At 50.3% G+C, this 143,125-nt stretch overlaps 1 protein-coding gene across 9 annotated transcripts; it reads right to left on the reverse strand.

The window, feature by feature from the left end:
* Nucleotides 1-34,591: 34,591 nt before the first annotated feature.
* Nucleotides 34,592-102,082, reverse strand: MDGA1 (MAM domain containing glycosylphosphatidylinositol anchor 1). Of its 9 annotated transcripts, none has more exons than XM_063604882.1 (18): nt 100,601-102,081; nt 67,822-67,961; nt 62,106-62,280; nt 59,553-59,749; nt 58,657-58,789; nt 58,131-58,400; nt 55,862-56,191; nt 53,961-54,257; nt 52,834-53,118; nt 51,022-51,173; nt 50,047-50,224; nt 49,782-49,805; nt 48,348-48,500; nt 47,738-47,872; nt 42,463-42,593; nt 42,131-42,239; nt 36,174-36,318; nt 34,592-34,906 (listed from the first exon to the last, which is right to left on the reverse strand). In XM_063604882.1, exons 1-18 carry the CDS (start codon nt 100,665-100,667, stop codon nt 34,900-34,902), a joined length of 2,928 nt encoding a protein of 975 aa, XP_063460952.1. In that variant the 5' UTR covers nt 100,668-102,081; the 3' UTR covers nt 34,592-34,899. The 9 variants fall into 9 exon arrangements, with proteins under 9 accessions (XP_063460952.1, XP_034817916.3, XP_063460953.1 ...); XM_034962025.3 differs by lacking the exon at nt 100,601-102,081 and adding an exon at nt 97,847-97,958; XM_063604883.1 differs by lacking the exon at nt 49,782-49,805 and having other exon boundaries at nt 100,601-102,082.
* Between the last annotated feature and the right edge of the window lie 41,043 nt (nt 102,083-143,125).

Raw genomic sequence — 143,125 nt, forward strand, 5'->3', positions numbered from 1 at the left:
GGGAGGCTGAGGCAGGAGCATCACTTGAACCTGGGTGGTGGGGGTTGCAGTGAGCCAGGACCGTGCCACTGCACTCCAGCCTGGGCAACAGAGCAAGACTCCATCTCAAAAACAAAAAACAAAACAAAAAAACCCCCAAAAATCCACTGAACAGGTTTAAAAGAAGAAGGTGGGGCCTTTAAGAACCCAGGCACCAGGAAGAGTAGGGTATTTTGGAGGCCAGTGGAGGCCCAGGAGTAGATCTTCTTTTTGCCCAGAACAGGTAGGTAGGTCCGTGGGCCCAGGGAGAAGAGGCAATGAGCAGCTGTCTTTGAATCTGTGAAGGGAAAGATGTCTGCTGTGAAGAGTCTGACAAAAACGAGCCCCTCACTGGCTGTATGACCTTGAGCAAGGTCAACTAGTCTCTCTGAGCCTTGGTCACCTCACCTGTGAAGTGTGAAATGTGGGGATGGGGAGGCATCTCCCCTTGGACTAGAAGCTCCCTGAAGGCAGGCTCTGTGCCTCCATCCTCACACTGGGGGCTCCCTGCCATTCTCTCTCACATTCAGTCCGCAGGAGTTGAGTGGATCTAAATGCACTGGGAGCATAAAACTGTCCTGCTGCTCCGGGGATGCTATGCACACTATGAAATGGCAAACAGCAATGAAAAGCCACCTGCTAGATGTACTGACAGATACAGGGATAGATATTAAAAACAGAGTGTTGAAGAGGAAAAACAGAAAAAGAATGAAGGTCCATAGCACAATATCATTGATGGAAATTATAAACACATCTTCCCTCAAACCAACACAACATATTTAACAAGGATAGGCAGACGTATTCAAGGACACCTATCAAGTACATCGGAATGTGTGCTGGTGTCAGGGAGAGAGTGAGAGTGGTAGCTAGCAAGGAAGAAGGGGAAAGAAAATTAAGATAGAGGGAGGCTTGCACAGGCACTTGAAAGTACAGTGTGAGCTGAGGGGAAGATGTTCTCACACCTTGGCCCCGGAGGCCCCCTCTCCAGATGATGGCCACTTTCCAGGGGTGTTTTGAGGGCTCCACGAGAGGATGTGTAAGGAATGTCTGAACACAGAGTGGGAACTTAAGTGAATAGTTTAAACACCAGAATCTTTACCTGGGTGTTTTCTCATGTTGCTCTTCATTCTTTTTAACTTCGACATAAACAACACACACCAATGACCTAGCATCAGCCCCAGGAAAGCAAAAATGACCACAGCGAGTTAGTAGTAGAGCCAGAGTTTATCCCAGGTCTGCCCGACTCCAAAAACAACACTCTTTTTGACCATATCGCAACATGCCCCTCAACCCTTTGACCAGGGAGAAACCTGAGGCTCGGAGGGTGAGTGATGCACCTGACGGCACACAGATGACGGAGGCCTGGGTGTGAAGGGACTTCAGTCTGGCTGGAGAGACTGGGCATGCTCCTATGCAGGGAACTGACACGGAAGCATGGCATGAGATCTGTTTTCTCTCCAGTTCCTTTGAGGATGTCCTCTTTTTGTTGATGTTCTGCACAGTGAATTTCTCTTAATAGCCAAGGCCTATCTTCAGGATACAAGTTAGGACCTACTGGGCCCTGAACCCATGAAATTCAGGCGGCCTCACCAGGTGGTCTAGATGAGCCTTGTTAACGTATCCTGCTTTTCATGGTGCTTCCTGTCTCTATGAGTCCACATGTTTCATCAAAATTGGAAAATTTCCAGCCATTTTCAATTATTTCATTTTCTCCATCCTCACTCGTCTTCCGAGACTCTAGCTTCCATTTCTCTTAACCCCTTTTTCATACTGCATTTCCTTGACTTGCTGTGCTGTAATCAAAGTCTCCAATAATTCTTCAGGTACGTTGAATCCCCGTTTGACCCATCTGTTGACTTGATTTTTATTACAAGGTATATTCAGTTCTTTAAAAAATCTTCCTTGTTATTTTTGAGAGTCTTTTGTTGCATGATCATCTTTGCCATTCCATCTTTTGTTTCTTTAAATGTTTTATGCATGATTATTTTGTAATCACTGTCTGATAACCCTAGTATCTGAACTCCTTGGGAATTGAAATCTGGCGTTTATGATTTCTGCTGGCTCTCACTTCTGGTGGCTCATTTTCTTTTTTCTTTTTTTTTAAGGTTTAATTGACTTTTAATTGTCTTATCTCCTCATTCCATTTCTTTTCTTTTTTTAAATTATACTTCAAGTTCTGAGATACATGTGCAGAACGTGCAGGTTTGTTAACAGGTATACATGTGTTATGGTGGTTTGCTGCACCCATCATCCCATCATCTACATTAGGTATTTCTCCTAATGTTATCCTTCCCCTAGCACCCCCATTCCCTGACAGGCCCCGGTGTGTGATGTTACCCTCCCTGTGTCCATGTGTTCTCATTGTTCAACTCCCACTTACGAGTGAGAACATGCGGTGTTTGGTTTTCTGTTCTTGTGTCAGTTTGCTGAGAATGATGGTTTCCAGCTTCATCCATGTCCCTGCAAAGGACATGAACTCATTCTTTTTTATGGCTGCATAGTATTCCGTGGTGTATACGTGCCACACTTTCTTAATCCAGTCTATCATTGATGGGCATTTGGGTTGGTTACAAGTCCTTGCTATTGTGAATAGTGCTGCAGTAAACATACGTGTGCATGTGTCTTTAAGGTAGAATGATTTATAATCCTTTGGGTATATACCTAGTAAGGGGATTGCTGGGTCAAGTGGTATTTCTAGTTCTAGATCCTTGAGGAATCACCACACTGTCTTCCACAATGGTTGAACTAATTTACACTCCCACCAACAGTGTAAAAGCATTCCTATTTCTCCACATCCTCTCCAGAATTTGGTGAACTTTGATAGTGAATTTGTTTCACTTAATCCTCACCTGTGGGAATCTTGGGGAACTAAATTGAAATGTTTTCCTCCAGAGATGATTTGCAATAGCTTTTGCTGGAAGCCAGGGGACACCAGCCACTTGAGTTCCTGCCTTAGAACAGGAGTCTCAGGTCAGTTTCCTTGCCTTCCCTACAGTTAGCCCCACGTAGAGCCCATATCAGCATTTTCCTTCAAGGCAGCCTTGAAGATTTCCCTGACTTCTCCCAAGCCCCATGTCATTCAATATGGTTTATGAAGGATTTGGTGTTTTATAGAGAGAGGGCTTTTGGAGTGTCTAGCCCATCGTGTCCATCATGTGATATATCCGGGTGAGAGGTCCTGGCCCGAGTGCTACAGGAGTTCAGAGCAGGACAGTGAGTTACCAAGGGCTGGGCTGCGGAGCATGATGGGGTCAGGGTTGTTAAATGAGCAAACTCACAGACCCACTCCTGGGAGTCTGAGCCAATAGGTCTCACACCCCCTCCTCCCCCACCACCTGCCGTGCGTTTTATGTGATTATGATGCCAATGGTGCAAGTCCGCTTGGAGAAACTCTGGACTATGGCAATCAAAGCAGGCTTCATGGAGGAAGCTGGATTTGCTGAGTCTTAAATGAGCTCAGCTGAAAAAGGCAAAGACAAGGATATGGAATAGACAGCCCAGTTCGTCCAGAGTGTGAAGTCCTGTCAGTGCAGGGAAGTAGGGAGGGCCCAGGTTGGGGAGGTTCCAAAATCTCAGACCCAGGATTTGGGGCTTCATCCTCGGTGATCTTGGGAGCCATTGAAAGCTCTTGGGGAAGGGGATGCAGTGACAAGGGCCAAGTGGGATTTTAGGAAACTCAACCAGGCAGCAGGGAGCTGAATGAATTGTCTTCCTATAGTTACTCACTTACAATTGAGAATAATTAACAACATCACACTGTTATTTTAATAGAGTTGTGTTTTTCAGAAAGAGGACAGTGACTACCTAATGCTCAGTATTCTGGACTGTCAGCTCCTGGGGCCTGGGGGAGGGGACTGAGCAGGTGAATTGACTGCCCTCCACAAGCCCCAGGACCCACCTGGTGGGGCTGCTTGAATTTTGGAGGTATGGGGCCCAGTGGGTCTTAAATGGCTTCCTGAGGATGGGCCTTGGCTATTAAGAGGAGCCTGTGTGTTAAGGCCTGTGCTTCTGCCTGAGACTGTGCGATCCCAGAGGGCAGGCAGTGTCACGTTACCCTGACAGGAGATACTGGATGCTGTCACCATAGTAAGGTACATGATCACAATTAAACTGTTGTGATAGCCCATTCTGCTTAGGGGATGATTTACAACCTAACAGCTGCTTTCACTGACAGCATCACATTTAACCCACAATAGTCCCAGGTGCTGGCCTCTCTTCTCCCTGTGATGGATGAGGTGCCTGAGACTCAGAGAGGCTCAGGGCAAGTCTGGGTCACACAGTGAATCAGAAACAGAGCTAGGAAGTGTACCCAGGCCTCCTGACGGCAGCCTAGAAGTCTGGCCATTGTGCTGCTGATGGTGGAGGAAATGGGGAGGGGGCTTCTCAGTTGGGGTGCTGTTGATGAGGACTACAGCCTTCAGGGAAGTGGGGAAGGTTCTGTTTTCCTGAACACCTGGGCAGGGGTTCTTGCTAGATCCTGTCTGTTCTCAAGAACTGCACTTCCAAAGCTTCCTCAAGAAGCTTTGAAAGGTGATCTCCCCTCCCCCAAACCCCATTGTATAAGTCCATTTTCACACCGCTATAAAGAACTTTCCTGAGACTAGGTAATTTATAAAGGAAGAAATTTAATTGACTCACAGTTCTGTATGGTTGGGGAGGCCTTAGGAAACCTACAGTGGCAGAAGGCAAAGGGGAAGCAGGCACCTTTCTTCACAAGGCGGTAGGAGAGAGACAGAAAGAGTGAAGGGGAAGAGCCCCTTATAAAACCATCATCTCTCGTGAGAACTCACTCACTATCATAAGAAAAAAGTGTGGGGGAAACTGCCCCCATGATCCAGTCATCTCTCACGGGGTCCCTCCTTCAACACATGGGGATTACAATTTGAGATGAGATTAAGATGGGGACACAGGGCCAAACCATGTCACCCACCAATACTGCATCACACCTGAGCCTCAGGGGTAAGTGTCCAAACAATGTGGGGATGGGGAGGAAGATCCTTCCCTGTACCAAACCCCACCTACACTGGTGCCCTCACTTCTCGTGGGTAGGAGGAGGTCCTTCCTGCTATCTGCTTCCAGTTCTCCTGCTATTTCAGTCCATTACCAGCAAAAGCAAAGAATCAAAGTTTTTTACATGCCACAATAATCTCCACAGACTTTCAGTCTGGAATCAGAGAGCTTTCATATCCTAACCTCTTCTGCCCCCACCTCGTGCAGAACTGCCAGCCAGCCAAAGTGAGAGCTCCCCTCAGACCAGGCGTGATCTGAGAACAGGAGCTTTGCCTCCTCCCTCAGACAGGTGACTCCCTGAGAGTAGGGGCTCTGCCTCTCTCTCTAAATCAGTGACTCCCTGAGGGCAGGGGTAGTTCATCTCCCCTTGGACTAGAAGCTCCCTGAAGGCAGGCTTTGTGCCTCCATCCACAGACTGGGGCTCCCTGCCATTCTCTCCTACATTCAGCCCACAGGAGTTAGTAGATCTGAATGCACTTGGAGCAGAAAACTGTTCTGCCGCTGTCCCTTGCTCCGGGGGCCTGGGCTCCTTGGCCTTTCTTCTTATCTAAGCTTTAGACTCTGATGGGGGCAGCTGGGCCAAGAGTGAGTGGGGGGAGATTGCTTCTCATCTACAAGGGGGCTGCCAAGTGACTTAACTGTGGAGGTTGTGTGAACACAAGAGCCCTCCCTCTCGCCTGTAGCAGGTGGGCTGAGCCTGGGATGACATGGGGCTGTGGGAGCTGAGAGGCCATCTCTAGGCTACTTCATCCTCCCCTTCTTCCTGGCCAGGTGCCCTAGACATGGTGTCTTGGTGCAGAGAGAGCTTTCTCCCCTGTTCTGGAGGTAGGGAAGGGCTCCCCAGCCCAGGCGGCTCTCCCACCACTGGGCCTACCCCAGCCCCAGCAGCATGTGCTTGTCTGCAGTCTCAGCTCAAGCATCCAGCGGGGGCTCCCAGCTTGTCTCCCTTGGTGTGGGCAGCTATCCAAGAGGAATGTAGTGCCTATCCAGGGCTGTGCAGGGTGGGTCAGAGCAAGGCCTGCATTCTAATCCTCTGCATCCCAGAGTCCATCCATTTGCCTCCCTTGGCCCCTGAGCTTGAAGCAATGGATAAGAGCCTTTCTCCTCAAAGTGGGGCTCACCAACCAGCTGTGTCGACATCACCCGGGGCTGGCTAGAGATGCAGAATTTCAGGTCTTACTCACTGGGTAAGAATCTGCATTTTAACAAAAATCCCAGGAAATTCATGTGCACATTCAAGTAGGCAAAGCCCTGGATTCCACTGTCCTGAGGTCTCTCTCACCTCTGCTGTTAGAAGGTTCTGGAAGCTGGCTTCAGGGATTATAATGAAAAAGCCCCCCATATTTCTTCATCTGGCCTCAGACAATCCTCATTTTGCTGGGGAGAGTGCCCTAAGTTGGAAGCAGCAGCAGTCTGAGCTCAGAGACAGGCCTGATTCTGGATAGCGGGGAGATTCCCCAGTCCAAAATGTTCCCAAGATAGGTGGGCTGCCAGGCAGCGGCTGTGTCTTTCAGCTCCTGCAGCTCCCTCCTTCCCACATGCTCACTGGCTGCTTGGCTCTGAGGCAGCTTCCCCCACCACCCAGTCCTGACCCAGCTCCCACTTCACAGCCTAGCACTAGCAGACAGGCAGAGAAGGTGGCCAGAGACCCAGGTGGCCTGAGAGGTTGTCCATGATCTGGGCCAGCCTAGGATGACCCAGTCTCCCTGTGGCAGCAGGAGGCTGAAATGAGTGCATGTGTGCATGTGTGTGTGTGTGGAGGGGGGGCGGGGGGCACGTGTGTGTAGGGGGACATTGCCCTCCTGGGGGAGAGGCCACAGTCCCCATTCCAGCAGGCCTATCAGCATCATTACCAGCAGCTGTGGCTTCTCCTCTCCTCAAACCACCAAGCCAGCTCTGTACCGCCCTGTCCCCTGCTCATTCCAGGAGACCAGGCTCTGGAAGAAGTCTGTGGACTCAGAGGTTCCCCTGGGGAAAGGACACAAGAAGAGGGCACCTTCATTTGTGCTCTCCATCACCCCTCCAGGCCACTTCTATCCCCTGCCCCCATTATGTTTGCCTGCCCTTCCCAAGGACCCATGGGAACCAGTGACGTAGGCAGTGAGGCAGATGCCTTAGCAGGAGCAGACCAAAGACCATGTCCCAGGAGCAAAGGGAAGGAAGGCAGGACCCTTCCCTAGATCCCCATGAGACCCTCCATCCCCCTTCACTAACTCCTGCAATAACCACATGTTGAGTTCCTACTGTGTGTGCCCAACCTACTATTGGACACCTCACATATGTAAGACAGAGCTGCAGCCATCTGGGAGACAGGATGACTGAAGAAGAAAGCTAAACATCGATGCAAGAGCACTGGAAACAACCTAAATATACATAAATTGTGTGATATTTACATAAAGTATGATACGTCCATGTTCTAGTTATCTATTGCCGTGAAATAAACCACCTCAAAACATAATGGCTTAATACAACAATTATTTATTTTTCCCATGTAGCTGCAATTTGGGCAGGGCTCAGCAAGGCAGCCCTGTGCTCTCTGTGGCATCAGTTGGGACAGCTTGATTTGGGCTGGATGAGTCACTTAAGGGCAAGTCTCTTACATGGCTGGCAAGTTGGTACTGGCTGGACTGGGGGCTCAGCTGGGGTCGTGGACCAGGGGTCTCTGCTGCTCTCCACAGGACCCTCCTCATGACTGCGTGGGCTTCCTCACTGCATGGTGGTTGGGTTCCAAATACAGGTATTCCAAGAGGACAAGGCAGGATTTTTTTTTTAACCTAGCTTCTGGATCACATGGTGTTTAGTAGTCAAGATAGTCACAAAGGTCAGCCCAGGGGAGGGGAAACAGACCTTGCTTATTGATGGAGAATGGCAAGTTTCTAGAGGAGCTTGTGAGATGGGAGGTACTGTTGCAGTCATCTCTGGAAAATACAATCTGCCACAATTCATAATATGAAACACCATGCAATCATTAAGAGATTTTAATGTATCTTATCAAATGAAAAAAAGACCAAGTCATGAAACATTTATGAAAAAGAGAAGCGCACGTGCATATTTATGAGAAAAAATGCCAGAAGGATAATACCCAAATGCTAGCAGTAGTTTTCTGTGATTTTTACTTTGTTTTTGTACTCTTATGCATTATCAAACTTTTTTTGGTAATGGATCATTTTTCTAAATTGGTTAAAGAAACAATAGAAACTATATCTATATTAAAAAACAAATAACACTAAGGACCCAATTAGGAAATGAACAGTAAGAAACAGGTGAAGGGGGTCCTCAGCAGAAGGAGACGAGCTTCTTGAATGCTGAACTTCTTGAAGCCTTTGAAATTCTGATGGGCACTGGGATTTACAAGACAGGATTCAGGGTTAAAATTTTTTCCACTCTTATTTGACCAGGAAACAGTGAGAGCAGTGTGTGTGCACATGTACATTTGAGGTGTGCGCATGTGTAGAATGTGTATCACTGTGTGCACAGGTGTGTGTGCTTTTGATACATGTGTATTTGTGCATACGGTGTGTGTGCTCACTTACCCAGGTGTTGTGTATTGCTGTGCGTGTATGTTTGGCATTGCAGGGGACCTGTGATAGGCTCGCGCACACTTTGGGTCATGTTGGTCCAGAGAGAAAAGCTCTTGAGCTCTGCAGAGAAAGAGGTCCTTTTCCTCACTTGTGTGCCCCTTTCCTTCTATTAAGATTTCTGCCTCTTCTTTACCCTCCTAGTGGCCTCACACCCTTTCCTCAGCCCTGCTCATTTGCAACCTGCAGCCCCTCATCATGGTGGAGGCTGGGGTGGGGGTTCTCTCTTCCCTCCTGCTTCCTGGTGTCTTCTCTTCTTCTTCTTTTTTTGAGACAGACTCTTGCTCTGTCATCCAGGCTGGAGTGCAGTGGTGCAATCTCAGCTCACTGCAACCTCCACCTCCTAGGTTCAAGCAATTCTCCTGCCCCAGCCTCCTGAGTAGCTGGGACTATAAGTGTGCGCCACCATGCCCGGCTAATTTTTGTGTATTTTTAGTAGAGACGGGGTTTCACCATGTTGGCCAGGCTGGTCTCGAACTCCTGACTTCAGGTGATCCATCCACCTCGGCCTCCCAAAGTGCTGGGATTACAGGCGTGAGCCACCGCTCCCGGCCATGATGTCTTCACTTGAGCCCTTGCCACAAGTTGCGGGAGCTTGGTGGGGAACGTGAGTGAGAAAGAAGCTGCATAGATAAGGCAGAAGATGAGAGGGAGGCAGAGATTCCCAGGGGGTGGAACGCGAAATCAACAGCATCGATATCCCCTTCCAGTGGAGACACTATCATGAACTAAGTACCTCAAGTACTTAGTTCAGGGACACAGAGCTCAGTGACCTGTGGTCATTGCCATTTGTTGTCATGTTATTAATTTTTCTTCCCAGCCTTCATAAACCACATGCACACCCCATAACTTGTGATCACTTCATACAGAGAAAAGACATCTTAATACCCAAAGGATTAGAGGGAGCTTTCCCTTTCCTTAGAGAAATTCCCACACATTTACACACGGAGACATGTGCAAGAAGGTTTCCAGCAACACTGTAAATGCAACAAATTTGGAAACAAATGAAACGTCCATCAATAGAAGAATGAATAAATGTAGCACAATCCTACAGTAGGATGCATGAACAAGATCTACACACATAACATGGATGAACCTCACAATACAATATTAAGAGAAAAACAAGGAGCAGAAGAATTACATACAATGCAAGATTATTTATTTATTATTTTTTGAGATGGAGTTTCGCTCTTGTTGCCCAGGCTGGAGTGCAATGGTGTGATCTCGGCTCACTGCAACCTCTGCCTCCTGGGTTCAAGCGATTCTCCTGCCTCAGCCTCATGAATAGCTGGGAATACAGGCATGCACCACCACACCTGGCTAATTTTTGTATTTTTAGTAGAGATGAGGTTTCTCTATGTTGGCCAGGCTGGTCTTGAACTCCTGACCTCAGGTGATCCATCCACCTCGGCCTCCCAAAGTGCTGGGATTACAGGTGTGAGCCACTGCACCCGGCCCAATGCAATATCATTTATACAAACTTTTAAAACATGTAAAATATATCAAGTATCATCCAGAGATTTGTGCATATGGAGTAAAATATAAAGAAACAGAAGGAAAAGATAAATAGCACATTCAGGCCAGCAGTTACCCCTGGGGAGTGAGATGGTGGGGCAGGAATAGGGGAGGAAGAGAGGGGACATCAATTGTGTTGTGTTAATTATCTGTAGCTGAGTATCAGATTCTCACACATCTCAGCAGCTTAAAACCACAGACAGGTATTATCTCAGTTTGATATGACAATGTGGATTTTTCTTCTTTGCTCTGTTAATATGATGGATTACACTGATTGACTTTTGAATATTGAATCAGTCCGACATTCCTGGGACATGTTCCGCTTGGTCATGGCATATTATTCTTTTTCTGTGTTGCTGTATTCAGTTTTCTAGTATTTTATTTAAGGTTTTTGTTTCCATGTTCACGAGAGATGTTAGTCTGCAGTTTCTTCTGTCTTCATCTGGTTTGGGTATTAGGATAATGTTAACCTCATAAAATGAATTGGAAAATGTTCCCCTCTGTTTTCTGCAAGAGATTATGTAGAATTGGTGTTATTTCTTATTTAAATGTTTGGTAGAATTCATCAGCGAAAACACGCAGGCCAGGAGCTTTCTTTTTTAAAGAAGGTGTTAAACTATAAATTTAATTTCTTTAATAGATACAGGATTATTCTGGTTTTTTATTTCTTCTTGGGCATACTTCGGTAGTCTGTGTTTTTTAAGGACTTGGTCAATTTCATCTAAGTCAAAGGCCATCAAACTTTTTCAGTAAGGGAACAGATAGACAACAGTGCAGGTTTGGGGGGTTATTCGGGTTCTGTTGCAACTATTCAGCCCTGCCATTGCAGTATAAAAGCCCCATAGACAACACATAAGTGAATGAGCATGGCCATTGCATTTGTTTCCTGGGGCTGCCATAACAAAATTATCACAAACTAGGAGGCTTAACACAACAGAGATATATTCCTTCACAGTTCAGGAGTCTAGAAGTCTGAAATCAAGGTGTCATCAGTGTCATGCTCTCTCTGAAGGCCCTAGGGAAGAATCTTTCCTTGCCTCTTCCAGCCCCGGGAATTCCTTGGCCTATGGTAGCATAATGTCTACTTCAGTCTTCACGTGGCCTCCTGACCTCTGTGTCTCTCTGCATGTGTGTCCAAATCTCCCTCTCCTCTGCTTAGAAGCACACCAGTCTTATTTTATTTAGGGCCCATCCTACTGGAATATTACCTCATTTTAACTAATTATATTTGCAAAATCCCTATTTCCAAACAGGGTCACATTCTGAGGTTTTAAGTGGACATGAAGTTTCAGGGGATCTTATTCAACACAGTACACCTGTTTTCCATTAACACTTCATTTATGAAAAAGGGCAGTGGGCTGGATTTGGTTCTGGGCTCAAGCAATCCTCCCACCTCAACCTCCTGAGTAGCTAGGACCACAGATGTGTGCCACTGCACTCAGTTTGAAGACAAAGAGAAGAAAAAAAAAACGCCTGGGAATTCACTCTTTGCTCCTGGGGGCCACAGCTTCTCTGATCAGAGATAAGAGTTTCCCTTTCTCATAGGCAGACTGCCCAGCTGCCTCTATTTGCTACTGCTGTACAGCCGTCACCACTGCTACCACAGTATTTGGAAACTGGAGCCAGCAATAAGGAAAAAAAGAAAAAAACCCCCAGGATTTCCCTTACTCTTGCTGACCCATAGGGGTCTCCTTCTACTCTTTGGTCCAAAAAGAGAGTTTTTCATGGAGCTTTCTGTGCACTTCTGAGTTTCAGGCTGCCTTTGACTCCAGGATTGGTAATACCAGAGGGGCGAAACTCCTAATTCTTTCTTAATCCACCTGCCATCATTTATTTTTCAGAATCCTCTGAAAACTCCTCTATGAATTCAGGATTTATGGTTTCATATAGTGAGAGAGACAGAATAGAGGTATGCTTACTCTATTTTCTCAGAACCAGAGCCCAAATGCTTATAAGGGGAAAAATCAAACTCCTTCAGACAATGTCTGGAATTCTACCACTAGGGAACCCCATGATAATGGCAGCCATCTTGCCAGTCTACTTTTGAGGACCACTTCACCTATAAAGTCATCCAACAACCACTCCAAGGCACAAGCTGTCACAAACATACACTGATGCAAACACCCAGGCCTCTCCCCTCCCTGATTCAGCCCCACCCTCATCTTCTTTTGTATTCAGAGGGAAAGTTGCCTTCAGCCTTGAGACAAAAGAGGAGAACTCTTCCCCACTGATGACTTTACATCTCCCTGGTTGAGGGTGGTGGAGCCAGCAGAGCAGGAGTGTTGGGCCTGAGTCAGAACCTTGGGGAGCTCCTGCCACTGTCTTGGGGAGGACTAAGAACAAGAGAGCTAGAAATTTGGCTGAATCTGTGGGCCAAGACTTCCCACCCTGTCATGTTTTGTTGTTGTTTGTTTGTTTGTTTTTTGAGAAAGAGTCTTGCTCTGTTGTCTAGGTTGGAGTGAAGTGGTATGAGCTCAGCTTACTGCAACCTCTGCCTCTGGGGTTCAAGAGATTCTCATGCCTCAGCCTCCTGAGTAGCTGAGACTACAGGTGCATGCCACCATGCCCTGCTAATTTTTTTTGTATTTTTAGTTGAGAAGGGATTTCACCATGTTGGCCAGGCTGGTCTCGAATTCCTGGCCTCAAGTGATCCACCTGCCTCAGCCTCCCAAAGTGTTGGGATTACAGGCGTGAGCCACTGTGCCTGGCACCACCCTGGCATGTTTTAATTGCCTGTTTACTTCTCTATCTCTGTGGCTGGGGAACTTCTTCAAAGGGACCAGAGCCTTGTTTCCTGAGTATCTCCAGAGCTCAGCCCTGTGGCTGGGATATCAATAAAGGGATGATGAGTGTATGAATGAATGAATGAATGAATGAGCCTCAATTCTTTGCCCTTAGCGCCTCCTCCTCCACTCCTCCTTTCTTGTCCCCCAGAAGCTAAATAAGTTACCATTTATTGGGCATCCTCTATATACCAAATATTTAACACTTAATATTTCGTTTAATCTCCCAACGGCAGAGGTAGCATCATTCCTTTTTAGTGAAAAAACCAAAGTTAAGGAACTTGACTAAATCACATAGTTAGCAAAATGGGAAATTAGGATTTGAACTCCGGACCATTTTTTTCAGTTGTCCACTATTCTTGGATCTCTCCTTATTTCTCCAATCTCAGTGCCACCCTGAGCAGAGACTGTTAATTATCCCCCAAAATCCATTCTCTTCATATTCCCAACTTTAGTGGGCACCTGCGGTCATCTAGAATAAAGACTGCATTTTCCAGCCTCCTTTGCAACTCTGTGTGATGAAGATGTAAGTAGAATCGGCAGATGCAACTTCTGTGGAGTGTCCCTAAAGGGCGGGGCGCTACCTTCCTTTTTCCCTTCTCCTCCCTGTTGGCGGGAAAGTAGATGCGAACCTCCCATCTTTGGGGTTCAAGCAGCCATCTCAGGTCATAAACCAGAAGCCATCTACAGAGGAGGGCCGAGCAGCAAGACAGAAGGGGCCTGAGTAACCTCCCTGGACTGATAACCCCCGAATCCATTTATGTGAGAGAAATAAGTGTTCATCTTGATGAAGCCATTGTTATTTGGGAGTTTTCAGTCAGTCTGAACTTAACCCTGTTTAATACCACCCCTTACCTGGATGACCATAACAGCCTCCAAATGGCCTCCCTGCTTCTTTCATTGCAGCCTAAGCTATCCCAGAAACCACCTCCTCTTTTTTTTTCTTTGAGATGGAGTCTCGCTCTGTCGCCCAGGCTGGAGTACAGAGGCGCAATCTCAGCTCACCGCAACCTCCGCCTCCCGGGTTCAAGCGATTCTCCTGCCTCAGCTTCCCGAGTAGCTGGGACAACAGGCATGCACCACCATGCCCTGCTAACTTTTGTATCTTTAGTAGAGATGGGGTTTCACCATGTTGGCCAGGTTGGTGTCGAACTCCTGACCTCGAGTGATCCGCCTGCCTCAGCCTCCCAGAGTCCTGGGATTACAGGCGTGAGACCCCAAGCCTGGCCCTCCTCTTTAAACACCACTTTTTTTTCCCCCAACTCACAAACCTTAAGTTATTCCCTATTTCCTACTGAAAATCATCCAAATTTATTCGCCGGACACTCAAGGCACCACTATCAGCTGGATGTATCTTTCCTTACATGTTTCCAGACTGGATTCCCTGATGTCTCCATCACATACTAGATTAATCAGGGTATGCTGGCTGCTGTAACAAATAACCCCCAGATCTCAGTGGCTTATCACAGCCAAGGTTGATTGCCCACTCATGACACAATCCAATGTAGCTGGCAGTGGAGGAGCAGTAGAGTTCTGCTCCATACAGACATTTAGGAACCCAGGCTGTCTCCATCTAGTGATGGAGACAATGAATAATGATACCATCATCTTCAAATTGCCGTCTCCATCTAGTGATGGAGACAATGAATAATGATACCATCATCTTCAAATTGCCGTCTCCATCTAGTGATGGAGACAATGAATAATGATACCATCATCTTCAAATTGCCGTCTCCATCTAGTGATGGAGACAATGAATAATGATACCATCATCTTCAAATTGCCGTCTCCATCTAGTGATGGAGACAATGAATAATGATACCATCATCTTCAAATTGCCGTCTCCATCTAGTGATGGAGACAATGAATAATGATACCATCATCTTCAAATTGCCGTCTCCATCTAGTGATGGAGACAATGAATAATGATACCATCATCTTCAAATTGCCATCTCCAAGGTTACCATGCAAGAGAAGGAGAGACTGTGGAGGAGAATGCAGAAGGATTTGGAAAGGATGGAAAGCTTAGAAGCAGTGTTCATTCCTTTCATCCATATTCGATTGTCCAGAGCTCAGTTATGTGGCCCAACTGAACTGCAAGGGAGTCTAGGAAATGAAGTCTTTCTATGTGCTCAAGAGAAAGGACACAGCTTGTTGAGTACATAACATTGTCTCTGTCACACATGCCTTGTTCTTAGCTCTGAGGCTCTTCGTATACTCTTTCTCTCACCTTAGAATGCTTCCCTTCAGTTTCTGATAAATCCTCCCCATTCTTGAAGGCCATACTCAATCACAGTCTTTTCTTTGAAGCCCTCTCTGATTGCTCTCTCCTCTGAATGAATAAACCATGAAATTGTCTGAAATGTGCAATTTATCGCAGGGCACAGGATTGCCCTAGCCTTTGTTTGTTTTATGTGTGCAGGTCTGGACGGCAGCTGCAAGACACTCTGAGAAGTCAAAGGCCATGCCTTATAGACCTGTTCCAAAACATGTTGGCTGGAAATGAACATCATCGGAAACGGGACAAATTGAAACCTGGTAAGATACAATAAAAGCATAGTATCCATTCTGTGATATTCTTACCAAAGATGCATAACTTGAATCTGATCCGGAGAAAACAGACAAATCCAAATTGAGAAACTTACAAAATAACTGGCCTGTAATCTTTAAAGTTGTCAAAGTCAAGGAAAAGATCAAAGAACTGTTTCTGAGTCAAGGAAGCTACAAACATGACAGTTAATGCAACGTGTGATTCCTGACTGAATCTTTTTGCTATAGAAGGCATTAGAGAGACAACTGTCAAAACATGAATGGGGTCTGAGGATTAGATGGTAGTAACACAGCAGAATACCCTTGTGTGCGGGAAATACACAGTGAAGTATTTGCAGGTTATAGGACATCGGGTCTGCAACTTATTTCAAATGGTTCCGAAAATAAAAGTTCTTTGTACCGTACTTGCAACTCTCCTGTGAGTCTGTCATCTCAAAATTAAAAAAATGAATACAATGCTTGTTGGAGGAAAATATCAATAAATCTCAAAGTACAGATAAAAAGGCACATTTCTCAGCTGCCTCCTGTGGCCCTGCCCTCGTGGTTTGGGCAGTCATTATTGTTACTGTGACAATGGCTGTAGATCGTGGACATGGCAGCCATTTGTCCTTCTCCTTCTCTCAGAGGACCCCAGTTTTGTTGAGGTTCAGCCGTGTACCCAGCCTTGGAGGATGAGTCACTGGTCTGGGCCAAATATGACATTCCTGTCCTCTTTGCCATATACTGGAGTCTAGGTCCCAGGTAACGATGCATTAGCACTTTTCAGATCAACCCTCCTAAAGACCACAAAAAGTATTGGATAAAATATATGTTAACAAAATAAACTTAAATGCTTCAAAAAGATGAGAAAGCAACAGGGAATACCAAGCTAATTTGGGAATGAAAGCGTCTAACCGGAGAGGTAAGCACCAAAGCTGTTTATCCTGAGGCTATTTGCAGATACTGCTCAACTGAGCTTCGAATCAAGGGAGGCTTGAGATGAGAGGGACAGAAATCAAAGTCCACGAAGGCCTGAAGTTGGGGATCTTCCAGGAGACCCTCTCCACATCAAACTGAGGCTGCCAAAGGGTGCACCCTAAGGTTATGGTGCCAGAGACTGGATTTCCTGAACTCCTTTGCAGGCAGAGGTGGCTGTATGACTCAGTTCTGGCCAATGAGACACAAAAGTCTTCTCCCTGATGAAAGGAGAGAGTGCATGAGGAGAGCTCTCTTTTTCTTTCTTCTTCCTTGCAGCTCAGGATGTTGTCTGTGAGGCTGTGATGAAGTGCTCTGGCTGCCATCTTGTGACCATGAGGCGATGGACACTATGAACACACTGAAGGTTGCAGAGCAGAGGGATCTGTGAGGAGCCTGAGTCATTGACCAGCTCAGGAATCAACCCCTCCAGACTTTTTGCTACTTAAGAAAAACCAGGCTGGGTGCAGTGGCTCACACCTGTAATCCCAGCACTTTGGGAGGCTGAGGCGGGCGGATCACCTGAGGTCAGGAGTTCAAGACCAGCCTGACCAACACGGTGAAACCCCATCTCTACTAAAAATACAGAATCAGCTGGGTGTGGTGGTGCATGCCTGTAATCCCAGCTACTCGGGAGGCTGAGGAAGGAGAATCACTTGAACCTGGGAGGCGGAGGTTGCGGTGAGCCGAGATCGCGCCATTGCACTCCAGCCTGCTAGGGGACACCCCTTTTGGTCTAATATGCTGTTACTTCAATGGAAGGCATCTCTCAACTGAGAAAACCATGTACACACCACAAATGCATGGCAGGGGGGCTTGCCTGCTTTTACCACTATCACTCATCCACCATGAGAGTCACAGGGTGGCCCCTCTCTGACTCCCCTGGGCCCCCAGGCAGAGCAAGGAAGGTGAAGGAAGAGTAAGAGTCCAGGCTCCTCACCCCCATGGGTCAGAAAGTTCACAGCTATTTTTACCCCTCCTCCCCCGTCTCCTCTGCCACAGAATTGATGACATTCAGGGTTAAAATGTGTTCCCAGGCCCAGTCTCTCTTCTACCTCCCTACAGGACTTGAGCACATCTCTGGGGCTCATTTGTTTGATCTGTGAAGTTGGGGGACTGATCCTACTGTACCTGCATCTCAGGGTCAACATAAGGAACCCCTTTACCCTGTTTAGGCCTCTTACCCCTTGCTGGTGCTTTACAGACTTCATCTCATTTAATTTAATTCACAGGACACCCGCTACCAAGAGATGGTGTTATTAACACTTAGTTTACAGGCAAAAAAATGGAGACTCACTGAGCTTAAATGACTTGCCCAAGTCACATGGCTTGCAGGTTGCTTAATTCAGATCTGTCCAACTCCAAAGCATTGCCTTCCCAATCCCCCACCCGATTCCCAGCTGCCACCCCCAACCCCACAGAAGCTAGTAACACGGGTAGGTAGATGGCAGCTTAGGGCTGTAGGAATACATGAGGGTAAGGGCAATCAGGGAAGACTTCCTGGAAAAGGTAGGGAGGGCTTCGTCTTGAAGCCTGGACAGAAATTAGAGAAAGATGGAAAGCCAAATGACCTGGAAGAAACTGAGCCAGACTCAGAGCTTGGGAGGGAGGGAAGGAGGAGATGTCTGGGAGTGGGGACAGGTATTGGGAGGGGCCAGTGGACATAACCATGCGAGAGGGTTTGAGTGTAGTCTGGGGTTAAGCATGCAAACTGAAGAGCCAGGGGACTGAACTGCCTCCCAACTCTGCTATTTATCAGGATTATGACCCAGAATGAATTCGTTAACTTCTCTGGGCCTTAGTTTTTGCATCTGTAAAATGGGGATGCTAATAGTACATCCCTTGCAGGACTGTGCTTGGGTCCTGCACAGTACCCTGTACTTGTAAATGTACCTTGGCTACAACAATGCCTGGTACTTCGTATATGTCATGATCACACCCTTCCTTCTTTGTAGCTCTCCTGCTCTCCCTGCAGATTTATTTGACCACTCAGAGATGCCCCAGAGAGCTCCTAGTTTGCCCCATCTCTGGAAGCCTTGATCTTTCTGCTGAAGATGCCCATTGCCCTTAGAACCCCACCAACCTGGGCTCCCTCTAACCCACACCCTCCTTCTCCCTCCCTCCTTGTATGTGGGGGAATGAGAGAGATAAGAACCAGCAGCTTCAATTAAAACTGAGTCGCTTGAACAATAATAGAAAAGTAATTGAGCTAAATTGAAATGTAATTGAAAAAAAAAAAAAACAATCATGGCTTAACATGGATTTAAAAGCCAGGCTGGGGGCAGGGGACTCTACACTCTACAGCCTCCAAATCTCCTTATCTCTTCCCCATCTCTCAGGGGGCCCCCTCACCACTCAGCCCAGAGTCCCTACAAGCTCCTCCTCATCCTCCTGAGGCTCCTCCTTTTCTCTTCTCTTTCCCAGCCTCACCTCCCCTTATCCTAAACAGGGCTTCTTGATCAGGAGCAACTTTGCACGTTCATGTGCGCACACACACACCATCTAACAGTGTCTGGAGGCAACTTTGGTTGTCATGACTTGGGGACAGGGGGTGGATACTACTGGCATCTACTGTGTAGGGCCAGGGGTGCTGCTAAGCATTCTACAGTGCCCAGGACAACCTCCACAATCAAGAATTGCTAAGAGTGCTGAGATCGAGAAACCCTCTCTACTCCATCTTTCCACTCTGCTGAGGCCCCCAACCCTCAACTAAGGGGCCTCAATTATCCTTTTCCCTCTCCAGCATCAGAGAGGCACCCCCTTTGATGTATGTGCCCTATAAACCCAAAGACCTGGACCTTCAGAAGAGAGAAGAATAGATGTCCTTACTTCCTGAGGGCCACATCCTAGCCCCCTACCCTCTGCCAGGGGAACTCAGCCCTCTCTTCCTTCCTCTCCTCCTCATCCCTTTCCTCCCTCCCTCCTTCCTTTACTCCTTTCCCTCCTCCCACTCCCTTGCAAAGGCCCATCTGGAGGCCAAGGAGCAGACAGGATGACCTTTAAATCTTCCTGCCCATCCGCATTACCCAAAAAGGCCTCAGAGGTCAGTCCTTGGAGGGATGCTACTGGGGGCCAGAATCACCACATCCCAGGATGTGCAAGGCAGAAATGTCCTTGGAGATCATCCCAGTAGGAAGGAGGAAGCTGGCCCGGGAAGGGAGGCCAGGCTCGGGGCTGGCTGGCACAGAGCTGAGGCCACCCAACCTCCAGACTCCCATCCATGAGCTGGCCACTGCCCATGTGAGGATGAGGAAGGAGGAGCATCTCCAGGTCCTCAGATCCTCTTCCCTCTATTCATACTGGAACTTAGCCTTTCTGCCCACAGAAGCCAGGCCTGCCCCTGTCTGCCTGTCCAACTCCTTCCATCTCTTCCCTTCCTCCCCCTCCTCCAGGCTCCGGGTGTGTGACTCCACGCGGGGGTAGGAACTTGGGAAGGCAGGGAGGTGAGCAGGAGGTGTCTGTTTGGGCTCCCGATAAACTCAGGAGTCAGCCGGCGTGAAATGAAGAAATATGGCTCCCGGTAAATATTTATTTTCTATCAGAAATTAGCAAACCAAATGTAATTAAAAACAACTCTGTGTGTGCCTTCTCCACTCCCACCCCCAACCCCAAGTCTAGAAAATGACATCTCAGAATAGTGAGTCATAAAGACCGTGTCCTAATTAGCAGGCCACCCGCTGCTGCTGAGGCTGCCTTCCTCAGACTCCCCAGGAAGTGACGGGGGCCTGGTGTGGGCTCAGGTCATTGAGGTGGCCTCTGAAGATCTCCTCTGGCCTCCATCCAGGTCTAAAGAGTTCGAACCCTGAGCAGGGACCAACAAGGGGAAAGAGAGAATGAAACAGATCTCTCACTTTTGAGTCTGATGGGGGAGGCAGAGCATCTTCCTGGCCCCTGCCCATCTCCAGGCAGGTAGCAGTGGGTGCTGGTTAAGGAAACTGGGTTTGGAAAATCAGCAGAACCTGATTCCCTCACTTTCTAGCTGTGTGGCCTTGGACAACTCCCTTTAATTCTGCCAGCCTCAGTTTCCACATTTGTAAAATGGGGATCATGAGGCCTACCTTGCAGAGTCACCAAAAATGTAGTGAACCCCTGCTATGTGCCGGGTTGTGGGGCTAGAGCAATGACCCAAGCAGACATCTCTACTCTCCGGACTTACCTCATGGTGGTCCTGGTAGTACTCAGTTGTACAGCCTCCATCCACCACCCCAGCCTACCAAGAGTCCTGGCAGTATTGTCACCCCAGTGGGCTGGGTAATAGTTACCCCTCTTTGTTGAGCACCTACTGTGTGTCTGGTGCTGTGATAGGCTTTGCTCCCACAAGGTGGCTAGACTAGTTGGAGGGCTCGGTTCCAAGTCTAAGTCCCACGCTGCCTTGGGATGGAGCACTGGGTGAACAGAGATCCTGACTTTGGCTGCTCTGCTCCTCCCCTTAGCTTAGGCTGTGGGTTGCTGTGCTCAACAAGTATTCCATATCCATCCTTCCTCCAGAAATGCTGTTTCCTGCTGTCTACACCTCTAGTTAAAAAATTCCCAATGTTCTAGTGCCAGCAGGGTGAAGTTTGGCCCTGCTCACAGGGTCTCCACAGCTCACTTCCCTGACCTGGGTGGCACAGGCTTCTGACTTGGCCACTGAAGCGGTTGTTTTCAGGCCTACCCGCGTCCCTTCACCCTTACTCCCTGCAATGCACCAGCCCAACTTCGGACTACTAGTCCCTGCACCCCTTTGCCCAAGACCTCTCTCTGGAGCAGCCCAAAGCATCCTGCTAGGCTTGCAAATGCCACCTCCTCTAGGAAGCCTACCCTGACTCCTGGAGCCTGCCCAACTCTGCCTCTTGGCTCTGGCTGCCTTCAACTCTGTGGCGAACTCTATTTTGGACACTTGGCACAGACCGCCTGGTATTAGGAGCTCCATTTCACATGTCCAAGCTTTATCTCATCACATAGACCCTTCCTTCCTTCCTCACCAAATCCTGCCACCAAATGTTATGGGTTCAAGTCCTGACTCTCTCACTTAAAAGTTGTGTGAGCTGGCACAAGTTATTTAACTTCCCTAAGCCCCAATCTCCTCATCTGTAAATCATGATTTTTTTTTTTAAGAGATGGGGATCTCACTCTGTTTCCCAGGCTGGAGTGTAGTAGTGCAATCCTAGCTCACGGCAGCCTCCAATTCCTGGACTGAAGAGATCCTCCCGTCTCAGCCTCCTGAGTAGCTGGGACAACAGGTCTGCACCACCATGCCTGGCTAATTTTTATATTTTCTTTTTTTTTTTTTTTTTTTGAGACAGAGTATCACTCTGTCACCCAGGCTGGAGTTCAGTGGCATGATCTCGGCTCACTGCAATCTCTGCCCCCAACCCCCGGTTCAAGCAATTCTCCTGCCTCAGCCTCCTGAGTGGCTGGGATTACAGGCCCCTACCACCGCATCTGGCTAATTTTTGTATTTTTTAGTAGAGACGGGGTTTTACCATCTTGGCCAGGCTGGTCTGGAACTCCTGACCTCGTGATCCACCCGCCTCAGCCTCCCAAAGTACTGGGATTACAGGCACGAGCCACCACTCCCAGCCAGTCTTTATATTTTCTGTAGAGACAGGGTTTCACCATCTTGCCCAGGCTGGTCTCGAACCCCTGATCTCAAACAACCTGCTCGACTCGGTCTCCGAAGTTATTGTGATTACAGTCTTTTTTTTTAGATTTTAGCGATGGGGATTTCACTAATGGAAACTTCCCTCATGCTTGTTTTGAGAAATAAAGGAGATGGGGTAAACTACTTGACAAGATGCCAGCCATACAGTGAGGGGAGGAAACAGCTCTGCCCCTGTAGTTGATAACTATGATACAGTCTTCCTAGCCAGGGCCCTGCTTCTGGGATTGGCATTCCTCTTGTTTTGGGGAACTGACCCCACCACCCCAGCTCTGTGGTTCTACTAGAGGGTGTTTATCATGGGTCCCCGCCCCTTGGCCATCAGATGAGCAGTTGAAAGCTGAGCCAATGCTCAAAGCTGGGCCGACTGGAATTCTTCCCTGGGATTTCTCAAACTGGAGCTGGGACATGTTCAGCTCTTATCTGAAGGCAAAGCCATGAGACATGAGAAAGTAAGGGGGCTGCGGCCAGCAGCACATCACCTAGCACGTGGGGGAGAGGGTCTGAGGGACTCAGGTCAGTAGGCACAGGAGCAGGTACCAGAGCAAGAATAGAGCGGTGGCAGGGTCCCAGTCCTGGGTTCCAGATGTCTCCAGGGCTCTCCTTCCTGCTGGTGGCTCCCTTCTTTTGACTATGAGAGATCTTCTGAATCCTTCTCATCAAGCCCTTTATTGCCTTCGTTCAATCATTTCAGCTGGGTTTCTTTCATTCGTTTCCCATCAAGTCCTGGCCAACACAGAACTCCCAGAAAACCACCTTTCCTCCATCTGCCCGTGACAAGGCACAGACTTCCAGGGTGGAGAAGGGAAGGTGAGGGGAGCCTCTGAGCCTCTCCTAAAAGTGCTTCCTATTTTCCTTTCTCACAAAAGATATAATACAAAGAAACTTCAACCCCAAAGCAGGCAATTAGTGATGAGGAAGTACTTTCCAACAGCCAGGAGCATGAGGCTGAGAAGCTGGAGTTAAGTTGGTGGAGTGCTGCAAGGCAGAGGGGCTGCTCCAGGAGACCTCCAGAGCCCTGGGGTCTCTGTGGGGCTCAATTGCCCCCCTGTCTACCCATTGGCTCACATCCAGGTGGCTGGGGGCTCCCAGGAGGTAAGAAGGCGGACTAGAGCCCCCAGCAGGCCAGCTGAGTTGGGGGTGGATGCTGGCTTCCTGTCTGATCGGCTACTGTTTTACTCCATTCTTCAGACTGCTCAAGGAAAATTGCCTCCCTAATTGGCTCTTCTCTCAAACAAGCTTTAATGAGCCTAAACTTCATTCCAAGGGTGCTTAACCACCCTCGAGCATCACTGAATGCCATCTGCAGCCCCCGCCACAGTCGCTGCCCACGCCACAAGGGGCCCTGGCGGGGAGACAGTGGGGACAGACCCAAGAGTCTTGCCCTGTGTGACGCAGCCGCCCAAACACTCTGCTCCAAACCTGCAAAGTCGGGGAGGAGGAAGCCTTAATGCAGGGAGCCCCAGTCTGAGGGAGACAGAGCCCCATCCTCAGGGAGCCCCAGTCTGAGGGGAGACACAGCCTCTGTACCAGAGAAGCTCCTAGCCTGAGGTAGGAGACATAAGCTTTGTCCTTAGGAATCACCTAGAATTATGAGGGAACACTATTTCACTTACCCATCAAAAAATATTTATTAATCATCTCCTATCTGTCATGCTGTGTTCCAGCACTGGATTGGAGATATAGCTGTGAACAGAAAGAACAAAAGTCCCTGCTCTGCTGGACTCATGCTGTAGCAGGAAGGAAGCACCACCCACTACCCACTGCCTCCCAGCCCTCAGCCCCAGCTCAAGCTTCCAGTCTGGAGAAGAGACATGGGCACTGAAGGCCGCCTTGCAGGAGAGACTGGCTGTACTACTGGGGTAAAACTGAATTCCTGTACTAGAGAATCCAAAACCCAGATACACATGAGAGGTTTATAACCTCCTCCATAGCAGCCTGAGTCTAGGGTAGTGAGCAGCTGTCCTCCAAAGGTGACGTGGAGACCCTGGCTCCTTCCATCTTGTTCCTCCATCATTCCCCTAGGGTGAAGGACAGCCCCACTCTCCTACAGGATCAGGACTGAAGTGGGCCTCCATCACTTCCTTTCACTTGCCATTGGAGCGAGCTTGGCAAGGGAGGCTGGGAAGCACGGTGCATCTGGGCAGCCGTGAGCGCCTGGCCTGGAGTTCCATCATCATGAGGAAGGGAGGATGAATCTGCATTGTCAACTAGCAATGTACTCCAGTGTGAGCCTTGATTCACCAAGCAATCAACTCTTGGAGGACGAGAATCTCATCTACTATGCCCATCCCCACACCTGGCACAACCCTGGGCACACAAAATACCTCTTGGTTCAAAAGTTGTTTGAGAAATAGGAAGTTGATATGATCAGTTATCTATTGATGTGTACTAAGTGAAGTGGCTTAAAACAAGAACCATTTTATTTACTCCCAATTCTGTGGTCAGCAATCTGGACTGGGCTCTTCCTGGGGTCATTCATGTGGCTGCAGCCAGTGGCTTGACTGGGGCAGGATGGTTGATGTGAACTCACTCACATGTCTGGAGGTTGGTGCTGGCTGTTGGCTGGACTCTGATCCTGCAGGATAGCTTGGCCCTTTCACATGGCAGCTCAGGGCAGCAAGAAAGTGAAAACATAAGTTGCACAACATCATTGCGGGTGTATTCTCTTGGTCAAAGCCAGCCCAGATTCAAGAGGTAGGGAAATAGACGCCATCTCTTTGTGGGAGAAGCTGCAAAGAATTTGTGGCCATTTGAAATGTACCAGGCTGTTCTGCAGAGCAAACCACTACAAAAACTTAGTGGCTTAAAACAATGGCAACATTTCTTTTGCTCAGGATTCTTCAATTTGGGCAGGATTTGGTGGGGGAAAGATCTCTCTACTCTGCCCAGCATCATCTGGGCTGGCTGAAAGGATGGGGGCTGAAATGATCTCAAACTCACTATTCACATATCTGGGGGCTGATGCTGGTTATGGGCTGAGACTTTATTTGGGCTTTGTCTAAAACATGTGGTGTCTCCATACAGCCTGTGCTTTCTCCCAGCATGGTGACTGGGCTCTCCTGAAAGACAGACAGACAAACAGACAGACCCAGGCAGAGCTATGTGCCTTTTATGGCCTAGCTTCTAAAGTCGTGCAGTGTCACTTCTGCAAAAGCGTTCTATTGATGGAGGCAGTCACAAATCAGCCCCATTTCAAGAGGAGAGAAAACAGATGTACCTTTTGATGAGGAGTTGCCAGGTCATGGAAGAGCTAACATAGGACCAGAAATATTTCTGAGGTCCATATTGAAAAATACAATCTACCTACCGTGCATTCATTGATTCTTCATTCATCCATTTATCAGGCTCCCATGGTGCACTCGCTGTGTGCCAGGCACACAGTAGGGACCATTCTCACAGACTCTCTGCTTCCCAAAGACACTGAGCCACCATGCTACCCCAAGGGTGGGAAACTGACAGCCTTTCTTGGGCAGGCAGGACCACTGCTAGGAGGTCTGTGTCTTCTCCACTGATCCCCACACTGCTAGCATCTGATGAGGCCCCAAGGCAGAGGCCAATACGAATGACCATCATGCCCAAGAACAAAAAGTGAGAGCACATTTCGGCAAGCAGGATTCTAGTCAGGAACCAAGAAGGATTTTCCTAAGCAAACATTTGTTCTGAGGGGCATGCTCTCACTTGCTCTTGTCACTGTCCTCCCTTCCTGGGCTCAGTCAGGGAGAGGGGACATGAGGGGGCAGGTAGTCAAAGTGGACAGTGACTGACCTAAAAACGTAATGTCACTGGTGCTTTTTGCATTTCAGTTTGGATGTATGTCTGGGCAGAGCAGGTGCTCACAAAGTTTGTTGGATTCGAACGTCTAGACTTTCCTTATCCTCCCCCTAGACCGTGAGGAACCTGAAATCTGGGATCCTGGCATCTACCCCAGTGCTTTCAACATAGTATGTATTCAATATGTTTATTGAATGAATGAATGAATGGTGCGAATGAGAAAAATTAATAAGACTGCCAATTGCCCTCCTCCCCCAACCAATACCTGTTTCTCACCTTCTTTTATAGCAAAACAAAAATAATTTATAGCTGGACAGACAGCACCCTAGAATAGAATATGCATTTCCCAGCCTCCTTTGCAGCTAGGAGTGGCCATATAACTAAGTTTTGGTCAATGAGATGTGGGCAACGTGTGGGATATTTAACTTCCGCATCGTATCTTTACAAAAGAACCAGGCCCTCCCTTTACCTTTCCTCCTTCCTTCCAGTTGAAATGTGACATGGTGGTAAAACATCCTGGACCATATGGACAAGAGAACACCCCAGGGATGTTGGAGCAACTAACTAGAAGTGTCCTGGGTCCCTGAGATCTTGGAGCTGACATCCCAGCCCTTGACTACTTACAGCCAGACTGTTATGTAAGAGAGAACTACATTTATATTTAATTTAGCCACCGCTATTTGGAGATCTCTGTTAGAGCATCTGAACCTCTATCCTAATCAGTACAAGAAGGTGAATACATGTGTGAGTGAATTCATGAGTAAGTGAATGGCCAATTAAGTGAATGTCTAAATTTTTGCTGTTATAGTGATAGCAAAAGACCACAATACTTCATTTATAAAGCTTTAACTGTATGACATTTGTGTACTCAACAGGAAGTGTGGAGAGGGGTGGTTTCAGGGTTGGTTTGACAGCAAATCACTCATCAAGGACCCCAAGCTCATTCCACCTTTTTGCTTCACCGTCTTCACAGTGTTGATTTTTATTCTGGAGCTTGACGCATCATGGTCACAGGTCGGCTAGCACTGTTCCAGGCATGACGATGTCACACAGTCATGCCCATTGGGCAGGAAGCTGGGGGAGGGCCAGAGGGACAAGATAGGATTATCCTCCCGAGTCTCCTCATTAGTGCAACCAACAGTGGCTGCCACAGTGACTGAGTGAATGAATGAACAAACCCCATGTAGGAAAAAAATGCAACTACGTTCTCCCCAGCCCCGGTAGGAAGGAGAACTCCCAGAATTAGGTTCCAGGAAGGGAAAAGCAGACAGTGGAGAGAAAGGTGGTGCCCCTGGGGTGTAGAGGCAGGAAGGAGGCCAGAGCTTCTGGAGTCAGGATGAGGGACGGATCCAGGGTGCACAGGGCACCTGGGAGAAGGGCTGGGGTAACTCATGGGACAAAATAAGAGACAGAAATCTACCATGGCTTGAGGAAGATGCAGTTTCTGGAAAAAAGAACAGGACTCAGACAAGCCTAAGAACCTGGACAAAGCCTATGGGGACAGACAAAGGTGCTGTGTCCCACATGCAGGCAGCGACCCTGGGATTAAATGTGTGTTGCAGAAATCCATCTTTGCTAACCAAGAGATACAGACAAAACAAAACAAAACAAAACAAAAACAAAAAACAAAAACAAACAAAAACCTGTTTGGGGCTATTGGTGATGGTTCCTTATGCCTGATCTGATCCTTTACCCTAACAGCAAATAAAACACAGAACACTGGAAGTCAGGACTTTGAAGGCCCTACGGAAATAATTCAATCCTAACTCCTCCCATTTTGCAGGTGGCAAGATTGAGGCCCACAGATGAGAAGAAAATCCACGGCAGAGCTAGGACCAGAACCCAGACCCCAGGATCCCAGTCTCACCTCTCCCACTGGCATTACACCATTTCTCAAGACAGAGTCATAGCTTCATTGAGTGACTCAAGGGCAACAGCCTGGGGTTTCTCAGTGCATTCTGGAACATTGAGGGGTGCAGAGCAGAGCTCCTGCCTCTGTTCTTCTGTGGCCTTTCCCCCAACATGGCCCAGGATACAGAGGGCTGGGAGGGGATAGTCCTCACTGCTTACTGGCTGACAGTGAGTAAGCAAGCCTGGCAAAGTGCTGAGCTCCTGGTCACTGGCAGAATTCAAGCAAGTCTGGAAGGATATTATAAGGAGGAATCCGGCCGGCCGTTGGAGGGGGTGACTACAGCTTCCCTCCACTCCTTATTACCTTGGCAGCGTCTCGAAACTGATTGGATTCTCACCAGCCAGGAAAGGCCAGACCCTGCTCAGGTCTGAGGGCCACAGACTTCAGTCATCTCTGCCAGCCCTGAAGGCTGTTCCCATGGAGACAGGTGAGTGAGAGAGACAAGAAGAAAGATGTGTGGAAACCTCCAAAGCTGTGGCCCTGTGCCAGACAGGCCCTGGGGGCAAGGTGTGGCCAAGGCTGACAGAAGAGGGGTAACAACTTCCTCAGAGTCGGGCCTGCTCACCAAAGGATGGGGATCTGGACCCCACCTCCCTCCAGTCCAGAGGCCAGAAGTCACCCGGATGCCGCACACTCCCCAACCCCTCCAATGCCACTTCCACTGGAGCCCCCAGGGGAGTCCTGTCCTGAAGGAGGGTAGCGGCAGGGAGAGATTGGCCCATCCAGAACCTTCTCTGCTCTTCAAGTTTTAGACAAAAACAAACAAACAAAAAACCCTCAAATTCCCACCCTAGGGAGAGTGGAAGTGGGACTTTCCGTCCCCCACCCCCGATCCTGTCCTTATCTCTGGACTCAGGATGAAGGGAGTGAAGGGACAGAATCCGCCCTTCGCCAACCTCCACCCTCACTCCTCCCTCCAGGACAGGGTGTCCAGGGCAAGGCCAGTGACTTCCTGGGAACCTTCTGGATGGACTGCGCCATGCCCACCACCAGGGTAGAGGGTCCTGGCTGGACAGGGCTTTTCTGATGCCTCTGGGGCTTCATGGACGGCAGGAGTCTCCCTCCAAGCCCCAATTCTAGCAGCCCCCAGCCCAGGTCCACCTACAGCCTCCTGCACCTTGCAGCCATCCTCCGTGGGGGCTAGCTCTGTCCTTCCTGACTTTGGCTGGGCTCTACAGTGCTCCTGACACCCAGCCCACCTCGCTAAGACCCCCTGCCTCAGGATGCAGCCAGATCCCGCTCATCTTCCGGCCGACGCCGCTGGCGCGGAGCAGGCTGCCCGCCCCTGGGCGCGGAGCCCGAAGCCCAGAGCCCGCCGCTTGCTCCACCCGCCCCGCTCCGCCGGCTGCGGGCCGCTCGGTGCCCACGCCCTGCCGGGCTCCCAGCCAAGACGCCGGTCTCGGTCTTGCAGCTCCCGCCACCTGCCTGCCTCTTGGCGGGGGTGGGGCCCGGTTCAAGGATTGGGGTGGGAAGCGGAAGAAGATTAAGGAGCTCCCACTTAGGCCTGGGTAATGGGGATCCCCAGTGTTGGGGCGGGGACAGAGTTAGATGCTCAGGACTACAAACAGAAGCAGGGCTGTGTCCTGTTTTCCATTTACCTTTCTGTGGGGGGCCCCCTTTCTCTGCATTGCTTAGAAACACCCCACTCCCTCATTTCATTGAATCCCAGAGCTGAAGGAACCTTCAGCTTCAAGCCTCCCCAGCCTTCTCCCAATTTACAGGGACATTCGAGTCCAGAGAGAGGGCTGGCTTATTCAACGTCGCAAGCCAGAATGTGGGTCCAGGCACTCCTCCTTAACAGTGTTCTTCTCACTCTCTGGGCTCAGCCTCTGTTTCTCTTCACCTCTTCTCCAACTTCTCTCCCTCTTCCCTCCCTTCTTTCTGCGGAAACAGGACCCAGCCTCTAGCCCGCATCTTCAGGTAGAGATCAGCAGGCACTTGCAGGGGCCACTAAGCATGCGCACTCCAGAGCCCTTGAGCCTGCTATGCGCAGAGCCCAGTGCTGGGCTCCGCAGGGGACATGGGACCCACACAGGGCAGCGAAGCCTGCAGCCCGCCTCCCCGTGGGCAGGTCAGCCATGGGCGATGCTGGAGGGACAGAGGAGCTTGGTGTGATAGCATCTGGCCAGGTTGCAGCAGGAAAGATCAAGTTGGATTTTAAAAAGAAAAAACCTCCTATGAGGAGTGAGATAATAAAACGAATGAGTGTTGGACCCTGGAAAGTCCTGGAAATCTCATCTCTTGAGAACTTTTAACATCAGGAAAAGCCCTGGACACTTCTAATCAAGGGACTGAGCGTTTCCAAGGGGGCTTTCTGCCTGCTGAGTGGAGGAGGAGTCTAGGAAAGGGGTGGTCCCAATACTTGCCCCCTCCCCTCCTCCCCGCAGGCCCTCCTCAGGCTGCACAGACCAGCCCATCCTGCTCCCCTCATTGTGGGGTGAGTTTGCCCACACACTCAGCTTATTTGGAGCGAGGCCTCATGAGATGTCTCACATTCATGAGAGGAAGGGAGATGCCAGTGCTGCCGGGGGCTGCCAATGCCCCAGGTGTCCTAAAGAGGAAGGGGGAGCAAGAGGCCGGTCTGGACCCTTGGTCATCTCCAACGCCCCTGGTTTCCCTCAAAGCCAAGCAGCTGCCTCCCTGCATCTGTGTTCCTGGCCTTTGTCTATCTAACCTTGAAGAGGACCTCCTTCAGAGAGCCTTTGGGGACTGGCCCAGCCATGGGGAAAGGGGAGATTCCTCCCACTCCCAGCCCATGGATACCCAGGTTTCACACCTATGAACACGCTGCAGTGGGCTCTTAGGTGCTTGCTTTTTTTTTTTTTTTTTTTTTTTTTTCTGAGACGGAGTCTTGCTCTGTTGCCCAGGCTGGAGTGCAGTGGCACAATCTCGGCTCACTGCAACCTCCGCCTTCCAGGATCAAGCTATTCTCTTGCCTCAGCCTCCCAAGTAGCTGGGATTACAGGCACCCACTACTTCACCTGGCTAATTTTTATATTTTATATTTTTAGTAGAGACAGGGTTTCACCATGTTGGTCAAGCTGGTCTCGAACTCCTGGCCTCAAGTGATCCACCTGCCTCAGCCTCCCAAAGTGCTGGGATTACAGTCATGAACCACCATGCCCAGCAGGTGCTTTAAGTGTTGCCCTTCCAAATAATGATGATGATGATGATGAGTTAACACTTGCTAGTCACCTATTCTGCATCAGCAACTGTGCCAGGTGTTTTAGACAAGTTATTTCGTTTCATCCTTACTCTTATTCTCACATTACAGGTGGAGAAAAACACTCAGGCTCAGAGAGGTTTAGTAACTTGTCCATGGTCACACAGCTAGTAAGTGGAGGAAAGGGCCTGGATTCAAATCCAGGTCTGTGAGGCTCTGAGGCCTGTACTGTTAAGCAGGCTTCTCTTTGCCAACCTCCATCTCTACATGGCCTCTTCAGAACCCACCTGCTGCCTCCAGCACCTCTTTCTGGACTAGCTCCAGGAAAAAGTCAGCCCTGGGTGCTGCCAAGGGGAGCTCCATTCTTTCTGGCAGTCCCCCATCACCCAGCCCCCACTCAGGACCTCCCAAACTTCATCTGAAAGACTTGTAGTTTTCATTTTTCTTCCCTTAGGGTTTTTCCCCCTAATGAACACATGGTGCTTGGGTGATACTACTTTCGAAACATGTTTTTAAGATATAAAGGTAGCTATGGAAAGCTCACCAGGTGGTCGGTTAAGAGACCAGCTGCTGGTCCCAGCTCTAGCCTTTGCAGCTGTGTGACCGTAGGCAAATTCCTCCTCCTCTCTAAGCCTCAGTTTTCCCACCTGTAACGTGGGCATTATTGACATCTTCTCAGGGATAGCATGAGGGTAAAAGGAGAAATCAGTGTAAACTTGGAAGGGCTGTGCACATGGGAGGGATTATTCTTTTATTTTTAAATGTATATTTGGGTTTAGTAACTAGTAGTCCAGTATATTGATCCTCAGATGACTGATTCTTCCCTCTCTCTCCTGGTTTTGGGGGGGGTTCCAGGGACCTGGGATTCTTGAGTCAAAAGAAGGAGAGGGTGAAAGGGAGGCCTTAGATAGAGTGATAGAACACAGGAGTTCTGGCTCTCCAGGTCCTCTTTCCCACTCCTTCCCTCGCTCTATGCCTCAGTTTCCCCTCCTGGGCCCTGAGTCTGGGTGAGGACAAGAGAGGCTGAGGAGGAAGGTGAGGAGTTGGGCAGGCAGAGGAGCTGTAGTTTTTATACTTTCTTGGGCCCTTCCCACTCTGACTGCAGCAACCACTGACCCTGGGCATCTCAATTAGCCACTTGCTTCATAATTCATCATATGGTCAAGGCTGCCGCAGGCTTACATGTGTGGGCATGTACATACACTCACATGTGTGCAAGCATACATGCACACTCATGCACACACAGTCGCACACACTGCATGGGCATCAGATATAACACTAAATGTTAGTGTTTGTTGCTGGAGGTCGTGTTCTTCTCTTTGGAATTTCTGTTATTGAAAGCTTGGCTCGACATCCCCTCTGCCTTGCCCCTGGTAAACTCAACCCAATTCTTCCCCCTTGCCTCCCCCATTGCATGAGCATTTTTATTTGAATAAATCAGCAGGAAAAGATTTCAAGTTCAAAGCCCTTTCCCAGACTCTGTGATGTACAGTTATAAAAATAATGCTAAGAACAGAAAGTGACCTTTATTTCTAATCTATAGTCCTTGATGACTTCTGGCTTTTATTTTCTCGAGAAAATAGATTTTTTCCCCTGGTTATTAAAAAAAATATATGTTCATGTAAAAATATTCAGACAATACAGAAAGCCTAAAGATGTGAGTCAGAAGCATCTGAAATTTCACTGCTGAGATAACTACTATTCACATTCCAGTGAATAGTCTTTCAGACAAAAGAAAATGCATATGCTCATATATACACAGATGTTATTACATTAAAAAGATAGTAACAGGCATGCGCTTTCTAATCTGCCATTCTCTCTCGACAATATATTATGGACATCTTTAAATGGCAGCACAGACTCCCACTGTGTGGACGTTCGGCACTCTCAGCCTCTCTGAGTCATGTTTTACTCTATTTCTCACCGCCTCTCAGATGAGAGTGAACTGGCGGGTGGTTCTGGGGGAACGGCATGGGGGGGTGACAGAGAGGGACTCTGCTTATGGAGGGTGGCGTATATAGATGGAATGAGGACTCACAGAGTGCTGAGTCTACTCTGCTGAACTGTGGCTGGCCCCAGGGGACCTGAGAAAAATGGGCAATTCAAAACATCTTTAGAGAAGGCCAAACAGCTAACAAGACAGGGCGATGGATGCGGTGGTGGGATTTGCATTCGGGGGCCCTGCCAAGTGGACCTCAGAACAGGAAACACGCTGGGCACGCATGGCCAGGAAAGATGAATTTGGGAGCAGGGGTTCAAGAAGCAGTATGGAAGGATGCCTCCACCCAGGTTTGGGGTGACTTCAAGGAGGAGAGTTTCGACTTTTTTCTTGTATTTATTTATACCCAACCCTTTTCTGAAAAGGTGTTATAGTAGCTTTCAATAAAGGACATGCAAAAAGCTAGAAATAGAAAAGCAGGAACAGGGACGGTCTCCATCTGAAGCAGAGGACTGGAGCCCGAGCCTCACAGGGAAAGGCCTTGCTTCTCCCAGCCCCTGGGGAAGAGCTGGTGGGAAAAGCAGAGTGATCTCCAAGGAGAGGAAGAAGAGGAGGGACTCTGGCTGATGTGAACGCACATCGCACCAGGAGTCAAAAACCTAGATCTCCCTCTGGGTTCTTCCTCTCCTGAATTTTCTGAGCTAGGGCAACCACATCACCTTTCTGAGCCTCACTTTGCTCATCTGTGATATGAAAATAAAAATATTAGAGTCCTGGCTGGGTGCGGTGGCCCACGCCTGTAATCCCAACACTTTGGGAGGCTGAGGCGGGTGGATCACTTGAGGCCAGGAGTTTGAGACCAGCCTGGCCAACATGGTGAAAACCCACCTCTACTAAAAATACAGAAATTAGCTGGGTATGGTGGCACATGCCTATAATCCCAGCTACTTGGGAGGCTGAGGCATGAGAATCACTTGAACCTGGGAGGTGGGGGTTTCAGTGAGCCAAGATTGTGTCATTGCAATCCAGCCTGGGTGACAGAGTGAGACCTTGTCTTAAAAAATAAATAAAAATAAGCTAAGTAAATTGACTATGTTCTTTAACAATATATATGTCAAAGTCCTGATAACACAGGACTCGGTTGCTGTAAGTTACCTGATCTACCTGTACAGTTTGCAATGGGACCTGCCCTTGGACAGGGCCACTTGGAGGACTTTCATGGTACATACACTGCATTACTGTGCCCCTGGGAATGAATGGTCACTAGAGGAGGGGAGAAAGAGGGAAGATGCAAGGAGGTGTGTTTTCGGTGCCTGCCAGCCTCCTGCCCCTCCTAAGTGGGTCCACCCACAAGCTGCCTAGAAATGGCAGCCCCCAGGTAGCCTTGTTTCATGTCCATGACCCCTTCCTCCAGCCCAGCTGGTTGGATCAGGGTGGCATCTGACTCAAGGGCAGCCAACCCACAGGTTGCCCAATGATGTATGTGTGGCTAGACCTGAAATGGGGGCCTGTCCAATCAGCCCATTATCCTGAGCGGCTGAGTCAGTGAATGCTGGCAGCTGCTATCGGAAGGCCATGAAGGAGAGTTGAGCTGGAGAGGTCATGATGCCTGGAAAGGTGAAGTTATGAGGAAGCAGACACCATGACTCAGGAGAGGAACTGCGTGGACAAAAAGCAGCAGATGCTGGGGAGTGACTGAGTCATTCCAGGGTGGTCATCTATTGCTGTTGTCAAAAACTACTCCCAACCGCAGGGGCTTAAAACAACTATTTTATTATATCCCATGACGATGGGTCAGGAATTTGGACAGAGCTTGGCCGAGCAATTCAGGTGGCAGTTAGGCTGGTCTGGAAGGTCTGAGGCAGCTGCACTCCCATATCTTCTGGTGCTTTGGTGGAGATGGCTGGAAGGCTGGACTCAGCTGGGATGGTCAGCCAGAGCCCCTCCAGCATGGCGGTCTCAGAGCAACTCAGAGGACATCCTAGGTGGCAGTTCAGGGCTTCCAGAGAGAACGTTCCAAGAGGCCTGAGCTGAAGCTCCAAGGCGTCTTCAACTCAGCATGTCACATTCTATTGCACAAACAAGGCACTAAGAGCAACCCAGATTCAAGAGGAAGGGAATTAGACTCTGCCTCTCTACAGGAAGGATAACATGGGATTTGCAGCCATCTTTATTCTACCACAGGTAGAATATAGAAGCACCAGAAGAATACAGAAGCACCAGAAACTCCTGCAGATGATGATCCTAGAGCTACCTTGAATCCAAAATGCCCATCTGGTTCAGGAAAACCATCCCTGTTGCAACTCCTGTTTGGATTTCTGAGTGCCCATCCCCCTCACTGTGTTTGTCCTCACAATAATGCACCTGTACTTGAGTGAGCTTGACCGGATTTCTCTTCCTGTGCTCAGGGAGCCAACCTACAGCAGTGGTGAGTCCCTTAGACCCTTTCTCTTCCATTAGAAAAGAAAGGCCAGGTGTGCCAGCAAGAAGTTACCCAACATGAGAGCCAATAAAACTTAGGTGGTATGGAGAGGGAGCCCTTGGTCTTGCAATCTGAGCTTCAGTTTCCCCATCTGGAACATTGAAGTGAAACTACCCAATCGACCTACCTGAATCATTGTAACCAAGTAACCTGAAAGACACTTCCTGTCATTTGCCTGATATGATGTAGTCCATATCATGACATCCACACCCTTCATTTGGGGTCACTTTGCAAATGCTCATCACTGCCTATCCCCATGACCTTGGCAAGCCCATCTCACCTATAATATATGAGTAGATGTTTGAAACAAGTGACCTTTAAGGACCTCCTAGCTCTGAAATTCTAGAATTCTGAGAGGTCTGGGGTAAAGGGAAAGGTTGGCATAACTTGATCTTAGGGCAAGGATGCAGCTAGCTGGTGGTGAATAAGGGAGGCAGCCCCAAGTAGGGTGCAGGGTGGGGTCTATAGGGCCAGAATAGAGATTAAGAGGGAAGGGACTCCAAGCGTGTAGGAGGGATGGTAGGGTTGGGTGCCGAGAAGGGAAAATGGCATTTCAACCACCATACCAACTTTATTCCTCCTCCTTTGCCCTTACTCCCCTTCCTTGAGCCTTCTAAGTTTTTGGGCCCTGTTGGCCTTTGCATATTCTGTTCCCTCTGCTCAGAAGCCTCTCCCAACCCCAACAGGCTAACTCCAATCATTCTGTCTCTCCTAAATGTCTCTTAGAGAAGTCTTCCCCGAAGCCCCAACCCAAATAAGAACCCTCTTCTTACCTTCTTTCATAGCACCAATTTCCCTTCCCAGCCCTCACTGTACACATCATTATATATGTCTTGGTGTCATTATTAGCTTACTGTCCATCTCTCCCATTAAACAGGGGCTTCCACAAAGGCAGTGTTTGGTTGGTATTTGCTGAATGAACAAATGCACGAGGACACAAGTTCACTGGGAGCAGACCAGGATGCAGGTCCTCACTGTCCAGGCCACAGAGCAGGATCCCTGTCGACAGGTGCCAAAGAGAAGAAAGGCTGCCCCCAGGGAGCTGAAAGGAGCCCTCCAGTGCCCCGGCCCCCACCCTGGCCCACTCTGTCCTGCCAACACACACTGCTGACGCTGAGCGCTAGAACACTGCAGCTTTATTGATAGAACAACCGCGTCCGCACTAGAGGTTACATTTGGGGGCTTGGAGGTGAAAGAGAGGCAAATGGGGAACAGAGGCTGGGGTGGAGACAGACAGCAAGGCAAAGGGGTGAGGATGGGGTCGTGTGACTAAAAAAACAACCCCAATACATTTCACCCATTAATAAGGGGGTCTCCTGTTGTGCTTTTACCTTGGTGGTGGGGTGGGCTGGGGTGGTCAGACATGTGGGCCTGGGCATGAGGAGTTTTGGCTTTTCTCCCAAGTCTTTGAGGCCTCAGGGCTGGCGCAGCCCCTTCCCTCCCTGCCCCTTCTCCTGGGCTGGGGATAAAGGCCTTGGTGAGCTGGCTACTCTGGGGCAGGAAGAATGCATGGAGACCTAGAGGGCCACCAGAGTTGGGCTGAGATGGTGATTATGTGGGTGGCTGGGAGGATGGTGGGAGGGGGCTAGGAAGGAGGGCATTCCTATCCTAGGAGGGTCCCTGGGAAATGAGTGCAGGCAACAAGAGGGCAAGGGGTGGGGTGGGCAGATGCCATCCCTCTGGACCTCGCCTGTACAATGGGGGCACCAGCTTAGATGCTCCCTAAGGTCCCTTCTAGTTATAAGGGTCAAGGGATCCCCAGGAAAGAGTGGTCCTTCTGCCCCAACACACACACACACACACAAACACATGCACACTCCACACATCACACACATTCTCAGACACACACGCACAGCACTGACTCAATAGAGAGGCGGGTGCTTCCCGGCCTTTGGAAGCATGGAGGACTCCGCTGAACCCTGAACCCAACCTCAGCCAGTGGCTCTGCAGGGACTCTCCAGAGCAGAGGAAAGACCTTGGGAATACTCCCCAGCCCCTCAAGCTGCCCAGCGAGAAAAAACACAAGGATTCTGCACGCCCCATCCGTGACCCTCCTGGTCTTTGGGGAAACCAAGAGGATGAGCACATGAGAACATGCTGACCTTCACTCCTAGCCCAAGCTCTTGTGAAGTCACAGGGGAGAGGAGGGGAAACAGGGTCTCTTCTGTCTGGGGGCCTGGGAGAAGGGCAGCAGCTGCAGACACTGTGGTGGGAGGGTGGCCACCTCTGTGTGGCACCCAGGCCTGCCATGGGGAAGAAGGGTCTGCAGCCTGGGATGAGAGGCCAGAATTTGGAGCCGAGGGCAGGATCCCAGCAACATCTATAACATCCCCACCGGCACCCTGGAGACAGGAGTGTTAGCCAATCTCCCTGCAGTTGTTTGGCAGGAGACCTCAGGGGCAGTGACAAGTGGTATGACACCCCCAGGGCTGTAGCACTTGGCTCTCCCAAGACTGGCTCTACTCAAACTAGCTGTGTGACCTTGGGCCACTCCCCTTCCCCATTCTGGGCTTCAGCTTCTTCATCTGCACGAGGGGATTGAACTTTTGAGGTCCATCCTCACTCTGACAGCCTGAGCCAGGGGCTTTCCCAGAGCACAGGGAAAAGGAGAATGAATGAGAAAGAGGTGTCAGGCCCATCTCTGAGAGGCAGGGGTGGAAGGAGCATTCCAGGAGGAGGGGGCTTGGTCTTCAGGCTTCACTCAGCACCCTAGGAGCCTGTCTGTGCTCCCAAGGGCAGGATAGGCCAGCTGAGACTTCCATAAGCTGCTATACAGCACCTGGCCCCCGGAGTCCTTTTCACCAACCTGAAGGGGACAAGGGATGGAAGGGCCCCAGCACCCTGAGGGCTGACCCTGAACACCCCGTTTTAAGGCCACAAAATGCCTCAGTCACCCTGACCCAGAGGGCGAGGCTGCCACTGGGGAGATGTGCTGGATCCAGCCAGCCTGGTCTCCCCTGGCGGGGGTCACTCATGGGCCACCCATCAACACACAGACACTGACACACCATGGCGCACAAAGACACACAGCATGAGCAACACTGATACAGAGATGCTGGCTCACAGGCACACACAGACACAGACACTGACAAGTCACGTGGTGATACACAAAGACACTCATTCCTGCTGAGGAACACACAAACACACAGAGACCAGCACATGCCTAGACATTCACAGTGCCCACTGGCATACACTGACACCCACATCCCCCACCCACCTGCTGGCACACACAGACATACACATCAGCCTCACCCATTCACACGTGGGGACCTCAGCATTTCAGCAGACACACTTTGTCAATCCCAGGTCAAGCCATCCTCAAGGCAGGGCTGTCTGCACCCACTGAGACCTCCAGCAGCATCCCCCCATCCCCCCTCCACCTTGTGCCCTTCTTCCATAAAGACCAGGAACCTGGGGGCCACATGTATACAGTTCAGCTCAGCCAACATGTACTGAGCACCTTTACTGTCCGCTCTATGGATCCTGAGGGGAACAAGGGAGACAAGTCCCCCCTGTCGGAGCAGCCAGGGTTGCGGGGCAAATGGATTGGAAGGTCCTCTGAGGGAAGCAGGCACAGGGTGCCTTGGGAACCCCAAAGAGGGAGCACTTGGGGCTATTCATCTCTGGTGCTCCAATGCCTACCCCAGCGAGGGCACAGAGGAAGCACCCAGGTGGTGCCAGGCCAGTGGTTCCAGCTGTCAGGAGAACCCAAGGAGCTTTTCAACATTTCTGATGTCCGACTGTGCTCCAGTCCAATTAACTCAGAACCTCTGAGGTGGGAACCAAGCAGCAATGCTTTTTAAAGGACTCTGGTGGTTCTATTCTGCAGGCAAGGCCAGGAACCACTGATTACAGAATCCATTCCACCGGGCAATGGAGTGGTTTCCACACCAGGCTCACTTGTGCTGGGCACGAGCGGGAGGTGGCGGAGGTGGAGGGAGGACTTGGAAGGCTCAGAGGAGGAGCTCACAGTCTAGTTGGGGCAACGGACTCTGCACAGATGGGACAGTTAAGGAACAATACCCGACAGACGCGATGGAAGTGTATGCTGAGAACCTGGAGCCACTCATTTCAGACAGAGGCCTTGACTGGGCCAGGAAGGCAGCCGTGCTGATTGGGCATCAGAAGGCCCCGCTGCATCCTGGCCCGGCCACCCACCAGCTGTTGGTGATAATGATCACACAGGCCTGGCAGGGGGAGATGGGCAGCCTTTGCCTCGGTTCCCTGCCTGCCTCCTGGCGCTGCAGTGCTGCCCGAGTTCCAGGCCTCTTCTCTGCAGCTGTCCCCACCAAATGCTCCAGAAGGAGCCCTGTGATGCTCCTCACCAAAGGTGCTTGCATTCAATAAGGTCTTCTGTAAGCTCTCTGTCATCCATAGGGGATGAAAGGTGGAATTTCAGGCCATCGCAGGCAGCTTGAGACTACAGAACAGGGCTGGACAGAGTCTATTCAGCCAGCACCCTACAAGCGAACACATCACTCAGGAAGGTGGACACACACGCTAACGTACACGGACATTCACAGAAACGAATGGGTCTCAATCCAGTCTCACAGGCAGATATGTGAGATTGCACACACAGACCTGTGTTTGCACACACTCCTGCCCAACAATGTACCCACGGTGGTACCTAGACACAGACGGGCACAAACACATACACACATATGCACGCATGCATAAAGACTCATTCTAGAAGGGGCTGGGCCTTCTCTCTCCCATGGATGGCTAGGTGGGGGCTCAGGTGATGTCAAGGAGGAAAGATCTAGATCCCATCATGTCAACCTCAGGTGCCTAACCCAGGACCCAAGGACAGGGATCCCTTTCACAGCTCCCAGAGAGTGAGGGGACTGGCACCTGCTCCCTCCACCAATCCTAGCTCTATAAGCCCCTCCTCCTTCACTGCCCCTGGGTGGAGAAGGGAACTTTCAACTAGACAGTACTTTTTGGCATTTTGCCCTGTACACACCCTCCTATCCAGGGCACCCTTTCATGCCAAGTAAATAAGAAATGAAGGCCCCTCTCCACTTCCAAATTCATTGTCTGATATGGGGGCACCAAATCACAGAAGCAGGACGTCTCTTCTGCCTTTTTCGAAGTCAAGCCTCACCCCAGAAAATGGGCTGGCCACCACTCCCCCAGCTCCTCTGAGACCCAGCTGGAGGCTGAGGCTAGGAGGGAACCGTGTTCTCAGGAGTCCCACTGCTTGTAGGGTGGAGTGGGGAAGTTATCAGTCTTCAGACTGCCCAGGCCCAAGACCCTGTGCTGGGTCCCTTCAAAGGGTGCACACTGAGGAGGGAAATATGGTGTCCCAGAAATAGGTCAGGGAATCTGGGGTGACCTATGGTCTCCACCATCCAGTGCTCACTCTGGACAGAGTCGTGTGCAGCAGGTGCCCTACCTTCCTTGTCTCCTGGACGTGGGACAGTCACAGAGCTCGCAAAGTCCCACCTGTTCCTCCTCTGATCCCTGCCTCTCCCATCTCAGGAGTCCCAGAGTCTGACCAAGGGAGGGGCTCCATGTCTGCCCCACTTCTGGCTCCCTTCTGGCAAAGCCACCAGGCTGGAGTTCGGCCTTGACTTAGGGGACAGGGTAAAGTCAGAAGCACACCACGAGTGCAGCGAGGACAAGGCCTATGTTGCGCCGAGGTCCCTGGGTTGGCGGATGCCATTCAGGCAAGTCCCCTGTCTTTGCAGTAAAGAAGGTGCTGGCAGGTCAGATAGAAACTTGTGCTTTAATATATCTCTGTGTGTGTGAGCATGAGTGTGTGCGTGTGTGCATGTGGAACAGCTGTCTCCAGGGCCTCAGTGCCTGGCCTCTGTCCTTGTTCTCTGCTCATCCTTGCAGCCAATGCAGGCCCCCTCCCTGGCGGGCCGGCCCTTCCCCTGGGCACCCCAGCTGGCGGGGGTCAGTCTTTGGTACAATGTGGACACTTTGGCGTGCTGGGGGCAAGGTTGGGGGGGTGGCCACACAGCTCTCATCATCTCTGCAACGCCAAGAGGAAGATGGCCATGGGCCCCCACAGCTGTGGGCTGGACTGGCAGGGGGCTCCACTGCCCGGCATCACCACCACTGCAACAGGGGAGAAAGAGGAGACAGGCTAGGGCTCTGGTCAGCTCTGGCAGGGGCAGGAAGTGGCAGGCAGGTCGGCACTGTTACTCTGCCCACCTCTTTGGAGGGCCTGAGGGTGGGCACTGGCCTCAGCGCACACAGACAAACTCACCGCACAGACATGAGGTGGCGTGGGGTGGGGTGGGGGTTAGCTCAGCCTGCCAGGGTTCACATTCATTAAGACTTGGAACAATTTACTTGACCTCAGTGGGCCTCAGTTTCCTCACCTGTAAAATGGGTCCAATGGTGTGTACTACCCCAAAGGACTGTTGTGAGGATTAACTGTTGTGAGGTAAGTGAAACATGCATATACAAGTTTGTGTGCCTTGCCTGGTACAGAGTAATTGCTCAGTAAGTAGGAGCTGTTAGTATTGGAAACCTCTGGCCCTGGAAGGCACACGTTCACCTCTGGAGCCAGAGGTACGCACAGATGTATTCAGACACAGGCACAGGAGGCGCTCTGATACCGTGAACAGGTCAGTATGCTCATCACGAGGGTAGGGGCCAGGCTTCTCATTGTTTACACAAGTACACAGCCTGAGTGAGGGTGGGGCACACCTTCACACAGTCAGAGCCACATGATTCCCATCACTCAGACATTCTGAACCCCTATTCAGACCCAAACACCCTCCCTCAACAGACAGGAACCCCCACCACGCACAGCTCCCTCCAGATTCAGCTCCCCCACCTCCTTCCCGTCTTGCACCTTTATTGGGATCCGTCTGCTTCCGGGGACACTCCCCCTTCTTCAGTGTGACGTCATCTATGGCAATATCCCCCAGGTAGCCCGGGCCTCGAACCCCCTCAAAAATAATCTGGGGTGGGGTCAGAAAGCAAGGAGCAAGGGTTGAGGAGGTTCTGCTGGGTACCAGAGTGCTCCCCCGACCCCACCTTTCCCCTTAATCTACCTGGAAGTTCCCCCTAACCTGACTCTTTCCATCCTTAGCCCCCAGGAAGAAGGACAAGGTTTTCCTAAGTGTTTCCTGGCCACAGCAACCACCGAAGCCGGGGAGGGTCCTCTGGGCCCTACGGACTCACCTGGAAGGGCCCACTGGGGCTGATGGGCACATGGGCCTGCTGCCACACATTGCCCTTATTGCCACTGAGGGACCAGGCGTGCGTGTCCAGAGCCCCTTTGTTCCGGGACCGCACCAGGAGGTTGAGGGAGCCTGCGGTGGGTGTGAAGACAGTGGGCAGTGAGATCTGGCCAGGGCACCCTCACCTTTCCACATTTACCAAGCCCTCTTCTCCCACCATAGCCTGCAGCCCTGTCCCTGTTGACAGGACCTCCTCCCCATGCCCAGCTGGGTGCAATGTCCCATTCCTGCAGGGACACCCTCAGTGTGGGAAAGAGAAGACTTCAGCAGGATTTCATTTCATCAGGATGACTTGCAAATTTTCTTTCATTTCTTTCCTGCCCTGCTAATCAGCTAATCTCCCCAACCCCAAACACACACATGCACACACACCCTACCCTTCCCCTCTAGGCAAGGGAGCTGTCCCAGGGCAGTGGGACCTCTGTCTGGGCACACAGCAGGGTTTCCAAAGAAAACAGTGTGTCCCTGTTGGCAGTACATGACTTGTGGTGGGAGATGAAGGGGTTTTAAAATGTTTAATACCCAGTTGGCAAGAGGAGTATGTTGGGTCCAGTAAGGCCCAGTAAGGTCCAGTAATACCCAGTTGGCAAGAGGAGTATGTTGGGTCCAGAAGGCCAGAGAGGACAGTCTGTGTGACTGTCCGTGCTCTGCATTCCCCATGGGGTGGAATAAACACCAGCAAGTGAAAGCTTGCAGGAGGCAGATTTGAACTGCATCTAAGGAAGACCCTGGATGTATCGGATTTGCCCAGCAAAAGAGTGGGCTGTCTTGGGGGAGCATCCTGTCCCTGGACAGGACTATCCAGCAGGGGTGCTGTGGAGGGGACCCCTGTCTCCAATCATGTTACCCCCCTGCTCAGTCTCCTTTGAGGCTTCCCATCGCTGTCCTTCTCCTGGCCTTCCACACCTGATCTGGGCGCTGTCAGCTTCTCTGATCTCATTTGCTGCCACTCGGGTCTAGCAAACTGGTATCCTTGCTTTTCTTTCAACACTTGAGGGCCAGTTCCTGCCTTAGTGCCTTTGCTTGTGATGTTGCCCCTGCCTGGAACATTCTTCCCTCCCTCAAGGAAGTCCCTGACCACCCCATGTAAAATAGCTCTCTGTTCTTTTTTCTGCATTATTTTCTTTATAAGGCTTGGCACCAGTAGACTGTAAGCTCTTCAAGGACAGGGGCCTTTGTCTTGTTCTAGTGTCCTAGAACAGTGCCTGGCATATAATGGTGCTCAATTAGTTAAGTGAATGAATAGATGGATGAATAAATGAATGATAGGATTTGGTCTTCATGAACCCTGAGGTCCTTCCAACTCTGAGATTCTATGAAAGTCCTTGATAAGAGTTATGGAAAATTCTTCATTCAGAATTTAATTATTGGAACTGATAGGAATTTGACACAGACCTTCCTGCAAGGAGTCAAATAGGGAAGGGAAGATGTGAATCCCAGGGACTGCCATACCGCAGAGCAGAGAGTGGTCTGGGCCTGGGGAGCTGTACGTTAAGGACTCAGAGTTCACAGGAAGGATAGAGGGCTCCCAGCTCAAACCTAGGAAGACTTCTGGAGGAGGTGGTGTTTTTGACAGCCCTTGAGGAGTGGGAAGGATTTGGCCAGGGGAATGTGGTAAGAGGGCATGTTAAGCAGAGGGAACAGGCTGAGCAAAAGCCCAGAGGCTGGAAAGCTGGAGTCTATCCAGGCACTAGCATACAGTTCTGCTTGGCTTTAGATGTGGCAAGACAGATACGGAGGAGTGTAGTGAGCAAAGCTCATTCTTTTTTTGGGGGGGGGCGGTGCGGGGACAGGGTCTTGGTGGTACAATCATGGCTCACTGCAACCTCAAACTTCTGGGCTCAATAATCCTCCCACCTCAGCCTCCCAAGTAGCTAGGACCGTAGGCACGCACCACCACACCTGGCTAATTTTTAAAGTTTTTTAGTAGAGATGGGGTCTCGCTATGTTGCCCAGGCTGGTCTAGAACTCCTGGCCTCCAAAAGCACTGGGATGACAGGCGTGAGCCACTGAGCCTGAACAGGCCCTTTTCAAAAGGAAGGTTGGGGGTCCTGGATGTCCTCTGTAAAGAGATGTCAGGAAGCCCCTGAGCAGGGGGGTCATTGGAGCTGATGGGGTGCTGAGGGGAGGGGACGGTGAAAAAGCAGCCTTCCCCATCAGGGTCCTTGGGGCAGGGCAGTGGAGGAGGAAGGAATGGTATGGGAATTGAGGCTAGATCCCAGGGGAATGGGGACAGGGGGCATATCTCCAGGAGGGAGAAGAGAGAGCCGTTCCTTTGGGGCTGGTGAGGATCCTGGAAGACACTGGGGCTTGGGCCCTGTGAAAGCCAGGGTGAGTACCTCCTGTTCTACTGGGTGCTGGTGCAGCCTCTCAAGGTCCCACCCCTGCTGGCGAAGGTGCCTCCACATGCCGGGAAACTTCAATGTGCTCCTCTGCCTGGCTTTGCCATGGGGGACAGGGTGTTTCTTGCTATCCTAGTTCCTCTTCCCTCCTCCCCTCCCACTCTGCCTGGCAGCTCTGGGCACCAGCTGTCCCCAGACCTTGTGTCTTGCTGGCTCTCCTTGGTCCAAGCCAACTCCTTTCATCCCAGGCAGGTAACATTTGGTGGCTCTCTCCCACCAGGGGGTCTGTCTATCTGGTGTCACAGATGGTACAGCTTTGTCTATGGGAAGTGCCATGGAAATGCCAGCCAACGGGCACCATCTAAGATTGATTCCCCTTCCCTCAGAGCCAGGTATCTCATATCACTGCGGGCTGGAGGTGAGCTGGAAGGGACAGGGAGGGAGCATTGGTGTTGCCTGGGCACTCTTAGCCAAGTTCTGGTCACCTCCTTCTCCTCCAGCACCCCTCAGTTACCCCAGAATTCCAGGTCCCTATGGCTGTGGGCAAATGGGCTGAGCACCCCCAGGCTAATGCCTCCAAAATCTCCCCTCTCGTTATCTTGACCAAGTTATGTAACACATGTGCTAATATCTTTCTTTAAACTCACTCACTTTTTTTTTCTTTTTTGAACTTTGTCATAAGCATCAGTATTAGAGAAATACTGAGTTTTAAGGGCTAGCTTTATTCACCACATAAAACATACCCAGTGCTAAAATTAGGAAAGACGGGAGTAAACCCAAATGAATTGGTTGTCCTACCTGGGGAAGCCAAATGGAAATGAGAGGACTCGGCAGGGTGGTGGAGTCCTGGTCATCCACCCTCACCTACCCCAGAAGAAGCTTCTTATGAAGTCCAGACCCAGCCACGGGCAAAATGATCTGTGCAAATGGTTTGGGAGCCCCAGTGGATGCAGAATCTTCTATCTCACTCCATTCTTGTTCATCAGTTCAGCTTGACCCATCACCCTAGCTGTGGAAACTTCTCCATGATGAGCCTTTATATCTACATTTGCTTAAAGTCACTCCCTCTACCATTACGGCTGAGGAAAACAATGAAGATGCTTTCTGTAGACTGACAAGGAATAATCACCAAGATGATGTACAATTCAGAGGGAAAAAGCAAGTATAGGATGGTATGTGTAAAATGGAGGAAATAGATTTTATATATGTATATATATATATATGTACTGGTTTTTTATTTTTATTTTTTATTTTTTGAGACGGAGTCTTACTCTGTCACTCAGGCTGGAGTGCAGTGGCGTGATCTCGGCTCACGGCAACCTCCACCTCCTGGGTTCCAGCAATTCTCCCTACCTCAGCCTCCTTACAGGCACCTGCCATCACATGAGCCTGGCTAAATTTTGTATTTTTAGTAGAGATGAGGTTTCGCCATGTTAGCCAGGCTGGTCTCGAACTCTTGATCTCAGGTGTCCCGCCCGCCTCGGCCTCCCAAAGTGCTGGGATTACAGGCGTGAGCCACCTCACCCGGCCACATGTACTGGTTTCTATTGGATAAAGTATCTCTGAAAATTTGCCCTAAAATCTAGTCTATTGATCACCTTTGGCGGATCAACTGGGATGGGAGGGCATCTGCATTATGTGCCCTTTTGTACCTTTTGGCCTTTGTGAAATGTATTACCTTTCCTATAAACAAGTAAACAAACAAAAACAATTTTTAAAAAATCATGATGTCCTCAGCAGAGTCTTCCATGACCATGCTGCGGGGTCAGGCAGGTCTCCCTGTTACCACCAGTCTCAGCCCCTGTCCTTCCACTGCCACAGGGGTCACTAACTCCTAGCTGGTAGCATGAGTTGTTTAATACCTGTCTCTCCCACTTGCCTGTAAATGCCAAGAGGATGGGGAACTCGTCCACCTCGTTCACTACAGCACCTGATACCTGGAACTGGGCAGGAGCTCTGGAAGTGATGGCTAACACTGGTTATGTGACGCTCCTACCAGTACCGTTGCCTGCCAAAGGGCACTCCTTATGTTCACTCCCTCACTTGGGAAGCAGGACTTCCTCTCACTGCCCACAAAGCAGCACCCTTCCGATCTCATGTTTAGGGCTTGGAGAAGTCACACAGATCTAGCTTACTGTGTGGTCTTGGAAAAATGCTTGACGTCTCTGAGTTGGATGGTAACACTTCCCTCAGCTGGTGGCTGTGAGGGTTAATGCAATCAAGGATGCGGCGCACCCAGGACATCACCTGGCAGTCACTCCATATTTGCATCCTCTTAGTTGTCTTCTCCATCCCCTCCACTTCCATCTCATCCTGCTGGAGTCTTTTCTTTTTCCTTTTTTTTTTTTTTTTTTTGAAATGGAGTTTTGCTCTTGCTGCCCAGGATGGAGTGCAATGGTACAATCTCAGCTCACTGCAACCTTCACCACCTGGGTTCAAGTGATTCTCCTGCCTCAGCCTCCCAAGTAGCTGGGATTACAGGCACCCACCACCACACCCAGCTAATTTTATATTTTTAGTAGAGACGGGGTTTCACCGTGTTGGCCAGGCTTGTCTTGAACTCCTGACCTCAGGTGATCCGCCTGCCTTGGCCTCCCAAAGGGTTGGGATTACAGGCGTGAGCCACCATGTCCGTCCCCTGCTGGGGTCTTCTATCTGCAGGCTCAGGACTCCCTGATCATCTCAAAACCTCGGACAAGCTGGCTTTCAACTCCTCTTGCCAATTCTCTGTGCAGACCCATCCAAGGACCTCTCATTTAGCCAAGTGGGGAAGCTGAGGCCTCACATGGGCCAGCCCATGTCCTCCTGTGGACCCCACTCCCCTCCCATCCTCCAGCACACACTTGGTGGAGACTACCTGGCCCCCCAACTCACCGATGTGTTTCCCGTACATGTGGTAGAAGAAGGAGACACAGTAGAACTTGGCGCTGGCATTGTAGAGGGGACTCACTAACCTTGCACGGTCCCCCAGCTCCCGAGGCCTCGATGTCTCGATGAACATGTAGTAGCCTGTGGGGAATGGGGAGATGCGCCAACAGCGCCCAAGACAGCCGGGCCTCTTCCTACCTGATTCCCTCTCTGCTTAAGCCTCTGCAGGCTGAATCTGAAGTGCCTCGCCCCACGCATCCTGCCTCGCCCCACGCATCCTGCCTCACCCCACGCATCCTGCCTCACAGCACAGGAGTCTGGTCAGTGCTCATGGGTCCTTGGCTCTACTGTAATTCCTCTTCCTCTTGATCCTCTATCAGGACAGGGCTGCATCTCCCTCAGACTGGGGCTCCCTGAGGATGGGGCTGTGTCTCACCTCAGACCAGGGCTCCCTGAAATTGAGGCTGTGTCTCCCCTCAGACCAGAGCTCCCTGAGAACAGGGCCGCGTCTCCCTCAGACTGGGGCCGTCTCCCTTCATCCCCAGTCTGGGGTGCCCCAGGCCTAGACACCCCCCTGAAGCAATCCTCCATTTCTGGCAGCAGGCCAGGTCCTCACCCTCAGGGGTGCCACTTATGTCAGTGGGGGGACCAGTGTTGGGGGAGCGTTTGGGGTTCTGGGTGAGGGCATTCTGCCGCGTCCAGTCAAAGTTGTCTGTCAGGTCCTGGGTATAGCCACAGATCTTTTCATCCTCAAAGTGGCAGGTGTTGTCTGCATTTTAAGGGGTGAATGAGACAAAGAGTCAGCCTCTTCAGTCCCTGAGGCCCAGCCTCGCCCCTTTCACCCCCTAGAGGCAGCTCCCATGCATCCAAGCAAGGCACCCAGGATTCCGGGCTTCAAAAGACCAGGCATGGGGCCCATAACAAATTTCTTGCCATAACAAGACTTCTTAACCCTTTTTGTGCCCTAGGCCCTTCTGGCAACTAGTGAAGCCTAAGGATAATCTCAGAATAATGATTTTAGACACATAAAATGAAATGTGTAGGATTATAAAGAAAATCAATTATATCGAAATACAGTTGTCAAAATATTTTTCAATTTGTTATAAAATCATAAGTAGGCTTCTTTATTATCTAATTAAATCACAAGATCTAGTGTTAGGTCTAGTAACTACTATAGTTTTGAAATACAAATGGATATAAACGATATTTAGAGATATCTGGAACAACTGTAAGGTAAGGTGAGAAAACAGGATTTCTACTGCTGACAAAATCACAGGTCCTGATTTTACTACTGTGGTTTGGGTCCTCCATTCATCATTGAAGGGGATGTTAAATTTCTGCTAGAAGACATGGAAAATAAAGAAATAATTGAGGCCGGCATGGTGGCTCACACCTGTAATCCCAGCACTTTGGGAGGCCGAGGCGGGTGGATCACCTGAGGTCAGGAGTTCAAGACCAGCCTGGGCAACATGGTGAAACCCCATCTCTATTAAAAACACAAAAATCAGCCAGGTGCGGTGGCACATGCCTGTAATCCCAGCTACTTGGGAGGCTGAGGCAGGAGAATCACTTGAACCCGGGAGGCAGAGGTTGCAGTGAGCCGAGACTGTGCTACTACCCTCCAGCCTGGACAACAGAGTGAGACTCCATCTCAAAAGTAAAAAAAAGAAATTAATTGTATGCCTTTCCATGTTCCTAGACTGCCTGAATTCTATACATAGATTCTTTGGAGGTCCATGGGTCACAGACTAAGAACCCCTGACTCAGGCAACAAGGGGTATAGATGAGCCCAGCCTCTCCTTTTTGCTTTTGGGACAGTAAGCCTCTCCCCACCTGCCTGGCCTTTAAACCCCAGAATAAATCCCAGATATAAACATCTCCAGCCCAACCCTGCTTCTCCTTCTAGCCTCTGGCCCTACCCCATGGAAACACAGGGGGAATTCATTTTCTCTCTGACTATCTCAAGGATAGCCTATCTCCTTTCTCTCACCAGGAGAGCCTTTGCGTCCCTAAAGGGAAGGGGAAGTCATGGGTGACTGGGGAGTCTCACCTGAAAGGTTCGGAGAGTTGATGGCTGAGAAAGCAAGCAGGGAAACCAAGTCAGAACTGAGGTGTGGGGCTCTGCAGAGGATACCCTGCTTGGGACCAGAGGACAGGGTCCTCAGAGCCAGGACTGGGGGCCAGCGGATCTGGCCTGCAGTGACAAGGTAGTACACGGTGGGGAACCCCAAGCTTAGGAACCACATGAGGATGGTGAAAGGGGTCCCTGGCCATGAGATGGGCCCATCCTTCCTACCACCACCACTGTCACCTACGCTCTGTGTAGTGGATGATGCGGGAGGCCATGTCACCAGCCCCGAAGGTGGTATAGGGTGTGAGGCGGACCTCATAGCTGTGGGGCACACGGAGATCGGTCAGGATGTACTCCAGCAGCTGCCCCTTCTCCACACGCCGGACCGGGATGGCCTTGACCACCGCATTGTGCTGGTTCAACTGTTAAGTACAGAGAGTTCCCAGATGCCTAGGAAGTCAGGCCCTCAGTTTCCTCATCTGTGAGACAGGACAATCACCCCTTCCGTGCCCACCTCCCAGGGCTGTCTTCATAATAAAAATGATGACAGCAACACACTGAAACATTAATAAGTGTGGGGCACTGTTCTAAGTATATTGCCATTAGTAAGTCATTTAATCCTCAAAATCACAATCCTATGAGGCAAAAATCATAATTACCCCCATTTTACAGATAAGGAAACTGAGGCCAAAGAGAGTAGCCTGCTGTAGCTCACACAAAGCTGGGTTCTGGCCTAGGCGGTCTGCCCCTGAGCCACACTCTTACCCTCCCACCAATCACCTCTTGGGCTGAGCAGAAGCACATGGAATCAGACTGGGCACGAGAACAACAGAGAGACCCTGGCTTTGCATGGTGGAGACCCCCTGGATGAGACTGACCCTCCCCTCTCCCATACCCTTCTTAAGCTCTTGACCCAAGAGTTGATTCTATGTTCTGTGAGCAGTGCTGGCTCCCTCCCCCACGAACCCAGCAGACCCTTGCCTGCCCAATTCTCAGAGCTGTGCCTAGAGTCTGGCTCCAGAAGGGACAGATCCCTAGAACCTCCGATCTCTTGCTGCTATGTCCAAAACTTTTCTCCCTGCCCCTGAAGAATTGCCTCTAAAAGGGTCAACATGTCTAAGCCCCATCTCCGACCCTTCCTCTGGCCTTGATGAGCATTTCCAGGGTCAGCCACACCACACTCCACCTGCCCCCAGGCCCCCGCTCCCCCTTGGCCCACCTGGCGGATGCTGAGTCTGTAGTTGAGCACAGGGTCGACAGCGTCGGGCTCCCTCTGAGTCCACTGCAGCACGTAGGAGTAGTTCTTGGACAGCTTGTGGCTGCGGGTGGGGTTGGGGGTGTCGAAGTAAAACTCCGGGCTGTAGGCTTTGGCTAAGAGGGCGGGGAGGGGGGCATTGGGCCGTGGAGGGTGCGGGGGAGACACAAAGAGAGGAGGTGTGGGAAAGGGAAACAAGAGGATGAGGTGGAAAACAGAGAGGGGACGGAGAAACAAAGAGAAAGGGAATATTGTGAGGTGGGGAATGTTGGGAGAAGAGGGGATTGGGGAAAATGAGGATGGGATAGGAGGGAAAGTGGGAGATGGAGACAGGGAGATTGGAAATTCCAAGGGGTGATATTGGTGAGAAGAGAAAGGCAGGCCGAGAAAAAAACAGAGTAAAGAGAAATTTAGGAAGACACAGAAAAGGGATATGAGGGAAGATGGGGAAAGAGATTGGGGGAAAGACACAAAGAAGAGTCAGGGATATTGGGAGGAAAGAAAGAGAAGGGAGAGGAGGGGAATAGAGAGAGGAGTGGGGAGACAGGGAAAGTGTGGGAGAACAGGGGAGAAGGGAAGGAGGTGGGAAATGTCACAGGGGCCTCTGGCTGGCAGGGCTGGGTGGAGGGGAGTGGGGAGAGGGCCAGTGACCTGCCGTCCTATCCCCCTGCTGTTGAGTGAGGGATTCAAACAGAAGCTGAAGGGCCAGTCAGTCAGTTGGGTGCTGCTGGGAAAGCTGTGTATGCCATTGAATGGGGGACAGACATCCCCAGGCTCTGCTCCAGGGGCGCTGCCACCAGCTTTTGCAGGGAGGCGGCTCTCCTCACATGGAGGAAGACCATCAGCAACCCAGGCAGCCCCTCTTGTTCCCCTAGGCCTCCCTCACCACCACCTCCACCCCTTTCTGACCCACCCATTGCCACCTGCAGCCCCTGACAGCCCACCTGAGAATGCCTCGAAGAGCTGGGGCTGAGAGGGGTTTCTGGGCACCGAAGGGCCTGCACCTCTAGGGTGCCAGCTCAGGAAACGTGTGCTGTCTGGCCCAGTGCCCCACAACAACGTTCCAGAGAAGCTGCTGAGGGGCGTCTTCTCTCCTCTAAACTACACCTCAGGCTCCCGAAGGGTTCCCCATCTGTAGCCTCAGGAGTCAAGGACGAGCGGGGAGGGGCTGAGATGGGGCTGTGGCCTGGGCTTGAGGGGCTCTAACGCTGGTGGAAGCGGGGCTGGAAGGGATGCTGCCTGCTGCTGGAACGGCTGGAAGCTGGGATTGGACCGAGCTGAAAGGGGTGGAGCCTACCCCTTACGCAGGCGGAGCCCAGACGTGGCTTGGATGGGTTTCGAAGGGGTCTAGGCCTGGTTTGGGTGCTGGTAGAGAGGCGAAGCCTAGGCCTGTGGGAAGGCTATGTTTGAAAGCGGCGCGGTTGTCACACGCCCAGGAAGCGGGCTGAGCTGTAATGGGCGGGGCTTAGGACTGGTAAAGGCATAGGCGGGCCTTGGAAGGCGAAGGCCTCAACCTCAAGGGAAGGTGTGAGTGGAGGGGCGTGGCCCGCACCTGGAGGGCGGGGCTGGGAGGCCCAGGTGGGGATCCGAGTGGCACGGGGCGGGGCCTGGCCTTGGCGTGGGCGGGTCTTGGAAAGGCCGGGGCTAAGCCTGGAGTAGGTGGGCATCAAGGGGGCCAGCGGGCCCACCCAGGCAAAGAATCACTCGGGCTGGGATTGGGGCAGAGCCTGGCCCCTGGTGGGCGTGGTAGGTGGGCGGGACCCACTGGACGCTCACCGGAGACCTGGAAGAGGCAGGCAGCCGAGCCCACATCGTTGGAGACGCTGCACTCGTAGCTGCCGCTGCTGTCGCGAGTTACGGCGTCGAGGCGCAGCTCCGCGTGATCCGGCGCCTCGGCGGCGGCGGGAACAACAGGCGGCGGCGGCAGCAGCTGCCCTTTGAAACGCCACACAGCCGAGGCGATGCGCTGGGGGCTGCCTCGCAGCAGCGAGCAGCGCAGGAGCACGGGCCGGCCCAGCGCCTGGCGCACGTCCTGGGAACTGGGCTCCACCTCCGGCGGGACTGGGGGCGGGAGCGGCGGTCAGCGGGGCCTCTCCCCAGCGAGTGGGGCCTGAGGAGTGGCCCGTGGGGAGGCAATGCGCTCGCCTCTACTGCCGTGAGCCCCCGCCAGGAAAAATCCCAGGGCGGATGCACACTCGCAACACATCCCTCCAATGGCCACGCTCTTACCTCCCAACCTGCAGATACCCACTCCCTCCTGGCCATTCTCTCCAGCCATGCTTCCCAGACCCGGCCTCCAGTCACGCCCTAAGTGGGCCCCTCGCCCCACGCCCACCCCAAGCAATGAAATGCAGGATAACGCAGGGGTTTCGCGCATAATCTCTAAAGCTAGATGGGCTGGGTTCAAATCCCAGCCCTGACTCTGTGAGACTTTAGGCAAGTTACTCAACCTCTCCGTGTCTCGGGTTCCCTGTTTGTAAAAATGGGGGAATAACAGAATTTATTATAGGGCTGTGGGGGGTTAAATGAGTTAGTGCATTAAAACTCTTAGAACAGTGTTTGGCACATGGTGGTAATTTTCATCATCTTGTTATCAGACAGTGTTTCCCTTGAGTGTCCTTCCTCCTCCTTCAAAATCCCATTTCCACCTGGCAAAATCAAGTAATTTTTTTTTTGTTCACCGGGTCCCTGAAAATGAAGATGGGAGATACTTGATGAAATGGAGCAAAGAACACAGACCTCCGTGTCCTACAGCATGGGGGTGTCAAGGAGCATTAGGGGTATCAGGAGTAGCTGGTGGGGTTTGGTTGGACTGGGGTGGGTGAGAGGATGAAGAGGGGACAGGCCGGCTGGGAGCCAGAAGGAAAGCTGGGAAGGTAGTCCGGGTGGCATGGTGGACTCACACTGCACGTTCAGCTGCACCTGGGCCTCACGGGGGCGCACGTTGAAGCCATTATAGCGGGCCGTCTGGCAGCGGTAGGTCCCGCTCATGTCTCGGCTCACTCGCTCCAGCCGCAGCTTCCCGTCCGGAGTCTCCTCCAGGGGCAGCCCCGAGGGCAGCAGTGCAGCCTCCTTGTCCACGCGGGACCAGAGCACTGGCGGCCGCGGCTTGCCCCGCACCTCGCATTGCAGCTCGGCAGGCGATCCCTCGCGCACGGTCACCACGGCCCTACCCTTGGGCACACTGATGGTGGGCGGCACTGCGGGGGTGATGGTGATCGGCGGAGAGGTAGGAGCGGAGTTAGAGCTCCCCACTGGGCTCTGCCTTCTGGCTCCTGCTTACCTCCCCCTAGGGGCAAGCCTCTCTCTCCCATCCCAGACTTCCCACTGGTCCCCCAGTATTTCCAAAGCAGAGCTCACTTTTCCAAATCCTCTCCATCTCCTGGGTCTCCACCTCAGTGTCTCCCAACTCAAAAAGAGACCTGAAGTCAGCCTGGCCTATATTCCTTCTACCCCAGCACTAGTAAGTACTAGGGATTCCACCTCTCAAACATTTCTAAATATATCCATTCTTGGTCCTTCTGTCCTACTCCGGGCCCTGGCCTATTTAAAGACTTCATCTTCTCTTGCCCTAGTGTGTTATCACAGGCTGCTAGTCTGTCCTACAACATCCTTGCCCTTTCGTCCTAAGTAATAGGATACCTAGTTTTCAGCAGGGCTTATAGCCACCCAGAAAAAAGAGTACATCTCCCAGCCTGCATTATCGTTAGCTACAGCCACGTGACTAAATTCTCGCCAATGGGATACTAAGGAAAATGAGGGCGTTTAAAAGAAGCTGTACCCCTCTTCTCCTTCCTGCAGAAAAGAATGCAGAATAATGGCTGCAGCTAGAACTGCCATCATGGCAACGTGGCACATGCTAAGGATGATGGAAGAGCAAGCCAGGTGGAGCCTGGGGCCCTGAGGACTTGGTGGAGCAGAGCCCCTATACTAGCCCTGACTGCTCACCAGCACAGTTTTACATGAAGAAGAAATACACATCTAGCTAGTTTAAGCCACTGTTAATTAGGGTTATTTCTGTTAATAACACTGTTAATTTCTTTTATTCACGGCAGAACTTAATTCAACCCAACACATTGCCCAATCAGAGGGTCTTTTGAAGACTTCCATGAGTCCCATTGCACATTACATCAAACAAATTAAGATGTACCCATGTTCCACATTAAATATAATTTAAATACAAAGTTCTTATTTGTAAATAGCTCTACAAGGCAAGCTGAGGTCCAGTGATCTTGTTAGTATAATATATACTCTATAAACATTTATGCATTTATTGGCTTGAATTGTGCAGTTGTTTCTTTGTATTTTGGAACCAATTAATTTATTTTTCCGGGCCCTTAAGACACTTCCATGCCCTAGACATCAGGCCTATGAGCCAAATGGAGGAAACAGCCCTGGGTCCCTGCTCTGGCTCTAAGACATTCCAACTCCCAAGCCCTCTACACACCGTACAGGCTAAAGAGTAGTCTCTCCCTTTGAGGCTGCACTGCCCTCAGGGAACCCTTTCCAGGCTCTCATGTATCACAGTTTGCAATGATATATTTATTTGTGAGACTATCTGAAACGTGTTTGCCTTTCCTCCTAAGCTCTATGAGGGCAGAGCCTGTTTTGCCCACCGCTCTACCCCAGGACCTAGCACAGTGCCTGGCATATTAACAGGGACTCAATAAAAGCATGTGGCATGAACAAATGGTGGCCTCCTCACTCTGGCTTCCCTTTCCCAAGCCGTTGCCTCCCCACTACCTCCTGTCTGTGGGCCTCTCCACCCCCCTCACATTTCCGCAGTGCCCCTCCAGCTGCCCACCTGTCTCAGAGGAGATGTTGACCTCGACGCTGAGGTCAGGCACGGGTGCCCCTGGGAAAGAAGCCATGCACAGGTAGGTGCCATAGTCACTGAAGTGCAGGTCAATGAGCTCTAGGCTGCTGGTGACTGCGGGCAGCTCAGGATCATTGCGGGTCACCAGCAGCCGCTTGGACATGCGTGCCGGCTTGCCATTCTTGAACCACTGGTAGGTCACCTTCTCCTGGGGCACTGCATCCACGTGGCACGATAGCTTCAGGTCCTGGCCCAGCTGGATGTTCTCACTCTCTTTGATCACGTCAGGAGTGATCTGGAATGTAGCGTTCTTCATGGCTGTGAGTGGATGGGGAGGGAAGGGTAGTTGGGGTTGGCCTGACTCCAGGGGTCCATGTCCCACCCCAACCCAGACCCAGCTTCTCCCCTCTAGCTGGCCCTTCTGGGGATAGGGGGCTACAACTCCCCCAGGTGAAACTATCACTTTTCTCTGCCTGGGAATTGTTTCATTTGTTCAGATGTGCTTTAACAGTTCAAAAAAGGTCACTGCAGAAAAGCAGGTTTGGTAATAACAGAATATACACTATGTGAGAGGCACTGTTCCAAGCACTTAACATGGATTTACTAGTTTAACCCATCCCAGAATCTCTGAAGGAGATGCTTTATTACCCCCATTTTACAAAGAAGGGAACTGAGGCTCAGACAGCTTAAGTAACTTGCCCAAAAAAGTAGCCAATCTTGAATTCAAACTCAGAGTCTGAGCTCTTGACCACTACAATGCTTTGTTTTTATCATTGTTTTAAACCTTAAATATGCAAAATACACATTTGGAAGCATGCACTAGAATATAATAGTGGTTCTATCTAGAGAGTGGAACTGAGGAGAATTGACAATTGAATTCTTACATTTCACTCTTTTGTGCTGTTTGACTCTTTGTAATAAGTGAGTATAATTTTTGTAATAGGAGACCAATACGATCACTTTACATGTAATTACATAAAAACACAGCATTTGGAAAGAAAAAGGTCTGGCCTCTTAGAAAAATGTGGATCATGTTTGAAATAAGCCAAGAGTTAAATCGAGTTTTTAATCAGGTACCCAACTTTCTGGACAGGACACTGGCACAACAGGCACAAGTCAGGTCTGTGCTGGGAAAGGCGGGCTCTACAGCCACCCTAAGAGGTGACCATTAGTATTTGATGTAAATTGAGATCTTACCAACCCAGGCTTAAAAGGCCAAATGGAATCAGGTGGAGAAAAATAATCTTCTGATGGGAAAAGTACCATCGAAGGAAAAAGTAGTCATTAGTCACAGTTTTTAACCTTCTTTCTTGCTCTGATTAAGTAAAAAGTCACAGAGAGCTAGTTTCTTTCTGTGAGGAGAGTCAGAAAGAAACTGACTGGTCAGTGAGAGATGAAGAGAGTCCATGTAATCAGTGACTCTCAGTGGAGTTCGGCAGAAGCTGTACTTTATGTTCAAGTGCTAAAGAGCTGGAAATAAGCCTGGATCTTTAAAAAGAACAATCAAAACCAAACAGGGAGTGTATATTCAGGGCAACTTGAATCGATGCTCTCAGGTGGCCAAAATATATTTTAAAAAAAAGAAAAGAAAACAAACAAACAAAATCCCTAAAGCTGCACAAGCAGAAAAATTTAGTTTTCTCCTTAATTCAGAGTGTCAAAATCAAGATCATAGTGAGCAGTTAATTACTGAGGCTGAGGTTTAATAAGAAAAATGTTTATACTTCTTTAGACTGTGCTCAAAGTTTTGGATCATTTTTCATTTAGTAATTATCTTCAGATTCACTTAAATACTTCCCTAATAAATATTTCCATATAGGGCATATGGAAATGTGTGTTATTTTCACTTAAATTCAGTTAATCACATAGAAACCACTGTACAGGGAGAAAGCCAGGAAATTACTCTTGAAGCCTAGAATGTCCCCATTTAGCTTTTGCAGCCTCAGTTTCCCAATCTTAAAAAAAAAAAATGTAGGTAATCAATCCTAGCCCTTCCTACTTCTTGGATTGTTGAGGTTACATTTGGAAATGTAGATTGTCAACTGTCAATAAAGCTTTATACAAATTTTATTCCTTCTGCCATCTGCTGGCAGTTAGCTGAATTGCAGGGAAATCGAAGGGCGTGGAACATCCTCTGCATGACTCATCTACCAAGGAGAAGCAGACAGGCCCCTTTCCTAGTTCATTGGTAGCTCCCAAAGACCAGGGACCTTGTCTGCCTCACAACTTCCCTCCCACCCCTTCTGAGGCCACGTACATCGCACCAGCAGGTTGACAGTCTTCTTGGCAGGGTTGCCCACATTGTTGGTGGCTGTGCAGTTGTAGTAGCCAGAGTCCCGGGCCTGCACTGAAGGGATGCTGAGGGTGCCACCCTGGGCCAGAGCACCCAGGGGCAGTGGGCCAGGCCCATGGGACCACTGCAGCTGGGGGAGGGGATCACCGCCTGTCAGCAGACACTGCACCGTCACATTCTCCCCAGGGTTCACCACCAGAGTTTCGTTCACAGACAGCTTCAGGGCTGGTGGTGCTAAGAGGACAAGGAGGGGGGTCTTAGGGGACTGTGAGGCAGGGCTGGATGTTGGGGAGAGTAAGGGGCTAGGAAAACCATAGAGGCTGGAGAAGCCCTCAGGGGAGATGAGAGGGGAGAAGACGGAGCAGGAAGAGGAGGGGAGGGGCCAGACATTAGTGGCAGTGTGCCTGGAGTCCCTGTGGGGTGGGGCACTATCTCCTGGTTGGGAGTTAGCTCAGGTAGGGAAGGAGTATGGGGAGGAAAATGCCTGTACCCGTGGTGTTGGTGAGCCGGAAGGTGATGGCCTTGTCTGGGATGCCGCACACGTTACGCACAGACACCTGGCAGGTGTAGCTGGCATAGTCCTGGGGCCGCAGGTTCTTCAGCTTCAGGACCTTGGTCTCCCCCTGGGCAGCAGTGGACCACTGGGGTGAGGTGCCTGCTTGAGTCTCCAGGGATCCCGCATACTCATTCACCCAGCACCAGAGCCTACCACAAATGCCTAATTCCCCTCTTCCCATCCCCAACCCCACCCTCACCATTTAGCCCCAGGGGTCCTGAGCCTGGGGTGGATGCTACACTCTCCATAGCCTTGGCAGTGCCTCATCATGGGATTCTCTGGGTCTGAGGTTGCCCTTGTGCACACTGGCAAGTACCAGGCCTTGGTTTCTCCAGTCTGGGAAATGGAGGGGTAAGAAGGGAACTTACTCGTACAACCCATACAAACATGGGGCTGGCCTGCAGCCACCGCTGAAAGCCCTCCTTGGCAGAATGGCATCACCACCATCTCCTGGGACTATCAGGGCCCATGGGAAGAGGAGTCATCTCCTCGCCCCCAGATCCTGCTGTGCCTGGCCACAGGTTTCCAATACTCTGCCACCCAGCAGCAGACTGGGATGACCTGTCTGCCCCTAGGGGTGCCTTTTCCTAACTAGCAATGTTCCTGGAGGACATGTTGCCTCGGGGACACTCCTGCCCTCATTGCTGCTCCCTGGCCTTTCCATCTGATTTTTCTGCCCCAGGCTGTCTGAACTCCAATCAGAATGTGTGTTTCCAAAGTAAGAATAGAATTGTTGAAGTCAAGGCAGTCCCAAAAACTCAGCCCCATGCCCCCCTCCCCTGTTGGATGCAGGAGAAGTGGTATGGGGCGAGCCAGCTGCCCATCCTGACCTGAGTGTAGAGGGGCTCATAGATGTCAACCCCATTGTCCTGGCTGTGGGATAGGGTATCGGAACCCCGCTTCCAGATGAAGCGGGCAGGCGGGTTGGAGTTGACAGTACAGCGCAGGAACACCGTCTTCTCCTGGTAGAAGTTGCCTCGCACATCGCTCACCGTCTGGTGCACCGTCAGCATTGGCTCATCCAGGTCTGCAAGGGCACAGCCCCCATGGAGTCAGGACTGGGTGACCCCATGGTTGGGGGGCTCAGGCTCCTGGCAGCCCTTAGGAAGAGCTGAGCCACCCTCAACAGACATTTCCAGATTGCCAGATGCCCTCTCAGCCCTGCAAGCTTAACTAACCTGTTAGAGGCAGGGGATAGGACTTTTTCCTTTTTTTTTTTTTTTTTTTTCTTTTGAGACAGAGTCTCACTCTGTCACCAGCCTGGAGTACAGTGGCACAATCTTGGCTCACTGCAACCTCCGATTCCCTGGTTCAAGCAATTCTCCTGCCTCAGCCTCCCAAGTAGCTGGGATTACAGGCATATGCCACCATGCCCAGCTAATTTTTGTATTTTTAGTAGAGGCGGGGTTTCACCATGTTGGCCAGGATGGTCTCGATCTCCTGACCTTGTGATCTGCCCACCTCGGCCTCCCAAAGTGCTGGGATTATAGGCATCAGCCACTGCGCCCGGACTCTTTCTTTTTTTTTTGAGACAGAGTCTCACTCTGTCACCCAGGCTGAAGGGGAATGGCGCAATCATCGCTCACTGCAGCCTCAACCTCCTGGGCTCAATTGATCCTCCCACCTCAGCCTCCTGAATAACTGGGACTACAGGCATGCACCACCACACCTGTCTAATTTTTGTATTTTTTGTACAGACAGGGTTTCACCGTATTGCCCAGACTGTTCTTGAACTCCTGGGCTCAAGCAATCCTCCCGCCTCAGCCTCCCGAAATGCTGGGATGACAGGTGTGAACCACTGCATCCGGCCAAGACGACAGGACTTGATGCCTTCCCAGACTTCCTCTGAGCTGTGCCTCCCAGGGACCTGCATGAGGGTGTCTAGCTTTGCAATCTCCCATCATGGGATGGAGGAAGCAGCTGCTTCTTCAAATCCTAGTTTAGCTGTTAATTTGTAATGTGACCCACCTAAGTCCCTTCTCTCTCTGGGCCTGTTTCCTCATTGGTAAACTAAGGTAGCTTAGTAGTTCTTGGCCCTGTTTGCCCAAGAGCATTACGTGGAGATTTTCTTTTTAATACTGATGCCTGGCAGAGCTCATTGATAGTGTCAAAAGTCAGAACAATGATTGCCTCCCAGGGGGGAGTTATTGACTGGGAGGGGGCATGAAGGAACTTTCTAGAGTCCTGGAAATGTTCTATCTCTTGAACTGGAAGTTGTTTACACACACACACATATGTAAAAAATCATTAACCTTTGCACTTAAGATTAGTACACTCTATTGATTAATCCTCACTTTAAAAAAATAATTAAAAAGCTTAAGAAATAATCGATATTTGGCCCCACCCCTGATCAATTACATCAGAATCTCTGGAAGGAAGGCCCAGGCATCCGTCTTTTTAAAGGGTCCCCTAGAGAGCTTAATGTATGGCTGTGAGTCATAGGCATTGACAGTACACATTCCAACATCTTCCAACGAATGTTCCAGCAGCCCATCATTCTGCCCCTTCCACAGCCTACTGGGATAGAAGTCACCACCATGGCCATGAGAGGAGGTGGGCATTGGTGGGGTCCAGGCTATGCCTGCCAGCTTCTTCCAGGGCCAATAACCTAAGAAATGGCCCTCAGCTCCAGGGTTTGGCAGGACCCTGGCTGGCTGATGAGGGACAGAAGAGAGGTCTGGGGTGTCAGTGTTCATCACTCTACTGAGTCCCACTTAGGGAGTGGGAGGATGTATAGCTAATAGGTAGGTTCATTATAAGCCTTAAAATGGTGCCAGACAGGCTCCTGGGCCTGGGCCAACAGTTTCTGGGTACCTGACTCAGCCTGACGGATGACTCAGGAAAACAGGCTCCTCAGGCTAAAGGATTACCCGTGGAGAGCAGGTAGGGACTGGCGGCTTCTCATGCAGCTAGCAGCTAGGACTCGGGGAGTGGGGCTTGGTCCTATATGTAATGTAGTAAGGAGGGAAATCTCAGAGCTGCAGCAGGACAAAAGGAGAGACATGAGGTACTGTGGGAAGGGCAGCGGACAATGGGGAAGAGATCTGTGTCCTCATCTCAGCTCTGAGGCTACCCCGCTCCATGCCTGTGGGCAAATCACATGGGACCTCAGTTTTCTCATCTGCAGAAGGAGTGTAAGTCAACCCATCCTGCCCTCCCTGCTCACCTCAAGGGAAGTTGCAAGGTTCATATGGGATTACAGGTGCGAAGGTGTAGATGGTAGAGGGTGGTACACACCACCCGGTACCTCTTAGGCTCCTCCACCGAGGTCAGCTTCTCCGTTCCACTCCATCCCCACTTCCCCACCTCACCTCATCCCTGGGGCGCCCTCTGGCCCGGGCTGGGCTGTCAGGGCCCGGGGAGAGAGGGGGGCCTCAACTCACACTGCACGTCCACGCGGATGGACTTGATGGCCGGCACCCCCACGCCGTTCTCAGCCTTGCAGTAGTAGCGGCCGCCCTGCGTGCGTGCAATACGCTCGATGCGCAGCGTCTCGTTGAACACCGATGTCTCCTGGAACTTGTCCGAGGCGCTACCTGCCGTCTTGGTCCACCGTACCTGGGCCGCCAGGCGGGGCAGAGTCAGACTGTCAGACTCACACGGGGTGGGGGCCTCAGCGCTGAGTGCCCTGCAACGGCACCCCCTTTCTCCCATACTTTTTCACAAGCGCACGTGGGGCACACGCAGGCCTAGGAAACGAACCCAGACAGACTCGTGGGAATGCACAGACAGGGTAGGATGCCACGGAGTCAAGAGCTGGGGAATCCGGGATCAGAGGGAAGAGGCTTTAAATGGGGGCACGCAGTGCTGTGGTTAAGAGCATGGATTCGGCCGGGCACAGTGGCTCACGCCACTAATCCCAGCACTTCGGGAGGCCAAGCGGGCGGATCACCTGAGCTCAGGAGTTCGAGACCAGCCTGGCCAACATGGTGAAACCACGGCTCTACTAAAAATACAAAAATTAGCCGGGCGTTATGGCGCGCGCCTGTGGTCCCAGCTACTCAGGAAGCTGAGACAGGAGAATAGCTTGAACCCGGGAGGCGGGGGTTGCAGTGAGCTGAGATCAGGTCACTGCACTCCAGCCTGGGCAACGGAGCAAGACTGTTTCAAAAAAAAAAAAAAAATACTGATTTCCATCTTGGTCAGTCATTCCAGGGAAAGCCAGCTATCAGGTCCTGAGCCGCCCAATGGAGGAGCTCACTTGGGGAGGAATTGAAGCCTCAGGCCAACAGCCGCGTGAGTTAGCTTGGAAGTAGGTCCTCCAGTCTCGGTCATCCTCCAATGACTGCACCCCTGGCTGACAGCTGGATTGCAGCCTTGTGAGAAACCCTGAGCCACAGCCAGCCGGCTAAGCTGCTCCCGGGTTCCTGTCCCACAGGAACTGTGAGACAGTACATGTTGTTTGAAGCCCCTAAGTTTTGGAGTATTTGTTATGCAGTAATACATGACTAATACACCATGATACCCACTCTGCAAGATTATTATGAGGTTTACAAAGAAAGTATATAAATCCCCTATGTGCGGTGTCTGGTATACATTAGTCACTCAACAAATTTCTATTATTATTAATATTGTCTTAGATTATAGAAAAATATCAAGGATTGCATGAGAAACCTAAGCCTACTACTCAAGGTGCCAGAGTTTTAAGAAAAACAGATCAGTTCTAGATAACTAAGTCTAAGGAGTGGGGTAGAGGTAGGGGCAGTGGGTAGGGACTTCAGTCTTTAAGTAGGGAGGCTTGTTTATTACAGAGACAGGGCAGGCAGCCTGATCCTGGTGAACAGGTCAGGCCAGAGGCCAGAAAAGCAAGGCTGGGGAGAAGGGGTGAAAGGGCAACCTTTCTCATGCAGGGAGGGACCACCCAGGACCACAGTGTTGCTGCTCTCATCCCCTGCCCGCATTTCACTCTACCCTCATGGAGCTAGAGGTTACAAAACCTGGGAAAAGTTAGAGGCAGTTTCAGGCAAGACATACCAGATCAGAGAGTGCTTTGGAGAGATAACAGGGACATGAAAACATTTGATCCTTTTGTACTTGATGTTTTATGTTTACATAAAACATTTTGTCTAGATGGAGTTTGTTTACATACTGCTCAAGCCTTGGTATGCTTTATGCATCTGAGAGTTCCTACCTTTTTTCAATTCTACAAAATTCTCAGTCTTTATCTCTCTTTTTTTTTAATCACTAGAGATGAGGTCTTGCTCTGTCACCCAGGCTGGAGTGCAGTGGTACTCTTGGGCTCAAGGATCCTCCTGCCACAGACTCCCAAGTAGCTAGGACTACAGGGGTGTGCCACCACACCTGGCTAATTTTTTTTTTTTTTGGTAGAGCTAGGGTCTCACTATGTTGCCCAGGCTGGTCTTGAACACCTGGCCTGAAGCAGTCCCCCCACCTTGGTGTCCCAAAGTGCTAGGATTACAGGTGTGAGCCACTGCACCTGGTCCTTCATCTCTTTAAATATTGCCTCCTCTCTTTTTCTATTCATTCCTTCTGGAATGCCTAAATTTATGTTGTAGCTTCTCATTCTATCCTCCATGTCTCTCAACTTCTTTTTCACATCTCCTGTCTCTGTCTTCCCTGGACTCCATTGGAAATGCATGGCTGATTTCCTCAGATCTATTATTCAATTCACTAATTTTTTTCTTTAGCTATCTCTAGGGTACTGAGGCCAACATTTTTAAAGACTGTATTATTTTTATTTCTAGGATTTCTGTTTGCTAATTTCTGTACATAACTGATCAAGTTTTATAATCTCCTGTATTATGGATTCTATTCCTTCCATTATCTCTTCCAATATTTAATTTTTTAAAATTTTGAAGACCCTTTCAAATTGCTGTATTTTCTCTAGTTCCTCAGTTGTGAATTATTCACCTTGTTGGGTCTATGGACTGACTCTTCTGGCACTGTATTTTTTAATATTTTAAAATTTTACTCCACAGGTTTGTACTCAGTGGGATTATCTTCCATAGAAGTCCTACTTGGACCTTTATGGTCCTGTTTCTCATTCACTACTTGGGTATAGGTGGTTGCCTATACTGAAGATCATGGGTTCATATGTCCAAAACATTTTTATGTTGGTTTCTCAGGTTAGGGTTTCCTCACTATTTGGATATTGCAAAATACAGACAGGTTTAGGGTTATGCTATCTCATAGGTGGCTGCATTTTTATCCACACCCTGAAGGACAGTCTGTTCCCTGCAGTGACTCTGGGCTGTGGGACAGAGATCTTCTGGTCCTCATTCATAGATGATGCCACTCTTGTTGAGTTTCCAGCTTTAGGTAGAGTTCAATTCCAGCTCCCAGCCATGGATGGACCTGTAGCCTCAATGCATACCCCTTATGTGTGTGTTAATACAACTATCAGTAGTGTGTATGCAGTGCCAGTCTCTTCATGGGCTAGGCTCCTCAACTTCTGCTACCTGCCATCACTGTAGATTCTGTCTGCATTTCTGGCCCCCAGATATCCCTCCTTCTCACAGCTTGTTTGGAGTGAGGCACTCCATGTTCCCTCAGTCCCTTAGTCCCCCATCTTGACCACTAAGTGGGCCATGAGATGATATTTGCCTTGTTTCTCTAGTAGTCTGGATGCTCCATGAGAACAGAAACTAAGGGGCATCTTTAGGACCCATAACTTTGCTTGGCATGTAGCAGGTGCTCAATAAATATTTCTTATAATGAAACAAGCAAAAAAGCTAGAAGGCATTTTAGGAGAGGCAAGCAACTTTGGCTAAAGCAGGAATGAACAGATGTGTACTTGGGGATGATGGGGAAGCAAGTCTGACTAGAGCACAGGGTGTGAGGAGGGTGGCAGTGGGAGATCAGACAAGAGAGGCAGGTGGAGGCCAGATTGTAGAAGGTCTTTGATTCCATCCCTAGGAGCTTGAATGAATCTGGTAAATGAAGGGGAGCCATTGGACATCTCTGAGCAGGGGAGTGATATGATGTAGCACAACAGGGGTTATCATTCTGGTAGCAAAGTGCAGGAACGGATTGAAGGGAGCTGGGTGCAATGGCTCATGCCCGTAATCCCCGCACTTTGAGAGGCTGAGGCAGGAGGATCACTTGAGCCCAGGAGGTCAAGACCAGCATAGGCAACATGGTGAAAACCTGTCTCTGAAAAAAAAAAAGAAAAATTAGCTGGGCATGGAGGCGCATGCCTGTAGTCCCAGGTACTTGGGAGGCTGAGGGGGAAGGATTGCTTGAGCCCAGAAGTTCAAGGCTGCAGTGAGCCTTATTGCACAACTACACTCCAGCCTGGGCGACACAGCAAGACCCTGTCTCGAAAAAAAAAAAAAATAGATGGGAGGAGGGGTGAGGTGAGAGATTGGGAGGTCAGTTTAGAGTCTACTGCAATGGTCCAAGCAACAGGACTGATAGGCTGACCCAGAGGGGTAATGAAGAAAAGAGAAGAGAAGACCCATGCAAGAAACATAAAAAGAAAGGCGTGCCAGTACAGTGCTTCACATCTGTAATCTCAGCACTTAGGGAGGCTGAAGCAGGAGTTCAAGACCAGAGTTCAAGCAAGAGTTCTAGGCTTGAAGCCAGGAGTTCAAGACCAGCCTGGGTAACATAGGGACACCCTGTATCTACAAAAAAAATTAAAAATGATCCAGGCATGGTGACACACACCCGTGGTCTCAGCTACTTGGTCAGATGAGGTGGGAGGATCACTTGAGCACAGGAGGTCGAGGCTACAGTAAGCTGTGATCACACCACTGCACTCAGCCTGGGCAACAAAGTGAGACCCCATCTCAAAAAAAAAAAGAAAAGAAAAGAAAAGAAAACAAGGAAGGCCTCAGAGTCTGGCTAGATGTGAAGAATGAGAAGATGCAAGGTCAAATATGAGCCCAAGGGTTTGCGCCTGGGTGGCAGAACGAATGAAACCACTGATGGAAATAGAAAACCAGGTACACATACACACAGCCACAACCACACATGACCCATACAGGGACACCCAAGGGGACACACACAGATGGCCAGTGCAGCCTTAGGGAGAATGACCCAGTGGCCTCACTGGCTTTTAGGGAGGACCATCCATCCTTTAATGATCACACCTGACACAGACATCGACCTACTCCAGCAGCATTGTTTTCCCTTCTAAAACACGCCTTTGAGAAGGAGCAGCAGTGATCATAGTTTTTTGTCCATCTGCCTGTCTCAAGGCCGAACCTACTAAAGCCATCTATGTTCCCAAAATGATCTAGAAAAAAGAATTTTGTATTTCACTGTCCTTTCTAGGATCCAATTGTCACCCTTTCTGTTGCTATTAAAGGTCACAGTAGCTCACCAGCAAATTCCTCCCATCCCTTCAGCCCACCTCCTCCCTACTTCCTCCCCTCAGCTCTCAGTGATCACAGGCCAGTGCTTCCTGCCTGAGCCATACACTTCGACTGTGACAAAATTCATCTGGCATTCCCAGATTCTTATTTTCTGTTTCTAATTGCTTTGGATCTTTGAACCTCAAGGGTGTGAAGCTTGCCTGCCAGAAACCTGAATTAGATAGAGATCACGTTTTCTATGCTGATTTTCACTCCTGAAGTTCCCAACTCAAAGATGGACATGCTGGGAGGAAGCAGAGTAAGCTAAGAGGACACTGGTTCTGGATTCAATGTCTGCTTCCATCCTCACAAGAGCTGCGTGCGCTTGGGAGTTTACCCAAACTCGCTGAGTTGCAAATTCCTCAGCTGCAAAAGGGGGTCACTAATGCCTTCCTCACTGCACAGCTGTGAGGCTCCAAAGGGAAAACACTGGAGAAAGTGGCTGGCACCGTGCCTGGCACATGGTCTGCCCACAGACACATTAGAAAGTGCATCTAAGGATGTGTCTGCTCAACAGATCCGTGGAATGGAGTGGAATTGAACAACCGGCATTCCATTTTTCCCCTTAGCCGTCCATGTTTTCAGGTGAATGAGCCCATAGCCTCCAGCCCTTCCCCACAGAGTTAATTTTCCTGCTATTTCCCCAGCCCCCATCTCCTGTTCTCTGCCTCCATGCTGCGGTGCATCGTGAGTCCTCATCTCCTGCTGCCTCTTCTTAAGTGCTGAGCCTAGGCAAGGTGAGGGGAGGAGGGACCTGAGCAAGGCTGGGCTGGGGGCTTACCTGGGGTCGAGGGTGCCCTGTTACAAGGCACTGCAGCATGAGGGTATCCCCCTCCCGGATGGTGTAGACACGCTCGCTGATATTGTCCTCTTTCACCACACATGCCTGGCCCGCATGCACGATCTGCGCCTGGGCTGGAGCTGGCGGGAGAGGATGGAGGAGGAGGTTTAGAGAAGAGGTGCCAAGGCCAGAAGAAGTCTGGGGCTCCCTCCTGAGTGTATCTGGGAGGGGTCAGCCCAGATCTCCCCAGGCCATTCCTCAGAGGCCTGACCCCACTGAGCCCAGGAAAGAAACCTCTCAGGACCTCTAGGACAGAACCAGGCGGGCCAGGAACTCAGGAAAGGGACAGTTCCCCAACCCCTTGCAAGAGAGCTGTGCTTTTCAGTGGGCTGATTGTGTGAAGGGGCTTTGTCATCTGTACAGACTGGTCATCACTCAGTTAGCATCACCATCTTAGCAGTCCTGGCGGTGGATGCCATCGGTGCCCCTCCCGGCTCCCCAAGGTGACAGGTGCATCCATCCCCAGCTGCTGACAGCTCAGGGTGCTCACCTTCCCCAGGGAATTGCCTTTAGCCAAGAGAGCTGCCTTGGCCAGAAATGCCAAATGCCTAGGAGATTACACCCTCTCCCCCACAATACACATACACACACACACACACACACACACACACAGAGATGGGGTGACTATGGCACTGTCATACTCCAGAGCTCCCCTGGAAACAGGCTAAGCTTCCTGAGCCACATCTTTGCTTGGCTGCCTCACTCATTCCCTCAGTTTCTCTTGAGAGCATCTTCCCAGCAAATCACTTGCCTAAACCATAACTCCCCAGCCCCAACCATCTCAGGCTTTGCTTTTAGAGAGCCTAACCTAAGACAGACAGACAGACAGACAGACAGATACAGATACACACACACACACACACACACACACACACACCTGGCTGCACACTGCCCTCCCCGAAGGCCTTCATTGTTTTTTCATTGCTCTCTCAGCCTGTGTCCAGCTTCTTCTCCAAGGGACAGAAATGCTCACAGAAGTTGGGGCCTGGGAGCTGGCAAAAGGCTGTGGCTCCTCCCTGACCTCTCTCACAGTGCCCAGGGCTGAGCTGTGGCCCAGGCTAGGGGACCAAAGCTAGGATATGGCTAGATGGGCCCAGTGGGAAATGACTGAACTTGCCAAGGTCACAGCCCCTACCTCATTGTCTAGCCCCATCGTCCTAAAGGCAAACCAGGTCCCAGCCCCCCAGTGCTTAAACTCTAGGAAGAGGAAAAGACCCTAACTTCACAGGTTCTGCTCACAGCTGAGAAGGGAGAGAGTGAAGGTAGAAGACCTGATACTGGGCACGAGGAACACAAGGAGGTATAAATGACATCCCTGCTCTAAAGAGGGGCACAGGGGTGTTAAAATAGAAATCATAAGAGTGATGGAACCGACTCTGTGGCTAAGAGATATCAAATTACAAACAGGACCTAAGGCCATGCGAGGCCCAGGGTAAGTTACACCCCCTGCTCTTAAAGAATAAGCTATGTTCTAGCTGCCACAAGGCTTTCTGTTTTCTCTAGCAGCTATACAAGCCCTGGCCTGGAGATAAGCAATACTGAAACAATTGCAGACCATCTACTGCCAGACACCAACTAACTGGCCTCCTGTTCCACCAGCCATAACTACACCTTTGATCAGACAAGAGACTGATTTCAGTAGCTTTCTCTTGATAAAAGACCAGCAACCATGGACTGGTTCTGGCCAGTTGACAGAGGCTGCCCACTAAGTGCCTTTGTGTCTTCTGTGTCACCTTTTGACACATAGGCCAGATTGTGGTACATTTAAACGTTGTCTGCACCCCAAAGTGAACATGAGACACATGTAACATGCACGTTTGCTTACTATGCATGTGTGCATTCCCCCTTTGTGAATATTCATAGCTCCTCCCATAACCTCTTGAAAATGTATACCTGGCCCACCTGTTCAGCAGAAATTCCTGTCTCACCTTTCCTCCTTCAAAGTGACTGCTTTCAGTCTCTGCCAGAGGCTACGCTTCCCAGCCTGTTAGGATGGCTACCCCATAGAACGCAATCCTCTATAAGAAATAAAGCTCTCGGCTGGGCATGGTGGCTCACGCCTGTAATCCCAGCCCTTTGGGAGGCCGAGGCGGGTGGATCACGAGGTCAGGAGTTCAAGACCAGCCTGATCAACATGCTGAAACCCCGTCTCTACTAAAAATACAAAAAAAAAAAAAAAAAAAATTAGCCAGGCATGGTGGTGCGTACCCGTAATCCCAGCTACTCAGGAAGCTGAGGCAGGAGAATTGCTTGAACCTGGGAGGTGGAAGTTGCAGTGAGCAGAGATCGAGCCACTGCACTCCAGCCTGGGCCACAGAGGGATACTCCGTCTCAAAAAAATAAATAAATAAATAAAGTTGTCTTCTCTGAATTTATAATTCTCATGATTCTTCAGTTAACAGAGGTAAGAAGATAAATAAGATAAAGCCTGTACAGAATGTACAACTTTCTCCAGGAAACATCCCATGACTGACAGGTGCCTTCCTTCTTTATGTGCCTAGAGTATGCATCACTCCACCAGTGCAATAATAAAGCAGCAGGCCTGTGTTTCTGTCAAATTCAGGATTCTTGTCTTTCTGCCTACCAGACCTTGAGCTTTACCTTTATCTTGGGATCCCCGGCACAAGGCCTTGAACATAGTAGGTGCTCAGTGAATGTTGAATGAATGGATTTATAAAGATGTCCCAAGGTGAAGTTGCTGGGGGACATAAGAGAGATATAGAAGGCCCTGGGATGTCAGAAAACAGGCATCACCATCTTCTGGAGGAAGAACCACAGAGGGTTCCATGGAAAAGGTAGCTTTTGAACCAGGCCTCAGGGAACAGGGAGGCTCTATGCTAGTTGACAGGGCAGAGTCCCAGATTATATCCCACAGGGTAAACCTCTAGTGATCTTTGGACATTAGTTTTCTCATCTCTAAAATGAAGAGAACACTACCAACCCTAAGAACTCACAATGGTAGATGTGATGATAACACAGGATAAATGAAAAATGCTTAGTAGAGTCGTAATGTGTTTTACAGATGCTGCAAGTAGGGCCTTCCCCCAACACTGATGGGACAGACATGAACTAATCACAGAGGTAGAGTCCACAGAGGTGGCCCGGCAGCAGGTCAATAAACTTGGTCAGCAACTGGGAGTGACACAGGCTATGTTTAACCATGAGGATCTCTGCAAACAGCAGCAGGTTCAGTGAACAGTGGTAGCTGCCACCAACCCAGAGTCTGAGTGTCCAGGTGACCATCCTGCCTGCCTGGCTGCCACAGAGGAATGAACCTGGCTGGCTGTCAGGAGACAAGCAATGTATGCCTTGGGCAAGCCAATTCACCACCTTGGGCCTCAGTTTCCCTACCCATAGGAAGGATAGATTAGATGACTTCTGAGGTCTTTTTCAACTCACACTTTCTATGAATTTTGTAATCAGCACATAGTCCCTATATAAGATGCACTCTAGAATCTGGGAACTGGGCCCAAAACTGTCACCTCATGCAATAAAAATGCATGAACATCTTTCACCATAAGTGAAAGAGATAGCCATCTGTGGCCAAAGTCCTCGGGAAATCTCATCAAGAAACAACCCACCAAAAGATGATGTGCATGCTGGTTGCTGATAAGACCAAGAGGCCTGGGGTGCCTCTCAACAAGGAAGACATCGATTTAACAGGCTCCAGTGGAAGATAAGCTGTAATCTTGGACACTGTGGCTTGCCTGTAGCAAGGCAGTATTGTAATGACAGAAGCTTTGGTGACAGATAAGGAATACTGAAAAAGAGCTGGAGAGCTGGACTTTCTTAGAGCACAGCTAGCACAGGCCAGGGAAGATGAAGCCTGACCAGCAGACACAGGGCCTCTGGTCACCTGACAGGTGTATTTCCCCACTGGAGAAGGGGCCATGAGTGGATATCAGAGATGATACTGTTAAGATTATCCAGCTCCTGGCCAGGTGTGGTGACTCACTTACAATCCCAGCACTTTGGGAGGCTGAGGCGGGAGGATCACTTGAGCCCAGGACTTCTAGACCAGCCTGGGCAACATAGTGAGGCTCTGTCTCTACAAAAACTGCAAAAATTAGCCAGGCATGGGGGTGTGTGCCTGCAGTCCCAGCTATTCAGGAGGCTGAGGCAGGAGGATCATTTGAGCCCAAGAATTCAAGGCTGCAATGAGCTATGATCATGCCACTGCATTCCAGCCTGGGCAACAGAGTGAGATTCTGTCTAAAAAAAAAAAAAAAAAAAAAAGGTGATCCAGCTCCCTTTGATGACCTTAAGTATTAAGACGCCCAACTCTAAAATGCTAGAATCACTTTGAAGAAATTCAGGCAGTACCTACTAAAGGTAAACAGGTGTATACTCCATGATGTAGCAATTTCACTCCTGGGTATGTACCCAGTAGAAATGAGTACTTATGGCAACCAAACAATAAGTACAAAGAGATTCACAGTGGCTTTATTCACAATTGCTAAAAACAAGAACAACCTATGTGTCATCCATCAAGAATTCTATGAGTAAATAAGTTCTGGTATCTTCATACAAAGGAATATTCCCCGTTAAGTGAAAAAGGTGAACTATAGACAGACATGACACTGTTGAATCTCACAGGCGCAATTTGAGTGAAAGAACCCAGACACAAACATACAGTGAATTGTAATGCTAAAGACAGAAAATAAAAAGAATAGTGTGTGATTTCATTTATTCAAAACTTAAAACTGGAAGAACTAATCTTAGGGTAACAGAGGCCTAACACTGATTGCCCTTGGGTGGGGTGGGAGATTATTTGCTGGGAAGGGCACAAGAGAACTAACTTTTTCTCTCTTTCTCTCTCTCTCTTTCTTTTTTGAGACGGAGTCTAGCTCTGTCACCCAGGCTGGAGTGCAGTGGCACGATCTCAGTTCACTGCAACCTCTGCCTCCCGGGTTCAAGCAATTCTCCTGCCTCAGCCTCCCGAGTAGCTGGGATTACAGGTGTCTGCCACCACGCCCAGGTAATTTTTGTATTTTTAGTAGAGACGGGTTTTCACTGTGTTGGCCAGGCTGGTCTCGAACTCCTGACCTCGTGATCCACCCTCCTCGGCCTCCCAAAGTGCTGGGATTACAGGCATGAGCCACTACACCTGGCCAAGAGAACTTTCTTGGGGAGAAGAAGAGATCCCATCTGGTGAGATGGAAATGTTGGACATTTTGATCTGAGTGGTGTTTGCACAGTGTCTGGATACACAAATAAAAACACATCAAGGTATCTGCTTTGGACTTCACCATATTATACCTTCTAAATTACACCTCAGTTTTTAGAAAACAGCATCCACTGTCCTGGGATGATATTAACCATTGAAATTATCCAGGATAACCCATTTACTATTATAGTTACCCAACTCCCTTTATTCTCACTGTTACTTGATGAGCCACTTCCCATTGCTGATTTGGTTCCAGGTACAGTTTTCCTTCTGAAATGAGTCCTCACTAGTAGTACATTACCTAGTGCCCCTTGGCCTTGGCCTTTCAATTTGCTCATCACCCCCCACTGAGTTTCTTTAACATGAGTCAGCCTCCCATTGGCTCAGGTCACCCTTGGAATGGCCAGAACCATGTTTCTGACCCTGAACCCCAAAGGGTCCCTGCCCCACTGAACCTCAGCCTTCATCCAGCTCCACATACCCTAGGAAGGCACTGCCTGCAGCAGCATCTCCTGATTCGGAAGGCAACCCGGGCAGGGCTGTTTCAAGATACACCATGACATGATCCTTTCATTCAATCTGTCGAACAATAAATGCTTCTGGGCCAGGCACTGTGCTGGGCACTGGAGATACTGTCATGAAAAGCAAACAAGAGATGGCTCTCAAAGAGCATTGCTGGGGAGATGGATAGCAAAAAAGGAAACAGAAATGGACAGGGTGGTTTCAGAGTGTGTTAAATGCTATGATGACTCGAAAACAGGGAGATGTGATAAGGAACCATGGGGAGAGGAAAGGTCTGCTTTAGAGAGATGGAAACAGCACAGCTGTGGAGTCACACAATCTGGGGCCCATTCCTGGCTCTGCTACCCACTAGCTGGGTGATGCTGTGTGATGCTGAGCAAATTACTTAACCTCTCTGAGCCTCAGCCTCTTCATTTATAAAATAAGAACAACGATGCCTTCTCCCAGGGCTGCTAATGAGGGGCTAATTCAATATATGTAAAACACCTGGCCAAATAGTATGTGCTGTCTCCATAAATGACAGCTCCCAAGATGATGAAATAGGAGCAAGAGATAGAGAAAGGGGACCACCTGCTGTGCACCCGTACACATGCAACCTAGGGGTGGAAATGCTCAAAGCAGACATTAAACGGGTAGGGATGTTTCATGAATATGTTCAAAATTCATGCTGAGGGCTGTGCAGGGCTTCAGAGGGGATGGAAAGTGGGAAGGGCTGGAGCCCTTCCCCAAGCATCCCCCTTCTCATGGTACTAGTGCACTTGGCTGTGTGGCTTTCAGCAAGTTACTTAAGCCTTAGTTTTCTCATTTGCAAAATGGGGTTGTTGTGAGGAATAAATAAAGAGACTCATGTAAAGTGTTTAAAACAGTGCCTGGTACGCAGTATGCAATCTAAAAATGTCAGCCAGCATTATTATTCTATAAATGATCCTGCACTCCTCTCAAGAATTCACGTCCCCTGCAGCCTGCAAGCCATTTGCATGAAAGGACCCTGCCTTCTCTGTCACAGATAATGAGGGTTGGTACCTTCCTGGGGTCCACTGTATATTTCCAAGCTCCTTGCCTCAGTTCTGCGAAGCAGAAAGGGAAAGTCATATTTAGCTCCATTGGCAGAGAAGGAGACCAATGCCTGGAAGAGGAACCGTCTTGTCCAAGTCACTCACTGAGACAGCAGCACAGCCGAGACTCAAACCCAGGCCTTCCACCTGCTAACTTGGGACTCTGTTCATTGTCCCCAGGAATTTCAGAGGCATGGCTGGATTTGATCATCTTTGCTTGACACCATATTAGTGGATAGAAAACTGAACAGGATTTCAGAACCAAGTGTGCTTCCTTGCCTCTGGTCTATGAGACTTTCCTATTTTACTCTCCTGATTTCTATCAACAAAACCCCATGGAAAAGGAAAACAGCCTCTGCCAACCTGTGTGCCACAGAGTGTTCACTGATAGTCCATCACAGACGATTTTCACTGTCAATTAAGGACGCTGCATGTTCTTTCTCTCACTCTCTCTGAGAAAGACTTAGTACACAAAGTATATTATTAAAGGCTCTGAAAAGTCCTGCAGTAAACACATCTGTGTAACTTGGTTTAACTCAGTGCTTTCTAAACGTATTTGGCCATAAACCCCCTTCTTTGCAGAGCAAAACATCCTGAGAGACAGCAATGTTCTGTAAAACTAGTGGAGAAAAGCTTAATACAAAACTGACAGCTGAGGTGTTAACACGCCCCTCCCCAGTCCCTTAGTTAAGAACAGCCAAGTGGCCTGAGACATGTCACCCTTGGGGCAGCATCCTAATGAGCACAGCCGAGGCAGAATGCTGCTGGCCTATCAGCTTACTCTTTTCCTCCCCAAAAATTAAACACCCAAAATATATAGTTATGGGTGGGGTCTTCCAGCACCCAGTAGGCCCAGTGAGGAAGCCACAAACTCTCAGGGAGTCAGACTAAGACAAACTCCAACCTGCCAACTAAGGGTCCAAAGAGAATTCTCACTGCAATGGGCGAATTTCACCAAAGACCCCCATCCCCCATAAAAGAATCCATGCCCAGCTGCTATAACCACAGGTACGGGTGCTATAAAATGCACGTGGATACAACACTAGGGTGAGGGCCAAACAAGACAGACAGCAAGACAAATGGAAAACCTTGATTAAAAGCACCTTCAGGCCTATAATCCCAGCACTTTGGGAGGCCAACGTAGGAGGATCGCTTGAGCTCAGGAGTTCGAGACCAGCCTGGGCAACATGGTGAAACCCCATCTCTACCAAAAATATAAAAACTTAGCCAGCATGGTGGTGCACACCTGTGTTCCCAGTTACTCGGGAGCCTGAGGTGGGTGAATGGCTTGAGCTCAGGAGGTGGAAATTGCAGTGAGCTGAGATCATATCACTGCACTCCAACCTGGGTGACAGAGTGAGACTCCATCTAAAAAAAAGAAAAAAAAAAGTTCCTTCAGGCCGGGCACAGTGCCTCATGCTTGTAATCCCAACATTTTGGGAAGCTGAGGCAGGAGAATTGCCTGAGGCTAGGGGTTCAAGACCAGCCTGGGCATCATAGCAAGACCCCATCTCTAAAAAAAAAAAAAATTTTAATGAGCTGGGCGTGGTGCCACATGCCTGTAATCCTAGCTAAGAGGGAGGATTGCTTGAGCTCAGGAGATCAAGGCTGCAGTGAGCCATGGTTGCACACTGCACTCCAGCCTGGGCGACAGAGCAAGACCCCTATCAAAAAAACAAAAGCTCAGCCAATAATCAATGAAGAGGACTGTTGCCCTCTTCCTGCTTCTGGCTCCTTCAGGGAAAGAGTCTGCAGGCTGGGAAACGACCAAAGAACAGGGTGAGGAAGGGGCAAGGAGACAAAAGGAGAAGGAGGGGCTGCAAAATTCTCCCCCCAGAGTTGGTTCTATCTGCCCACAGATGACAGAGCAGGTGCCACCACCCCAGCCACCTCCCAGAAGCATCACTGAGTGTTCTGGATGGAGTGGCACAGAATTGGGATCTGTGTTCTGGTCCTGGCTTCCATCAGACAGTCATTCAACAAGCCCTTATCAGTATGAGGTGCTAAGCTTGGTTCTGAGGTAACAGAGAGCTGTGGCACTCAGGCTCTGCACTAGGGAAGCAATAGCTAGAAAAGCTGAATAAGAACGATGCTTATAAAGGCCCACTGAGAGGCAGAGAGAGAGCAGGGAGGGATTGCTGTGAACTAGAGACTAGTGCTGTCTCAGGTCTCCCCCCACCCCCATCCCCATAATATAACATTAACTGCAATAGCTACCCTTTATTGACATTTACTCTGCCAGCAATATATTGAGTGCTTTATATCTTTTATCATATTTACTGCTCCTAACAAGCCTACTATGGTTCGGACTTTTCAGATGAGGAAGCTGAGGTTCAGCGAGGTTATATAAGTTACCCAAGGACACCCCATTGGTCTGGAGTCTGTCTGACTCTCCGTCTTTCATGCTAACCGCCATGCATTTCCACTTCCCACGTGCCTAGCCCAGTGCAGGGCTCACAGCTCAGGACGGAGCCTCCACGTTCCTGGTGGGACCGATGCTGTGCAGCATCCTCAGAAACCGTCCCTCCCTCACCGTGACACCTCTCGCCCTCCCAGATCCTGGTATGCAAGTGTTTATTGATCCTTTTATGCATGTAATGCAAATGGACACTTAATAATTTAGTGGAGTTAATAGTGCTGAAATATTAACAGGCTTTTCTCTTTTAATTAGCTGCTCAGAGAATGGCGGTCGGGGGCCTGGGAGGAGGCTTTCCTGGGCAGGCGCCTGGCCTGCTCCGCCTGGGCCTCCTTCTGCCAGGGATGATGTTCCGAGCCTCTCTACAGACTGTGAGCCATCAAGCGTGGGCCTCTTGGGAAAATTAGCCCTGCCCTTCTGTGCTCACTGCATCGGGAGTTGCTCTGCCCTTACCACAGCCCCGCTCTCTGCAGAGCTGGCTGGAGCCTGTCCTCTGTTCACCACAGCCGGGGGTGGACCAGGTGACTTCTCAGAGGTGCTCTGAGGCTGGGGGAGGCTCCAGTTCTGTGCTAGGAAAGCCGACTTGAAACAGCCCAAACCCACTCACACCATCTCCTCCAGCCTTGCCTGAACGCAGAGCATCTTGAGGGAAAGCAGTAACAGACTTTTGGCCCATCCACTTCTGGTCATTCTCTCTCCGATCATTAGACTCATGTTCGAGTCCATTTCCTTCCCATCCTCCCTCTCGCTCCCTGTCCTCCCAGTCCCTCAAAGGGCATACACAATCACCTTTTAATTTGCCATTGATTCATTAATTGGCTCTGTAACATTTTCTGAGCACCTATTATGTGAAATCTCCTGCCCTCAGCGCTGGGACACAGAGCCAAATGAGGCATAGCCCTTCTGGGCAAAGAACCTCTGCCCTCTCCCTGCTGCAAACCATATTAAAGCCTGTTCCCCGACACAAGGCCTTTTCTGCTCATCAAAACCAAACCCCTATTCAGCCAACCTTCCCTTTGGCTGCAAAAATCTCTCCCTAACCAGAGTGCATGTGTCTCTGACCTCCGGGTACAAGGGCACTGTCACTGAATACAGCAACCAGCCACAGCTGAAAGGATCAGTGTGCAGGCCGCCACCCCGCCACCACAATTGAATGCAAAAACAAGGTCTGCTTTCATAGTCAGATGCAAGCCTGCTACAGTTTGCAGGGCCTTGTTCCATTTGCAGAGCCTGCCACTGTGGCGCCTGGAGCTTCTGGGAGAGGCTGGCGCCCTTACAACTCTCCTCTGCTGCAAGTGGCGGCTGGTCCATTATGTCCCATTCCCTGGGGATGTTCAGCACCACTGCGCCCACATCCTGGTCTCATTGGAAGGCACACAGGTATTGAAAGTGGCAGGTGATGCTCATAGAATCTTCACTGTCTATCAATGGAAGTCTAATCTGCACACCCACTTATAGAACTAGAGGGTGTCTGGACAGGCCACCAGAAAAGCCCTTTAATGAGGACTTTTAGGTCTCCTGATGAAAACTATAAAGGGACTTTCTCCTGGTGGGTCCCAGCATGCCAGGATGAAAACTGCTAATGATTGCTGGGCACGGCGGCTCACACCTGTAATCCTAGCACTTTGGGAGGCTGAGGCAGGCGGATCATTAGAGATCAGGAGTTCGAAACCAGCCTGGCCAACATGGTGAAACCTCGTCTCTACTAAAAATACAAAAAATTAGCTGAGTGTGGTGGCAGGCGCCTGTAATCCCAGCTACTTGGGAGGCTGAGGCGGGAGCATCACTTGAACCTGGGAGGTGGAGGCTGCAGTGGGCCGAGATCGTGCTATTGCACTCCAGCCTGGGCGACAGACAGAGACTACATCTCAAAAAAGCAAAAACAGCAACAACAAAAAACTGTTAATGATGAGGGGACACAGGTCATCTCCAATCAGTAAAGGCAGGACAAGTTGGGCACTGCTTGATCAGAGGCTTTAAATGCAAATCTGAGAGGGCTGCTCAACGGCATAGGGTGAGGGGTAGGGAGGAGTGCGCTACCTTTTACTCAGTGACCAAGTGACCTTGGGAAAGTTGTTTAACCTCCTTTAGCCTCAGTTTCTTCATCTGCAAAATGGGGATAGTACTACATCTCAGGCTTCAATGGAGATAACTTTTGGGTTGTTGTGAGGATTCGATGAGACAATGCACATCGGGTACATCACACAGTGACTTGTACTCAGCAGGTACTTAATAAATTTCAGTTCCATTTCCACTTAATAAGATAGCCCAGGATGCTTTGGGAACCTATTCCAAGGTCTTGCAAGAAAAAAATGTGAAACCGAATGAGGTCTACTGAAGGATTACCGGGAGTTTGTAATCCTGAGAGATCAGAACATTAAGGTGGGCTGAAAGTAGTAATCACTGGGAGGAAAAGCTCTCCCTGTGAGAATATGTAAGATGATGGAAAAGAGAGGCTTCCACCCATCAGGGCAGAGAATGACTCCTAGGATCCCAAGGTCTGAGCCTTCCTGGCCCAGCGATGTGGGACCCACGGACACAGGGTTACTCATGGTTACTCATGTAAAATTTCCTTGCCTGGATCCCAGAAAGGAAAGTTCTAGCCCCACCAAGCTCTGCTGGTCTTGGAGACCCCATCACTGTGGTTCACTTGGCACTGGTCCCTGGCAGCAGCCCAGGGTCTAGATCTGACAAGCCTGCACCTGTCAAAGCATACCTATTGAACCAAGCCCACGGAAACAGTAATTTCTGGGTGACTTGAGGCAAATCATTTACCCATCTAGTCTACAGCCTCAGCTTCCTAACTAGAGAATGGACATAACAGGGCTCCCTATTGTGAGTGTGAGACCCACTGAGAATGGAATGCCCTGCGCACAGTGCATGCTGCCTAGTAGATACGCTAAAAGTACAGTTAGAAGGGGCTGACATAAAACCAGACTCATGAGTGTGTCTGCTCTGAGAAGGTCCTCCTGTTCCAGGGTGGATCCTGATAGGCCCCAGTCTCTAGGAGTCTGTGGCCAGTCGCTAGGGATAGGGCACCACCAGGGTAGGACTGGAGACACACTGCCAGATCCAGGCCTCCAACCCAGAAGGCAGAGCCTGGGCCAGGAAGTGGGGATGGCAGTGGCTTTGCTAAAGCAAGGAGCCCCCAAAGCACCACCTGATCAAAAAGCCCAGTGAGGCAAAGGGATGGAACATGGCTCTCTCCAAGGCCCACAGAGCTAAACCCCAACTCTCAAGTAGGCTCAGCTTGGGGTTCTGGCACAGGCCTGAAGATAGGGGCCAAAGGGAGAAAATGAGGCTAAGGCACTGGATTTGGGCTGCAGTGGGCATCTGGGGACCCTGAGCCCTCACATAAGCATGGATGGAGGTAGGTGGCAGGGGAGTCCTTTCCACAGAGTGCAGTAGAAAAGCAACCAAACCTGGCCCAGCATGATGGCTCATGCTTGTAATCCCAGCACTTTGGGAGGCTGAGGCTGGTAGATTACTGGAGGTCAGGAGTTCAAGACCAGCCTGGCCAACATGGTGAAACCCCAACTCTACTAAAAATACAAAATTAGCTGGGTGTGGTGGCTTGTGCCTGTAATCCCAGCTACTTGGGAGGCTGAGGCAGGAGAATCACTTGAAGCCGGGAGGCAGAGGTTGCAGTGAGCCGAGATTGTGCCATTGCACTCCAGCCTGGGCAAAAACAGCAAAACTCCATCTCAACAGAAAAAAAAAAAAAAAAAAAGGAAAAGCAACCAAACCTGCAAGAACTAGTTAGAGGCTTCACTCCAGCACTTAACTTGCCTAAGCCCCCACTTCCCCATATAAAACAGAGGCCAGTAACATTAGGCTCACAGTGTCTTATTAAGTGAGATGACATTTAAGAAAGTATCATGTAAACTGTAAAGTTCTTCATAGAGCAGGACTTATTATTATTAGGTGCCGAACGACCCAAGTATGGCTTCAGGAGGTTCAAATTGGAAGTTAAAAAGCAGGCCATAATGCACCTATTAAACCAGTGAAAATAAATTAAAATGATAAAATCCATTGTGGCCGGGCTGTGCACAACACCAGCTCAAACTTTCCGTCACACAACCCGGCAGTGCGAAATGAGAACCATAAAACTGTTCCTATCCTATGACCTGTTAGGCAGTCTCACTTTGGGGAATAGGCCCCAAGGAAATAATTTAAAAGGAAAAAGTAATTCACATAAGGATATTCACGGCGGAGCTATTTAAAAGAAAGGGAAATTGGCTCCTACCCAAACGCTCGGCAGCAGAGAAATGGTGACCCAAACTCCAGCTCATCGATGCAGGGGGTGCCCTGCGGCCATTAAAGTGACAGGTCTGAGGGCTCAGTCAATAGCAGGAGACGTGTGTAGGAGATAAAGTCAGCCGAGAAAGCAGAACGGACCACTGTTTACTGCTATGTAAAAATATATTGACAGGTATGGGCAGGGAGTTTAGAATGAATGGTTAATGTTTGATGGTCATTGGGCTTCTTTTTTTTCTATGAAGTTGTTTAAGTGGATAATAATAACAATAACAACAATCAAAGCAAATCAGTGTTGCAGCTTGAGAGCTGGTGGGGCCTTGGCCCATAGCAGCACAGAAAGGGAGGGAAGGAAGGACAGCATTTCTGGGGGTCTCCCACAGCCTGGCAGACTCTGACCCCCTCCGACCTCGGGTCACTGTGGGTCCCTGGGTAGAGCTCCAGCTCCTAGAAAGCACCCCACCCAGCTGCATGGGGAGATAGGGGTGCTGCACTCCAACTTCTAGCAACCCCTAAAGCCATCTCTGCATATGCAGTTACCTGGTTCCTCCAGGCCAGGCCTTGGCTTCAACCCAGGAGACCACAGGAAAATTAGCTCTGAGGTTAAAGAACCAGGGAGCAGAAATGTAAGGAGGACCTCATTCGCTTTATGGCCCCTCCATCCACTGACCTCCAGCAGCCAACTTTCACTGCCCCCCAGTACCCCCAAGGGTTGGGAGCCACTCCTCACCCCCACACCTGTATTAGTGGGAACACGTTGTCTCCCATTAACCAAGTATCAGCCAGAAATCTGGGAGTCATCCATGACTTTTCTCCTCCTCCCACACCCCACACCCAATTCACCAGCAAGCTCTGTCGGCTTGACCTTCAGAACCAATCAGGAATCTGCCCCCTGCGATGCCACCCTAGTCTTAGCCCCCACTACCAAGGCCTGCCTGGCTTGTGACAGCAGCCTCCTGATAGGTCTTCCCTGCTTCCTCCCTTGCCTGCTGTAGCCTGTTCTCCACCAGCAGGCAGAGGATCTCATCTCTCCTCTGCTCTCCCTGTCATGACTCCCATCCCACTTGGGGTCAAAGCCAATGCATTTTCAACAGCCTGCCATGCCCTCTGCCATCGGCTCCCAGCCCCACTTCCCATTCTACTGCCCTCCCCACTCCAGCTGCATTGCCCTCTTTGTCAGTCTTCAAGCAGGCCTGGCCCCTTCCCACCTCAGGGCCTTTGCACTTACAGCCCCACCCCCTCCCCACTGCTTGGATTGCTCTTCCCCAGCTCTCCAGAGCCTGCTCCATCCCTTCCTTCAGTTGTCTTCTGAGAGGCCTTCCCTGACCACCCTGTTTAAGACAGCCCGCCCGCCCCCACCTCCATCACGCTCAATCCCTTTCCCTGCTACGCATGTTCGTAACACTCATCAAATCAACACCCTGCATATTAAATAGTCACTTGTTTATTCTCTTTCTGTATCCTTTTCAAAAGGCGAGCACCCCTGGGAGCAAAAGCACATTAAATCCCTTAAAGGGATGAACAATCTTTTTTTTCAAGCATCAATTCAGGAAACATAAAGTTTAGGAGCATGTTTTCTTTAGCATCAGGTATATTTATAAATTGAGAAATGCAATACCTGCCCTCCTGCTTAAGTAGTCTCTTATTTTTTCTCCATCACTGAAGGGTTTCCTCTCCTTTTTTGGCTAAAATTTTAGAAACCACATAAGTGGCAGACTCCATAGGATCTGATTGTAATGCTGAGCCTCTGAACAACTTTTAAATGACTTGAAATCGAGTAGGTGGGGGGAGAAAAAAGAAGGACTCGGGGATGGAGAAGGACAACTGGACCAGAGTTCAATCACAGCCAGGGACAGAAAAGCCCCTATCAGGAGATAGCTGGGGGCTGTGGATGCGGGAGGAGGGAGGCTGCCCCTTGGGAGGAAAATGGGGTCTGGAACGGACAGTGGGTGGGTGGCAGTAAAGGGCTGGTGCAAAACACCTGTCTCCAAGCCCTGTACAGTAGCTTGAAGGGAAGATTCTTGCTATAAACTTCCCCAAAAGGAAAATGGGAAGAGGATTGGAATTCTTCTACCCTTCCTCCTGGGCCAGGGTCTCAGTCTTGTTCCCTCTCTCTCCTGATATTGTGACACGTGCCTGTACACAGAGCCTCCCATGCCGCCTCCCTGGTGGCAGCCTCTGTGCCTCAGCCAGTGACAGTGGCAGCTTCCTGAGCCAGGCCTCGGCGATGGAATCACTCACTTAGCAAACCCTCCTCCGAACAGCGGTGGTCATTGCCTCCCACATGCCAGGCACATGGCTTCCCACACATTCCTCATTTCCCCTTTACCACAGCCCTCTGAGGAAGGTACCAGTATTAGCCCTGTCTTGTGCATGGCGTAACTGAGGCACAGTGCGACACCTGCCCACGATCACATGGCTAGTGAGCGGCCGAGCAGACCTCCACCCCAGGTCTGTTTCAGAAGCCTCTGCTCCTATCCTTCAGGCCACACTGCCTCCCTACGCTCCCACCTGAGCGAGAGATGGTTATTCATCGACTTCATTATATTTAGTTACTTGATTCTGAAATTAGATCTCGATGGTGTCATGGAGCCTGGCAAGTCATGTGTGACAGCTGACCTCAGAGCTGCTAGTTACTGACACCTCAGTGTGAAGAACTTCTCTGGTTACTCCCCTCCCGGAGCGGGGGGTGGGCGCTGACACACCAGGGAAGGAAAGGTGGGGATGGAAAGTGAGCTGTGCGGGATCACTTGCCTGACCCTTCCCAGAATCCTCCTCTCCAGCTGCCGTGGCACCACCTCTGTGGAGGCCTGTGCCCTGATGGGGAGGGCAAGGTGGGGCCAAAAGAAGCAATCGGGGAGAAAGGAAGCCAGCCTGCTCAGAGGCATCAGCCCTGTGACCCTCAGCCACTAGGGCTACCCTTAGAAGGGAGAAGCACCTCCCAAGAAGAAGTGAGAAGGGCTGAGCAGAGATGCATGAAGGAGGTGACAGAGGTATGCAAAGGGTGGGAGGAGCACCAGTGAGGAAACTGAGGCACATGAAGAAGACCGGACCCTGCAAGGACTAGACACGCGGCAGCACTAGTCCAGTGCCCGGCAAACAGCAGGTACTTAATACGACCAGAGTTGTAGTTAGTGCAGGTGCTCAAAAGATTGCCTGGTTAGGACACCACAGAGCCCCAGTTTGCTCAGGCTGGGAAGTAAGCATGAGCACTGGATCGGAAGGCCGTGCTGGGGCTCTCCACACTGCACCAGCGCTTTTCAAAGGTGCCAACTCCCCTCTGGGCCTCAACAGCCCCCCTGCCACTTGGCCCAGCTGGGGCCACTGTCTCCATGCACCCAGCCCAGCCCCCAATCTGGCACGGGCGCAGCGGGTGAGCGCACGCCTGGCGCAGGCCCCAGTGCCCGGGAGAGAGGCTCCGAGCAGGCGGCTTTGTGTTTTGTGAAAACCAAATCCACAACTGAGCTCTCCAGCCAAGCAGGGCCTGCTGGGAAGCCTGGCAGACCTCCCTCCCTGTCCCCTACTGAGGCCCACCCTTCCTCCTCAGCTCCCCACCCCCAGGAACCCTGGGCAGGACCAGCTGCCACCCCGGCTGGCATGGGGGGTTAAGGGGGATGGGTCTGGGCCCAGCTCTGGCAGTGCCTGGGTTTGCCCTCCTACCCTGACCCCCTTCCTGCCTGAGTAAATTGGAATACAAATCAGAGGGAAACACTTTCCTCTGTTTGAACAAATTGCTATGGATTCCTCCCTGTCTCAGGTCAGGGCTCACGATGGGGGATATTTTCACTCGCGGACTGCTAATAGACTCAGGAGAAGCTGCTGGATCGATCGAGGCCAGGAAAATTAGCCAGGAGCTCCAGGCCAGCCTCGGCCTGCCCCTGCCCCCCTCTTCAGGTCTCCTAGGAAGGGTGGTGGGGGCCATACCCAGGCTGGACATAAGTCCCTGACTGATGACCCAGGGTGCTGGATGCCCGTGCCCACCCCCTGCCTTGGAACCAAGACAAAGGTGACCAGAGGCCATCTGGAGGGGCAGCGAGATAAAGGTGGACCCAGAGAAGCCCCTAAAGAGGTCTGCAGGACCCCTACCACACATATACATAGTTCCCTGCACATACATGTTCTTGTGTGCAACATCATCACCCATATACACACCTACAGCACACACATGCCAGTGTATATTACATGCACAAAAAATACAAATAATGTGCACTTGCACAAGGCAGAGAGAACTGGAGGAACATGTTACAGCTTCTGTTGAGGTACCAAGTGAGAGCAGTTTATCTCATACCAGTGGTCCCTATACACAGATACACACACACACTGATCCCCAACAGAAGAGGAGGAGGGGACAATGAGGGCACGAAGCCCACCCTCACCCCAGCCAGGCTTTGCAGCCCCTGCTCCCTCAAGTCCCCAGAAAGGAGGGAGTGAAGCAGACAAGGGTGTCAGTGCTTTGGGCACATTGGGGCATCCCTCAGTAGCAAGCTCTTCCTAGTATCACTTGAGGCCACTTTGCCAGCAGGCACAGTAAAGGAGGTGCATGGCTTGATCAAAAAGAAAGCTACTCATGTCCCCTGCCTACTACCCTCGCCCACATCACACACACACACACCCCTCTGGAAATGAGAATCTAGATCTGGCTTGGGAGATGGATGTGGAAGAGGAGAGAGTAATCACTGGCAGATACAGCAGGGCCACCAGCTTGGTGAGACCCTTCACCTCTGGCTGTTGGTTTCTGCCTCTAAAAACTGAGCGGGTAGGCTGGGCGCAGTGGCTTATGCCTGTAATCTCAGCACTTTGGGAGGCCGAGGTGGGCGGATCACCTGAGGTCAGGAGTGCAAGACCAGCTTGGCCAACATAGCGAAACCCGGTCTCTACTAGAAATACAAAATTAGCTGGGTGTGGTGGCGGGTGCCTGTAATCCCGGCTACTCGGGAGGTTGAGGAGGGAGAATCCCTTGAACCCAAGAGGTAGAGATTGCAGTGAGCCAAGATTGTACCATTGCACTCCAGCCTGGGTGACAGAGAGAGACTGCCTCAAAAAACAAGCAAACAAACAAACAAAAAACTGAGCAGGTAGAAACAGGCAACCTCTAAGCCCTTTACCTTTGACCTTCCATGATTCCAGGCTGAGCCCCCTCTCTGCTGCGTGGCCTGAGAACTTCTCTTGTTTTCTCTGGGCTTCAGATTTATCTCCTGACAAATGATTAGATTTGCCCTAAGATTCCCGCTGGCTCTGTCACTTTATAAGTCTGTGATTCTAGATCATCTCTGTCTTGTTCTCTGCTGTATCCTCAGCACCTAGAACAGAGTCTGGCACACTGCAGGGGGGTTCAATAAATACTGAATTAGTTAATTAACCTCAGGTCCCAGTTATTAGTGAAGAGAGAGAGAGAAATATACAACAGGGTAGAAGTGCTGCTCTGAGCCGGACTCATGAGGCTCAGGTATATTCAGGGGTGCAGGCCACTCTGGTCATAGCCCATGGCTTGGCTCCTGGGCAGGGAAGTAGACAGAATGCAGTCGACCTTATTACCCTCTAACCCCTAACAATTGTTTCACCCAGAATCCTGCCTACAGGGAGAAGGAGCAGTCTTCTAGTCTAGACTGTCCCCACCTCTATGTTGGTTTTAAATTCAGTGGGATGGAGAACATGGTGCCTCTCCTGACAATGCCCAAAGGACCCTGTAGATTCTGGGTGTGTCCTTAGTGATGTTCAACCCTGTCCTCCGCAGGTATAAGGCATCCTTCAGGGAGAGCCTGAATTCTATCAGGAGAGTCTTGGAGAAATCGACACACTTGGATTCTGGCCACAAAATCCAAGGAAGTAAATGAGCAGTGAGCAGGTCTGGTGGCTGCAGGCGAGAGTTTACAGCCTGGAACGGAGGCTTGTACATGCAGCCCTGAGCATGAGACCTAAAAACAAAGAGCTCCACACAGAAAGCTGGCTCTGAAAAAGCAAGACCATGGCTTAGGCAAGATGTAATACAGACTGTTGCTGCCCCACCTGCATCCCCTCTCCTAAACACTTCAGTGCACCACCAGCCAGCTCCCAATTGCCAATGCCTGCGGGCACCTCTCTGCCTGAGGGCCATCTCTCGCCACTAGAGCTTGCGCTGCCTGTGTGTGCAGTGGTTTAGGAGTACCGGGAATTAACACCCCCAGGAGCAGCCTCACCCAGTGACAGATGCGGGGTGGGTGTATACATGCCCCAGTTCCCTCACCCCATGGTGGGATAACTCTGAAATGTGTTTCACAAAGCATGCCAGAGTTCCCCCAAGGGACACCGATGTAACTGACTTGATAAGGCATCTTTCACTGGCTTCCTTTGCTTCCCTGTCTCGCTTCCCCATTCCTCTACCAGAGTTTCCTGGACTTACCTCCCAAATAATTACAGCATTCAGCTCCTTATCTCAGAGTCTATTTCTGGGGCAACCCAAACTAAGACTATGAGTCCAAGTGTGTTTTGACTGTCCATGGTGTCCACTACGAAATTTCTCACATGGCCACAACACAGAGTCCACATATTGCCTAATGACCCCTCTACACACATATCAAATACCCCACCATCATCCTCTTCCTCCACCCACCACTCCCCTGGAAACTTCCTTGCCTGAATCTCATGGCTCAAGATCCAGCTCATCTGATCAACCAACCTGTGCCATGGGGAGAAGGCTTAGGGCTGCCAGGTATTCCCAGAGTAACCTTCTGGAAACAGTGGCAGTGCTTCTGCCAGCTAACTTGTTAATAACTCTAAAGTGGAACTTGTAGGCAGTGTGACAAGATGTTGGACCCGGTGGAGACTGGCAGCAACCTCCAGTTCACACTACCAAGCAGGCTCACCTTCCTACCCACAAGGGCGGGGGAAGCCCTGACATTTCCAATAAGGGCCTCTAACATCTAACCAGAGTTCTAGACCCAGAATGAGCCCCAGATTCTGTAGTCTGGATGCAATGAGGTCTGAGAATAAGAAATGAGGTTCACAGGGGTGGGGGAAGGATTATAGAGATGTGGGCACACAATGAGCTTATAAACGCCATGCAGACATGTCCTGGATTCTCCTAAGCCTGGGAGGTGACACAGGAGAATGAGAAAGAAAGCTGTAGAAAGTCCTTTGACATGGCTTTTAACTTCAGCCTCGGCACCTAATTGCTGTGTGACCTTGATAAGCCACTTGCCTTCTGCGGTCTCAGTTTCTTCCTGCAATGAATCTGGAAGATTTGTTTTTGGGTCATTGAAGGCCACTGGCTGGCAGCTGAGCTCACTCCTTGCCATACCCTTGTGCCCCTCCTCATGGCCTTCTCTGTGTCTACCCTGTAGTCTTATTCCAGAAAGAAAAGTGAATTCAGGTCTTGCCATGGCACAGAACTTCGGCTTGCCTTATGGGCTTTATGTATCTTGCCAGAAGGTAACCTGGCCTCCTCAAGGTCCCCTGCATTTTACTGGAACACCGGAATCAAACCCAAGTAGATGAGGCCACTGAAATTCAATTCATTTCCCCATCTCTATCCGCCCAGTATCCCTCTCAGAGATGGGGGAAATGCCTTCATCAAGAGTTTCTAAAGAATCACTTGGCAGCTGGGCACAGTGGCTCATACTTGTAATCTGAGCACTTTGGGAGGCCGAGGCGGGCAGATTGCTTGAGCCCAGGAGTTTGAGGCCAGCCTGGGCAACATGGCAAAATCTCGTCTCTACAAAAATACAAAAAATTAACCGGGTGTGGTGGCACATGCTTGTAATCCCAGCTACTCAAAAGCTGAGGCACTTGAACCCAGGAGACGGAGAATGCAGTAAGCTGAGATGGTGCCACTGCACTCCAGCCTAGGAGAAAGAGTGAGATATTGTCTCAAAACATTAAAAAAAAAAAAAAATCACTTCAGGAGCGCCTCAGGGCCGAGGAGTTACTCAAGTTCAACTCAGAGGTCTCCGTTCCTGAATCTTTCTTTCTGATAAGTTGTTACAGAAAGTTGAAACAAGGTCAATAGGAAGAACTTCCCAAAATGAAGGACCAGAGGCACTGAGCAAACAGCAGTGGGGCTGCTTGGTCTCAGGTGGGTGTGGGCCTGCTGAGAGGCAGAAAGATGAGTTAGATCACCTCCGGACCACAGCCTCTCACACAGCCCATCCGTCTCTCTTCCCAGAAATCAGGAGGCTGCTTTTTCTGGAACCACAGAGCTCTTCTGCCGTTGGGGCTGAAAGGAGACACCTGCTAGCAGAGAGAGGTACCAACCAGTAGACATTAACAATCCCAGGGACATGTGAACCGACAGTGTCGGGGGGTGCTGACAGACGGGAAGCTGGTGGGACTCTCACTTGAATGTCTGGGTGACCCAAGCAAGTCATCCCCCTCCTCTAGGTCTCTGTCTTTCCTCAGGTCTCTTCTGGGCATCTTCAGAGCAGCCAGGACCCCCACCCCCACCCCTACCTGAGCTAGGCTGGCAGAGTGGGGCGAGGTGAGGATAGGCTGGCAGAGTGGGGTGAGTGAGGAGGAGAGCAGTCATTCACATTCATCTAAATCCCCTCTCATTCAAGAAACACCAACTGCCCCTAAAACGGGTGTTTGTGGCAAAGACTGCTCATCACCCACCCAATACCCACTCTCCCTTTCTTTCTAACAGAATACAGATATTTTCGCAGATGGGAATGTGCCCATCTAAAAAACCCTATTTCTCAGCCTGCCTTGAAGCTAAGAATGGCCAGTAAGATGTAAGCGGAAGTCACTGTAGGGTGTTTCTGGGAAAGCTCCTTAAAGACAGCAGACTCAGCCGACAGGCCTGCCTTTTAAAGGTTCCTGCTCTCTTCGTTCCTGGAATGTCTCATGATGGCTGAGCCCCATCAGCCTTTTGGTGACCTTGAGGCAAAATGTCAAAAGGCAGGGTTCCCAACCTTTGCTGCACACTGGAATCACGTAGGGACTTTTTTTTTAAGGCAGATGACTGGTTTCCACCCCCTAGACATTCTGATTTAATGGGTATGTTGTGCAACCTGGGCATTTTTTTTTTTTTTGAGATGGAGTTTCACTCTCGTTGCTCAGGCTGGAGTGCAGTGGTGTGATCTCGGCTCACTACAGCCTCGGCCTCCCTGATTCAAGCGATTCTCCTGCCTCAGCCTCCCGAGTAGCTGGGATTACAGGTGTCCCCCACCACACCTGGCTAATTTTTTTTATTTTTAGTAGAGACGGGGTTTCACCATGTTGCCCAGGCTGGTCTCGAACTCCTGACCTCAGGAGATCCACCCGCCTCGGCCTCCCAAAGTTTTGGGATTACAGGTGTGAGTCACTGAGCCTAGCCAGCATCAGGACTTTTTAAACCTTCCAGGTTATTCTAACATGCAGCCAAGTTTGAGAACCACCACCGTGAGAAGAGCAGAGCACGAAGATGAAAGGAGCTTTGAGAACCTACCTCGAGACTTGAGAAAGTCATCATTTGTTTAAGCCTTTCTGGTCAGGTCTTTCTTTCTAGCAAACAGGCCTGGGGGTCCTTATGCTGCTCCCTTGGGCCAACCCATCTGCCACAGCACAGGCTGGGGAACAAAAACCTGCCAGGGAATGCCTTCAGAAACCTCACACTTGGGGAAGTAGACAGGCACTGGACTTTGCATTGGGCAGTCCTGAGCTCGAACCCTGACTCCACCACCGCCTAACTGTAGGGCCCTGGGCAAGTCAATCAATGTGAACCTCAGCTCCTCCATCTGGAAAATGAGGGCATTAGAAAAGGCTGTGTGTTCACCAGCTCAAATGTGAGCTCCTTGGGGACAGATGTCATTTCACCTCTGCAGCAAAGACCCACCACCCTTCCAGACACGTAGTGGGTACTCATTAAATATTTGCTGGTTTTGATCAGGCATGGTGGCTCACAACTGTAATCCCAGCACTTTGAGAGGCCAAGGCGGAAGGATCACTTGAGCCCGGAGTTTGAGACCAGCCTGGGCAACATAGTGAGACCTCCATCTCCACTAAAAATTAAAAAAAAAAAAAAAAAAAAAAAGTTAGCCGGGCATAGTGGTGTATGCCTGTAGTCCCAGCTACTCATGAGGCTGAGGTGGGAGGATTGCCTGAGCCCAGGAGATCGAGGCTGCAGTGAGCTATGATCACACCACTGTACTCCAGCCAGCAAGACCCTGTCTCAAATGAAATCAATTTTGCTGGTTTTACATTGAATTGCTACTTTGTTCTCCAGCTCTGAAATTTTCACTTTCTTTTTTTTTTTTTTGTAATAGAGACAGAGTCTCGCTATGTTGCCCAGGCTGGTCTGGAACTCCTGGGCTCAAGTGATCCTCCCATCTCAGCCTCCCAATGTGCTGGGATTACAAGTGTGAGCCACAGCACCTGGCCTCACTTTATTCTTAACCAAACAGGAAAGAGAATAAACAAAAGGGCCACATTTCAAAAAGGTACCATAATTTACCTATTAAAAATCAAAGAAAACTGTGTTTCTGAAGGAGACTCCTTCAATCTCTCTAGGTTTGGGAAGCCAAACCTAGAGAACCAAGGGAAGTCATTTGGTTAGAAGCCAGAAAAGGGGCCAGTCTCCTGGGCTGTTGGCCTGGACCCTCCAGTTAGCACCATTAAAGTAGAAAGTCTCCCTGCTCACAGTTTAGAAAATAATCAGTGGATTTTGTTTTTTCCCAAGACTCCAGGGTTCAGATGAACTTGGTTGAAACTAAGCTTGGGCAGTAACCTGGAAAACCAGGAAATGCCCTCAGAAAGTCCAAGGGAAGAAGACATCTGTTTTGGTCTGGCTTTTTCAGACACACTGTCTACACCAGCTGTGCCCAAGAATCATCTAAACAGCTCTTACAACCACAGATGCCTTGATGCCACCTGCAGGGTTTCTGATTCAGGAGGCCCGGGGTGGGGCCGGGCATCTGTTGTTGAAAAAGCTCTCCAGGTGGTTCTGACATGCTCCAGGGCTGAGAACCACTTCTCTACGCAGCTTCCAGTCCTCCAGATAATTAACGTATCTCGGCTGAGTTTCTGGGACTGGAAAGGAACCAAGAAGAGCCTGGGGTGGAATCTTCAAAGCCAGCCAAGCAGTGCCCTCGAGCCTGCTGAAGCCACCACCCAGCCACCAAGGTCACCCACCCCTGCAGCTCCAGCCTTTCACAGGCAAAAGGCTGGGCTTGGGGAAGGGGAGCTGCTATTCCAGCCTCCCTGGCCTGCCACATTTCTCAAAAGCACAGCCTATACCTCCTGTTGCCACATGCCACCCACACCCGGAGCTCCCTGCCATCTGCCTGCCACCCTCTCTGCTCTCGTGAAACGGAGTCCCCATAGTTCACCTTTGAGTTTACAAAGTGCTATCACTCCTGGGCTTCTCTGTAATCCCAAAAGGTAAGTGTGCCTGAACCAGGCTTCACATGGGGAAACTGAGGCTCAGAGAGGCGAGGCCATTGGGCAAGGACCCTGAGAGGCAACAGGCTGCCCACCTGGCCCTCCAACCCGAGTCCAGACTTCTTACTTGAAGCCCTCATTATGCACAGCGCAATCCCTGGTCTAGCAGCGTCGGCACCACCAGATTCACGCAGAATCTCAGCCCAGCTCCAGCCCCGCTGAATCAAGAATCCGCATTTCCACAAGATCCCAGGGGAGACTTGTGCACGGGAAAGTTTGAGGAGCCCCACTCTGTGCTGCAGCTGCCCCGAGCTCCCCAGTCCCCCGGTGGCCCTTTCTCATTCCTCCTCCTCCTCTCACAGACTCTGTCACAGACTCTCGGGTCATGTCCCCTCTCAGGCCTCCTCCCACCCCCTAAACGTTGGTGCTCCCCAGGGCTCTGGCCTCAGCCCAATCCCTTCTCTCTACTTTCTAATCCCTGGCAATTTTATTCCACCTCATGGTTTCAACCCACATCCTTCTGCAGACATAAATCCACATGTGCAAATCTACCTCTCCTGAGTTGATCTCTCTCCTGAGCTCAGTGCTCATTGTCCACCCGATTTGTCAATATCCCCCCAAGACATGCCAGTGCCAGAATCCCATGAAGTTCAAAACTTCACTCACATTGTCACTAAAACTATTTACTGAGGCCTTGCTACGTGCCAGGCACTGTGCTCAGAGCTTCCTAAGCACCGTCTCATCACAAGCCCACGCAGTGAGTACGATGATCTCCATCTGACAAGCGGAGAAGCCACGGCTTAGAAAGCAGATGTAACTTCTTGGGCTTTTACAGCTGGTGTGGGGCAGAGCTGGGATTCAGACCCAGGTTTCTTATGCAGAAGTCGAGGCTCTTAACTACTTCACTTCCCCAAACCTGTCTGACTTCCAGTGGCTTTTGTTCAACCTGTTATCACTGTGTGCCAAGTCTCCCAGCTCCAAACCTCAGAGCCGTTTGCAGCTCCTATTCCTTGCCTGAACTCTTTCCGATACACTTTTAGTGCTTAATGATGGTACAATCTTGTGTCTTGCCTTTTGCAACAGCCTCTAACTGGTTTCCTTCCTCCACCCTCAAACCCCTACCATCTATTCTCTACATGACAGCCAGAGAGGTTCTATTAAAAAGGTGTCAGTTCATGTCCCTTCTCTGCTCAAAACCCTGCCATGGTCCCCTATCTCATGCAGAACAAAATCCAGAATCCTTTCATAGCCTTCAAGGCTCCAAACGATTGGACCTACTAACTCTCTGGCCCCACCTTCTACTCCACTCCCCCCGGTTCACTCTGCTCCAGCCACATTGGACTCCTCAGTGTTGCTGCAACAGGCCAGGGCCTTTGCAGCGGCTATTCCTCTGCCTGGAACACACCTCCTGCAGATGCCCACAAAGCTCCCTAGGACTCCCCTGGACAACTGCAAAGCCTCCTGACAGTCTCTCCAGCACGGCCTCCTCCCACACACAGCAGCATGGCTACCTGGCCCATAATATGGCTTGCATCAACCCAGCTCCCTGTTCGACATCCTCCTTACAGCTTTGCAATGAGCAGTTCTGGGTTCAAGTCCAGGTCTGCCACTTGGACAAGGGACTGATAAATGACTTTCTCAAGGAGTTGTGATGAGACTGAAGATAATGCATACTTATGATCACAGGCTGGACAGTCAATGTTAGCAAGGTTTAATATTATTCCTGGACGGGCACAGTGGCTCATGCCTGTAATCCCAGCACTTTGGGAGGCCAAGGCAGGCAGATCACAAGGTCAGGAGATCGAGACCATCCTGGCTAACATGGTGAAACCCCGTCTCTACTAAAAATACAAAAATTAGCTTGGCGTGGTGGAGTGTGCCTGTAGTCCTAGTTACTTGGGAGGCTGAGGCAGAATTGCTTGAACCTGGGAGGCAAAGGTTGCGGTGAGCCAATATTGTGCCACTGCACTCCAGCCTGGGCGACCGAGACTCCACCTCAAAAAAAAAAAAAAAAAAAAAAAAATCCTTTACTGTTCCAGCCCTAACGGCCCCAGTTCCCTTTCAGCTTATGCTCCAGCCCAACTGAACAGCTCACGAACTCCTCACACACTCGGGTTCCTTAGCTTCCAGGCCTTTGCCACAATGTGCCCTCCACCTGGAATGCCCCTCTCAATCCTTACTTCTATTTGTCAAGGCCAGTTCAAATGCTCTCTTTTCCACAAGGCCTTGGAAGCAATTACTTCACCCTTCAAATTCTCACAACCTTTTATCCACCCTTGCTACATGACATTTATCAAAATCTCCCCCTACCTTACATGTGATTCCCCTTCTCCTTCCATCTTATTCATCTCAGTAGCCCTGCCAATGTCCAGAACTGAGTCTTACTCAAGGTAGAGGCTCAGTGAACATTTAATGAATGATGAGTGAAAGGAACACCACACTGCTTTCCTTCCCTGCAAATCAGAAGATCCGGTGGGACTGAGTCTTAGGGCTACTTCTTACCAGCTGTGCAATGTTGATCAGGTCACTAAAACTCTTGGAACCTCAGTTTTCTCATCTGTTCAGTGGAGACAATAGTACCCCTTGTGCTGACCTCTCAGAACGTCATGGAAGCAAAGGCTGCAGAGGCATGAAAATGCCTGGTAAGTCATGTGGCATTTACACACTTATAAGGGATTGCTGTTCTGACCAACAATACTCCCTAAAAGGTTCATTCCCCCTCACACAAAAGGATCCCTGAAAAAACCATGACCAAACGAATGGTGGGTTATCAAGTGAGGTTTACTTTCTTTCTTTATACTTTTATGTATTCCTTGATTGTTTTGCAAAGAGCACATGTTACTCATAGTAGTTACTCATAGTGTTATTCATAGACTTGAGGAAAAATGAGATTTCATTGTTGAAAAACAAAAATATTCATTCCTTTGAGCTAAGCCTTGCTCTTGCCTCCTGTATCAGCATTTAAATACCAGAGCCCCTTGGTACATAGTACCTTCTAGCAGCAGATGTATGCTTGCAAAGCAGGGTCTTCTGACCACGGGGAGAAGATGCAGAAGAGGGGCCATGCGCCAGGTTTATACAGAGGCATTTCTGCAAGGGCACAAGCACCCCCATTCCCCTTGCCACAGCCTCACCAGAGCAAGAGCCCACTAGGCTAAGCTGAGCCCCAGCATCCAGCTGGCGCCCAGGGAAAACCTGATTCATCTGAGATTACAGCAAGTGCGGCTTTGGCTACGGGCAGGTGCCTAGGGACACCGGGGTGGGTACATGGGAGCTGGAGGGAGGCTTAGAGTTCCAGAAGGCCCTAAGGAACCCTTTTCAGCCCCAGGTTGAGGAATGAGCATAACTCATCCCTCAGATAGGGTGAGGCCCACGGGAGCCCAGGAAAGGCAAGATGCAATGTGGCGGCCAAGCCCTCCCCCTGCTGGCCACATCTGGAACGGCAGCAGCTGCCGCACAGGGCAGGGCCCGTAGGCAGTTACACACACACCGGATACCTGGGACCGTGTCAGGCTCAGGTGTCCGGAGGTGGGAGGTGAGGCAGGGCTCTTCCAGGACTGAGAGGCCCAAGACTTCATCTCCTAGGTCCTCTGTCTTCACCGGGTGGGTCATCTCCTAGCCCACCTTTCATGAGCCCAGCCATGAGATGAAAGTGGGGAGGGGGGCAGGGGGGAGTGGCAGGGACGTGGGGGCAGTGGTATTTGGGGTGGGGGTGTCTTCCACATTCCTGCCTCTGTCTCACTCCTCCCAGGCCCTCCCCCATGCCTCCTGGGCAGCTGGGAGAAGCTGGGGCTGCTACCACTGCCCGGATTTCCACTCCCGCCCCCAGGTATTGATTTCCTGCATCATTCATTTGCCGGGCCTTGGCGGCTGTGATTAGCTCCCTCCATTCTCCCTAGAGATTCCACCCCCCTTCCCCCCAAGCCTGTCCCTCCATGTTCCAGCAAAGCAGAGCTAATATACCAGGCTCTAAATGAGGCTTTGCCACCTTGGTCCCAGCAGCTCACAGCCAGGCCTAGCCAAGTAGCTCTCAGCTCTCCCCTGCCCACCCCCTCAAGGATGCTTTCCTGCTAACAAAATCCTCTCTAACCGACCTCCTCCCCTGACCTAGAGCCCCCGCACACCCATGAAGCAGATTCCCATCCTGTAATGTCGGATGGGACATCATGAGGATCTTGACCCTAAGGCAGGGGCTCTCCAGCCTGACACCAAGGGTCTGGGGAGCCCTCACGCTGGCTAAAGGGCCAAAATCAACTTGGGATGGGGAGGTAACACCAGCAAAGCAAACAAAGCAGCTTGGATTTGTGGACACAAGGTGATCTCCCTCGCTTGTGCAATTTCTGTAAGTGAAGAGAAAGAAGGAACAGAAGCACGGAGCTTCTTGAGGACAAAAGAGAACCCCAAGCCTCTGTTAGCCCCAGAAAACCAAAGTTTCAAGGCATGGGGTAGGAACTCCAGTGAAAAACCTCAAGTGCCCACACCCAGATCAACACCCAGGAGATGACACTGGGACACTCACTTCCTGAAATTCCTTCTCCGTGCTCCCCAGAGGAGGGAAAAAAACCTGACTTGGTGATAATTCTGTAAGCTATGTTGCTGTTGTCAAATTATTCAACATCTCTCTTCATGTTCCTACAAAAATTAGCATAGGATAGTAGTTTCTGATGACACCTTTGGTGAAATATTTTGACTTCCACCAGTAAGTTGCAAACAACCTGTCTTAAGGATAATGTCAATTCCCACTTCTGCATATTAAATAATTCAGGGGTTTGTTGTGTTTTTGTAAGGGAGAGGAATCCCACTGACCAGCGGTCCGACTGCTATGAGAGGAGCAGAAGCCAGGACAGAAGGCGGGGTGTTCCCTGACGCTATCCGCATGCAAGATATTCCTCTTCCATCACTTGGCTACTGCCTCTGCCCCAGAACTAGGCCACTGGGGCCAGCCCAGCCCCCTGGCTTGCCAGAAAGCAGATTACAGGATCCACCCCAGAGGACAACAAACTGGGCCAGGAGATTGGGAGGCGAGGAGGGAGGGAGAACTGGCTCCAAATGGACCATCTGGTCCAGCACTTGGCTGTTGTAGCATCTGTGCCCCAAAGAACAAAGCCACCTGGCCAAACTGAGAGTGCTGCCTCCCCAGCCCTATTGCAGACCACGGATCCTAGGGCAGGTGGTGGACCTCAGTGGGAAGCAGGACATAGGGTTCTAGGCACTTACCTCCTACCAGCCTCAGCAGAGACACACAGCCTAGGCCGAATGCTGTCAGGTTCGCTCTCCACCACCTGCTCGCCTTCCTCCCCTCTGTTCAGCCCCTCCCTTATCCACACAGGTCTGGGGGCAGAGGGGCAGGGGCAGGGGATTCCTCCCCAGGATATACATTTTTCTCCTATGTCTTGAATTAGACCTGCTGCCTCCCTCCCCAGTGCCAGGGCAATACTAGGCTTCCAGCCTCTTCTCTCTTCTAGGGCTGCAGGATAGGACTCTGTGACTCACCCTAAGCAGAGACCCTTAAACAATGCCCCACTGCCCTGCTGGAAACCAAGTCCTAGAGAGACTTCTCATGGAGAAAGAATTTCCAACCTGCCCCCAACTATAGCCCTTTCTTCATTCAGCAAATACCTGCCTAGCTCCTGCTGTTGTGCCGGGGACCATGCTGGATGCTGGATGCAATGCCAGGCTGGAGAGGCCATCCCTGGTCCCTACGTGCCGCCTTCACTCTCATGCTGTTTCTTCTGCTTCGCGGGTACAGAAAGACTGCTGGGGAGGGGGGCAGAAGAACTAGTCCCAGATCTTCGACCTACTTCTTAAGCCAGTCCTGGTCCTACAGAGATCCTCCCTTCTGCTGTATCTGGCCAAAGATTCTAGCATCACAAGGAACTCAGCGACCTCCTGTCATCCTCCTCCTCCTCCTAAATCTTCTGCCTTCATCCACCTCAATAAAGACTTTTTACCCAGCAATTCCCCTGAAGCCCCAACACTGCCTGAAGCCAAGCTCTCAAAGAAAAAGTGGCATGTCACCCACGGGCCCAGGGTCGGCCCCAGCACACCCAGCCCACTTTGATTGGCTCTGAGTGAGAGCAAATGGGACCTAGGCACAGGCGGGAGGGGAGAAAACACAGAGAGAAAAGGGTATAGATAAGCCTATGGCTGAATCCTGGCCCTAGAGTACTCTGAAATGAGGGTCCACAGAGACCACTGCCCCTGACTCCAAACCCCACTCTCATTGCTGGGTTTACTAGACTAGGAACAGAGGAACCTCCCAAAGATGAGCCCCAAGCAGCCTAGAGAAGGCTGGAGAAGCTGGAGGGGATGGAGGACAGGGATGACCAGGAGTGGGTCTTGCCAAATGCACCCAACGACACAGGGAAGGAGGGTAGAGTGGAGGACAGCAGCATGCAGGAAGGGCTCTCCATCACCTTCCCCAGCCCCGGGGCTGTGGTGAGAAAGCAAAGACCTCAGCAGCACCTCTCTTAGGCACCTTGACCTGGGGAGAAAGAAGAAAGTGAAACCCCAGTCCACTGGCATCTTCATCTGCCCTGGAGAGGCCAAGGCCTCCAGTACCTGCCCTGTGGCCTCCTCGCCCCAAACCCAGCCTCTCCCAGTCCCTGTTGCATTCTTTCCTGCCTTTCCTGGCCTCTGTGAGGGGCCAGGCAGTAAGAGACACACAAACTAATTAAGAAGCAGAGTTTGGCCAGATGCCTGGGCTAGTCTTACCAGAGAATTAAGGCCAAGCCAGCTAGCTGGGCAGGGCCAGGAGCATGTCACCTCTCAGACACCCTTCAGGACACCCCTTCTTCTTGCCAGGCACAGGCAGATGGGTCAGCACCCTCCAGGGTGCTTTAGCCTCAGCACCTGAGGCTGGCAACCAGTAGTCAGTGCCTATACCACCCCACAAAGAACAGGTCAGACTCCCCTGGATCTAAAAGAGGAATCATTAGTCCCTCCACCCAACAGAAAAGGAAAGAGAGAATCCTGCCCGCCCCAGCCACACATCACTAAAAAGTGACCTGGACAAACCATCCTGCAGTAAAGAGAAAGCAAAGTAAGGGCCATTGGGCCCCTGAGAATGATTTTCTGTGCTGTGGGGTTAAGGCACTGCGGGAGGCTGAGCCCAGGTGACTGAATGGATGATGCCTGCCCCGGGCCTTCCCTGGGAAAACCCACAGGATGGAAGGGGGAAGGGGTAACCAGAGTCTCCCTTGGTAACCACAGCGAGGCGTGCGAACGCAGGAGCAAGGCTGCGTGGCAGGAGGCAGAGTTTGGACACGTATCCCTGTGGGTGCGTGCCGTGTTTGCGTTTTCTGGGGATGGTGGCTGAATGTGTCTGTGTGTGCGCGCAGGAAGGAAGGTGGGGTTGGGGTTTGTAGCCAAGAACCGGGGACAGGAAGAACTGGTTCAGGAAAGGTCCGAAAAGGGATGCCGGGGTCGAAGGCGCCGGGGCCAGGGGATGCCGGCATCCTGATCAGGGTGTCAAGCCGTGAGTAGAAGAAGCGAAGCCGCAGCAACAGCGGGGAAGGCGAGCCCGCCGCCCGGCCTTGGTGCTGACAGCCGGCTCGCCCGCAAGCAGCGCGGCAACTCCGGCTCATGCATCGCTTGGCTTCCACTCCGGAGGCCGAGCCAGGACGAGGTTTCGGTGCAAGTCGCTGCACCAATCCTAGACTGGGTCTGTCCGGGTCTCCCGAGCCGACTGGGTGCTCTCAAGGGTTCCTAATCATTCCCACCTCTAGCAGGGTGTGGGAAAGTGGGTACCTCCTCCTGACATCCCGGCTTCACACCAGACCCTACGACCGGCCCCTGTGTTCCGAAGCAGCTAGCTCGGTCTCCACGCGCCCTGGAGAGGGCGGGGACGCCGGCATCCACTCCAGAGTCCGAGTCGAGGTCTCCACCAAACCCCGGCAGCGCGCACTTTGCGCCTCTTGCAAAGTTTCCGCGCGAGGTTAAGCCAAGGTGGAGCGGGACGCGGGCTCTTACCGTAGACTCCTTGTCCCCGGCAGTGGAAGGGGATCAGCGCCAGAAGTAGAAGGCAGGTCACCTCCATCTTCACGGCCGGTGCTTCATCCCCGCGAGGCGGCGCAGCCCGAGAGGCGGCGGGGGGCGCATTAGTCGGGGCCCCGCGACGCCCCTATGTCCCCCCCTTTCCCTGAGAGGTGAGAGAGAGAGCGGCGACGAAGACCAGGAGACTGAAGAGGCGGAGGTGGCGGCGACCCGGGTTTCTCCTCCGGCGGGGCCGCTGCCCGCGTGGGGACGCAGGGGGCGCTGGCCCAGCCCCGGGTGCCTCGGCGCGCCCGGCACAGCAGCCAGCGCCCCGACCCGAGGAGCCCGGCCGCCGAGCCGCCCCGGGTACCCAGGGCCGTCCGCGCGGGATGCTAGGCGCCGGGGACCTCTCGGCGGCGGCGGCGGCGCTTCGATCCAACAGGCCACGGACGACTGACAAACTTGTCGTTTCCCCGCACTGGAGCCGCCCCTCAGCGGAGCGGAGTCGGGGAGGCCGGGGCTCCGCTCGAGTTAATCAATCTGCTGTTTCCAGTCCTGCGGCCGCTGCCGTGGGCTCAGCCGCCCGACTCCAGGGGGCCGGGCTGAAAGCACTCGCGGCGGCGAAGGAGCCCCGGGCCCGGCCCTCCTGATCCGGGGAGCAGCGCGAGCTGGGTTCGGCCGAGGGACGAGCGCCGCGGGTCCCCGGGTCCGTGAAGTTAGCCGAGCCGCCGATAAACCCGGGGAAAGAATAGCAGCCCGGCGCCCCGCGGGAATCTAGAGAGCAATTCCAGGCAAGAGGGGCCCCAGAAAACGAGGAAAGGAGGAAAGTTTGAGTCTTTTCAAAAATATTCGCGCTCTCGCCCAGGCCGGGGCTGCGGCGCGGGCGCCGCTCGCCGCCTCCGCTCGCCGCGCTCCTCTCCCGCCGTCTGGCCGCGGCCGTAGCGCTCCCGGGCTCCGAGCTCTCGGGAGAGCGGGGCTACGCCGCGCCCCAAGTTGGTCGTCCCCGCCCCCGCCCGGCGGCCTTGGCCTGCGGGGGCCCAGAGCGGGCGGGGCCGGGCCGGGCTCCGGGGCGCGGCGGCCGCTCGGCTCCGGGCCGCGGGAGCGCTCCGCTCGCCCAGCAACTTGGGCTTTGCTGTGCTGCTTTTTCGCCCCTCCGAGCTTTTCATTCCGCGCTCCTCCCGCCTCCCTCCCTCTCTTCCTCCTCCCTCCTCCTCGCGTCTCCTCGTTCGGTCTCTCGCTCTCCCACCCGTTGTCGCTCGCTCTCCTGTTTGATTCCCCTCCAGTTAAAAAAGGAGCCAATTAAAGGCAGCCCAGCTCGCCTGGCCCAGCCTCTGTCCAATTTCCTCGCCTCCCCCAGGACCAATTAGAGAAAACAAAACAGGGCTGGGGGAAGCTGACTGCCTGCCTTTCTCTCTCTCTCTCTCTCTCTCTTCTCTCTCTCCTCTCTCTCCTCTCTCTCTCTCTTCTCTCTCCTCTCTCCCTCTCGCTCTCTCTCCCTTCCTCTCCTCTCTTTCCCTTTCTCCTCTCCCTCTCTCTCTTCCTCTCTCCGCCCCCTAACATTCCCCCCCAACCCCGCCCAGCAGGAAAATGTCAGAAAGCAGAAATGGATCCATCTATCCCGAGGACAGTGGCGGAGGGACCTGGGTTTCGGCGCGGGCTCTGCAGCCGCGCGCTCGCACACTCGCCGTTCTCCAGCCTTGCACACCCAGACTAGCTGGCCGAGCCAGGTGCACCGTTGCCAGCAGCCCGCGGGGCAAACACGGCCGCTCGCTTCGGGGACCCAAGCCCGCAGGGCACTGCACACTTCGTAAATGTTTTGCACTTTGGGGAGGCGAGACTGAAGCGGGGGTCCTAGGGAAAGGCCGGGCGCCTGCGGTTCCTGCGGTCCTGCAACCGCGCGAGCCGGGCCGCGGCTGTGGGTCTGCAAGGCTGTCTGCCCGGCTCGAGAGGCCCCCGCCCCTTTCCAGGCGTCTGGTGCTGGGGCCGGGCCGGAGCAGCTGGCGGAGAGGTCGCGCTGAGAGCTCCTGCCCTTGCCGCGGCCCACAGGTTGCCAACAGGTTTGCTCGCACGACCCCTCCGCCAGAGCTTCCCTAAGTCACCCCACATTTTCCTCGGCTAGCCACTCTTCCCATCTTGCCTCCCCTCGGGACCTCAGGCGCCCCCAAGCGCCCCGGGGGCACACCTCCTTCCGGCTGCCGAACCCGAGCCCCGCTCCAGCGGCGGGAGTCCGGCACTCGGGTCTCAGCCGCCTCGAAGGGGCCCTCGCGGAGCAGGAGTGCTGAGAACGCTCCTCCCAAACGCCCGCGGGGAGGGGCGTAGGCTGGCAAGCGAGGCTGGTGGCCTCCCCCGCGCCTCCGATCCCGCCCCGCGCCCAACCCGGGTCCTGCTAATCTCACCTGCTCCACCTGTCGCCGTTATTTATCTCAGCGTGTGCGCAAGAATTGTTTTAGGTCGGCCCGTGGGAGCGCAGACAATCGCAGCAGCTAACAAGCGGGGAGACTACAAACCCCCACTCCCTTCGCCCCCTGGAACTGCTCAATATCTTGATGGTGGTTCCACGGCTCTATGCATTTGTCAAAACTCAAAGATCTCCACACTCCAAAAAGGTTAATTTGTCTGCATATAAATTGAAACATAGATTTTTAAAAAATAATAATAATGAACCGCCCCTTCCCCAGGCCCATTTCCTGCTGGGTCTCTCCTCCCCTGACTCTCCAGGGCTTAAGCCCCACCGGAGCGCGCGCTCCTGACTGCTGGAAGAGGAGCGGGAGGTGTCGGGAAGTGCCTGGTGGCATGGGGGGGTTCCATCTTCCTTTCTCAGCCCCCTTTCTGTCCATCTCAGGAAGCCCGAGAACATCCGAAGATTCCTATTCTCTAGCCCACCTCCACTCGTTTGCGCCTCCCTTGTGCCCTCTTCCGTCTTTTCTCTCCTTTCTACCCCGTGGGTCCAAGTCTGATAGGAGGTCCAGACTCAGTGCGGTGCTCCCAGCAGATGCCAGCTGCAGACATGTTCAGTGAATTCACGAATGATGCCCATCATGGCCAGATATCACAGACCTGGGATACCCTCAGGGTAGCCATCCTTTCACTCTCCAGCCCCGGACTGTTACCTCAAAGGCAAAAAATTCATTTTCTGTCCCACAGATAGACAGCCACCATGCCTCTTCCCGCCTCCCCCATCCAGTCAGAAAAGGAAGTGGTGCCAATTGAGGGAGTGATGAGGGGTAGCTTCTTCTATTGTCATCCTCTTCCCATTATTAGAGGGTTCCTGGAAGTCTCTACCCCTTCCAGGAAGCTCTCAGGGAGTGATCACAGCGACTGTGGCTCTTCCTGGCTTTGCCCATTCTGAGCTGAATGTGTACTTCTCCATGTCGTGGGAAACTGCCCTCTGATTTTCCAATTAGCTGTTCCAACACCAAACAGCAGTCAATTGCTCCTCTTTGGCTTTGGGGTGAGTTACTGGGGACAGAGAACTGCACTGACTCAGCTGACATTCTCTTGACTTTGCCCTCTCTAAACTCACACACTAGCCTGGAGGAGAAAGAAGGCTCATGATGGCGGGGTGGGGGGAACAGAGGACCAAGTTAGCCAGGCTGGGATTGAACATTTGCTGTAGCTAATCCACTTGTGAATACTCTGCAGCTAATTGTATGCAGTGTAAATACCTTGACAGCCTGTTTGTGTGTGCCTGTAAATTCAGCTGTCTCCTCCCCCAAGTGTGCCCTGCCTGCTGCCTCAACACAGCCCAGTGTCTGACAATGGGAGGCAACCTCAGAGAAGGGAAAGAGCCCTAGACATCAGTCCTGCATCCCAGTCCTAACCTCTCTAGGCCTCAGTTTCCCCAGATGTAAACTAGGTAAGATCCCTGTCTTCCTAGAGAGAAGTGGAGTAATAAGAATAACAGCTGACACCACATGCCAGGCACTGTATTAAGTATTTAATCTTCATAACCACTATGTAAGACAGGGCTGTTATTTCTCATGGAATGACATAGGAAGATGTAGTGACTCACTCAGCTGCTAAGGGGCCAAACTGAGCTTTGACCTCAGTAGCTTGGCTCGGCGACCTTGCCCTCTCCCACTGTTCTATACTGAAGAGGGGCAAGGGCCTAGGTATCAAATAATGTTTCCACAAGAACTGTTTCCTGTTCCCTTTACAGACACAGAGAACAATACTCTGGCCCCCAAATTGCACCAAGGGCAGGGGGGACATGAGAGCTAGACTGCTAGACCTGACATGGGCCATAGGGCACAGGATGAGCCTGAGGCCAGGCTATCTGGAGGCTTGGTGGTCAGCACCCAGCTGCCAAGTCTTCGGTTCCACTCAAGATCATTCTAGGTCACTTCCCACTAGAAAAAAAAAAAAATAAATATGTATATATATATATATATATTTTTTTTTTTTTTTTGCCTCAGAGAAAACCTAGCACTTGGGCCCCAGGAGGTTTCAGGAACTCGCTGCTGACCACAAGCCAGGGGCCAGGGAACCAGGGGCTCCAGGCATTGAGCAAGCAGGGCAACTGCGGTTTGTTGTGAGAGCATATTACTAGAAAGCTCTCCCATCTCCTCCTGCCACTAGCTCGCCTCCGGCGAGTGACAGCCTGGAAGAGGAGAGAAAGAAAGAGAGAGAGAGGAAGAGTCTTTGCTAGATGGTGTTGTCGCCTTGTGAGAGAAATCGTCTCTGAAAATCATACAGTGGCAGGTATTGATTCAATCTCATTGCAAGACGCTTTCTGGTCATGTAGGGGAAGGATGACTGGGAGGGGTGAGGAACGGGAGAGTTATGACCCCACTGAAAGACCAGTTTATTAATTCGGGCTCTAACAAATAGCCAATTAATGGCTTCAGCTGCTAATTAGCAGGCAGTTAACTCCTATTATAAACTGTGGTGGCTCAAGACTGGTGAGAATGCAATCCCACCATGATACCTGTGGAGAAAAGGGGCCCTGAAGATGCATGTAACTCAGGGTTTGTAGCCCACACCACCCCCCTCCTCATCCCACACCCCCAGCAGACCTTCTGCTGGTAGAATGCAGGCTGCATGAGAGCAGGGACCTTGTCTATATGTTCACCATTCATTCATTTAACAAATATTTAATGAGTGCTTACTATGTGCCAGGCACTGCCCTAGGCACAGCAGACTCAATGTAAATAAATCAGACAAGAATCCCTGCCTTCATGGAGGCTATAGTCTAGCGAAGAGACAGACAATAGACTACACAAATGGGGAAAATACGGTATTTGGATAGTACAGGGTATGAAGGAGAACACTAAAGCTAGGGAAAGGAGTAGGAAATGTAAGAGCTGAACTGTCAGAGAAGGTACCCAGAAGGACCCCACTAACATTTCAGTCATGACCTTTAAGATTAGAGGGACCTAACCATGCCAGTATCTAGGGGGAGGGCATTGCAGAGAGAGGGGATGGCGAGGACAAAAGGCCTTGCGGTGGTGAGGAGGACATGGCTGCAGCTGAGAAGGTGAGGGGAGAGTAGGAGGAGCTGAGATCAGAGAGATGTAGGGGGCAGGTCATTCGAGTCTTGGGATTATTGCAGGATGTTGGGTTTTACTCTGAGCGCAATGAGAAGAGCTATGACAGGGTCTTGTGCAGAGCAGGGAAGGGATCTAACTTTACTTAGCAGGCTCACTCTGGCTGCTGTGTAGGGAATAAACTGAAGGGGGCACCACAGTATCCTCAGCAGCTGGCACTGTGCCTGGCCAGTAGTAGGTGCTCAGTAAATCCTTATCATATGAGTTGATTAATGAATATTGATGGGGCTAGATTGCAAGACTAGGAACCATGCCCACATTTGAAAGGCCGATTTATTTAGATTGTCTTGTAAATTACAACCATCTCCATGGGTGCCCTCAAATTTGAACTTTCCAAAGAATTCCACATCCATTATCCTACCTGGTCCTTAAAATGTTCCTGTGAGGTAAGTTAAGACATGTGGCCCCCTCCATTTTATAGATGTGAAGACTGAGGCAAGGGGACATTCGCAGACTGGTTTAACAGAGTGTGACAGAAGTGACCAGTTCTAGAATCTTAGGTGTGGGGAAGAACGCAAAGGAGACAGGAGTCCCTCTCCCACTTCTGGCCACTATGTCATGACTACACCCTGACTCATTGTGTGACCTTCCCCTTTTGGCCTCTGGATTCTCATTTCCACAATAAGCACATGTGCCTGGACCACCTCTGAGGCTGCTCCCAGCACTAGACTCCAAAGCCTTGTGAGCTCTCTCCAAGGCCTGATATCTGGAGCCACCATTTCCCAAGTGAGGGTCACCTGGGCTTCCTTTGTCTACACTAAGGAGGTTTTGTTTAATTTTTTTGAGTTGATGGTTCAGTAGATCACAAGTAATTTTGTTTTATACTGATTTGAGAAATTTATGGTCTTCCCACTCTGAGCAGGTGTAAGGGACACTGGTTTACCAGGCTCTGCTTCCCCACTGGGGTGGGTCTGGGAAGAAGCAAATGGGCTGGAAAAGTGGAGTTCTTTTGACTCTTCATTAACTTAACAAATATTCATGGACCCAAGCACTGTGTCTATATAATCCTGGGCACCCCATTGTGCTGGAGGCATCCAACAGCTAAAGACACAGCCCTGCTCTCAGGTAGCCCAAGTCTGATAGAGGAGACAGCCCTGGCCCTAAGGGCCCATAGTCTGATGGGGGAAGACTGCTATTACAGGGTTACAGATCCTGGAATACAAATGGAGCCAGGCTATAGATCTAGGGACAGATAGATATACTATAACAGCAACCAAGTGTTCACTACATGGGTAAAAGTGAAGAGGATGGAGAACTAGGAAGGCACTGGCTGGTTACTCTGATTTCTAGGCTCTTACTGAACGTTTTGGTTTTTTTGTTTTTTTTTTTTTTGTTTTTGAGACAAGATCTCACTCTGTTGTCCAGGCTGGAGTGCAGTGGTGCAGTCAGAGATCACTGCAGCCTCAAATCCCCAGGCTCAAGTGGTCCTCCCACCTCAGGCAACCAGGCTGGAAAAAAAAAATTTAGCCTCCTGAGTAGCTGGGATTACAGGCACCCACCACCATGCCTGGCTAATATATATATATATATATATATATATATATATATATATATATATATATATATATATATATTGCATTTTTAATAGAGACAGAGTTTCACCATGTTGGCCAAGCTGGTCTCGAACTCCTGACTTCAGGTGATCCCCCCGCCTTGGCCCCTAACCTTTCTTCAAGCCTGGTTGCCTGCAGCTTTCCAAATTTCAGCCAAACCCAAGGGAAGTAGTCTGTGTTTTACTTGGGTATTTTCTCCTAATGCAAATGTCTTTCTGGGCTCCTGGGAAAGAGGCCTGTTTGAAGGAAATACTGTGAAGCTGGCATGCAGCCATTGGCACCCACAGGGAAGAGCACCCTCTCTCTGGAAGCCAGGCTCCATCCCAGCAAGAAGTCCCAGCCCCATCTGACTCTACTGACCTCCCCTAGGGAGGTATCTCTGACTAAGCAGACTACAGGGCACCTAGAGATCAGCTCCTCTCCAAAGGCCCCACCTGCTACTCTGGCCTCATGAATGACACCCCTCCACCCCAGGCTTAGAGTGGGCATTCGTTCTCTGTGCTTTGTTTCCATGTGTGCTGTGAGCTCAAGGGTAGAGTGAGTGTCCTGCTCATGTCTGGACCGCTCACAGTACCCAGTGCCAAGCTGAGCACACAGTAGTTATTTGATTTATGCTCATTAAAATGAACTGTGGCAGGGTGTGGTGGCTCACGCCTGAGTTCCCAACACTTTGGGAGGCCAAGGTGGAAGGACTGCTTGAGTTCAGGAGTTTGAGACCAGCTTGGGCAACATAGTAAAACCTTATCTCTCTAAAAAAAAAAAAAAAAAAATTCAGAAAATTAGCCAGGCATGGCGTCATGCGCCTGTGGTCCCAGCTACTTGGGAGGCTGAGATGGGAGGTTCCCTTGAGCCCAGGAGGTCAAGGCTGCAGTGAGCCATGATCACACCACTGCACTCAGCCTGGGTGACAGAGTGAGATCCTGTCTCAAAAAAATAAATAAAAATAAAATAAAATGAGCTGAGTTGGTTACACTGACTAACTCAAACAAAAGTAGGCTTTGGGCAAGACCTAAATTACCAGGATAACGGAGGCCCAAATTATCCAGACAATATGTAGATTACGGACAAATACAAATAATGAAGATCTAAGACATGTTTGAGTTATGTACAGGCTGAAGGAAAACTGATTCTCGGGGAAGGGAAGCAGGCAGGTGAGGCCCAGAGTTTCTGGGAAACCCCTGTGTAAACAGTGGCAGGGGGTTAGCAACCCCCACTGCTGCTTCCTTCTGAGATGCTGTCTGGGAGGAGAGGTCTGAATCAGGTGCGTTGCTAGAGGCATGGGGGCTCTGCCAGGCTGAGGGTGGCTCTGTCCTCAGGCATCTGCTCCCAGGCCTCAGCAGCCCCAGTGGAACGCATCAAGTTTCGCTGAGCTGGTCTTTCTAACTTTCTCCCCGGCAGCTCCGCGGGAAGCAGGATCAAATGTTCTCCAGCCTGAAAAGCCCGGCTGGGGTGTGAGGAGAAAGGAGAAGGGGAGGAGGGGCGGCCAATCTGCGGTATTGGAAGGGGAGGGGCCGGGGCCGGGCCCCAGGGACAGGCCTCGTGACTCTCCTTGCTCCCTTTCTGTTTAACCCTCCCAGCCAATTCTTTTTCCTTTAGCCATTAGGTCTTTTTGATCCACGTAAAAGGGGGTGGGGGGCGGGAAATCTGGCGTGGACTTGGAGGCGTTCAGCACACCCGCGACCGCTGCGTGGCATAAACTACAGGGGGCGCCATTCACATAGGATACGACAGACATGGCGCCCGCCCCCTCCGCCCCCCTAGTACAACGTGGGGGCCCTGCTGCCACGCCCTCGGGTCTGACCTGACCCCAGGACAAGCTGGCGGGTCATCCTACCCTGTACCTCACTTCCCTCGCTCCTTCTCTTCCCAACCCACCCCCAAGCCCCCGCCCCCAACTCCTGTCTTGGCCCCTCACCCTCCAGGTCGCTCTTGTTCTGGCCCCCACTCCTGCAGGCCACGCTGCGGATGGTTCAGAGAGAGACGAGGGGGAAGGAGCCATCGGGCCTTCTCCTGCGCATGCTCGCTGTGAGACGAGAGCTGTGAGCCCTGGGGACTCGCTGCCCTTTTGATTAACTCGTCTTATTATGTGGCTCTCCCGGCTCTCCTTGGGGACCCTCCATGCCCACCATCCCAGGGGGCCTTTGGGATCCATGCCTGGCACAGGCTTGGAAGGAATCCCCAGGCACCGGCCCACTCAGTCACTAAACGATGATCCAGCCTGCCCATCTGTCCCCCTTTTCATCCCCTAACCCAAGGTTTATCTGAAGGAGCGTGCTACAATTCATAAGCATCAAATGCCCGTAATAAAGGCCATTTGCTTTCATGACCACCTTTGTCATCTTCATTTTAGAGGGGCAACTGAGGAACAGAGAGGTTCAGTCACAGATAGCTAGTAAGTTGTGTTCAATCGAACTAGAGAATCTGGCTCCAGAGTCAGAGTCTATACTCTTCACCACTACTTGGTGCTGCCTCTCACGTAGAAGTGGGGCCAAAAGCTGGCACACTAGAGCTGCGCTGGCCAAGGCATAGCTACTGGTAGCTATTTATGTCAGTTTCTCAGTCACGCTGGCCACATTTCAAGTGCTCACAGTCACACTAGTGGTTACCGTGTTGGACAACAAAGATATAGAACATTACCCTCATCACAGGAGTTTTATTGGACGGCAGTGCTCAGAAGTCCTTAATTTTCATCCCAGCACTACTGCTTACTAGCTGAGCGACCATGGCCGGTTACCTAACCTCTCTGTATCTCAGGTTCCATAAGAATGGTGCAAGGCCAGGCATGATGCCTCATGCCTGTAATCCCAGCACCTTGGAAGCCTGAGGTGGGAGGATTGCTTGAGCCCAGGAGTTCAAGACCAGCCTGGGCAACATAAGGACACCTCATCTCTGTGAATCAAAAATTTAAGAAAACTATTCAGGCATGGTGGCATGCAACTGTAGTGCCAGCTACGTGGGAGGCTGAGGCAGGAGAATCCCTTGAGCAGGTCAAGGCTGCAGTGAACCATGATCAAGTCACTGCATTCCAGCCTGGGCAACAGAGTGAGATCCTGTCTCAAAACAAGAAAGTGCCAACCTCATAGGGCTGTTAGAAGGATTAAATGAGAAAATGTCTATGAAATGTGCTAGGCATAGTGCCTGGCATATAGTAAGCATACTAAACATTATTATTTTGTTAGGAATCATAAGCCAGTCCTTTATTTAACAAAGTGGGTAGCTAAAGACCAGAGAAACTAAGGAACTGCCTCAAAGCCACACAGCAAATTAAATGCCAGAAGCTGAGGCTCCTCATTCTTTTTTCTCCACCACATGGCCTAATGATATCACTACAGCCAATAAGGGACTTCCGAATTTGGCCCTCTTGAAAATGTTGTAAGGTGGTTAAATGAGGTTTCATCAACCTCACTGTACAGGTTAAGAAACTGATGGGCCCGGTGCAGTGGCTCATGCCTGTAATCTCAGCACTTTGGGAGGCTGCGGTGGGGAGGCAATTAGAAGTCAGCTGAGGGCAATGAAGTTAGGATGAGGGGACAGAGGCTGGGTACCAACCCATCCTACTAGAGCGGATATGACATGACCCATTTATTGTGTCTTACCCACAAAATGGAGCTTCTGTCAGGGAGGATCTTTGTCATGTTCACTGCTATATCCCGCATACCTTAAAGGGTGCCTGGTAATCAAGAAATGGTTGTTGACTGAGTAGATGCCCATTTTTCAGATAAAGATGGTAAGGCTCAGAGATGTGAAGGACTGTGCCCAAGATTGGATTTATTCATACGAGAGGAATTTACTGAGCATCTACTTTGGGTCCACATTTCGAGTCTCTCTGACTCCAATTCCTGGGCTTCCCTTCAATACCTCCCATCTCCAACCCCCATTCTACAAAGGGGAAGGTAGGGCTGCCCTGACTCCATCCTATTCCCCCGGCACGTAAGTGCTCCTCGGTCTTTTGTTGACCTGGCAAGGAGAGGCCTGAGAAGCCTTAAATTAAGGTTCAGGCATGAGTTGTGCAGCCAGGATCTATGCTGAAATTTTATTTTGTGTTTTCCCATTGCGCTTGGAATAACGACCTTCCATCTTCCATCCCAAGAAAAGAACTGAAGCCAGTGTCTGAGTCGGGTTTTTTGTTTGTTTGGTTTTTTTGGTGGTTGCAGGGGCAGGGTGGGTTGCCTCAAGTAGCTTTGGGGTTTGTCGTCAAAGCAGAGGGATGCCCCGACTCAGTTAGGTTTAGGAGGTGGAGGTCTCCTGATGGAGAGTAAAATGGAAGGAGAAGGGAGATGGGGCCTCCCCAAGCTGGAAGCGACAGAGATGAGGCCTTTGTCTGTGTCCCTCTGGCCTGCAGTGCCAGATGGGGTTGTTTGTGTGCTGAGGCCCTGAGGGTCTTCGGGGTCCTCCTGTGGTCATCGAGAGAGCTACTGTGAAGACCTCTCAGAGCGTGTCCAGGGCAGCAGGGCCTGCCTGAGGCCTGACCCAGGGTTCAGGAGCCACAGCAACAGGAGTCAACTACCATGGCAACCACAAGGCACAGGGCCTCTTTTCCTGGGTCCCAGATTCTTCTGTGACCCTAGAGAATCCCCCTGAACATAACTAAGGCTGATTTCTCAGCACTGTGGCAATTGGAGATTTGGGATCAGAATTTATTTGACTTAAAAAAAAAAAAAAACCACAGTATGACATTTATTGCATGCAGATGTTGCAGAGTAAATTCAAACCCACTCCAGTGCAGAGGGATCTAAGGGCCTCTGGATGAAGGGGTCTGAGCTGAGCAGCACACACAGGAGGCCTCCTGGAGGTCTGGCCAGGCAAGGCCAAATCCCAGGTGAGGCCTGACTGCCTGGCACAGCGAGGAGGCTGCAGGGGAAACACAAAAGGAACTTAATTTTTAAAAAACCATATTTGAAAATAACATTCATTTATTTCTGATTGTAAAAATAATACATGCTGCTTGTAGAAAACTGGAGAGAAACAGAAACATATAAAGACAGAAATGTAAATCACCTATAATCCCATCACCCACGGTAATCATTAAAATGGTATTATCTGTCCTTTCCATCTTTATTCTATATGCAGGTTTTTACATAATCCAGATGATATTAACATTATTTATACAGTTTATATTCTATCTATAGAGGACAACAGGTCCCTGAGCTCTGCATGATGAACAAATGAGCAAATGAGGAACACACACACAGATTCTCTCCCACACGCTCACATGTTCATTTGCACAGACCGTGGGGAATGAAACACGGGAAAGAACATTAAACAGTAATAAGTACCAACCTGCTACTAAACAGCATCATGACCCTGAGGACCCTCTCTGTGCCTCAGTTTCTTTTCTTTTTTTCTTTTTCTTTGAGACAAGTTTGCTCTGTCACCCGGGCTGGAGTGCAGCAGCAAGATCCCAGCTCACTGCAGCCTCAAACTCCCGGACTCAAGTGATCCTCCCACCTCAGCCTCTCAAATAGCTGGGACCACAGGTGCACGCCACCACACCTGGCTACTTTTTAAAATTTTCTGTAGAGATGGGGTCTCCCTGTGTTGCCCAGGCTGGAGTTGATTTTGGGAGGACCCCTTGAGCCTGGGGGTTTGAGGCTGCAGTGAGCTGTGATTGCACTGCTGCATTCCAGCCTGGGCAACAGAGTGAGACCCTGTCTCAAAAAAAAAAAAAAAATAGTGCCCACCTCATAGGGCTGTTAGAGGGATTAAATGGGAAAATGGGAGGATCACTATATGCCTCTGCCCAAGACCTTCTTTGCCTGCCCACATAGCAGCCAGAAGGGCCAGGGCCCCTGAGGTCCCCAGGAGCAGCCCTCAGAGAGTGACTCACAGGAGCCGCATAAATACCAGCTCCCTCACCCCTCAGGCAGGATGTCCCAGAGGGCATGTCCTACATTGTCCCCCAGAGTTCCCCAGTGAGACCGAGCTCCAGCTCCCCACAGTGGTAACTGGATAAATATTGCACCCCTTATGGGCTGCGTTCCCTCCCCTGTTTCACTTCCCCCATTCTCCTATGGGTGTTTCTTGGAGTCACCAAATACCACCTGCCCTGCAATCCTTGTCTTAGGGCCTGCTTCTGGGAAAATCTAACCCAAGACATCAGGTGATGATGGATGCCAGGAAAACAAAATGATACTAGGACAAGGGGGTGGAGAATGAGGGATGATATCACTTTAGGCAGGGTAGACAGGGAAGGTCTCTCTGGGAAGCCAAGTGAAGTGAGTAGACAGATGAATAGCTGGAGGCAAGGGTGTTTTAGACAGAGGGAGCAGCAGGTACAAAGGCCCTGAGGTGGAAACCCCTGGAGGAGCGGGATGTTAATGACCACCCTCCCAGCCAGGCTGTGGAGGATTCCTGGAGAGAGTCTGTGCCAACTGTAAAGCCCTGGGCACTTGTAAGCTATTGGGGTGCTTTAAATCCCCTCTTGCGTGACAGCTCTCTTCAGAGACTCACTAAACCTCCTGCCCAGCCTTGGCTGCCATGCTCGGCACCTCCCTCTCTGTGCTCACCCAGCCTATTTGGCCTGGAGCAGGGCTTGGTTTTTCCAATAACTCATTAGTGTGGCTTTTGTCATGATTGAAGAAACAAAACCCCCAACAAGAAAACTGCATTCAGCAGCATTACAGGTTATTTATGAGAGAATGTGAAGCAGCCTTGGCATTGGGGGAAGCCTAGGGGAGGCAGGAGGACCTTCTGGGTGGTGGGCTGTGACATCTTGGATCTGCCTGGTGCCAGCCACCAATGCCTCTGCCCAACAGATATAACTCCCTCTCTCCTGCCCCCGCCACCCCAAAGCCAGCCATGAATCACCACTGCTCTAGCCACTTAATTGAATTTTACCTACCTACCCAATGCTTCATTCATTCATTTATATAATCATTTATTCATTCAAACATGCATTGAGGGCCTACTATGTGCTAGGCACTAGCTGATGTTAACATTTATGGTTCAGAGAGATGAATCAGCAGCTGTGTACTCTAAGTCGTACCAGCTCACAAGCTGGCAGCATCTCTTCTCAATTCCACGTTCAGGCTACAAAGCAAGACCTTTCCCCCAGACAGGTGGTTGTTGAACACTTACCAACACACCACTGTAGCAGGCCCTGGTGTCTCAGGCCACACAAAGTCAAACCATAATGGCTGACAGTCTAAAACAGAGAAAGACATTGATCCAATTTATGGTGTAACACAATCTGGCCCACCCAGATTTGTTGGCCTCAAAGCCATCCACAGCTACTACACAATCGCCTTTGCAACCTAGGAGCACACCAAGAACAGAGGAATCAGTTCTATCATGCGAGACCTAGGAAGGCTTAATGAAGGAGACGTATTTGAGGCTGAGGCTTTGAGGTGAGATGTCCGCCTCAAGGGAGGGTGTTCCAGGTGGTGGGGACAATTTAAGCAAAGGTCTGGAGGGAGGCCAGGCAGAGCGTGTTCACCCCACCTAGATTAAAATGCTGTAGGAGGGAGTTTTCCCCACTTGTTACCTTCCTGATCATACCAGCAAAAGTGAACTGCTCTCTGGAGGGAAAAAAGTGATATTGCAAAAGCTGGGCTGTCAGGGAGGGGCTGCTGTTAGAACACCAGGTACTGAGAGATAAGGATGCCTCTCCTCTTCCTTGCTTCTCCTCCCAGCCTCCCCCTCATCACCATTCCTTCTCAAGGAAAGGCCCGACCTGCAGGAAAAATGGCTGCAGTGTGTGAAAGGGGCAGCCAAGAGGCCACCATTGGCCCACCCTCAACACCACCACCATTGGCAACACCAGCATATGCCACGGTATATAACCACGGCAACCTGGCGACGACAGTCATCCTGTCATCACTCCCTGTGGGGCTCACTGGCACTGTTACTCGGCCCCTACAGACCTACATGCACAGGCTTGGCTTACAGATATCAGGACAGACACCCAAACAGACCAAATGCTCTAAAGGACTCCAACTACATTTACTGAATGTCAGAGGAGGTCAGGATAGAATTCATTCAAGAAGCAGGTTTCCCGACGAAAACTTCATACCTGCCACCTCCTGACTCTGGAAGTTAGGGGCTCCCCCTATGTGTGCATGTCCACACATATATACACACACACATGCAGAGGCAAGAGTACATCCAGGATGCAGCAGCATTGAATGCCACACTGTTCAACTTGAGATAGGAGAGGCATGGGGGAGGCCTCAGTCTATCAGCCTCAATCACTCCTCCCAGGCCTGGTGAGCTGGTGCCAGCCCAGGCCTGGCCCGCATCCTCCCAGCCACCCTGCCAACCTCACCCAATTGCCTGATGAGGGCCTGAGCTGTCCACCAGTTCAAGGCAGGCTCCCACTCTCCTTTCCCAATCCATTGCTGGAGGACGACTATACACCACCTTTGTAGAACACTCCACAGTCCTCAAAGGGCAGTCACGTATTCGCTCATGTAATCGTGGGAACCCTGGGATGTGATTAGGGTCTCCAGTCTATAGAGGAGGAAACTGAGGTTCCGAGTGACTGGAGATGCAAACACAAGCACCACTAATCCTAATAACTAAGCTTTACGGGGTTCATGTGCAGCATTATCTCCCTCCACCCTCATCACAGCCCTTTAAGGGGTGCTGTGTTTATCCCCACTTTCCAGCAAAGGACCCTCAGCACCGTTTCTGTGGTGAACAAGTTCACTGTGAGCTCCAGGGTCTCCCTAGTTGGCCCAGAACCTTGGCCCCTGCTTTTATCCTTGTCATACTGCCCCCTCATGAGCTCATCCATCCCGTGGTTCTGATTACCACTCAGTGACCTGCAGACAGTGTGGCGTGGGGCCAGGAGCATTTCTCTGGAGTCTGACTGCCAGCTTCTTAGCTGTGTGACCTTAAGCAGGTTACATCACCTCTCTGTGCCCCAGTTTGCTTGTCTGTAAAACAAGGCTAACAGTAGTAAACATAACAGCAAATTCTTCCAGAGTGCTTATTTTGTGAGAGGCACTATTCTACACCAATTACAAGTATTAACTCTTGAATCTTCACCACATCCAGTGAGGTAAGCCCTTAGCCCAGGGCCGGGAGTGCTGCCTGTACTTGGTAATTGTTTGGCCATCATGAGCTGTATATTCTGGCTGAGCCCCCTGAGGCTGCCCAGCTATCTGCTTAAAACAAAACCCTGGCTGGGCACAGTAGCTCACTCCTGTAATCTCAGCACTTTGGGAGGCTGAGGCAGGAGGATCACCTGAGGTCAAGAGTTCGAGACCAGACTGGCCAACATGGTGAAACCCCGTTTCTACTAAAAGTACAAAAAATTAGCCAGGCGTGGTGGCGGATGCCTGTAATCCCAGCTACTCAGGAGGCTGAGGAAGGAGAATCGCTTGAACCCAGGAGGTAGAGTTTGTAGTAAGCTGAGATTGCGCCACTGCACTCCAGCCTGGGCAACAGAGCAAGACTCCATCTCAAAAACAAAACAAGACAACAACAACAACAACAAAAAACCACAAAACCCCATTCCTTCTCCCATGTTTCTCATCTTGGTGAATGGCTCGTCATTCTCTCATCACCCAGGCAGACGCCTGGAACCTAACCTTGGGCTCTTCCTTTCCTCTCCAAATGCACATTCAAATTCAGCAGCTCTGCCTCCTCCAACTCTCATCTCCTCCATCCTTCCATCCATTTCCTGTTCCCATCACTGAGGCCTCTGAGGCTTCGGTGCAGCCCTACTCATTTCTCCCCTGGATTATGCAGCGGCTTCCTGCTTCCAACCCACACATGTTACAAGCCAACCCCCTGTGCTGGCAGAGGAGATTTCTGAATCACAAATCCACTGAAAATCCCTCTGTGTCCCTCCACAGCCTCCAGGATCAAGTTCAGACTCTCCAGCTTAGCACCAGTGCTTGTGGGATTTGGGCCCTGCCTTCCTCCCCTCTGCTCCCAGCCCACGCACTGCAATATGGCCACTCTGGGCATGCCAGTTAATTCCTCTGGCCGTTTGCACATGCGGTTTGCACAGTCTGGAGTGTCCTGCCCATCCTCCTTCATCTGACCAGCCCCCCACATCCCTCATGACTCAGCTCAGGCAACATCTCTTCCCAGAAGTCTTGCTGGAGTTCCACTAAATGCTTCTCCTTCATGCTCCTAGAATAATACTCTTAACTCATTGAAATTATAATGACATTATCTGTGTGTTGTCCCACCACACACAGATGTTGCCTGGAGGCAGATGGTTAAAAGCAAGCATTGCAGTCAGATGGTCACAGGTTCTGATTCCAGCTCTACCGTTTACTAATGGTGTGATCTTGGGCAAGTTACTTAACCTCTTTGAGTCTCAGTTTCCTGATCTCCAGTGATAGGAGGCGAATGGTAATACCTGCCACAGAAAGTGGTTGTGAGAATCTTGATGTAGCAGGAAAAGTGCCAAGCACAGTGTCTAGCTCAATCCAAACACTCAATAAATGTTAGCTATTATTATCTAATATAAGATTCTGTCTTTTTCATCTTCCTGTTACTATTGCCAAAAATATGGCCAGCCATGTGCCAGATAGTTAATGTCTTTTGAACTGAATCAAAGTGAAATAACTTGGAAACAGTTTCTGTCTGAATCAGGGTTTCTAAGTTGCAAGCAACAGAAATCACACTGGCTGTTTTATGCAGAAAAGGAATTTACAAAGGAAATCAGGTAGTTCACACAATCTCTAGGAGGACCAGAGGATGAGGCCTGGAAACCACAGTCAGGAACAGTGTCCAAATGACACCCTAGACCTGTTGCTGTGGATGCCCATCTACCCCCACAACTGGCACAGACTCTGCAGCCTATACTACTGACACTGAGCACTGAACTCTAGAGATTGTCCCTAACATTTGGGAGGCTCAGGGAAAGAGGACAAATGGAGACTCTCAAGCTCTATATCCAAGTATTTCAAAATCTCAGTGCTCACAATCTAATAAATGAAATATATTAGAATCTGTTCCTGTTACTATGGCTGCATAAGAAGTGCCAAAACTTAGTGGTATAAAACTAACATTTATTACGCTCCTAGATTTTGTGGATCAGGAAGTCAGATCCTGAATGGTTTGTCTCTGCCCTGTAATGCTGAGGCCTCAGCTGGAAGGTTCAGAGACTGGGGACTGGAAGCATCTGTAGGCTTACTCATTCACATGTCTGGTAGTTGACTGGAGGCCTCGGTTCTTCTCCATGTGTCTCTCCACGAGGACTGGTCTGCGCTTCCTCACAGCATGATGGATGGATTCCGAGGGCAAGTTTCCTAAGAAAGAGACACCCATAAGAAGCTGGATTGCCTTTCATGACCTAGCATCCGAAGTCATGCAGTACCACTTCTGTCACACTCTATTCATCAAAGCAGTCACAAAGTGCTGCCCAGATGCAAGGGGAGGGGAAGTGGACTCTGCCTCTTGGTGGGGAATGTAAAGATCTGAAAGAGCAAGCAAGATGACACGCTGCCGTTACCATTTTTAGAAAATACAATCTTCCACAGATTCTACACCTTGACACATAAACTTTTATAACAGCCAGGAAGGTCAGGTTCAGACTCAGAATCCTCAGAACTGTGCTACAAAACGGTGGTGCAGGGAATCTGCCTCCAGCCCCTGCCCCTTCTCTTTCTTCCCTTTGGCCCTGTCCTGCCCTGCAAGGGGCCCCTGGGCTTGTGTGTAGACATTCCTGCCTACCGGCCCAAGTTCTCTTCACATCCCCCACCAACAAACACCCCTGGGCTGCCTCTCAGGCTTTAGGGTACACCACTGCAGTGTGATCTACCTTCGGAAGACAGACCCAGGAAAGAGGCCTGTACAGGCCCTGGAAGTAGGTATGGGGCCATTTGGACAGGAAATCTGGGATCCTGGTTCTCAAAGCATGATGTAGAAGTAGAGGTGTGGGCTCTGGGTAGGCATGTCCCTTGGTCCTGCAGATTCCTGACCCTGACGGGAGGAGTGTGGCTGGAGGAGGACCACAGTAGGACTCTATAAATGCATGGGCCAAAGCAGGGACTCCTCTTGCCCAGGTCTAAGGGGTGGTACTCCCTAGAACTTCTGCCATCACAGCCTCTGGAAGTTGGGTACCTCTGCTGCTACACTCACCAAAATAGAGGCCATGCTTCTTCAGAGACTTCTCTGGATACATTTGTTTGGGGCAGCCTAAGTTACATACCTGGTATAAGGGAGCCTAGGAAAGCGAGCTTCTGGCTGCTACTTAGGGGAGAGGCAGACACATAAGATATGGAGGTTCCAAATAAAGAAAGAAGGCTTAAAAGCCCCAGGCAGCCAAGAAGAATGACAAATGTCTAGTACAGTCCACCTCTTGGCTGCCCAACGTCAATATATACCCTTCTTCCTTCTCAGACTTACCCACCATGATGACCACCATGAAAACCTAACATGATGTAATTACTCTTCACAATGAAAACTTACCCTTTTCCCCAAAGGGGGACAACCCATGTTCATATCAGTAATTACACCAGGATAACCAGGGAGGTCCATTCTCCTTCTAATTCTGTCATGATTCCATTTCAAAATTCTATAATCTATGCCATAAATTGCAAATATAATGATCAAAAATATCCTTATTTAAAAATAATGGGGAATGAAGATGGGAGAAATAAGGAAATTTGGTTAAAAGAGATAAATATATCTGTAAGAAAAGCAAGGAGTACACTATGGGTGGATACTATAATTCTTGTTTCTGCAACTGATCACAGGCTATAGTTGGTATTTGTCATTTCATCCCATGTCCCACTTGTCTTCATGAGTACCTCAGCTGATCAGAGGTTTATCTGGTGGGGTCATCTTAACCTTCTTTCTGGAGAAGGCTGAGCCTTTGATGGTGTTGCCTGTTTGGGGTTGGTATGGTCTTCCATTAACTTTTTTTTTTGAGACAGGAGTTTCGCTCTTGTTGCCCAGGCTGGAATGCAATGGCACAGTCTCAGCTCACTGCAACCTCTGCCTTCCGGGTTCAAGCAATTCTCTTACCTCAGCCTCCCAAGTAGCTGGGATTACAGGCATGTGCCACCATGCCCGGCTAATTTTTTGTATTTTTAGTAGAGATGGGGTTTCTCCATGTTGGTCAGGCTGGTCTTGAGTTCCTGACCTCAGGTCTTGACTAACTTCTTGACTGCCTTGACCTCCCAAAGTGCTGGGATTACAGGCATGAGCCACTGCACCCAGCCTCCATTAACTTTTACCACCTGACCTAGAACTACTTGTCCTACAAGTCCTATTCTTTCTTGCCCCCATTGTTTCTCATTCATAATTAGGGTTAGTCATCCCAACCGACACTATGATCTCCCTTTTTGCATGACAAACTAAAAGGGCCTGGTGACAATCTCACCTTCCAGTTCAATGGAACCATTATTGTCTTCCTGTGGAAGCATTCCTACCTTGGATATTAGTCTTGTAAACCATGAAAGCTTGGAGTCATGTGGATGGGAAGGAGAAGACTTGCAAATGGGTCTTTAAGTAAAAGAGTGAGAGAGATCTGGGCTGGAGACAAGAATTTGGATTTCATCAGTGCATTGAAACCAAGATCATGGATGCAGTGCCCCAGAGAACATGAAGATGAAGACAAGAAGAGAGCTAGAGACAGTCCCTGGGGAACATTGCCTTGTAAGAGTCCAGCTGGGGAGGTGGGACCCTGGGGAACCAGTGAATTTGGGTGGTTTTTCTACCAGAGCCCAACTCTCTCTTTAGTGACCTCTCCAACCCTGGGCAGCAGCATCCCATCCTGTCTAGAACAGGCATGTCAAGAGTTCACACTCCTTGGATGAAGCTCACCTCCCTTCAGTCATGCTATAGACCTCGTGTTACAATGCAGCATTTCTGAGGAAAATCCCCAGAAAAGTTAGTCAAGCAATCTGAAAAATGGGAAAAAGTATTATAATTCTTTTGTGAGAATTAGAGCTTCATAATCAACATAGAGATGTTATTTGTTCAAAGGAATCAACTGATGTCAAGTTGAAAGCAAGAGCCAGAAACCCTGATACATGGAGTTGAAGGTTAAGGTCAACATCTCTGGGAGCTAGGACAGGAGTTCATAGGCAAGAATGTCACCATCTAATCAGTCAGTCTTCCTGACTGGGAGTTGTTGCCCTCATATCAGTGCATGTTTGTGGCCCTGTCTGCTGCCAATGGTGAGTCATTCTTACAAATAAAATAAATATTAATAAGTTATAAGCGCAGTATACTTAATACCAATCCTGTGAGCAATGTTTCAAGAAATAAGTTTTGGAAGCAAAATAAGCCCTTAAGTTGGCAATTGTAATACATGTAGTACTTACTGTTAACCTTGCTAGGAGATCTGAATATTACATTCTTCAAATACTGTGCAGTCACGGTCACTGCCCTTTTCCAGCATTTGAATATTTGCTATGGCAGAAATGCAAAGAGAAGAAGATAGGAATGTGGTAGAATTCTCAGACACAAAATCGGAAACTGATCTAAAGTCTGAACGAATAAAAGCAATATCTATTTCAGTGACAAAAAGAAAATCAGGGAAAGCAAAGTACTTTCATTGTTAAAAAGATAAATAAATGAGCTTATTTGAAGCATATAACATATAGCATGCTCTAACACCCAAATTGAAGATGCGTTTAGACACATGCTTAATGATTCAACCCATATCAACACACAATATTTTTTTCTATATCTGGGATATTTGTTACAAAACAAAGATCAAGAGTGTCAGGCTAAGATCTTAGCTGGGTATGGTGGCTCACGCCTGCAGTCCCAGCTACTCAGGAGGCTGAGGCAAGAGGATCACTTGAGCCAGGGAATTCGAGACGGCAGTGAGCTATGATTGTGCCACTGCACCCCAGCCTGGGCAACAAAGTGAGACTTTGTCTCTAAAAATAAAATAAAATAAAAACTTTTTAAAAAGACTGTTAGGTTAATTATTGCTTTGTGTGTTTTAAACTTTTCATTTTTAGGCTGGGTGAGGTGGCTCATGCCCGTAATCCCAGCACTTTGGGAGGCCAAGGGAGGAAGGTTGCTTGAGTTCAGGAGTTTGAGACCAGCCTGGGCAACATGGTGAAACCCCGTCTCTAGAAAAAATACAAAAATTAGCTGGGCATGATCGTGCATACCCGTAGTCCCAGCTACTGGGGAGGGTGAGGTGGGAGGATGGCTTGAGCCCAGGATGGGGAGGTTGCAGTAAGCAGAGATCATGCCACCACAATCCCTCTGGGTGACAGAGAGAGATCCTGTCTCAAAAAAAAAAGTAAAATATAATTTTCATTTAAGATGAAAAAATTTTAATATTAAATATTTGTGTTAGCTTTCAATTTTTTAATGATTTTTATTTGGCATTAATTTTGTGTTAATGTTCCCTTATTTTAATGTTTTCGCTTATGAATTATCTACATCAGGTAGGGAGCAAATTTGCATGTTATTAAAATATATAATCTTGTCAAAATATATTGGTTCATAGAAATAATAATTCATGCATTTAATATATCTTTTTCATAAACAAAAGACCTTTGAAACTTTTAACATAACCCTATCAAGGAAAAATGATTTACTATTTATTATTTACAGTCACTCATTATTTACAATCATTTTGTTTATTTATTTATTTATTTTTTCAAGACACAGTTTCATTCTGTCACCTAGGCCGGAAAGCAAGTGGCGCAATCATGGCTTACTGTAGCCTCAAATTCCTGGGCTCAAGTGATCCTCCTGCCTCAGCCTCTCAAGTAGGTGGGACCACAGGTATGCACCAACACACCTGGGTAATTTAAACATTTTTTAGAGACAACATCTTGCTGTTGCTCAGGCTGATCTCAAACTCCTGGGCTCAAGTGATCCTCTCACCTTGACCTCTCAAAGCACTGAGATTACAGGCGTGAGCCGCCATGTTTGGCCCACAGTCATTAATAATGATAATAATCATCATTATTTAAAATGTGTAAAATGGGCCGGGTGAGGTGACTCATACCTGTAATCCCAGCACTTTGGGAGGCCGAGGTGGGTGGATCACTGGAGGTCAGGAGTTTGAGACCAGCCTGGCCAACAGAAACCCCTTCTCTACTAAAAATACAAAATTAGCTGGGTATGGTGGTGTGCACCTGTAGTCCCAGCTACTTGAGAGGTTGAGGCAGGAGAATTGCTTGAACCTGGGAGGTGGAGGCTGCAGTGAGCCAAGATCGCATGACTGCACTCCAGCCTGGGCAACAGAGTGAGACTCCATCTCAAAGATAAAATAAAATAAGATAAAATAAAATAAAATGTGTAAAATAAAGTGTTATGAGAAATACAGAATAACATATGATTTCAAAAGTTCCCAAGAATTTTTAGTGATTCCAGTTTCTCATTCCCCAAACCCCCAAATTAGTCTCAGAAATTTGGAAACACTGTGCAGACTTGTGGAATCCCCTGTGGTTGGGACCACTGGATTCACCCAGGCACAGGGGCACTGGATAGATAGGGAGGGCAGTTTTGCCAGACACCAGCCCAGGCAACCTCGGTTGGAGGATGCCAAGCCCACCAGCAGCCACCCCGTCAGGGTGCGACCAGGTGCCTAGCACCCCAGTACCCTTGCTAAACTTGAAGCAAACAGAACGCTGGGTGTCTGCCACCTCCTTCCCTGGGAGAAGAGAAGAGTAGCATTTACCTTCCTTCCAATTTTGTCCTTTTCAAATGTCAACAGGGAAGGGAGGGGGGCTCTGTTCCTCTCTCAGCTCCACACCAGTCTCCCCAGAAGAATCTCTCACTCCATGTCTCCCTGTCTGCATAGATGGGATGGGGGAAGTGTGTGGGCAGGGACACTTCCTGGGATCCCTAGAAGATCAGGGTGGCTCAGGGGCAAGGGAGTCTGCCCCAGTTGAGGTGGAGAGAGCTGGGGAACCTCTCTTTTGGGCTTCCTGGAACCCACATAATGCAGAAAGTGATAGAAGTCACAGAATGAAGAGACCATCACAGGAGACGTGGGGCCACCTGGTTCTACGCCTCAGGGATAGATGGCTCGATTATCTATGCCACATGTAAAGCACCCCAAAACGTAATGGTTTAAAACAGTAAGTGTTTTGTTTGATCAGAATTCTGTGATTCAAGAATTCTGACAGGTTACAGTAGGGACAGATCATCTTGGATCCATGTGATGTCTCCTGGAGCTGGAAGTTCATGATTTCTTCATTCACAGATGGGTGGTTGGAATGGCTCTACTGGGTCATGTATCTGGGTTCCCTGGTTCTCCTCCATGCAGTCTCAGGTCTTCTTCCCCTCCACTGGGATTTTCCATGGGTAGTCTTTCCTAAAAAATAGCAGAGCATCTTAGGTCGTGGTTCAGAGCTCACCAGAGTTCTAAAGTGAAAGTTACCAGGCAATGGGGTGCTGGTATCTGACTTTACAACAAAGAAAATAAAAAGGAAGGAAAGATCCCTGATGTGTAGTATTTGCCAGTCTCTGTGGTGTAAATATTTCTACCAGTACTAATTTAAAGTTACCAACTTGATGTTAATATGCTCATAAAATTCGAGAAAATTTAACTATCAGCTCTTGCAAGCTGGTACAAGCCAGCTTCATCACACCAGGGCTGCCAGGCTTCTTAAGGCTTAGGCCAGGAATTGACACAACATCACCTCTGCCATGTCCTATTGGTTAAGGCAGCACTCAAGGCCAGCCCAGAATCAACGTGAGAGAGGCGTACACAAGGGCATAAATGCTGGAAGGTGTGCTTCACTGGGGGCCACCAAAGTAACAGATTACCAGGGACAATAACATTAATCATGGGTACAGTTCCAGTGGCCCACCAGGTATACCAGATGTTTTACCGGGCACTTTGCAAATATTACCCCTTTTCAGCCTGGTGAAGTAGGTGTTATGAACCCCATTTTAGTGGTGAGTTCGCTGAGCTCAGGAAGGGTGGCAGAGTGGAAGCTTTGGATCCTATTTGCCTCCGGTAGCGAGGCGTCCCCTCTCCAGGAGGGTAGGAGCACTGTAGTTTTCAGATGGGATTAGGAAACTTGAGTGTATCCAGGAGCACAGGAAATCAGTTCTTACTAAATTAGTGCTCGTCAAATCTGGGAGTGTGTTGGGGAATGACATGAATGAACACGAAGAGGAAGAGCAAGAAGAATAAGAACTGAATCATCAAAATCCTGAAACATTATTATTGTTATTAATACTTAACATTGAGAACTTACTATGTGCTGGAGACTGATAGAAATTTTACATACATTATCTCATTTAATCCTTATAGTCCTATGTGGGAGGCTTTTTATTTATTTATTTACTTATTTATTTATTTATTTTTGAGACAGGGTGGCATTGCTCTGTTGTGCAGGCTGGAGTGCAGTAGCATGATCACAGCTTACCACAGCCTCAACCTCCTGAGCTTAAGTGATCCTCCCTCCTCCCATGCTGGGACTACACATGCATGCCACCAGCCTGGATAATTTTTGTATTTTTTGTAAAGACGGGGTTTCACCATTTTTCCCAAGCTGGTCTCGAATGCCTGGCCTCAAACAATCTGCCCGCCTTGGCCTCCCAGGGTGTTGGGATTGCAGATGCGAGCCACCGCGTCCAGCCAGGCTCTGCTATTACCTATTTCTCCTAGGAGGAGACAGGCTCAGAGAAGTTACCTGGCTCACCCAGGGTCACACAGCCAGAAAGTGGCAGAGTCAGGGTTTGAACCCAAATCTACCCAATGCTGAAGTTTAAGCTTCTTTTGAGTGCTAGAACTAGGGCAAGAAGTTGTTCTGGGGCAGGGTTCCAACCCTGGGCATAAGGCTAGAACTGCGTTTCAACGCATTGTAATCCTGTGTGTTTTATTTTATTTTATTGTATGCATTTGAAATATTATACTGAGAAGGGGTTCTGAGACTTCCCTAGGCTGCCAAAAGGTCCAGGACTCAAACAAAGTTAAGAATCACGTTCAAAAGCAAGTAAGAGGCGTTTGATGTCCAGAGAAGTGGACTGAGAGAAGACGCAGAGCCAGTTTCCATGAGCTCCTCAGTGACACAGATAGGGGAATGGGGATCTATTTCTCATCCTCGAGGCTGGTGCTGCCACCCTAGTACTCCACATCCATGTCGGAGACCTTGAAGCTGACCTGGGCCAAAGGCTCTGATCTGTGGGTGCTGGTCAGCAAGCAGGAAGTTCCAACTTTAGAGACCAGCTGGTCCACCCGTAAGCCCACTGGCTGCAGCCTCGGCCCTCACCCTGGCTCTCCGCCCCCTTCTCTGACACGTGTGGGCAGGCTGGGCATCTCCAGGAACCAGGTGCCTGCTGCACCGAGAGGCAATTTATGAACTGTGGGTATTTTGTCTGTTTACTTGAAAGCACAAAAATTTGTCACTTGTGTGAGTAATTTGCTGCTAATTACGAGCTTACAATCTGCAGATAGGAAAATCAGGGCCAACGTGCGCTTCTTGAGGAAAAGGAAAATTACCCCAAGTACTGTGTAATTATACACTTAGCGGGCACAGCGCTCCCAACCCTCACCCTTCCCACGGAGGGCTGACGGTGCAGGGTGAGTTTGCACACATGCCCACCGAGGCTCCCTCTCTGGGGAGGGGAGGGCTGGCTGGCTGCTGAGACCCAGCACCAGTTCCCCTCATCCCTTTCTTCCTCCACTACGCAAAGGAGAAGCGAGAAAGGACTTAGGCACTTTCCTTGGAGCTTCCAGTCTGAGTAGGCGGACACAGCCTCTGCCCTCAGGGCTTCACAACACCGATGGAGAGGGCATAGGCCAAGACCTGAGGAAGGCCGCAGTCTAACACAGGAGACACCATCCCTGCCGGCAGGGGCCCCGCTCTGATTGGAAGGACAGACACTCGGCCTGCAGGAATCCCTGTACTCCAAAGTGCCTGCACTCAGGTAATGCTCTGCCCTCAGGAAGCCCCAGGTCGCTAAGAGATGGTACAGCCCCCGCCCTGGCTTTGGAAGTCCCCAATGTAATGGGGAAAAACACAGTTCCTGTCTATAGAGGCTTCAACTCTGACCAAGAAGACACACCTCTTGCCCTCAGGAAGCCCTTGGTCTGGTGGGGTAGACTGGGCCCTACAACAGAATTCCTTTCTATTTGATAGGGAGATGTAGCCCCTGCTTTCTGGTTGTCTCTGAGCTTCTTTCTGTTCGTGTCCATGTAAAATGATCAATGTGACAGTGAGACTCAGAGCCGGTCTATTAATCACCTTCCCAGCTCTGGAAGATGTGTACCCAGCCCCCAGCACCTCCCTGTAAATATCCGCAGTACCCCTTCCTTGCGACCCTCACACCTTGCAGATTCCCTCCAGCCATTCCCGTGTGATGTGTCAGCTGATCTTAGAAGAATCCCTGTCTCTTTCTCTCTTCCTGATCCCCTTTATTTGCTGGCCTAAATCATTCATGACTTGCAATAAAGGCCTTATGGCCCCGCCCAGCCCCCTGCAGAAAATATTATTTAACGGAAAGGTGACAGTTATGTAATTTAGTCTCCGTCTCCATTATTGATGAATTTGATCATGAAATATTTAGGCTGCTCCATGTTCTGCTGCTCAGGGTCTGACAGTATCAGTGTCGCATTCCAGTTTATCCTCATGGAAGATGTGTCCACCAGGAATGCCCGGCCTTACCCACCCAAGGCTACACCTCACCTTTCAGCACAAACCCCAGGTCTCCCGAGCTGTCCCCACTTGGGGCTCCACCCAGCACTGGCAACAAGGGTCCTGTGCACTCTGGAAATCTCCCCAGCCACCAGCAAAGTGGCCAGAGTCCATGAAGAGACCTGTGAATTCAATAGTCAGATAGAACAGAGAGAGGGAGGGAGGAAAGCATTGTGTCTTAAGTATAAGTGCTGGCCCAGTGTTAACTCATTTAATTCTCTACCAACCCCATAAGGTAGATATTAGTAGAACCATTTGCATTTGAGGTCATGGAAGCTCAGAGAGGTTGAGACATTTTCCCAAGGTCACTCAGCTAGGCTATGGGGGAGCCGAAATGGATCACAGAGCTTGCAAGCCACTGTTGTCTCCACTCTGGTGAAAACACATTCTGCCAGAAGACATGGCTCAGTCAACATTACACATGTGTTCAGTGACTCCCAGTCCAATGCCCTTCCTGTTCTGGATCATCGTTCTTAGCTGGATTCAGGTGGAGTAGGGAAAAGACAGAAGAAAGAGAAGACAGGATTCGTGTCCTCAAAGGATTCCCAGCCTGCTGGGGGAGACAGCATCCCTGGGGAGCTGAGATTACCAGCAGGAAGCCACAGCAATTCTGCTGGCCCAAGTTGGGATGGAGCTGCAATGGGGAAACAGAAGCCTGAGCCTCATTTTCCTACCCCGGAAGCTGGAGGAAAGCAGGTTAGTACTTTCAACAATGGCACAGCCCTCCATTGTGCTGAGGCCTGAAAAGTTACTGACAAAATCTTCTTCCTCCAGACTCTGCAGGCTGACTATATGTTTGTCTGTCTGTCTGTCTCCGGCTGCGGATGATTGATGAGCAGCTCTGGTGCGATGTTGAAATATGCATTAGGGTAATTGCGTGGTAATTAAATAGACAAGACCATTACGGCTGCTCAGGGGCCCATCTGTGTTCTGGTGTCTCCCCGTGCAGCAGACAGGGCTGGGGGTCTCAAGACACTGAGGACCCAGACTGGCAGCGGGATGGACAAGGTGACCCCTCAGAGGGGCTGAAGAGGGCTGGCAAGTGGAGCCTGTAGGCACTGCAGTACGAGGGAGACTTTCCTAACCACAAGTCTCCGGCTATTAAACGAGGGGAGTGAGCTCCCTGTTGTTGGAGTTAAGCAAGCAGATAAACAAGGATCCCTGCAGCATTTTGAGGAAAGAGGTGTGGATAAATTCTGAGATTGCTTCCATTTCCTAGATTCTGGGTTTCTATGATCTAGGTCAAGCCTCTCTCTTTGTTCCTGTCTCACCGCTCCCCCCACCCATGCCCTGCCAAGCAGAGGCATCTTGCCCATGTGGGAGAGTAAGGGAGTGGAGGCCACACAAGCGGCAGGGAGGAGGCCGGAGATCTGATTGCCCCCCACCAAACAAGGATACCCAGTATGTGCTGCAGAGACCCCAGAGATGGGGACCTGCAAAGATAGTCCCAGCCCCTTCCCAGCCTCATTCCTGTCCCTGCAGGACAGAGGTTTGTGCCAGGGTCTGGGGACAGGCTCGTTTCATCGTCTGGCGCCTCATGTGTAAATATTTCATATCCCCATTGAATATTTTGGGATGATTATGAATTCTTGATGTGATAAGAACCTTGGTATGTATGAAACGCAGTCAGCTGCCACTGGGAGGGAAGGCACAGGGGAAGGCAAATCAGGTAAATCATTACACACCCTGAGCCCAGGCAAACTGGCTAACACCCACATACCAACCGCATGCCAGCACACAACAGCATGTCAGCCACACTCTACCCACATACCACCAACACAACACGCACATGTCATATTCACATGCCACCCACACCAGCGGCATGCCACCCGTATACCATCCATTTACTCTCTGATCCTGGTAACTGTCATTGTCATCATCAGTGTCACCATCTCACCCATCCACCTGGCACAAGACTATCAGATGCTGGTCCATGGCCAGCCTCTTACGTGGGGTCAGAAGGACAGGGATCATGACCTTGCATTAACTACAGCACGGAGAGGAGAAGCCACTATCCCTTGGCCACACAGAGACAAAATTACTCATAGGCAGTAAAAACCCTTTGTTCACTTGCATTTAAAAAATCTGTTTCAGGCCAGGCATAGTGGCTCATGCCTGTAATCCCAGCACTTGAGGCCAGGAGTTTGAGACCAGCCTGGCCAACATGGTGAAACCCCATCTCTCCTAAAAATGCAAGAGTTAGCTGGGCATAGTGGCACATGCTTGTAATCCCAGCTACTCGCGAGGCTGAGATATGAGAATTGCTTGAACCCTGGAGGCTGGGGTTGCAGTGAGCCAAGATCGTGCCACTGCACTCCAGCCTGGGTGACAGAGCAAGACTCAAAAAAAAAAAAAAAATTCTGTTTCAGGCCAGGCACAGTGGCTTACACCGGTAATCCCAGCACTTTGGGAGGCCAAGGTGGGAGGGTCACTTAAGCTGAGGAGTTCGAGACCACCCTGAGGAACATGGTTAAACCCCGTTACCCCGTCTCTACTAGAAATACAAAAATTAGCCGGGCATGGTGGCACGCATCTGTAGTCCCAGCTACTCAGGAGGCTGAGATGGGAGCATCGCTTAAGCCCGGGAGGTTGAGGCAGCAGTGAGCCGAGACTGTGACACTGCATGCCAGCCTGGGCAACAGAGTGAGACCCTGTCTCAAAATAATAAAAAATAAAAAATCTATTTCATTTGGTAATTAAGACGTCCATTAGGCCGGGTGTGGTGGCTCATGCCTGTAATCCCAGCACTATGGGAGGCCAAGGTGGGAGGACTGCTTAAACCCAGGAGTTGGAGACCAGCCTGGGCAACATAGCAAGACCTCATCTTTAAAAAAAAAAAAAAAAGTAAGAAAAAATATCCATTAAGGGAAGAGGAAGGAGAAAAAGTAGGATGCAGATGAAACAAGACCGGCCATGTGCTGGTTACTATTGACACTGAGCCCTGGAATATACCAGTCCGTGATAGGATTCTTTTTACTCAGGGATATGTTTGAAATTTTCCATGGTAGAGCTTGTCTGTTTTTGTTTTTGTTTTTGTTTTTTTGAGACAGAATCTTGCTGTGTTGGCCAGGCTGCAGTGCAATGGCATGATCTCAGCTCACTGCAACCTCTGTCTCCCGGGCTTAAGCAATTCTCCTGCCTCAGCCTCCCGAGTAGCTGGGATTACAGTAGTGTGCCACTAAGCCTGGCTAAGTTTTGTATTTTTAGTAGAGAGGGGGTTTCACCATGTTGGTCAGGCTGGTCTCGAACTCCTGACCTCAGGTAATCTGCCTGCCTCGGCCTCCCAAAGTGCTGGGATTACAGGCGTGAGCCACCATGCCCAGCCGCTTGTCTGTTTTTTTTAAAATACAGTCTACCTATTGCCAGGGGGCCCCTTCATATGAATTCAAAGGTCTTCCTGTCGGCCTACCCCAGGTGGGGGCTGATCTCGCCAGCCTCCTGCTGTGGGAGTGGAGGGACATGTTTTCCTTGCTTCTCTTCACTTTCCCCTACATAGCTTCTTTTCCCCTTTCCCACCCACCAGGCCACTTCCGCCCCTCCAGGTTTGGGATGAGGGAAAGATGGAGCAATAAAGGTTTTACTTGCCTGGTACGGTCACACACTCTAGCAAGGCTTTCTGTGGGCTCGGCATGTGGATAACGCTGCCCCATCCTCTCATGGGGGCCTTCACAAGTTCTTTGGAGACAGCCCCTCCCAATGCTTTGCTGAGTGTTCTCGCCTGTCATCAGTCCCGGACATGGGTGTGGCTCTATCCAGCTGTCATTTCATCTGCCTGCAATCTCAGCACCTGCTGGTCCACCCCTTTGGAAAGAATACAAGCCAACCCCAACCAGCCCCCAGATGCTCCATGAGAAATCCTCGGCGCCATTTGTTCCTAAAAAGGCAGACTCATCTGCCATCTAAGCAGGTGGCCAGGAGCAGCCCTGACCCTTTAGGTTTCCCAGGCATGAGTCCTAAACCCAGCCAGCAGATCTCACCTTCCACACAGGGAGAGATGAGGCTTGGCTCACCAATACCTCTCTCTTCAGAACCTCCAGCTCCAGAGCCTCCCAACTTCTCTATGGCCTAGAGGTGAATAGTCCAAAGGAGTCCCAGCTCTCGGCACTTTCTTTGCAAGTGCTGCTGGGGTTGTCTCTAACCTCACTTTGGTTGTGGACTAGTTGGCACCTGCTGACTTTGGGACCTCAACTGAGACAGAAATAATGCATTGAACTTCCTGCTACTCTTGATGTGCACGGATGAGGGAGGCAGAGGAGGAAGGTCAGACAGAAGGAAGAGCATAGCAAAGGCTGGAGGTGAGAAGTGGAGGAACAAGTCTCCATCTCAGTATGCAGTTCAATGATCTACTGTGCTCAGCACCTAGACCAAAGGAAGAGGGACGTGAGGACAAGGTGGGGAGACTGGGTGCTCTGGGTCTGACCACAGAGGGCCTTTAGTGCTGGGTGAAGGAGTGCAGGTTTTACTAAGGAACCCCATTGCTCTATTGAGGGTGTTCTTAGGTGGACTCCCCAAAAGCAAAGCCTGAGACAGGTACTCACATGATGTGATCACTGAGGAAGAACTCTCAAGAGAAGGGCAGGAAGGAACTCTCAAGAGAAGCAGGGGAAGGCAGGGGAAGGGGCTAAGCAAGGATGTGGTCTCCCGGGGAGTCTGGCTTCAGCCCCATTCCTCAGGGAGCTCTGGAGCAGGAATTCCATCACAGATTCAGCCCTGCTTGAGGCAAGAGAGATAGTCTTGTGTGCTCCATTGGCTGTAGGCCGCCCCCAAGGGGGTGCATAACTTCCAGGACGCGATGGGTCCCAGGGTCCAGGGCAGTTCTCCAAAGATGGAGCAGTTCTGCGTTATCATCAGTCAATATCCACAGCAGTGGCACAAGCACCCCACCCAGGTAAAAGCGAGCCGGTGGGCCCTCAGCAGGGGCCCCTACAAAGGTGTTTGTTTTGGGTTTCAGCTGGGGGCAGTGGGGCATCACATGACAGTTATATGATGGAAAGTTATTTATTCACTCTTATGTGAGACTGTTTGAAGCAGGGATTATAAGAGTCCAGATTAAGAGTCTAAACGGAGAGAGCGGCAGGGGAGAGGGAGAACAAAGACAGATGATTGGGACAAAAGGACAAGACTTGGTAAGGATTTGCCAAAGAATAAATGAGGATGGAGTTGAGATCTTTCAAACCTGGGTAAAGGCCAGGGGGGATGTCATGAAAAGAATTGGTGCAACTTCAGGAGGCAGGGGCTTGAAAAGGAAAGTGATTATCTCTGGAATGTGTTGCATTTGAGGTTCCAGCAGATTATTGTATGGGTTTCCTAGGGCTGCCCTCACAAACAGCACAAACCTGAGTGGCTTAAAACAACAGAAACTTATTATCTCACAATTCTGGAGGCCAAAATTAAGGTGTGTCAGCAGGGCCATGCTCCCTCCAAAGGCTCCAGGGAGGAATCCCTGCTCGCATCTTCCTAGCTACTGATGGTTGCCAGAACCAACCATTTGGTTGTCCTTGGCTTGTGGATGCGTCACTCCAGGCTTTACCTCTGTAGGCACGGGGGGTTCTCCTTATGTCTGTGTCCAAGTTGGTGTCCAACTTTCTCTCTTCTGATAAGGATGCCAGTCATTGGCTTAGGGTTCACCCCAATCCAGTATGGCCACATTTTAACTTGACCAAATAAGGTCACATTCACGGGTACCCCCAGCATATATTTTTGGGGACACAACTCAACCCACAGCAACCCTGCAGGAGGAAATGCCGAATGGGCATTTGAGAATGTGGGCCTACAGCTTGAAAATAGCATCTTCAGGCCGGGTGCTGTGGTTCATGCCTGTAATCCCAGCAGTTTGGGAGGCCGAGGCAGGTGGATCACGAGGTCAGGAAATTGAGATCATCTTGGCCAACATGGTGAAACCCCGTGTCTACTAAAAATACAAAAAAAATTAGCCAGGCATGGTGGCATGTGCCTGTAGTCCCAGCTACTTGGGAGGCTGAGGCAGGGGAATCACTTGAACCCACGAGGCAGAGGTTGCAATGAGCAGAGATTGCGCCACTGCACTCCAGCCTGGGTGACAGAGCACGACTCCGTTTCAAAAAAAAAAAAAAAAGAAAAAGAAAATAACATCTTCAGAAGAAAAAGCTCCAACGGTGGTGCCAGGCTGTGGCCAAAAGGGAGGGAGGGTCTTTTACTGCTCTCCTAATCCTCCGCATTTGTGGGGAGGACGGAGCAAAAGAGACATTTGGCGGGAGGGCAGAGAAAAAGAGAGGAGGGACACTCTTTACATTCTTTGTGATGGAGCAGATCCAGCTGGAAAAATTCTAAGATGAGGATATTGAGATATTGAGAGAGGGGGACTGAGGAAGGACTGAACCATCTTCCCAGGGGTCATTGGCAGGGTGTTCAGCATGAGCATGGAGAGCATAGCCCTCCTGATTTGGGTGGGAAACCTCAAATAACTCTCCCAACCAAAACACAAAACATCTACTGTTGGATGCACTTTGTGTCTAGAACATCATCTTCAACAAGCTTCTGATTTCCAAGAGGGGATCACTGATAGAGCTCCTATGAGGTGCTGGGCACTGTTCTGGGTGCTAGGAATACAGTGTGAAACAAAACAGATAATATCCTGGGCTTCATGAGACTGATATTCTAGTAGCACTGCACATTAAACCCATGTTTTTGTCTTTGTTTTTGTTTTGTTTCATTTGAGACAGGGTCTTAATCTGTCAACCAAGCTGGAGTGCAGTGGTGCTATCACAGCTCCCTGTAGCCTCCACCTGCATGTCTCGAGCAATCCTCCCACCTCAGCCTCCTGGGCAGCTGGGACTACAGGTGCCTGTCACCACACCCAGCTAAGTTTTTAAAAAATTCTGTAGAGACAGGGTCTCGTTATGTTGCCCAGGCTGCTCTTGAACTCCTGGGCTCAAGTGATCCTCTCACCTCAACCTCCCAAAGTGCTGAGATTACAGGTGTGAGCCATTGCACCCAGCCTAAACCCATGTTTCAATGAAAATTAACTGCTCGGTTCACTTGCAAGAGCAACAGGTAATCCAAAGCACAGCCTAGAGGCTGTGACAGAATGAGACAGAACAAGTGAGTTTTGATCTGGGTTTGATGTGGGAGAAAGCTCTCGTTCAGGAAAGAACCAGGCTGGGAGTCCAGAGGCTGGTTAGAAATAGATCAGGAAGCTTAAGCAAGTCACCTTCCCTCTCTGGACTTTGGTTTCCTCATCAGTACAGTAAGAGTGCTGCACTAGGTAGGGGGTATATTCCAGCCCTGAAATTCTCCAGGCCTCTGACACATTTGACAACTTCTGGTCCAGCTGCCTCCTCACATCGATGTTTCAATCTCTTTACATCTCTCAGGGCCCCTTGAACCTGCCTCCCAGCCTCTATTCCCCTCCCTGAGATCACTGCAAATGCCTCTAGAGTCAGATGGTCCCCTCTCTCAGACCGTAAGCTCTCTCTACATCTTTAAGAGGAGAGGCCAGGGGATAGACTGTCCTGGGACTCTTCTCCCTCCAGAGAAAGCTCCTGGCCCTGGATAATAGCTCCAGAAAGAAGACAACTCCACGGACCCTGCCAAGAAAGGCCTGAGGTTCAGAGGCTTGTGATCTGCAGCAACCCGCCTACACGCCCTGTTTCACAGATAAATGGGTGGAAGCTGGCCCCGCCTCCTTGCCCACCCATTTCTCCGCCTACAGGTCACCCTTCTGGTACTTCCTCCTCCTTCACAGTCTGGTTGAGTTGTACACTGAAGGATGCTAAAGATAGGCAGAACCCAGGAGGCCGTCTTGTCCAAGTCCTATGTTTGACACTGAGGAGAGCAGAGATCAGAGTGGTTGAGTGACCTGATGGCAGTCACACAGCCAGTTGGCAGAAGGTCTAGCTCCAAAGCTGTATAATTTGGGCTTAGTCTCAGTACCAGGTTTGGAAAGAGGGGCCTCCCTGGTGTCTGGGAGAACACAGGGTGTCCTCTGTGGTTCAGTCCTGGACATGCTGGCCCTTCTCAGTCCCAGGCCAGGACAAGAGCCTGGGGGCGATGACCTTCCTCCCAGCCCAGTCTCTGTCCCATGACAATTTTTTTTTTTTTTTGAGATGGAGTCTCGCTCTGTTGCCCAGGCTGGAGTGCAATGGCGTGATCTCGGCTCACTGCAACCTCTGCCTCCTGGACTCAAGTGATTCTCCTGCCCCAGCCTCCCAAGTAGCTGGGATTATAGGTGCACGCCGCCATGCCCGGCTAATTTTTTTGGATTTTAGTAGAGACGAGGTTTCACCATGTTGCCCAGGCTGGTCTTGAACTCCTGAGCTCATGCAATCCACCCACCTCGGCCTCCCAAAGTGCTAGGTAGGATTACAGGCATGAGCCACTGTGTCCGGCCAACAATTATTTGTTTTAATGTCCATTTCTTCCCCCGCTGTTCTCAGTAACAGGGGGTGACACTGCAGCCTGCATTCATCAGGCTCTGTGCCAACTAGTTTTCTGCCACTTTGGGGCAATAGGAGGCGCTAATGAGATTGGAAGGCAAGAAGAAGGGAAAAGCTGGGTATTTGCTCCCCGCTCCCCCCGCCCCGCCACTTTGCCTTGGTTGGCATCTTTAGCAGCTGCTGCATCTCCTTCGTGGCTTCAACTGCTGCCCAACAGGCCTGCTGTGGTTCCTTGGGGGCCCACTAATACCTTCCTCCCTTTGTCTTGCAGACTCAGGGCCATAGAGTTTCTTACTCTCACTAGTCTCCACATTGACCCCATCATCTGTTATTTGGCTTCTCCATGCTCCCAGCACTTGTATAACCAATCTCCTGTATCGCATTCCTCCTGTTGGAAACATCTGAAGTGTCTTCTGCTTTCCTGTTTAGACCCTGACTGATGGCCCTCTAGAACCACTGTGCTAGGGGAAAATAAAGAGGTCCTTCCACCTCAAACCCCTCTTTGTCCCTCTCTGGCTTCCCTTCCTACCACAGTTATTTTGTTCATTCAGTCAGTCACTTAGTTCGTGACTATTTGTTGAGTCCCACCCATGTACCTAGCAAGTTCATGGTTCCCAAACTCTGTGCCAAGGTACCCTGGGGCACCACAGTGAACTCACAGGGGCAGTACGGGATATTTTAAATTTTCTTTTTTTATATTTCAAGACAGAGCCTCACTCTGTTGCCCAGGCTGGAGTGCAGTGGCATGATCACGGGTCGCTGCAGCCTTGAATTCCCCGGGCTCAGGTGATCCTCCCACCCCAGCCCCTTGAGTAGCTAGGACCACAGGCATGTGCCATCACGCTCAGCTAATTTTTGTATTTTTTGTAGAGGTAGGGTTTTGCCATGTTGCCCAGGCTGGTCTTGAACTCCTGGGCTCAAGTGATCCCCCAACCTTGGCCTCCCGAAGTGCTGGGATTACAGGTGTGAGCTACCACACCTGGCCTTAAGTTTTCAAAGAAAACAGTAACACCACACAAGCTTGAGGTAGTTCACATTCATACTAAACATTAGATTGCACTACATACATTTCTTTTGATGATGTCATATCTTTGCGAAGATAGATTTTCCTTGATGTGAAAATCAATGCGAACAAGAAATGAGGATGAGGATGGTGTTCGACCTGATTTCAAGGTTTGTCAATGGGCCGGGTGCAGTGGCTCATGCCTGTAATCCCAGCACTTTGAGAGACCGAGGTGGGTGAATCACTTGAGGTCAGGAGTTCGAGACCAGCCTGGCCAACATAGTGAAACCCCTTCTCTACTAAAAACACAAATATTAGCCGGGCCATGGTGGTGCACATCTACAATCACAGCTACTCAGGAGGCTGAGGCAGGAGAATCGCTTAAACCTGGGAGGTGTAGGTTGCAGTGAGCTGTGATCGTGCCACTGCACTCCAGCCTGGGTGACAGAGTGAGACTCTGTCTCAAAAACAACAAACAAACAAACAAACAAACAAAAGGTTTGCCAACAGGCACACAGATTCTGCCAGTTAGTAACTACAATTAAGAATGAAATAAGGCCAGGTGCAGTGACTCGTCCCTGTAACCTCAGCACTTTGGGAGGCCTAAGGCAGGTGGATAAACTGAGATCAGGAGTTCAAGACCAGTCTGATCAACATGGTGAAACCCTGTTTCTACTAAAAATACAAAAATTAGCCAGGCGTGGTGGCACACACCTGTAATCCCAGCTACTCAGGAGGCTGAGGCAGGAGAATCACTTGAACCCAGGAGGCGGAGCTTACAGTGAGCCAAGATGGCACCATTGCACTCCAGCCTGGGTGACAGAGTGAGACTCCGTCTCAAAAAAAACTAAAAAAAAAGAAAGAAAAATATTGGCTGGGTGCAGTGGCTCAAACCTACAATACTAGCACTTTGGGAGGCCAAGGCAGGAGGATTGCTTGAGCCCAGGAGTTTGAAGCTGCAGTGAGCTATGATCACACCACTGCATTCCAGCCTGGGTAACAGAGTGAGACCCTGCCTCAAAAAAGAAAAAGAAAAATTAAATAAATAAAAATAAAAATATTTTTTCTTTCAATTTATATGTATTATTTTTCAAATGGCTACTAAATTATTAGGATATAAATACATATTAAGTTCTTCAGATAAAGCTACTTAATAAATGGAAGTGTTAGGTATTTCTTTTGATCTAGGGGCATCATGAAAAAAAATTAAGACACTAATGGAACTGTGACCCAAGAAAGTTTGGAAACCTCTATATTAGAGAACAGGGATGTCTCCAATTTAGAACAAGACAAGGTCCCTGCTCTTAAGGAGTTCATTCTAGAGGGAAAGGAAGATGGACTTGTTAGCTATTGCTGTGTGACAACTTACTACACACTTAGACGCTTAAAACAACACACATTCCTTATCTCAGTTTCTGTGAATCAAAGGTTCTGGCATAGTTTACCTAGGCCCTCTGCTCACAGTCTCAAAAAGCTCCGCCAGGTGAGACCATGAGCACAGCACCCAGGTAAACTTTGGGCTGCAGTCTCAGCAGAGGTTTAACTGGAAAAAGATCTGCTTCCAAGCTCCATCAGATCCCGGGCAGAGTTCATTTCCTTACTTGGTGGCTTGATTCTTCAAGGCCAACAGGAGTCTTTCACCTCAAGGACGGCGTCAGTTCCTTTTTTAGGGCCTTTCCCCTGATGAAGTCAGGCCCACACAGGGTAATATGCCTTTTTTATTGAATTAAAATCAACTGGTTTTGAGCTGCTAAATCTCTTCACCTTTGACACAGTCTATGGACTAGAGGCAAGTCACAGGTCCCACCCACACTCGAAGGGAAGGGATTATACAAGGGCATGTCTCTCTGGCATGGGGTCACTTTAGAATATGTCCAACCAACATGCCGGGAATTATGGAATTACAAGAGTGATCATCGTTTCAGAAGGAAAAGTTCAATGTTCTGTGGGAGTGAAGAACCCAGTCTGAGTGGGGGCAGGGACAGTCTCCTGAAGCAATAATGTCTGAGCTGAGACCCGAAATTCAAACAGGAATGAAACAGCCCACATGTGGGGGAAGAGTGCCCCAGGAAGATGAAATGGCGTGTGCAAAGGTCCTGCGGCCAGAGAAAGCTGAGTGAGTTAAAGGAACTTAAAGTCTAGTTTGACTGGCATGTAGAGAGTTGGAGAAGGACTTGGAGCTGGAGAGAGAGATGCTTCCCAGCCCAGGCTTTCCTCACAGCCACTAAGCAGCCTGTTGTTGCTGCAGTTAAGACAAGTATCAATAAAGCCAAAGCCACACACAAAATATGAACAATGGTTACCTCTGCAGGGGCTATTACTAAGAAAGGGCACAAGAGCACCTTTGGAGGTGCTGGAAATGTTCTCCCTCTTGCTCGGAACAGCAGTAACATGAATGTGTACATTAATAAGAAGTCATTGTGCTTAGACTTAAGATTAGAGAACTTTAACGTCTATAAGTTATACCTCCACAAAGTGCTATTAAATAAAAGCAAATAAGACATAAACACAGAATAGGTCCATATGTGCATCAGCTCCAGGCTGTGATCCTGACACCTACCAGGCACCTCCAAAGCTACACCACTGGTCCCCAGGGAGGAAGGACCTGAGATGCTTAGGAGCCAGTTCCATTTGGTCAACATATGTTTACTGAGCACCTTCCCTGCCCCATTTGCAGCTGGCTCAAGGTTATAGAAGGAGGTTTAAGGTTATGGAAGGCACTGCTCCTGTCTCCCAGGGGCTTATAACCTAGGAGGGAAACCAACTCCAGAACTGACTGCAGTAGATGACAGAGAGATCTGGTAAAAACTGCAGGCAAGGGCTCAGGAAGAAGTGGCTAATTCCATTTGGGGATCTGAGGAGTCACTTAAAGGAAGAGGCATTTGAATGGGCCTCTGTCAAATGACATTAGAGACTTCCAGTTGTTCCCTAATATGTTCTCTCTCCTTCTTTCATAGTAATACAATCCCAGATCAGATTTTTAGCCAGGTACATGATTCAAAATAAAGACTAAATGTCACACCGCTTCTTTGCAGCTGGCCGATGGGATGTATGTGAAAATGCAGCATGGTACCTTGGGTAGGTTTCCTTAAAAGCAGCCACACATGCCCTTGTCCTCTTTGATGCTTAGAATGCAGAGTTAGGCCAGGTGTGCTGGCTCAGGCCTATAATCCCAGCACTTTGGGAGGCTGAGGCAGGTAGATTATGTAAGGTCAGGAGTTGGAGACCAGTCTGGCCAACATGGTGAAAACCTCTCTCTCCATTAAAAAAAAAAAACAAAAACAAAAACAAAAATTAGCCAGGCATGGTGGCGGGTGCCTGTAATTCCAGCTACTCGGGAGGCTGAGACAGGAGAATCACTTGAACCTGGGAGGTGGAGGCTGCAGTGAGCCGAGATTGCACCACTGCACTCCAGTCTGGGTGACAGAGCAAGACTCCATCTCAAAATAAAGAAATTAATTAATTTAAAAAATGTTTTAAAAAGAACACAGAGGTAATGTTTGGAGTCATAGCCACCATCTTGGATTATGAGGATGGGAACCATATCCTTGAGACAAATCAGTAAACTAGAATAAGCCTGGGTCCCTAAGGACTATATGGACTTTTATATGAAAGACAAATAACATCTATCTTAAGTTACTATTATTTGGTGTCTCTATTGCTGGCAGCTGAACCTAATGCTAACTAACAAAAGAGTAGGAATGGGATAGGTAGAAATCACAGTGGCTGAGGGACAAATGTATGCAGATGCCTGGTGTGTTCTGGGAAAGTTGCCACATGCAGGGTGTCTTAGTCTGTTTTGCATTGCTATATAAAGGAATACCTGAGGTTGGGTAATTTATAAAGAAAAGAGCTTTACTGGGCTCAAAGTTCTGCAGACACTAGCGTCTGCTTCTGATGAGGCCTCAGACTGCTTCCACTCATGGTGGAAGGGAAAGGAGCAGGTTTGTGCGGAGGTCACACGGTGAGAGACAGGAAGGGAGGGCAGGGGAAGGCGCCAGGTTCTTTTTAACAACCAGCTCTGGATAAAACTCTCATGGGAACTAATAGAGCAAGAACCCACTCATTACTGTGAGGATGACACCAAGCCATTCAGGAGGAATCCATCCCCAGGAGCCACACACCTCCCATTAGGCCCCATCATCAACACTGGGGATCAAATTTCTACATGAGATTTGGAGGAGGCAAACACATGGCTGATGCCTGGGCGCAGGGCTCAGGGAGAGGGGAGTGAGTACAGGGAGATGAGGGATGGAGTTGGTTGGGGTCAGTCTTAGAGAGCTCACATCTGCCTTCGTGAGTGGTCTGGACTTGATACCCTGGTTAGGGTTTGGAGGGTGGATGGGAGGAGGACAAGATGAGAGGCAGAGTCCCTGTGAGATGTCTGAGACTCCAGCTGGGAGAGTGCTCAGTGGGGAGGGTGAGAAGGGGGTAGAAGAAAGAGATATTTAAGAGCTGAACCCCCATGGTTTTGGTGGGGACAGGGTGTGACTCCCACGTTTCTGGATTGAGAGACTGAAAGGGCGGTGGTGCTGGTTGAAGGCTTGGGGATTGCAGAAGGATAATCTAATTTGCAGAGGAAGAGTCTGACAAATTGATACAGACAAATTGAATTTGAGTTTCCAGCAGGACAGCCGAGTGGAAGTGTCCGGTACGCAAGGGGAAGTGCTGTCTGGCGTCCTTGGAGAAAGATCAGAACAAGGGGTAGGGAATTATTTGGGAGTTGTCTGCTTGATGGTAATAAAAGACTTGAAGACAAGAGGATCAAAGAGATCACACAAGGGGGCATTGGTGTGGGAACTGAACTCTGCTGAGGATAGAGTCTCAGGGGGCTGCCTGCATTTAAGGGGAGGACAGAGCAAGGAGCTAGTAGGGAAGAGCCATCAAAGAGGCACGAGGAGAAGTGAATGAGTTCAGGCCGGGCAGGGTGGCTCACGCCTGTAATCCCAGGGCTTTGGGAGGCCCAGACAGGTGGATCACCTGAGGTCAGGAGTTCGAGACCAGCCTGACCAACATGGTGAAACCCCATCTCCACTAAAAACACAAAATTAGCCAGGCCTGGTGGCACATGCCTGTAATCTCAGCTACTTGGGAGGCTGAGGCTGGAGAATTGCTTGAATCTGAGAGGCAGGGATTGCAGTGAGCCAAGATCGCACCATTGCACTCCATTCTGGGCAACAAAAGTGAAACTTCATCTCAAAGACAAAAAAAAAAAAAAAAAAGAAGAAGGAGAAGAAGTGAATGCATTCGTGTCCACAAAGTGGAGGGGGTCAGGTTTTAACAAGGAAGAAGATGGATACAAAATGCCAATGCTGTGCAAAGGGAGTGGGCAAACCCAGCTCCTTGCCCATGAAAAGTGTGGCTTACCCAGGGTCGGGGAGACACTGGCTCCCGTGCCTAATCTCTCAAGCTTATTTGCCTGTACTCCCTGCAAATTGGCCATGGGACCTCCCCGAGCACAGAAAACAG

The sequence above is a fragment of the Pan paniscus genome, chromosome 5, assembly GCF_029289425.2.
Source record: "Pan paniscus chromosome 5, NHGRI_mPanPan1-v2.0_pri, whole genome shotgun sequence".
Classification (NCBI taxonomy): domain Eukaryota; kingdom Metazoa; phylum Chordata; class Mammalia; order Primates; family Hominidae; genus Pan; species Pan paniscus.

What these genes read in the sequence shown, in the direction of transcription:
- MDGA1 (XM_063604882.1), bottom strand. Translation starts at nt 100,667, where the DNA reads ATGGAGGTGACCTGCCTTCTACTTCTGGCGCTGATCCCCTTCCACTGC. An exon ending in GCCCCAGTGGGCCCTTCCAG is followed by an intron (nt 42,240 to 42,462) that starts GTGAGTCCGTAG and finishes ACCCCACCCCAG; the next exon opens with ATTATTTTTGAGGGGGTTCG. An exon ending in GCAGACGGATCCCAATAAAG is followed by an intron (nt 36,319 to 42,130) that starts GTGCAAGACGGG and finishes ACCTGTCGACAG; the next exon opens with GGATCCTGCTCTGTGGCCTG.